This window comes from Sus scrofa, chromosome 1 (genome assembly GCF_054392235.1).
Source record: "Sus scrofa isolate SSC_HxYL_T2T_F1_AM1 chromosome 1, Sscrofa_HxYL_maternal_Yorkshire_Landrace_v2.0, whole genome shotgun sequence".
NCBI classification, from domain to species: domain Eukaryota; kingdom Metazoa; phylum Chordata; class Mammalia; order Artiodactyla; family Suidae; genus Sus; species Sus scrofa.
Window position 1 is genome coordinate 284057007 of NC_139383.1, and position 118817 is coordinate 284175823.

Sequence of the window (118817 nt, forward strand, 5' to 3'; positions counted from 1 at the left end):
GCCTTGGTGGTCCTGAGTGCCCGGATGAACGAGAAGAGGTGGTGGGGGAGGGAGGCTGGGGTAGAAAACTAGGGCTGGCCATCCATCGTGCTTGCCGTTGGAATTTTTTCAAATTTAGGGGTAAGTTACATACGGTAAATGACACCAATCCTAAGCCTACTTGATGGATTTTTACTACTTAATATACCCATATAACGACCACCTAAATCCAGATAGAGAACATTTCCAGCATCCCAGAAGCCCCCTGATGCCCCCTCCCAGTCGCTCTCCTTCCAGTGGTGTATTAGATACCTATGAGTGCATGACAAATGACCACACACGTAGCAGCTTGAAACAACATCCATTTATGATCTCACAGTTTCCATGGCTCAGGAGTTTGGGCACAGCTTAATGGTCCTTGGCTCAGGGTCTCCCAGCACTGCAGTCAAGGTGTCAGCTCTGTTCCTTTCTGGAGCCCAGATCTGTCCTCTAAGGCCTCATGGTTGTTGGCAGAATTCAGTTCCTTGTAGCCAGAGGACCGAGGTCTCTGCTTGCGGGCTGTCAGCATCACACCACAGACGCTTGCTTCCTCAGGCCGGCAGAAGAATCTCTCTTTATAAGGCTTGCATCTGATTAAGTCTGGCCCACCCTTTGCATGAATGCAAAATCCAATTGATTTAGGTCCTTAATGACATGCATAAAACCCCTTCGCCTTTTTCACAGTCAATTGCTAAAAGCCGATCACTGGTCCTACCCACAGTCAAGGGGTGAGGACTATGCAGAGTGTGATACCAGGAATTATGGGGGTCATCCCAGGGTCTGCCTGCCATAAATGGTGATGACTTCTCTAACCTATCATCATCAATTAGAACTTTACATGAATGGACTCAGTGTCTCTTTGTGCCCAGCTCCTTTGACTCAACACTGTGTCTGTGTTGCCGGAATAGTAATTTGTTTCTTTTCACTGTTACATAGTATTTCATTACAGGAATGTACCATGATTTAGTCATCCATTCTCTGTTGATGGCTGGCTGAGTTTTTCCCAGTTTCTGGTTATTCAAATAGAGCTGCTAGCATGGGGGAATTCTGGATTGGATTCTAGAACAGTAAATGGACATTAATGGGAAAAACTGGTAAAATCAGATCTAATCCTGCAGTTTAATAATATTGGGTGAGAGTCAAGTTGCTAGTTTGGACGAATGTGCCATGGTTACATAAAAGATGTAAACTGGAAGCTGGGTGAAGGGTATGGAGGAGATTTTTGTACTATCTTTGCAACTTTTCCATAAAGCTAAAATTATTCCCAAATAAAACGTTTATTTAAGAAGCAAATGAATAATACTGCTAGCAACCACCTGCTACTGGCCATCGTGGAATAACGGGTCCGTTTAGAGTTTAAGTCCTGTCAAGTTAGAGGGGTTTGAGAAGCACCTTGAGCTCTCTATAGATCTGCTCTAACAAGGCACAAAACCGAGCATGCATTAAGTCCAAAGTGATCAGCCAGCAATGAAACTACCTGCTCCAAGAGGAACCAATAGTCTTTCTAAGAAGACAATGGAATCCAGAGTCTCTACAATGCATCCTTACAATGTCCAGTATATAATCAAAAATTCCTGGGGACACAGGCGTGAAGCTCCTTAGAACTTTCTCATATATTACTTTCAAAGGCACTCACCTGTTTTTGTTTAGGATGGAACTTCTGGGTCTCACTGTTTTGCTAAAATTATTCACTCAGCTGCCTGAGAGGTTAAGAGGAAGGAGCCCCAAACTCAGTCTGTTCCCTAATCTTCAGATTATTGGAGCGCAGCTTGCGTGGGAGAGCAATACCCGACTCTGTGCTCCCTGGCCTGCGGGTTTTTACCAGCAGAATGCTGGGCAGGGTCCTTGAGGGTCTCCGTCCCCTGACGTCCCTTGTCACTCCCACAGTGTGGGCTGGAGCAGGTGCCCTCAGATGAAGCTTAACTTTTTGTTCTAAATCTCTTCTGTGACACCAGAGTCAAGCCAGGGAGAAGGAAAATAAATTCATACCTCAGTCACTTGGAGAAACCATCCTTAGAAAAATAAACCTGTGTTCCCTGACCTGCAAGCTCAATGAGTGTCCAACCCCCTTTAACTCTGCTGCCACCTGACTTCCTAATCTCACTTACACTGGATGGTATCATCAAGCCCATCACAGCCAGACTCATCTCAGAAGCCAGGGTGGCAGACAATCATGGGAGAGAGTCCAGCTGGGGCACGAGGCACTGCACGTGGGAGGCACTGATGTGTTCCAGCTGTTGGGCTAGCCCTAGGGGGAACCAGAAGGGACAGAAAGAGATAAGATCTGGCCCTGACCCTAAACTAGAAGACAACTGGGGCAGAGCAAGCGGTATAAACATGTGCTGAATGAATGAATAGGGCTGGAGAAACCATCCCTTTTCCTGCTTTGACTGCCAGGATAGACAAGGAGGGAAAAGAAGCTAGTGGGAGGTCAGTGTCCCATCTAGCCTCAGTCACCCTATGAACTTCCACTCCACTAGGTGTGGTGGATGCTGTGATGAGCAAACCAAGTTTCTGTGCCTGTGGGGCACATATTCAGGGAACAAGGAGCAGATCACAGACCTGGAAACAAATAGCACAAAAAGTTAGATGATGGGAGCTCCCATAGTGGTGCAGTGGAAACGAGTCTGACTAGGAACCATGAATTTCGGGTTCGATCCCTGGCCTTGCTCAGTGGGTTAAGGATCCAGCATTGCTGTGAACTGTGGTGTGGGTCATGGGCATGGCTCAGACCTGGCATTGCTGTGGCTCTGGTGTAGGCTGGCAGCTGCAGCTCCAATTGGACCCTTAGCCTGGGAACCTCTGTGGGCCACGGGTGTGGCTCTAAAAAAAAAAAGAAGAAGAAGAACTTAGATGATGGAAACCCCTTGGGGCTCAATGGGTTAAGGATCTGGCATTGTCCCTGAAGCAACTCAGATAACTGCTGTGGTGTGGGTTCAATCCCTGGCCTGGGAACTTCCACATGCCATGGACTCAGCAAAAAAAAAAAAAAAAAAAAAAAAAAGTCAGATAATGCAGAGGGCTAGTAAGAAACATGAAGCATACTACCCAAGGTGGTCTACAGATTCAATGCAATCCCTATCCAATTACCAATGGCATTTTTCACAGAACTAAAATAAAATAGTTTAAAGTTGGTTTGGAAGCACAAAAGACCCAGAATAGCCAAAGACATCCTGAAAAAGAAAAATGGAGCTGGAGACATCAGGCTCCCTGACTTCAGACTATACTACAAAGCTACAGTAATCAAAACAATACAGTACTGGCACAAAGACAGAAATACAGATCAGTGGAACAGGATAGAAAGCCCAGAATTAAACCCACACGCCTGTGGACAACTAATCTCTGATAAAGGAGGCAAGAATATGCAATGAAGAAAAGACAACCCCTTCAATAAATGCTACTGGGAAAACTGGACAGCTACCTGGAAAAGAGTGAAATTAGAACACTTCCTAACACCATACACAGAAATAAACTCAAAATTGATTAAAGACCTAAATATAACACTGGATGCTATAAAACTCTTAAAGGAAAACATAGGCCGAACACTCTCTGACATAAACCACAGCAATATCTTCTCGGATCCACCTCCTAGAGTAAAGACTATAAAAACAAATGTAAACAAATGGGACCTAATTAAACTTTAAAGTTTTTGCACAGCAAAGGAAACTCTAAACAAAATGAAAAGACAGTCCACAGAATGGGAGAGAATATTTGCCAATGAAATGAATGACAATGGATTAATCTCCAAAATTTATAAACACCTCTTGCAGCTCAATACCCAACAAACAAACAAACAAACAAAAAACCAAACGACCCCATCAAAAAATGGGCAAATAATCTATACAATTATCCAAAGACATACAGATGGCCAAAAAACACATGAAAAGATGTTCAACATCACTCATTATTGATAAATGTAAATCAAAACTACTACAATGTACCACCTTACACCAGCCAGAATGGCCATCATCAAAAAATCTACAAACAATAAATGCTGGAGAGGGTGTGGAGAAAAGGAAACCCTCTTACACTGTTGATGGGAATGTAAATTGGTGCAACTACTGTGGAAAACAGCATGGAGATTCCTCAGAAAACTAAAAATAGAATTACCAATTGCTCCAGCAATCCCACTTCTGAGCATCTATCTGGAGAAAACCATGACTCAAAAAGATACGTGTATTCCAATGTTCACTGCAGCACTGCATACAATAACCAAGATATGGAAACAACCTAAATGTCCATTGACAGAGGAGTGGATCAAGATGTGGTCCATATACACAATGGACTATTGCTCAGCCTAAAAAGAAATGAAATAATGGCATTTGCAGCAACATGGATGGACCTGGAAATTATCAAGTGAAGTTAGTCAGACAGTAAGACGCAAATATCATAGGCTAACATTTATAGGTGGAATCTTAAAAAAAAAAAAAAAAGGATAAAATGAACTTATTTGCAGACTCACAGACTTTGAAAAACTTATGGTTACCCAAGGAGACAGGTTGGGGGAGGGCTGGGGGTTTGGGATGGAAATGTTCTAAAATTAGGTTGTGATGATGGTTACACAACCATCAATGTAATAAAATTCACTGACTTAAAAACTATCAAAAAATAAAGTAAAAATGTTTTTTAAAAAGAAACATAAAGCAGAGCAAAGACAGAGAGAGTGCTGACGGGGGGCTTTTTTTTTTTTTTCGTGGGGACTTTATTATAATCACCTCCTTGGCAGTGAATGCTGAAATTGCCCTCCCATCCTAGAGCCACAGCATTACTTAGAAATTGCAGGAGTTCCTGTCGTGGCTCAGTGGTTAACGAATCCGACTAGGAACTGTGAGGTTGCAGGTTCGATTCCTGCCCTTGCTCAGTGGGTTAAGGATCTGGCGTTGCCGTGAGCTGTGGTGTAGGTTGCAGACACGGCTCGGATCCCGCGTGGCTGTGGCTCTGGCATAGGCCAGCAGCTACGGTTCCGATTCGACCCCTAGCCTGGGAATCTCCATATGCCACAGAAGCGGCCCTGGAAAAGGCAAAAAGACAAAAAAAAAAAAAAAAAGAAAAGAAATTGCAAATTGCATTTAAACCATGGACCTGCTTCCATGTTAGAGCCCCAAAGAATGAAAATACCTGCTCATAGGCTGGAGGCTATATTTCAGGGATCTATACCTCCTATGAGTTCTACCCAGGAGAGTACCATCTGCTGTATTTGCATACGCAGGTGAATTTTTAACTGTGGTGATTACGTACAAAATGAAATTTCCCATCTTAGCATTTTTAAGTGTACGGTTCAGTGGCATTAAACATGTTCCCCCTGTCCTGCAACCATCACCCCCATCCATCTCCAGAACTGCCTTCTTTTGTTTAACTGAAACACTAAGCCCATTAAAGAATAACTCCCCATTTCTCTCTCCCCTTAGACTGGGAAGGGGTTATTTTAAAGAAAGTGGTTAGGAAAGCCTTTCTGAAGTGGTGACATTTGGGGAGCAACTTGAGCTAGCCCTCCAGATGGGGGAGAGGGATGGTCAACAGAGCAGGTGCAAAAGCCCTGAGGCGACAGTGGGATCATGGGCTCAAGGAGCAGCAAGGAAACTGCCCGTGGGAAGGGGGTGGGTAGAGGACAGAAGGGGAGAGAGAATAGGAAGGAAGGCATGGAGGGGAGGGGAGAGAGATGGAGGGCAGATCATCCAGCATCTTGCAGATAGAGAAGAGGACTCTGGCTTTTGCTCTGAGAAGAAAGGCAACCAGAGGCTTTTAGGCAGAGAGGTGCCATGGTCACTCACTGCTCCCCAGATCCCACTCCCGATGGCATGGTCTTTACTGGCTGCTGAGCCTGAGTCGGGCGCTCAGTCTGGAAACCATTATGAAGCCACGGCCAGGTCTAGAAGATCTGTGATAGGGGCCTGGGCCAGGCATTAGGGTGGAAGTGGCAGCCAGTGTTGGAGTCAGGACTGATGCTGAAGGTGGAGCCAACAGGATTAGCTGATGGACAGGATGTGGGAGGAAGGGAGGAGCCAAGGAGGCCCCAAGGTTCTGAGCCTGTTGAGCTCTGAGATTCCTGACTTCCTTCAGCAAGAATGTGTTACTATTGTAAGGAGAAAGAAAAAAAGGTTATCTTGTCCTCCAGGGAGGAAAAAGCATCCTTCCTGGGGAAAGCGATCCTGAGGGGATTGCATTGCAGGAGGCGGCATTTTTCCCCAGGTGCCCCTGGAAGATCTTGTCCATTCCACGCCCTTCCTGTCCTCCAGCCTCTGACCAGGACCCGCAGGGATGGATGGAAGAGGAGAAGGCCCAGAACAGAGGCCTGGGGGGTGGGTGAGGAGGAGGGGCAGCAAGAAGGTTTGGATGAGGTGAATGAAATTCTTGCTTTGGGTATAAAGGGCATCTTTCTCCTCCATCAACTAGATTCCCAGCCCAGACGGGGCTCCCTCCACAGCCAGATCCTCCTGGGCAAGGACTGTCCTTGGCGGATCCCTTCATCCTCTCCTCTGTCACAGCCAGTGTTTACCACCCAGACTTGGAGAACTGGGACCCCTCCGGGTGTCACCCCTATGCCCAGACTCGCAGGGGTTCACTGGCCCTCATGCGTCCCCTCCCACCCCTCAGGGCTCTGTCCATCCTTGGAGCCTTCTCACTAGTCCTCTACTGCCTAGATGTCTCCTTTCCTTCCCTCTGTGCCCACCAGAGGCTCTCAGTGTCCCCCATGCCCCTCCTCCTGCCACTCCACAGGGTCTCTTCATCCAGGCTGTCTTTCTGAACTTCCACCAAAGGGCAGCTTCTCCAAGGAGCACACATCATGATGATAATGGGATTTTTAATTATCATATGTCCCTCTGCTAGCCTGTGAGCTTCTTGTTCACTCAGTATTCCCAGCTCCTAGCAGAATGCCTAGCCCATAATCAGGGCTCAAAAAAAAATTACTTATTGGGAGTTCCTGTTGTGGCTCAGTGGGTTAAGAACCTGACTAATATTCATGAGGATTCAGGTTCAATCCCTGGCCTTGCTCAGTGGGTTAGGTATCGGGGTGTTGCCATGAGCTGCCCCCAAAGTCACACATGTGGCTTGGATCTGGTGTTACTGTGGCTGTGACATAGGCTGGCAGCTTCAGCTCTGATTCCACCCCTGGTCTGGGAACTTCCATGTATGACGTGTGCAGCCCTAAAAAGAAAAACAAACCTATTAAATGATATATGACTCAGATATAGATGAGTGAATCTGAAAAGCACCACACAGGAACTAGCATGCAAAATGGGCTTTGAAAGTGGATAAAATGTCAATAAGCAAAGATGGAAAGATGGGGGCTTCCAGGGAGAGAACTCACCATGAAAAATGCACGGTGGTAGTGTACGTCAACTTCAGTACTCAAAGCCATACGCACAGCAAAATAAAATGCTTAACCTTTATCCAAAAAAATACTTATTAAATGAATGACTGTCCATTTGGATGGATTGATGGATGGAAGGAAGGTTGGATGGATGGATGGATGGATGGATCAACAGGTGGATGGATGGATGGATGGATGGTTGGACAGGTGGATGGATGGATGGTTGGACAGGTGGATGGATGGATGAACAGGTAGATGGACGGATGGATGGATGGATAGATGAACAGGTGGATGGTGGATGGATGGATGGTTGGACAATGGGTTAAATCAGAAATCCTCATTTAAAGGAAGAAGAAACAAGACCTAGAGAAAAGGGGGTTAATAACGATGGCTGCATTGAATTGAGGTTAAAGAAAGCTGCTTCAACAGCAGACCATACCCCACTGTCTACCCTTGGGTCACCATGGCCCATCTTCAACACTCCTTCATGCTCCAAGGATCCCTGCCCCCCACTCTATCATCGCCTCCACAAGTACCTACTTCCTTGCTCACTTCTTACCAAACCAAGAGCAGAAGACATGGGGCATGAGGATGGCCAAGAGATGGGTCCTTTGTTCAAGCCTCGCTGGGGCGGAGGGAGGGGAGGGGTCCCTCCTCCCCCACTCCCTCTGCCATCTCTAGGTGACTTTTGTCCTTGGATTGTCTGCATGATCAAAAGAGGTTTCATTCTTTGGCAACTGGGCAGCCATTAGGAAGAGGCGGACGCTTTACCCTCTCATCGCACAATGCTTGGCTAATTCAGTTATTCTGTTTTCACCTGAAGACTGTCTTTGCAGCCTGAGCCTCGCCTTCGGAGCGGGGCGGGCCCCATCTGTCGGACAGTTCGCTCCAGTGTCTCCGGCCATTATGCCTCCACTCGGAGGACTGGTGCGTGTGCAAGCGATCGAGCGTGTCTGCCTGTCTGCACTCTCTCCCTCTTGTCTCTTTATCATCATCCTCCCAGGGCTAAAGAGAACTTGCTTCAAAGAGTGAGGTCAGATGTGTGCAAAACAGACCGATAAAACCTAATGCACTCGCTCCCCTTTGTCTGCCTGGCTCTCCTATGGAACCTTTCCCCACTCAGAAAGCCACTTAAAACACATCAGCAGGAACTCCACAAAACAGCCACTTGTTGGCTAATTGTGCTAAGCAGCTGCTGGCAGGGCTGGAGGAGGGGCGGGGAGGGGAACCTTCTGCAAGAAGCCCCTTTGCTTCCAGCCCAGCTCCTCGGGAAGGGTCCTAGCCAGCATCACCTCCCTTCCCTGTCTCTGTACCCAGAGGCTCCCACTGGGAGAGAAGAGGCAGGGCTCACTCGGTTGGGGGTGGAGCCTGAGAAGAACGCAATCCTGGGCCGGGGGGCAGGATTCTCTTCTAGCTCCCCACCAACTTGCAACAGGACCCTGGGGGCAGTGGGGGGGGGGGGAGGTGACTCAGTTTCCACACACCCCTGGGGCATTTTGGACTGTCTTTGAGCTCCCAAAAGCTGCCTGGTGTAGTGCTCCAGAGCCTGGGATAGAGCAGGTTCAAATCCTGACTCTGCTCCAGACTGGCCATGTGACCTGGAGCCCCAGCCTCCACGAGCATTACTCTCCTGGTGGGAAAAACAGGATCATTGCAATGCCGGCCCTTAGGGATGCTTCGAGAATTTATGGAAGCGGTGCCTGTGTGGACCCTGGAGCCAGGAGGCCCAGCCCTCCTCTGCCCTCAGAGAATCACCATCTAAAGGCTAAAATATGGGCTGCTTGGGCCCATCACAGGGCACCCTGACCCAGTCTCAGGAATCAGGCAGGTTGAGACCAGAGCTGAGCCAGCATACGGTGTGGGCAGAGACGAGGCGGGGCTAGATCTCAGCTGGGAGAACAGTATGTGCAAAGGCCCTGAGGCAGTGCTGAACTGGAGAACCCGAAAGGAGCCCAGAGGGAAAGGCTGGGGAGTGGGAAGAGCCAAGCCAGAGGACCCTGCAGGACACAGTAATAAGATTGGCCTTACCATGAGGGCAGTAGGGAGCCATGGAAGGGATGGGAGGCGGAAAGGTGTTCTCACTACATTTTTCTTTGTCAAAGACCCCTCCTGGCTTCCAGGGGGAGAAAGAGTTGAGAGGAGGAGTTCCAGAGAAGAGGCAGGATGCTCTCCCTCGGCTGCTCCGACTTCCCAAGCAGGTGCTGGCTGGGTAGTAGAAGTGAGAGGTCCTCCCTGTTGCGGGAGGGGAAGGAGCTAGCCTTCCCTCCGCTCTCAGGACCCCCAGCTTGCTGGCCCCACTGGCTGGTGTGCCCAGTCTGGAGAGGCAGGAGTTAAGCACCAGAGCCTTGCAGACATCAGAGGATTACACGTTTGCCACTGACCTGTCCCTTCTGTTAGACAGGCACGACGCACCCTGCTATCTCTGGGCTCAACTGTCACCGCCGTGCAGTGTATCAGGACTCCATTAGGAGGCCCAGGCGCGGGCTCACCGCTGTCAGACCGGCAGCCCGGAGAACAGCGCAGCCTTACCCCTCTGCGCCTGCGCGTGAGCCCGCCCTGCCCGCTGGTCCTTGCGGTAGCCTCCACCTGCCACAACCCCAGAGGTGGGAGAGTCGTGGGTGCACCTGCAGCGTGGGCTCGGGTCTGAGCAGCTCAGGTTTGAAGCCGCCTCTGCCGCTTCCTGCGGCAGACCTGATGCTCGCCTCTCGCAGCCTCCATTTGTTCCCTCACCTGCTGAGCGAAGATGACGGCAGGAAATGCCCAGCAAGCCAGTGTTTTTTTTTTTGTTTGTTTGTTTTTGTTTTTTTTTTCCTTCAAATCCCTTACTTCTTCGCCCCACATTTCCACACTGCAAGGGGCTGGTTATTATTATCCATTCCGGCGCCCCCCCCCCCTCCCCGCCCCACTGCCCCTGCCGCCTGGTCTTCCGCCTCTGCCAGTTTCCCATTTGGCCTTGTCTTTGGAAGCTCAAAGTCAAAGTGAACCATTGGTCAAAATAACTCACTCTTCCCAGGTTCCTGGTATAATTACCACCCCCTTCGTCGCTGCTTCTGATGCCTCTTCTATTTTTGATTTGAAAACTTTAACTGTCCTTGGAGCGTGTGATTTCAGGGGGGAAAAAATCTTGCAAATGGAAATAACTTAATTGCTTTTCCTGACTTCCAAAGTAACACAGGCTCATTGAAAAACATCCAAGACAATACAGAAAGATGGCGGGAAGAGAAAAACCATGAGGTGATTTCGAAGCATTGGGAGCAGAGTTGGAATAACACTGGGGTGCCCCCCCCACCGACTCCCCAGCCCTGCCTAGATTCCCCGGATCCAGCTACCCCCAGTCCTCACCCATCCACATCCTGGCCACCCCCTAAACTTCCCCCAAATGCTCCCTAGACTGGGTGCTTTTTCCTTCCACTGAACTCAACATTTCCTTCCTTTTTTTCTTTTCAGGGCAGCACCTACAGCACATGGGGCTAAGAGTTGAACTGGAGCTGCAGCTGCCAGCCGACACCACAGCCACAGCAGATCTGAGCTGCCTCTGCCACTTGCGCTGCAGCTTGGATCCTTAACCCACTGAGCGAGGTCTGGGATCAAACCCTTGTCCTCGTGGATACCTGTCAGGTCTTAACCCACTGAGCCACAACAGAAACTCTGAACTCAACATTTTCATTTGAAACATTTATCAAGCATCTTTTTGGGGCCAAGACTCATGATCCAGCCAGATGGATTCAGCCCACTTCTGCCTGCGTTTCACTAGCATTGAATTATTTCATCGTCCCGCCTCTAGACTTCTGCTCCCCAGCCTGGACTGTCAATGCCTTGAGGGCAGATCCACGGCTTCTGTCTCACAGTGGCCCCATCCCCAGTGTCTATCGTTCCAGAGCAGGCTTCCCTGGGTGCCTGCAGGAAGGGCGGCTGCCGTGGGACAGACATGTGTAGACCAGGCCAAGCCCTTTGCCCATGCTAGCTCGTCTGATCCTCGGCTGCGGGAAGTGGGTGTTGTCCTTACTCCCACTTTGCCGATGAGGAAACCGAGTTCAGGCAGTCGGGGGAGCTTGCCCAAGGAACCGCAACAGCTAAGCAGTGTGTCAGCATTTAAACTCTAGTCTCTGAGGCCAAGGCCTCAGCTCTGAGCTCCTATTTAGAGGGCTGCCTCCTTACACAACTCAGTAATCATCCAGGCAGGTGATAAATGCTCTTGGCAAGGCATGTGCAGGACCAGAGGACAGGGCCATCATCCCCAGGGAAGGCTTCCTGGAGGAGGTGACACTTGACAGGGTTTTTTAATTTTTATGGCCGCATCCACAGCCTATTTGGAAGTTCCCAGGCCAGGGATTGGATCCGAGTCACAGCTGCACCCTATGCTGCAACTGTGGCAATGCCAGATCCTTTGAACCCACTGCTCCAGGCCGAAGATTGAGCCCTCACCTCTCTAGGGACCCAAGCTGGTGCAGTTAGGTTCTTAACCCACTGCACCGCAGCAGGAACTCTGCCGGATTGTGTTTTGAAGGATGCATAGAAGGGGGCCAGGTGAAAAGCAGGTGGAAAGAAGTGGAAGAGGAGGGAGAGTCTGCAGGGCTGGCCAAAGATGTGAGTCAGTGGAGGCAGGAGGACTGCAGGCCATTCTGATTGGCAGAGGGTGCAGGTGGGGAAGGCTGGGAGGTAAGGCGAGGTGGGGTGGCCAGGGGTTGCACTGTGACCGCCTTATACACTCTGCTCAGGCATTTGAACTCGAGCTTAGGCCAATGGTTCAAAGAGTTCCCTGAAGTCTAGGGCTTCTTCCAGAGGCGCCCCAGGAACGGGGAAGAAGGGAAATCAAAGGGCAGAGGCCCTGGATGAGGTCCTGGACCCAGCCTCCACCGCCGTCTCAGAGAGGGGAGTTGTGTTTTCTTTGGTTGTTACGTTTAGATTTTCGGTGTTAAGATTCTGTTTGAAGGCTCTGCCGCAAACATGTTTGAAATCGCTTCTGCAGGCTGGGGAATGTTTTCAGCTGGGACTGACAAGACCAGATTTTTACAATTTGTTTGTTCTTCAAAATCCTTGGCTGAGCCACACCCTCCACTCTCTCTGCCCCGGGCTCTAGGGAGGTGTGGTCAGTAGTTCGGGTGTGGGTGATGCTGTGCTGTGCGCCTAGGCTCAGGATCCTTGAGTCTAGTCCTGGCTCTACCTGTAATGGGCACAAGTCTGCCCTCTCTGGGTCTCAAGATTCCGTGGCCCTCAACCTTGGACTTGACATGTGCCTGTGGCCCCAGATAGGATGTAACCTTTTCCCCTGTCATTTGTGTTCAGGGCAGATGTGCACCCTTTTTTTTTTTTTTTTCCTTTGGCCACACCTGCATCACGCAGAAGTTCCCAGGCCAGGGCTAGAACCCCATCACAACAGGAACAACATCAGATCCTTAACCACTAAGCCACCAGGGAACTCCTCTCTAAGGCAGAGCCCCTCCCCCCCGCCCCCAGATTGGAAAAGAACCATGATAAACCCAGCAGCCACCACCAGTCTCAAGCCCTGCACTTCCTCTGTGACAAGCACCCCCACCACACACACACAGTGTCTTCTAAATCTTCATCTTACAGGTGGAAGAACTGAGGCTTGACAGTGAGGTCAGCTGCCAAAGACACACAGCCACTAAACAGTGGAGGTGGGACTCGAACCTAAGGCCTGTGACTCCAGGGCCTGCATTCACGGCCGGCAGAAGACAGCCATGGTGGGCTGGCAGCAGCTGTGAGCTCCCCCCCCCCCCCCGCCCCGCCCCAGAAGCCCTCCAGGCCCTGGTGCTCCCAGGTGCCCTGTTGTGGGCACCTACCCCCTCAGGGAGGCCAGGCAGCACTTCCAAGGAAGAGGAAGGATGGAGACTGTGCTGGACAGAAGGGGAGAAGTGTGTTATTGTTGGGGTGTGGACCACTCTGAGCTGGGTCTGGCCCTGCCTGGTTCCCACCTTCTGAATACTGACCCCACTTGGGGGGGGGTGGCTGGAACCTGCAAGCTGAAACCCCCAAGCACCCCCAACTGGACCTCACCACCCTAGACCTGGTCCATCCTGTGCCCCCGCAGGAGGATCTGGTGTCTCCACATCTGGGGTTCCATGTGGAAGCAGCTCTGCTATCCCCCCTTCCCAGTTCTGTGCCCTGACTCTGGACTGACCCAACAGACGTCTGCCGGGGCCTCCCTGCCCTTGACTGTGGGCAGTCACTGCCGCGGTGGACACTGGACGCTGCCCAGGATGCCTGCACTGGGGGCAGCATGGGGGACTCTGCTCTGCCTCTGGGGGGGGGGGTCCACCTTCCCCTCACAGCAACCCCGCAAGGACCTCCAGTCCTATCCTCAGCTCCCACACCAGCGTTGATGGATTTTGTGGCCTTTCCTGCAGATGGTTGGGCTGGGGTGGGGGGTGGGTGTTCCCAGAGAGGCTAATGCTGCTCCCACACCTCTGGCCCTCACCCCTGGCCCCAGAGCCTCCCACATTTTCTCCCTCTGCTCTGCAGGGCACCTGTGATGTCTTGAGCCCCTGCTGGAACTCTCATCCGGCCCCAGCTCGAGAAGGCTGCTGCACACTTTGGGACAGCAGTTCCGGTAAGCCCAACCCCATTATTTTTACAACGCTGACACTGGCCTAAGCTGTGCAGGTTCCCCCTGCGGGGTACCGCAACGGGGGACTCTGCTTCCCCCAGGAGAAGCTGCTCTACCGCGTGGTCCTACCAAGTACAGGGTTGTGGGCGCATTTATAGAATATTGTCTCTGCACAGGGAGCCCATTGATCTCTCCCGAGTTGTTCACACCTTTCTTTTTTAAGAGAAAAACATTCTTCAAACGCTTTTTCTAGTGGAATGCTCATTTTGAGCCGTGTTCCCCGGATGTGTCGAGTTTAGGTCCAGGAAGTCTGTTAACAACTGGCATTTTCATTTATCATGAAAATATACCCTCTGTGTTTGCGCTGCAGCTCGCTTTAGCAGAATGGGTGAGCCGAAGAGGCCAGGAGAGTGACTTGGGCAATTTTTCATTGATTTGTTCATCTGGCAAATGCTGCTGCTCCTCTTGCGCGCCGGGCCCTGTGTTAGGTGCTATGTAACTTTGGGGAAAGGCAAAGAAAGGCCCTGGCCTTAGGAACTCACAGGCTGGGCTGGGGGATTAGCCAGTTAGTATAACAGCCTCAGGACGGTGGGGAATGCCTCCCAGCCTCTGGCAGAAGATCCTCCCGAAGGAGGTTAGGTCTGGCTGAGGTCCAGTAGAGAAGGAATGTTATCCATGCCAAGAGGAGGGGAAGGGTGTTCTGGGCGGAGGGAACAGCATGTGCAAAGTATAGGGGGTACATGAGACCTAGACCTATCTGGGGAACTGAAGAACCGGTGTGGCTGGAGGGAGCCAGCCAGCCACGGGTAAGGGGCCCAAGGAAGACAGGGGAGAGTTGAGGGAGATGATGAAGGCAGGGGGTCAGGTTTTGCTGGATCCTTGGGCTGAGTTCAGGAAGGAGTGGCCCAGTCTGATGAGTGAGTAGTGGAAGAAATTTCAGGATCTGGCTTCAGAAGGACTTTGAACTTGAGTTCAAATCTCAGTTCTGTTAACCAAGTGACCTCGGGCAAATTGCTCAAGCTCTGAGCCTCAGTTTCTCCAGCTGTAAAATGGGGACAATCATAGGTTCTACTGCCAAGAGATACAGGGGTGGGGAGGTGGGGCAGAGAGTCAGCAAGACCCTGGGTGAAGCCATCAGCCCAGCACCCGAGTGAGGTGGATGCTCCATGGACTGTATTGGCCGGGGGCAGGATTTTCATTGGATTTGCTCCCTTCTGTATCTTCACACCTGGAAAATACTAGACACACAGTAAATGTGGGTCAAGTGAATGGAGAAGGGGGTTAGTGGATTGGAGAAGTGAGCAGGGATCAACCAGGGATCTCTCTTGATTATGCAAGGCAATGGGATAAGAAAATAAGAAACAAAGCTAATTCAATCATCCTAATGCTATATACGCCAGCACAAGAGGTTAAGGGACTTTTACGTAACACTAGCATTTTCCTGCCCCATGTACAGGCGGGGGCATAGAGGCTTAATCAATTGCCCAAGGCCACCCAGAGAGCCCTGAGGCTGGAATTTGCATCCAGGCCCATTGACCCTGAACCTCTGAAGTTCAACTATGATGCCATGTTGGAATTACCCACCGGCGGCTAAGCTACATGTGGACATAGGAGGGGACTGCTGGGTACACAAATCAGTGGTCCCAGAGAGGGCCTGGTCCCAGTGGCCTTTCGGTCCATCAGCAGTTATTTATCCAGCACCTGCTCGGTGCGCCACCCTGTAGGAGTAATAGGGAGCACGATCCAGTCTCATGGAGCTTACAGCTCATGGAGGTGACAGACATCAAACCAAGAGGGACGAGTGGGTGAAGAACCGTGTCTAACAGGGACGGGCAAGCTGATGGTCACTGGCAGGAATGGTGGTTGAACTACTGGGATACTTCTGTGTCCATTTTCCTCACCTGGCCCACCAACGAAAGGGTAAAGGCCCCCTGCAGCTGGGCTGCAGCCAGCACCCATTCTGATTGGCTGTTCAGGATTTTGCTGGGTAACGAGGGCTTTGAGCAGGGCCTGGCCTGAAGGTGGGGAGGAGTAACCTGGGAAGGTTCCTTGAGGAGATGTTTCAGAGATACCTGAGGCTGAGGGAGAGTTAGGTGGGTGAAGAGAGCAAGCCAGGTAGACTCCACTGCAGAGGTCCACAGAGTAACCTGGGAAGGTTCCTTGAGGAGATGTTTCAGAGATACCTGAGGCTGAGGGAGAGTTAGGTGGGTGAAGAGAGCAAGCCAGGTAGACTCCACTGCAGAGGTCCACAGCAAGACGGTGCTGGGAGAGGCGCGAGACACTCCGTGATGAAGCTGGAGGGGAGGGTGGGGCTGGACAGGCAGAGCCTTCTTGGGGGTGTGGGGAGATTTGCTTTTGATCCCAAAGCCAGGCCAATCCCAAGCTTTTATCCCAAAGCCAGGCTTATCTCAGGTCAATGCCAGAACAGGTTCTAGACAAAGGAGGGTCCTGGCTTCGTGGGAGGGATGGCGGGGGCAGGGAGGTGGGTGGGAGGGGAGGCTGAGGCCAGAGTGAGGCCGGTCCAGAGCAAGGCCAGGAAAGTGGGCTGTAGGGGGAGGCAGAGCCCTCCAGACAGGTGAGAGGTCAATTAAGAGGTTAATCCCCCACTTGCCCCGCCCATCAGGGTCCTGGGGCCTGATGCTCAGGGTCCTTGGACTCCCAGATCCCCCAAAGAGAGCTTTCTGGAGCTGGCAGCAGGTCCCAAGGCTCAGCTCTCTTGGCTGGCCGTGCAGGCAGGTGTGAGCACTGCAGCCTCCAGGCCTGGCTCCCCACAGCGCCAATTCCAAAAATGACAAACGAAGCCCCAATAAGAAGGTTGGAAAATGGGCACCTCTGTGCCTCCCTGTGTCTATTGCAGGGCTGGGAAAGAGCTGAGATGAAAGGCAAGCTGCGAGGCAGGGGTGCCCACCGGGCAGCTGAGAGGCCCAGGGAGCTGCTGCCACCAGGGCAGAGCAGGAGGCCGAGGATGGAAAGAAGCCACAGGGAGGGTAATGGAACAGATGGAAAGGGCAGACGTCAACGTGGACACACACAAAGACCAGTTGTGGTGTGGCCTGAGATTGTGTGTGCGTGCATGTATGTGTGTGTGTGTGTGTGAGGGAGAGAGAGAGATATGCAGGCTTGGAGGAGCAATTCAAAGGCCCCTTAGCCCATCTGAACCCCCCCTTCTCTCTTCACCCCCGACCACCAAAAAAAAAAAAAAAAAAGGGAGAGAGAGAGGGAGAAAGAAAGAAGGAAAACAAAATATCTACAGTTGTCGAGACAAGAGGAGAAAAATAGAGGCAAACATCCGTAATTTTCTCTGTGGGGCTTTGCGGTAATTGAGCCATTTGGATAAAAATAAAGGCAGCAGGCCCCTTAGGTAAGAAGAGCTTTTGCAATCTAAGAAGCTTGAATTATGTGTCTTGTGTCACTTGAAATCCCCCCATCTCCCCCTTCCCCCGGGCGGCCCAATCCACTTTCCCTTTTCTTATTATTTTTTTAAGTACCCTGTCAAATGTCGTCTGCAGAGCAGAGAATTTCAGCTGTCACAACTAATTTCAATTTTTCCATGTGCTTTTCCCCCTCGGTGTCCCCGGGGAGGGGCCTGGCTGAGTCCCCCCCACCCCAGCCCCGTTCCCTCCCCCTTGCTTCATGATCACTCTTTTTATTTATCATTATTGTTATTTCGAAACCAGATTTACATCATAAATTTGTTTGGGGAGTGTTTAAGGACTGTGGTTTGCTTCTGTGGGAGACTGGGCCGGCCTTGTCGGTTTCCAGCTTCCCTCTTATCCCGCCCCCACCTTCAACACCTTGAGCCCCTGGGACTCCCACCACTCTCCTCTTGGTACCTGGACTCCAACCCTCCCCTGGAGAAAATCCAAGTTCAAACACGACATTGATGCTTGAGGTTCTATCTAAACTCTTTTTATTTTTTTATCTTTTTTTTTTTAGGGCCACACCCTCGGCATATGGAGGTTCCCAGGCTAGGGGTCCAATGGGAGCAACAGCTGCCGGCCTACACCACAGCCACAGCAGCGCCAGATCCAAGCCGCGTCTGTGATCTACACCACGGCTCACAGCAATGCCGGATCCTTTACCCACTGAGCAGGGCCAGGGATCGAACCCACATCCTCATGGATCCTAGTCGGGTTGGTTACTGTGGAGCCACAATGGGAAGTCCCTATCTAACCCCTTAAGTCTCCCCCCACCTGTAGAGGGGAGGGCCAGAGGGACAATGACATTGATTTGGCCTTCTCCAGCTCACTCATCTTCTCTCTCATCTTTCTTTCCTTCTTAATTTATGCATTAATTCATTGGGCATTGAGCCAGGGTCACCACGTATGTGCCCATCCTGCCAGGGTGCTGGTCATGCCAAGGTCAGCAGGCACAAGCCTTACTCCTGAGGAAACGACAGTCTAGCAGAGTCAGGCAGAGAGGCAGACAGATTGGTACAAGGCATTAGATGTGCTGGCCAGAGGCTGTGCAAGGACTCCAGGGCCCAGTGGAGGGTGGGTGGCTTCTAGCTCAGCTACTAAGAGGCCTTGGCCAATGAGCAGAGCTCGGGCTGAACTTTGGAAGCAAAGGGAAACGTGCCAACTGGACAAGTTAGGGAAGGGAGTTCCAGGCAGAGGGAAACAGCATGGGCAAAGCCTAGTGTTTTGAGTTGAATTCATATGCTAATGTCCTGACCCCCAGTTCCTCAGGACATGACCTTATTTGGAAATAGGACCGTAGCAGGTGTAATTAGTTCAGAGGAAGGCGCACTGGAGCAGAGGGGACCCTGATCCAACATGACTGAGCACAGGAGTTCTCCAGCTCTATGGGCTAAGGATCTGGCATTGCCTCTGCCCTGATGGGGTTTGATTCCTGGCCTGGGAACTTCTGCATGCTCTAGGCATAGCCAAGGAAAAAACCAATATGATTGAGCACAGAAACACAGAAAAGGCCACATGAAGATGAAGGCACAGGAGTTCTCACTGTGGTTCAGTGGGTTAAGGATTCAGCTTTGCTGCAGCTGTGGCTCGATTCTATCCCTGGGAACGTCCATATGCTGTGAGTATGGAAGGCGGGGTGGAATAAAAGAATGAAGGCAGAGATAGTGCGTCCACAAGCCAAAGAAGGCTAGCAATGGCCAGCGAACCACGAGAAGCTGGGAAAGGTACAGAACAGGGTCTGCCTCCCAGCCCTCAGCAGGAACCAACCCGGCGACCACCTGGATCTCACACTTCCAGACTCCGGACTGAGAGACAGAAAATTGCTGTCGTTTAAGCCACCCAGTCTGTGGTACTTTATGACAGCAGCCCCAGCAAACGTTTTCCCAGCATGGAGAACGTGCAACCACAAGTTCGGAGAAGAGCGCATGATTCAGCAAGGTGGGTGCTGGGAGTTTGGAAGGGGCAGGGCTGGAGTACGGCGGGGCCAGATGCTGCAGAACTGGGGATACCATCTGGAGGGCAGGGCGGGGAGCACATGAGAGCACTTTAAGCAGAAAGGATCTGGGATGGAATGAGCTTAGTTTTTGGTTTGTTTTCTTGGCCACTCAGGGGGAAGTTCCCGGGCCAGGGATCTAACCTGAGCCACAGCGGTGACCCGAGCCACAGCAGTGACAATGCCAGATCCTTAACCCCTCTGCCACTTGGGAACTCTCTGAGCTTTGTTAAATACACACCCTGGTTACAGAGACAACACTGAGTGGGTGAGATGTCTTTGTTTTCTTCCACTTCCTTTTCTCTTCTCCTCCCATGTGCGCTGCAGAGCCAGGCCTGGTTTAACTCCTCATGGGGGTTCTGGGGCTCACGACCAGCCTGTTTCTCATGGGCTCCCACCAGCATTTGCTGCAAGAAGAAGCGATTCTAAGAACTCCTGGCTCCCCAGCTCTTCCCCGCTGCCCGCTTGGTTAACGGTCCTCACGGAGGACCCTGGTGTGCAGAGCACTGTCCAGACCGGGGGCTGAGTGACAATATGTCCACTGGAACACACCCCGTGGTCAGCTTATGTGTGAGAGCAGAGGCTGCAGACAGAGAAGCGGCCACCTTGGGGCCACCTTGAGTGGACACTCCTGGGTGAAGTGGAGGGCCATGTCCCCACTTCTCAATCCCCTCTCTTCCTCCTTGACCCATCCAGGCTCCCGAGGTGAGCTGCTTGGCTTTGTCCTGCCCTTCTCTCTTGTCCTGCTGTCCCTCTGATAGAGGAGAGAAAGGCCTAGAAAAGGCCAGGGCCCTTCTCTAAGACCTGAGGCACAGAGAGGTTATATGACCTGCCCGGAGTCACACAGCTGGTAGGGGGTAGAGTCAGGGAACTGAACCCATGAAGTTTCGGGCAGAGTCTTCGCTCTCAGCACACACAGCCCACACACTGTGCATTCATTTAACTCAGAACTCACTTCCAGAAAGGCAGTGTACCTGGTGGTTAGGGGCATGCTTGCTGGAATAGGACTGCCCACAGCGGAATCCCAGCTCCATCCCCTCCCAGCTGAGCAACAGGACTACTCTGAGCTCCAGTCTCCTCACTGCAAAACTGGAACACTACCAGTGGCAAATACTGGCTGCTGTCCACCAAACTCTTTCCCTTTTCCTCCCAGGTACTCCCAGCCAGACTACATTTCCCAGCCTCCCATGTAGGCACCATGTGACAGAGTTCTGGCCAATGGAATGTAGGAGGAAGTGATGTCACAACTCCCAGGCCTGGCTCCTAAAACTTCCTGTGCTATTCTTCCCCCTCTTCTACCCTGGGCCCATGAATGACTGTGTGGAGCCGAGTCCCTACCCAACACCCCTGGCCCACCCTGGGCTGTGAAATGAGCAGGAAATGAGCTCTTACTGTGGAGTTATTTGTTAGGATAGTTTTCCTGTTCTTGGACTTCCTGTTATGGCACAGAGGAAATGAATCCAACTAGGAACCATGAGGTTGTGGGTTTGATCCCTGGCCTCACTCAGTGGGTTAAGCATCTGGCATTGCTGTGAGCTGTGGTGTAGGTCACAGAAGAGGCTTGGATCTGGAATTTCTGTGGCTGTGGTATAGGCCAGCAGCTACAGCTCCAATTGGACCCCTAGCCTGGGAACCTCCATGTGCCATGGGTGTGGCCCTAAAAAGACAAAAGACAAAAAAAAAAAAAAGATATTTGTCCTATTCTTATGATTTTCTCCAAAGTGCTCAGCACAGAGCTGGGTGTTTTGTTTGTTTGTTTTTTTCTTTTTCTTTTCTTTTTTTTTTTTTTTTTGGCTACACCTGTGACATGCAGAGAAGTTCCCAGGCCAGGTATCAAACCTGTGCCACAGCAGTTACCTGAGCCACAGCAGCCAATACTGGATCCTTAACCCACTGAGCCACCAGGGAACTCCACAGTGCTTGGTGATGATGAAGCTCTGGTTAAGGGTTACTGTTATTGTTCCACAGCTCCCTCCTGCTGGAGTGTGAGCTCCAAGGGCACAAGCCAGGTGATCATAAATACACGTCAGATGCCTCATGTACCTGTGCCTGGTGTTGGGGTCTGTGCCTTTCCCAGGCTTCCAGTCTCCAAGAGCTGGGCTCCCTATCATTGTCTCCTGTAGACAGATACTTCAAGATAAAGGTTATGACAGGAGCAAGGAGGAGCTGAGTCCTGCTTATATAAACGATAAACATATTTCTCATTTTTGACCTCAAGGAGACCTCCCAAACTACACAGGCACAGAGATTCCTCAGGGTCAGAGAAGGCGGGGGGGGGGGTGCCTGACTCATAACACATCCTAATATATCCTGTCAACCTTCCAGAAACGCTTGCGCTAGACTCCATCTTGGGTAAAAGATGCATGCGCACACACAGGGCAAGGCCCTGAGTCGGGCCAAATGTGGACTCAAGACCAGACAAAGCAAGATGATTGGCCGGAAGAAACGTGGAAGAACTGCCCCCATGTAAGTGATTCAAACCACCCCAAAGGGCATGGCTCTCTCTGTCGGTGAGTCTGACTGTCTGTCCGTCTGTCTCTGAGCCTGCTCTGCTCGTATTTCTCCACACCTAGCTTCTCTCTGGATAAACACTTTACACGTCTCACCACTCTCAGTCTCTTTGCTGAATTTTTTCTCCAGGAGACAAGGACTGGGACGTACATCAAGCCTGCTGACCCTTGTGGTCTAGTGGTTAGGATTCAGCACTCTCACCCCAGAGCCACCCAAGAACACCCCCACCAGACTCAGTCCTGCCCCTACTCACAGTGTGAGAAAGATGTGCCAGCATCCACTGCAGGATCACCCAGCCTACAGCCGTCAGAACTCCAGCTCAGAGTTCCTATGTAGGGGTCTAAGGAGCCTTCCTAAAATTTGGCTTCAGGAGTTGCTGTCGTGGCGCAGTGGTTAACGAATCTGACTAGGAACCATGAGGTTGCGGGTTCAGTCCCTGCCCTTGCTCAGCGGGTTAACCATCCAGCGTTGCCGTGAGCTGTGGTGTAGGTTGCAGAAGCGGCTCGGATCCCGCGTTGCTATGGCTCTGGCGTAGGCCGGTGGCTGCAGCTCTGATTGGACCCCTAGCCTGGGAATCTCCATAGGCCGCAGGAGCGGCCCAAGAAATAGCAAAAAGACAAAAAAAAAAAAAAAAAATTTGGCTTCAGAGGGCCTGAGAACCCCCTGAGTCTGACATTGTAACGTGGCACTGCTACACTGCCTCTTCCCTCTAAATATCTGTTCGAGGGGTGCCAGTATCACCCAGGACCACACCTGCTAACCAGTCCTGCCTTCCTACCATTTAGGAGTTCCTTGGGTGAGCTGTGTGTCTTCAGGCATGCCTCTTACCTCTCGGAGCCTCAGTCTCCAGCTTGGCTGCTTCCAGGCCCAGCCTGCTGGTTATGGCGCACAGCGTAAGGGCCAAGGCGCTGCCCTCCCTCCTCATCCCAACAGGACCTGAAAGGGTGGGTCGTGAGTGCAGATGATGGCTCCCCAGGCAGCGCAGGGCAGGCCCAGGGACGCTCAGCCCCGCTGCGCCCTGTGCTCTGTGTTGGGGCTGGAAGTCATTTGGCTGGGAAGTCGCTTGTCCAGGAGCCCAAGCCCAGTCGTGGAATTGCGCTACCATGAGGGAAATTGCCCTACATGTGAATCCATGTGCGAGCCTGGGGAGAGCGGTTTTGATGCTTATGAGCGGATCGCGGTAGTCCCGCTATGCGCGGTGTTCTCAGCTTGTCTGCCTTCCAGTCGCTCTTAAATAATATGTTTTATTTGGTGTGACTGCTCACAGGGGCCCTGCTCCACCCAGCTCTGGCAACCGAAGCAGAACATTTAAAATCTCATCTGCTTTTCATTTGTCATGAATAAAATGGGTTTCAGGCTCCCACGGCCAGCTTGCCCAGCACGGAGAAGCAGCTCTTGCCAGGCTAACATTGGGCCACTGGCAGGCCCGTCACGGAGCAGACACCAGCATTGCTCAGAGGGTTGGACAAGAGAGGCCAGGTAGCTGGAAAGCAGCATTTCCTGTGACAGCTCTGGGTTTGAAACTTGACTCCTCCGCTTCCTGGCTGTGCGGTTTCAGCCATGTGGCTGGTCCTCTCTGAGTTTCTCATGGGTGGACCAGATGGCAAGGTCTTGGTCAAGCGGTGGTTCCGCTAGTTCTCGTGTCTCCAGCAAGGAACCGGTAGGAGGAGTTTGTGGTGTGCCCTCTACCACCCGCCATGACAGAGCCTTCAAAAGTTAGCATCTATATTTGGGTTTTGGGGGGCGGAAGGTTGGTTTTTTGGTTTGGGTTTTTTTAGGGCTGCAGGTGCAGCATATGGAAGTTCCCAGGCTAGGGGTCGAATCGGAGCTGCAGCTGCCGGCCCACACCCCAGCCACAGCCACACCAGAGCTCAGCTTCATCTGCAGCTTACACTACAGCTCGCAGCAATACCAGATCCTTAACCCACTGAGCAAGGCCAGGGTTCTCATCTGCATCCTCATGGATACTAGTCGGGTTTATAACCCCCTGAGCCACAACAAGAACTCCCATCAGCATCTATATTGGTTCACCCATGTTCACAGCAGCGTTGTTCACAATGGCAAAAGGTAGAAAGCACCCAAGAGCCCACTGACAGTTGACTGGACGAACCAAATGCGGTATTCAGACAATGGAATGTTATTCAGCCTTAAAAAGGAAGGAGGAGGAGTTCCTTGGTGGCTCAGCAGGTTAAGGACCTGGCTTTGGCACTGCTGTGGCTCAGGTCACAGCTGTAGCGTGATTTCAATCCCTGGCCCCGGAACTGCTGCATGCCTCAAGGAAAGGTCAATAAAAAAACAAAAGGAAGGAAATTCTGACACCTGCTACAACACCAATGAATCTTGAGGACATTGAGCTGTGTGAGATAAACCAGACACAAAAGGACGAATATTTTATGAGTCCACTTATATGAGTTACCTGAAGAAGTCAAACATTGGAGTTCCTGTTGTGGCTCAGTGGGTTAAGAACCCGACATACTATTATGAGGTTTCGAGTTTGATCCCTGGCCTCCCTCAGGAGGAGGGAGGATCCACTGTTGCCACGAGCTGCAGCCTAGGTCACAGATGAAACTTGGATCCTGTGTTGCTATGACTGTGGCATAGGCTGGCAGCTATAGTTCCCATTTGACCCCTAGCCTGGGAACCTCCATATGCCACAGATGTGGCTGTAAAAAGAAAAAAAAAAAAAAAAAGAAGAAGAAGTCAAATATAAATACAGACAGAGGAGTTCCCACCGTGGCCCAAGGGGATCAGTGGTGTCTCTACAGGTTCAATCTCTGGCCCAGCACAGTGGATTAAAATGATCCAGCATGGCTGCAGCTGTGGCATAAGTCACACTGCAGCTTGGGTTTGATCCCTGGCCCCAGGAACTCCACGTGCCACGGGCAGCCAGAAAAGAAAAAAAGAAAAAAAAAAAAAACACAAAAAGTAGAGTGGTGGCTGCCAGAGGCTGAGGGGAAAGAAGACTGGGGAATTAATGTTTAATGGGTCAGAGTTTCAGTTTTGCGAGATGAAAAAAATTCTAGAGATGGATGGCGGTGACGGTTATATAACAACGTGAATGTACGTAATGCCACTGACCTGCAGCTTAAGAATGACTAGAATGGTAAGCTGTATGTATATTTCACTACAATTTACAAGCGTTTTGTAAATTATAAGGAAACTCAGCTCCTTAAAAAAAAAAAAAAAAACTAAAAAGGAAGAAAAGAGAAAGACAACAAATATAAACAAACATTAGGAATGGGAAAGGGATGACAATCACGGAGAAGATTTCAAAATCTAATAAAAGAGGAGTTCCTGTTGTGACTCAGAGGTGATGCACCCAACTAGTATCCATGAGGGTTCGGTTTTGATCCCTGGCCCTGCTCAGTGGGTTAAGGATCCGGCGTTGCCGTGAGCTGTGGTGTAGGTTGCACACACGGCTGGGATCCTGTGTTACTGTGGTTGTGGTGCAGGCCGGCGGCTATAGCTCCGATCTGACCCCTGGCCTGGGAACCTCCATGTGCTGCAGGTGCAGCCCTAAAAAGCAAAATGAAATGAAATGAGACAACACAAAACAAAATAAAATAAAATACATTCAGAGCACAGAGGGGAAGACCTGGCTCTGTCCCATGTATCTAGGAGTCCAGATATGAGATGGTCAAATATGAATGGTCAAGGGCATCCTCAATGTCTGGGGCCTGGGTTCATCTTTAGGTGTCACGACTCACTCGTCTGGGCTCCGGTCAGCTGGGCCAGTTGACTGAAGGGCCTCCATGTGGCCTCTCCTTATAACTCGCGCTTCCTCACTGCATGGTGGCCTCAGGGCAGTCACACTTCTTACATGGCAGCTCAAGGCTCCCAAAGTTAAGGGTCCAGTGGACCAGGCAGGAAGCTGCACTGCCTTTTATGACCTTACCTCTGAAGTCACCTCGTGTCACAGCTATTTCACTCTCTAGGCTGAAGTAGCAAAGTAAACCTCACCCCTTCATGGAAACTGGTGGTCATTTTAAAAAGTCCCCCAACTCAGCTGCTCAGGGCTCCCTGTTGGCTCCCCTCCCACCCTGGCCTCAGTGCCCTCCCGCCCACCGCACTTGCACCCAGGTCTTTGTTGCGGGATCTAGCTCTGGAGCAATTCAGCCCCTAACTCTATAAGTCCCTTGCCTCTCCAAGCCTCCGTTTCCTCGTCTATAAAATGTGGATTCTGGAGTTCCCATTGTGGCCCAGTGGGTTAAGAACCCGACCAGTATCCATGAGGATGCAGGTTCCATCCCTGGCCTTGATCAGTGGGTTAAGGATCTGGCCTTGCCATAAGCTGTGGTGTAGGCCACTGATGTGGCTCAGGTCTGGAGTTGCTGCGGCTGTGGTGTAGGCCAGCAGCTGCAGCTCCAATTTGATCCCTGGCCTGGGATCTTCCATATGCTGCGGGCGCGGCCCTAAAAAGACCAAAAAAAAAAAAAAAAACCCCAAAAAAACAAAAACCTGTTGATACTAATGGTCAGTACAAGAATTAAGGGAGATGCTGAGTATAAAGTGTGTGCAGCAGAGTGTCTGTCGCAGTGGAAACCCTCCGCGGAGGCTGATTTCTTTCATGAGCTTGGCCATCTCATAAAAGACCACATCTCCCTTCGAAAGAAACAGATGATGTTCCAACAGTGGGTCATGGGTCCCAAGTCTCACGGGCAGCGGGCTGGTCACTCCCTTGAGGATGGGAGCAGGCGGCCATCCCAATGCAGGGTCAAGGTTATGACTCAGGAATATGGCAGGATGTGAGCAATAACATTTTCCAAAGGTGCAACAATGTCTCCCATCCTAGGGCTAATGAACAATGGCTTGGACAGGCTCCCATCAAGAAATGATGGCTGTGTCCCCCTCCCCTTGAATCTGAGTGGGTTTTTGTTACTGTTGCAGCCATAGAGGAGAGCAGAGCTGATTGCCCAGGCAAGAGCAAAGAGGTGACACAGACTCTAACTTGCAGATATATTCTACTGGAATGCCTGCTCTTGAAGCCTTCGGCAATTCTGTGAGCAGTCCGTCTGCCCTGAGGCTGCCATACCATGAGGACTCAATCTAGCCCCTGTGGCGTGACCACATGGAGCGGCTCCAAAACTGCATGATTACGGAGGGATGCTCAGTTGGCCCTCAGTGCTGCCAGACCCACCCTCCACGCAACAGTGGCTTCTGCCCCCACCCTGCTATTCCGGTTCATCTTCTGACTACAGATGCATGCACAAAAGACCTGCCCACCCCCAGCCAGAAACATCCAGCTGAGCCTTTCCCAAACCCCGGACCTATAAGTCATCAGCAAACAAAAGGGTTGTTTTAAGTCGTGGCGCAGCGGAAACAAATCCGACTAGGAACCATGAGGTTTCAGGTTTGATCCCTGGCCTTGCCCAGTGGGTTAAGGATCCGGCATTGCCATGAGCTGTGGTGTAGGTCGCAGGCACGGCTCGGATCTGGCATTGGTATGGCTGTGGCGTAGGCCAGCGGCTACAGCTCCGATTTGACCCCTAGCCTGGGAATCTCCACATGCCATGGATGTGGCCCAAAAAAGACAAAAAATGAAAATAAAATAAAATGAAATAAAATGGTAACATTTGGAGTACTTGGTTATTTAGCAGGAGTTACCAGAATACAGATGAAGAGGCCATTCTGTAATAGGGAAACTGGCTTGGGGGTTTATTTGCTTTGGGCTTTTTGTTGTTGTTGGCCATGCCCATGGCATGTGGCAGTTCCTGGGCAGGGACTGAACGTGTGCCACAGCAGTGATCCAAGCCACTGCAGTGACAATGCCGGATCCTTTACCTGCTGTGCCACAAGACATTTCCACAGGGAGACGGGCTAACAAAATCTTTGCCCTGCTGGCTTGCTGTTGGCTCTCACTGTAACAGTCGTGCCTATAAAAACAAAAAACACTGTAGGAGATCTGCCATCACATGCCTCGATTTCCCAGCCTGGTACTCAATGCAGGATAGTCCCTAAAAGCATGACTTTATGGCCTCCAAAGGGTCAGAGCGAGCTGGATCATTGGACTCCCTTATTAGCACTTGGTAGGAGCCAAACACCAGGAGTCAGCAATGTGGACGGTCTTTAACCCGGTCTCCCACAGGGAGTCCGCTCAGCCCCTTGGTGCTTCTGTGTGGTGGATGGGAGATGCTGCAGGGCTAGGGCTTGTCAAACTCTGCCTGTTACCCCCACCCCGACCCCTGGTGTGTGTGCTCAGCCACGCCCATGGCATGCAGAAGTTCCTGGGGGCTAGGGATGGAACTGGAGCCACAGCAGCGACAACGCTGGAACCTTAACTCACTGAGCCACCAGGGAATTTCACCGCCTGCCTCTCCTGAAGGATGGTGCTACCCGTCTGAGGCTTAGCTGGACTGAGTGTCCTCAGGGCGCCTCCGCTGCTCTCAGAAGCCTCAGGCAACAGAGGTAGGCCTGGTTGGGAAGGGATCACCTTCCAGCTGTCCAGCTACATGGCCCCTCCCTCTTGGTCTCTGCTACAGAGTGGAAATACCTGCAGTTTGATGGCTCAGCCCTTAGGACCCAGCCCTCGGCCCCATCGGTGATGCCACAGGCACTTCTGAGCACCCACTTGCCACTGTTTGCCAGAGGGCTCTGCGTGCAGCCTGCATGCATTCCACAGAGCAGCCCTGGTTTCCAGGAGAGGACACTGTGCTCAGACACTTAAGGGACTTGTCCAAGGTGACTCAGTTACTAAGCGGCAGAGCTGGGACTCGAGCTGGACTCCCAGCTACTGGGCAACGCTGCCTCTGCTCAGATGGGGCACTTGGCAGAGGTTTCCAACCAGCTAAGGGCCCTTGAGATTCTTTTTTTTTTTTCTTTTTTTTCTTTTTCAGCTGCACTCACACCACACGGCAGTTTCTGGGCCAGGGATCAAATCTGAGCCGAAGCCTCGACCTATGTCACAGCTGTGGCAACGCTGAGAACCCCTGAGATTCCTGAGGCGTCACCCCGCAGCGTCCCAGCACTTTTCTCTGCCGCATCTCCCTTTCTCCTTCTTCCTGCTCCCTCCCCAACCCCCACCATTCTTTGCGCATTCCTGGAAGATGAGGGAGTCTGAGTAGCAGGGGGGAAATGTTTACCAGATGCTGTAACATTGTAGTTAAAAGTTGAGGCTGTCACGTCCAACAGACATGGCCTTGAAACCTAGCTCTGCAAGGCGCTAAACTTGTGGTAACCTTGGGCAGGTCCCTTTAGCTCTTTGAGCTCCGGGTTCCTCGTCTGCAGGTTCCTCGTCTGCAGAATGGGGATAATTAATAGCACCCAACTCATAAGGTCAGACAACTTAACGGAGATAATACAGGTAAAGGGTTTAACATAAAGATGCCCCTAAACATGCCCTGGCACCATCGCCACTACCGTCACCATTAACGAGGGGCAAATGACAGGCAAATCCTTCTTTTATCGGACCTACAATATAGTTTTCACTCAGTTTGATATTTTCACTATACACTAAAGAATAAGATCTTTTTAAAAATTGATTTTTAATTACGTGAGAAATGCACAAATACATACTACTTAAAAGAAAAAAAAAACAACACTACTATTATAGGTAAGACTAAAGTCTCATTGGAGGGCCGGTCCCTTGGCTCCTCTATCTCAGCGCCCCCAACCCATCTCATCCTTCCTCGTCATTCTCCAAAGGTAATCGCTAATATTTTGCTGCCTCTGCCTCAGGCGTTTTTTTCCCTGTGCTCTTGCAAGCACATGTCCTTGTCCTTTGAAATAAACGGAGTGGTTTGAGTGTGCCGTACGTTTGGTTTGTTTTTACATAAAGGGATCAGACTGATCATATCTTTCCACTACTTTTTTTTTTAATTTAACTTAGTAACACCTCTTTTGATTTACTAATGTCAACAAGAAAGGAGGGAGGAGGGGATCCCAGGCCTGGATCAAACTTTAGGGCCAAAGCCAGCAACTCACAGACCAGTGAGTCCACAGGGGCCCTTGAATTTGCTGGGCTCACCTTTGCTCTCCCTGTGGCTTATCTATTTTGTCTTTACAAACAAACAACAATTGTTCTCTCTCTGAATCACCTGCAAGCCTCAGGTTCTAAAAACAGGAAAACACCCTCTTCTCCCCCCAACTGGGCCAGACTATCCATCAAACCCGGTCAGTGGGAGGACGGCTTTCTGTACGCCCTATTTATTTCTTCCTACAAGATTACAAAAAAAGACAGCGCAGGGGCTGCGGCTGCCAGGCCCAGGCCTCTGGTCAAGGTCTCTTTTCTTGAGCCCCGAGTCTTGGGAAGCTGTGATGATCGCTAAGAAAAAAACCCAGAAAGACACATGTCATTGCAAAGCATGGACTAGGCACCTGTGCGTCACAAAGGCAGCCTGTGGTTCCACCCCGGAGTCAGAGCCAGTCCCGGGCATTGGGCTGAGAAAGGATAACCCATCACCTGGCCTTGAGGGTCTCTGACCCTTGAGGCCATCACAGCCACTGATGTTGTCTGAGAGATGCAACACCCTTTACTAAGAGTGACATTTTGGTAAGAATGCAGCCAGGTTACTTCCTGCTGCCATATGGGGTGGAATTTTCTTTGGAAGCATCGCATGTTCCTGCTTCATGGCACCCTCCTTTCAGCGAGGCAGTCCTTGTTTCTCATAGAAGCAGGACACCTGTGTGACCAGGTGAGGGCAGCCCACCTGCCTGGCCCCCTTCCTTTCCAGATACTTCCAGACACAATACACGCTTTAAACTTTGTCCCTAATTTATGGGACCAGAAGGCTTAAGATTTTAGAATCTCTAGAAATTTCTGGGTAACAAATAGAGCACATGTTCTGACAGTTACTGTCCTTTTCCTTCATATCAGGCAACGCGTGCCCTGCACCTACTTTATTCTTTGCTGTGTTCATCACTGCCACCCACCACCACTCCAGCCCATTTCTGTCTGCTGACTCAGGTCTCGTGCCCGTCACAGATATCAGTTGGAGGCTTTCTTTATGGTTGGATTATTATCAAGTCTCCTTTTCCATTCTTCCTTGGATTTCATTTCCAGCCCCCATCCTAGCTGTCTTTTTCCTGATACCATGCTCCCGTGGTAACAATGGATTATTGATGACAAGGGTCATCCAGAGGAAGAGCCTTTGTTGGAAGGACGGATGGCTGGATGGACAGACAGATGGACAAGTGGATGGACAGATGGCAAGATGGATGGAAGGAAGAAAGTTTAATGGAATGATCCCTAGCTATCCTTATTTACTCTCAATGCAGAAGGAAAGAAGCATAAGGAATAAATACATGATTTTGTGTTGGTCCTGTCAGGAAGGAAGGTAAGTCTGTCCTGGGCTTCGTTAAGAATGAGGGAGGATGGACGTGACCAACAGAGCACACGTGTTCTTGAATGCTGTGAGTACTGCCCATTCGAATTCCTCTTCTCTCGACAAAGTGGTTCTCTCTCTTCCTTCCTTCCTTCCTTCCTTTCTCTTTTTAGGGCTGCACCCGAGGCATGCGGAAGTTCTCAGGCTCGGGGTCAAATTGGACCTGCGGCTGCCAGCCTACCCCACAGCCACAGTAACTCAGGCTTCAAACCAAGTCTGTGAGCTACACCACAGCTCTCGGCAATGTCAGATCCTTAGCCCACTGAGCGAGGCCAGGGAGCGAACCCCCGAGTCCTCATGGGTACTAGTCATGGGTACCTGGGAACACCCTCAGGCTGTTTCTGTGTCACCATTCTGAGTGGACGAGAGCTGTTTCTCCCACTGTGTCCACCTTTCTTCTCGGAGCAGCTGCGCTGCCCTTGGTCTCTTCACTCACTCCCAAGCTCTAGGACTCTGAGGCCACCGGGGTCTCAGGACCCTGCGGCTGAGATCTGCGGCTCGACTTCCTCCTCCCCGCGATGACTTACGTCATGTTTTTTCCAACATATTATTACGACATTTGCAAACAGAGCAAAATGGAAAGAATTTAGTAGCGAACACCCATGAACCCACCCCATTTAATTCTACTATTAAATGTTCTACCATTGCCTTTATCTCACATCTATCCATCTGGCCCGCCATCAAGCAATGAATCCATCTTACTTTTGTTGCATTTCAAAGTCAATTGCAGACATCAGTACATTTCCTTCTACCTGTGTATCTTGGACTAGAGTACAATATTTGTATTTGTCTACAAGTTTTTTCTTTCATTATAAAATTTGTATACAATAAGATACACAACTCACGACATATGCTGGGTTTTGCAGATACTGCGCAGCCCAAATTTCTATCCATCTGTGGGACAGTACCATTACCTCAGAAAGTTCCTTTATGCCTCTTTCCAGTCAATCTCCATCCTCAACTTTCTGAGGGGACCACTGTTCTGATTTTTCCACTTGGGCTGCTTCCAGTTTTAGGCTTTTATGAAGCTGCTGTGACAATTACCACACGGCTTCTTTATGGACACATATTTTCATTTCTCTTAAATATTTAGGAATGGAATTGCTGGGTTAAAGAGTGGGTATATTTTTAGTTTATAAAGAAACTTCCACTCTTTCTTTTCTTTTGTGTGTGTGTGTCTTTTTTGTCTTTTTAGGGCTGCACCCACGGCATATGGAGGTTCCCAGGCTAGGGGTCCAATCGGAGCTGTAGCTGCCGGCCTACACCATGGCCACAGCAATGCCAGATCCGAGCCGTGTCTGACACCTACACCACAGCTCACCGCAACGCTGGATTCTTAACCCACTGAGAGAGGCTAGGGATCAAACCCTCGACCTCATGGATCCCAGTCGGATTCATTTCCACCGCGCCACAACGGGAATTCCACCGCCTTTTTATTTTCTTAATGGTGTGTTTTAAGAGCATGTAGTCAGGGCCTACACTAATTAGTAAATCTCATTGCCATGGCCACGAGATTATATCAGGCATGGGTACCTAACCCAGTCAAGTCGAGGAGACTTTTCAAGGAAGGCTGGGACAAAAACAGGTGCTGTGTAGCTGGGCCTGTGCTTGAGGGGATGTGCCTCTCGCCACATTGTGGAGACACTCATCCTGAGAATGGATTCGAGCCAGGGAGGCAGAGCCCAGAGACAGAGAGAGAAACCAGGTCTGAGTGACACGGCATCCCTGCATCAGACTCCATGCCAAAGTTGTCCACAGAGACCCCACATTTTCTTGCCTTTACTCCTTTTCTCGTGCTGCTCATTTCACCAGTGCCCGTCTGCACGTCTCCAAATGTTCCAGTGGCCCATCTGAGATGCCATTTTTTCTTTTCCTTCTTCTCCTTTTTTTGCTTTTTACAGCTTCACCTGTGGCATATGGAAGTTCCCAGGCTAAGAGTCGAATCGGAGCCACAGCTGCCAGTCTAACCCACAGCCACGGTAACACCGGATCTGAGATGCATCTGTGACCTCTCCCGCCGAAGCCTGTGGCAACACTGGATCCTCAACCCACTGAGCGAGGCCAGGGATCAAACCTGCATCCTCACAGAGACCACGTCGGCTCCCTGACCCACTAAGCCACAACAGGAACTCCAAGATGCCACTTTTTCTGTCAAATTTTCTCTGATCTCTCTTAGTTTCTCTGGCCCATTCTGAAGTGACTTTCCATTCTGGAAGCTGAACACTACTGGTGTCTCTTAACATGTATTTATAACCATGGATTATTACTACGTTTTTTAAAAATATATAAAACTATAAGCTCTTATGTGCCTGGATCCACATATGATCTCAGTATTATTCACATAATATGGCCTTTGAGCACATATACTCGTATGCTCAGGGAACCTTAATTTTCTATATGGGACTACTTATTAAAAGCAAGTGTTGGTATTTCGGGGGAAAAAAAAGATTGAAAAACTCATTGAATGAAGAATTACAGGGAGTTCCTGTCATGGCTCAGAGGAAGCGAATCTGTCTAGTATCCATGAGGACGGAGGTTTGATCCTTGGCCGTGCTCAGTCGGTTAAGGATCTGGTGTTGCCGTGAGCTGTGTGGTGTGTAGGTCGAAGATGTAGCTCGGATCCCGAGTTACTATGGTATGGTGTAGGCCAGTGGCTATAGCTCCGATTCGACCCCTAGCCTGGGAACCTCCATATGTCATGAGTGAGGCTCTAGGGAAAAAAAAAAAAAAAAAAGAATTACAACTGAGTGTATTTGGCAGCTTTAATTCCACTCCCAGAGTACCATAGGGTGCAGTCAAGGCCGTATTTCCCCTTCTGATTCCCTTCCTGCCTGCTTTCCTTTTCACTCTGCCTTATGTCCTCTTGAATTCTCTTGCCCTTCCTGAAGCCCCAGACAATAATCGGGGATGGCTGCTCCACAAGGAGGGTGACCTTCACGGGGTCTACTTTGTCAACTCCTGAGAGAGTCCACTCATCCCCACTGCCCCAGGACTTTCCTGGTTTCAATACCAAAGTCCCACCACCCGGGAAACCCTTCGTTCCCAGGCACACATGAGTGGCTGAAACCCACCTCGACCTCCACTCCCTCCAAACCCGCCAAGCTTGTTTTGGAAGAGAAGCGCTCACTGGTTCCTATCTCGGATGGCAAAGCTCCAGGGTCCTGGTGTAGACACCCTGTCTAGACAGAGAGGAGACCCACGAATGTAAGGGGCTAGCATTTCTGTGATTAGGTTACCAGTCAGGTGACTCTGTGTTCATCAAAATGGAGATTATCCTAATGAAGGAAGCCCTTCGCAGATGACCTGAAAGATGCACTCCCGCCGGTCACGAACGCCCAGCCTCCACGGCCTCTACACCCGCAAAGAAACAGATTCCAAAACCCCATGAGCCTGGATCCCAAAGCTCAGAGAAGACCTCAGCCCCAGGGAACACCTTGATTTCAGCCTTGTGGGACCGCAAGGAGAGAGCGCCCAGCTACACTGTGATGTGACTTTCAACCTACAGAACTGTGAGATTATGTAAATTCGTTTTAAGCTGCTAAATTTGAGTTCATTTGTTAGACAACAAAGGGCACTCTTCCATAGAAGAGAGAGTTAGGTGGCTGTGGCAAGTGTCTCAACCCACCTGAGCCGTGGTTTCCTTATCCACAGAATGGGGAGGCCCATCTCCTAGTGCCGAGGGGTGGAGGTAAGCCCTCGAGGGACGTATCTTCCTGGAGAGCTAGTATGTGCATTCCTACGAAAAGAACATGAATTGAAATTCAAGTTTATTGAAATAAGGGACTCAAAGAGATATTTTCACATCAATTTTCTTTTTGTGATGTTTTGTTTTGTTTTGCTTTTTGCTTTTTAGGGCGGAACCTGTGGCATATGGAAGTTCCCAGGCTGGGGGTCAGATCTGAGCTACAGGTGCCGGCCTACGTCACAGCCGCAGCAACACCAGATCCGAGTCGCTTCTGCTACCTACACCACAGCTCACAGCAATGCCTGACCTCTGACCCACTGGATGAGGCCAGGGATTGAACCTGCATCCTCATGGATACTAGTCAGGTTCAGAAGCCATTGAGCCACAACAGGAACTTCCCACGGCTATTTTCATGGCAACATTATTCACAGTAGCCAAAAGGTGGAAGCAACCCAAGTACCTGACAGATGAATGCATAAACAAACTATGATATACATACATGTGACATCGTGATTTATAAGAAGAAAGGTATGTTTGGTCTTTGTCTATCTCTGGCACAGCCTACCTAAACCCCTTGGGATTTCCTAAGTGATAAGAAAGGTGTCTTTGCTATGTTAATGAGTGATTGTATACCCGTCCTATGGATGGGGGCTGATTGCCAGGAGAACCTGCCATACGATTAGAGGGTTATAACTTTCATTCCCAACCCCCTGACCTCCGAGTAGGGGCAAGAGGCTGGAGGTTGAATTGATCAGCAATGGCCAATGATTTAATCAATCGTGCCTCTGGAATGAAGACTCCATAGATACTCGAAAGCCAGGGTTTGAAGTACTTCCCGTTGGGGAACATATGGAGGTTTCAGGAGGGAGCACAGAAGTTCCATGCCCTTTTCCACACCTTGCTTGGTCATCTCTCCCGTTTGGCTGTTCCTAAGTCACATCCTCCTATAATAAACCCAGTATAAGGGGCGTAAGAGGTAAGGATATTTACCCCAGTAAGTAAAATGTTTCTCTTGCAAATTAATCTAACCCAAAGAGAGGCACTGCAACCATCCATATATAGCTGGTGGGTCAGAGGCTGAGGTGACAAGCTGGATTTGCAATTGGCCTCTGAAGTGGGAGGTGGGCAGTCTTGTGGGACTGAGCCCTCAGCTCTCCAGGAAGATAGTGTCAGAACTGAGTTAAATTGTGGGACACTCAGCTGGCGTCCGGAGCAATGGCTGGTGGTGTGGGAAACCCCCTCCCCCCCATATTGGAACTGGTGACCAGAAGCATTACCACACAATAGAATATTATTCAGCCTTAAACAGGAAGGAAATTCTGACGCAGGCTACAACACGAATGCATCTTTAAGACATGCTGCTGAGTGAAATAAGCCAGCCACAGGAGGACAGGTATTGCTAGTGCACGAGTTCACGTATACGAGGCACCTAGAGGAGTCAGATTCATAGACAGACAGTAAATTGGGGGTTTCCAGGGCCTGGAAGAGGAAGAAGCAGGGAACCCATGTACAATGCATACAGAGTTTCATTATGAGAAGAGGAGAGACAAGGAGAGATGTTCTAGAAAAGGATGGTGGTGATGATTACAAACAACGTACTTAGTGCCACTGAACCGGACTCTTAAAAATGTTTTAGGGGAGTTCCCGTCGTGGCGCAGTGGTTAACGAATCCGACTAGGATCCATGAGGTTGTGGGTTCAATCCCTGGCCTCGCTCAGTGGGTTAAGGATCCAGTGTTGCCATGAGCTGTGCTGTAGGTTGCAGACGCGGCTCGGATCCCGCGTTGCTGTGGCCGTGGTGTAGGCCAGTGGCTACAGCTCTGATTAAACCCCTAGCCTGGGAACCTCCATATGCCGCAGGAGCGGCCCAAGAAATGGCAATAAGACAAAAAAAAGAAAAAATTAATTCTTAAATATTTATTTAAAATTTTTAACGCATGCGATTTTGGAGTTCCCACTGTGGCTCAGTGGGCTAAGAACCTGACTAGGATCCATGAGGATGCAAGTTTGATCCCTGGCCTCACTCATTGGGTTAAGGATCCAGCATGGCCAAAAGCTGCTGCATAGGTCTCAGAGGCAGCTCGGATCTGGGGCTGCTGTGGCTGTGGTGCACGCCGGCACCTGCAGCTCCAATTCACCTGCTAGCCTGGGAACTTTCATGTGCCACAGGCACAGTCCTAAACAAAGAAGAGAAAAGAAAAAAAAAATTAACTCATGCGATTTCAAAAAATAACAACTGTGATAATAACAAGTGTGGGCCAGGATGAGGAGTAACAAGAACTCCTCTGCAGCTGGTGGGATGTGCGTCCCACTCTGGAGACGGGAGATGGTGTCCACACTGGATAGCAACGGGGCTTTATCTAGCAAAGCAGAGGTGGCATACTCCCCATCACCCTCCCCACCCCCACCCAGTGACTTCACTCCTGGGTCTCTATCCAAGAGAACCTGCCAAACATGACACAGGTACATAAGTTCAAGAAAGCTAGTTGCAATATCATTTTGTAACAGAGCCGACCACAGAGACAATCTAAATGGGGAACCTCGGGAGAAAAACTACATAATTTCTAGTGTATTTGTTTAGTGAACAACAGAGGGAAAATCACTGAAATACAACTGCATATGTGAACCTGTATAAATCTCAAAAATACATGTGGGGCCAAAAAAATTAAAAAGATAGAAATGACAGAAGGATACATAGAGCGTGATACCATTTATATATCATGTTTGAAAGCATGACCCCCCCCCCACACACACATGAGAATGCAGCACCCATCAGAACACAGATCACCAAGTTTAGGAAGGCAGCCACCACTAGAAAGGGAAGGAGTGGGCCAGGACCATGGAGGGTTACACAGGGATCTTCACTGGTAACTGCAGGGCTGATCTCTCATACTGGCATTGGGTATAGGGCTATTCACTATGTTATTCTGTATACTGTTTTGTATGCCTGAAATATATCGCAATAAAAATCAATAAAGCAGAGATTAAAAGAATATGATCGGACATTACCAAAAGGATCTACTCATTAGTTTATAGTAATTATTGTTTGCTGAACACATTCTACAGGCTTACTGCTGGAGACACAATGACAAACAACATGGACACACTGCTGCTGCCTCTGAAGCTGATGGTCTTGTTGGAGAGACACATCTGTATTAATCATATAATACAGTTTAATGTATAACTTAAACTAAAATAGGTGCTCTGCTTTCCAGGAAGGAGACTAGGAGAGTTTTCTATGGGGACTCTAATTGGTCCAAGAGGAACAATTTAAAGATTCTGACAAGCATGAACAGGACACCACATATTCCCAAACATCTAAGGAAAGTCCGTAACAGGAAAGATGGGGACCATAAAGCCTACGTACTTAGATCCATCCATCCATCCATCCATGCATCCATCCATCCATCCATAAGATAACTGACAACACTGAACTGCAAGCAACATGAACTGTGCAGGGAGAAGAAACTTTTGTTTAAAAAACTATCTTAAAAAAAAACCCCTATCTTTACCATCCTCAGAAAGATAGGGGAAGGTATTCAATTCACAAAATAAGAATAGAGGGCTACTTTTTAAAGAAAGGTCTGTTGGAAGAGCAAAGAAGAGCTCTCAGGAATTAAAAACACAATAGCATAAATGAAAAACTCTAGGAGTCTTCTTGTGGCTCGGGGGTTTCCCTGGCCCAGGAACTTCCACATGCTGCAGATGTACCCAAAGGGGGGAGGAACTCTACAGAACAACGGGAAGATCGAATTGAGGCTACCTCCAGAAAGAGCAAAACACGAGATGACAAACAAAAGACAGGACAATTAGAGGACCAGTAAAGAGAGTCTAGTATCAGAATAACAGAAACTCTAGAAAGATGAGTAGAGAAAATAATGGGGGAAATGCTCAATTAAGCAGTTAAAGATAATATCCAGGATTGAAGGGCATTAATTTCCACATCAAAAGGGTAACTGAGTGGCCAACACAACGGGACTGGAAAAAAAGACCCACTTCAAGACACATCACTGGGGAATTTCAGAATACTGGGGGTGGAAAAGAAGACTCTATTCAATTTCCAAAGAAAAGGGAAAAAAAGTCAAAAAAGATCATAAATCAGAATTGCATCGGGCTTATTAACAGCAACAATGCTTGCTAGAAGATAATGAAGGAGTGTCCTGGAAATTATTACCTCAATCTAAAATTCTATACCCAGCCAATCTATCCATCAAGGGTGAGGACCAAACAATGATCTATAGCCATTTTCCTACAGTCAGCCAGGAGTTCCTCTGGATGGAACTGCTGCTACCACTTCAATTCTAGCAGCTCATCTGAGGGAAACTCTACCCAACTGATAATACTCTGGGATTTGGTAAATTGGGATTCATCTACTTAACATAATTTAGTGGCACTATGGACCAGATACTTGGTGTCAGGATACAGAAATTAATAGCAGTGTGATTTCTATTAGATATGTCACTTGACATCACTGTTTTACTTCCTCCACTCAGGGAACATATCTGGTGTTTGCTGACTTTGTCTCATAAAGGTGATGGAAAGGACAAGAGAATGAGAGAGTAATTCCAACTCCTCAAAAAGAAGCTATGAAGGAATATAAACTCCGTTATCAGCACTGACTTTTGTCTATCCAGGAAACATTTCCAGCCACCGAGTCCATCTGGAACAGAAGGATTCCCTCTCTTTCACTCCCATTCAGAAGTGGATGGGGAGCTCCACTCCTGGCCGCAGCTGATTGGTTTAGAGTGGACACCTGACCTTTCTGAGCCAATCAGAATCTTGCCCTAGAAATATAAAACTGGAATGAAGATTACGAAGTCAGCTTTTCTCTTCAGGTGGCTGGAAATGGTGTCATGTAAACTCCAGGGCTGTTTGCCTCCATATTCCAGTCTGAGGAGCAGAAATTGCAAGTTGGCCACAGAAAGGAAGAAGCCCCAAAAGGCACGAGACAGTTACTAAGGTGAGAGATGAAAAGACAGCCCTTCCTGACTTGCCAGCCTTGCTCCATTGCCAGCCCACTCCTTTCACGGCATGCACTTCATAAGTGTCCACAGCAGCATTCCAATGGATTCCCCCACTTTTGACACCTTGAAATTTTATTTCCCAGGGTGATTTTTTTTGTCATGGTAAAATATATATAACATAAAATTTATTGTTGTAACCATTTTAAGTACAATTCAGTAGCATTAGGAACATTGTCAGTGTCGTGCAACCATCACCACCATCCATCTCCAGAATTCTTTCATCACTCCAAACTGAAACCGTACCCATTAAATAATAAATCACAATAAACGTATACTTACCATGTGATCCAGACACTCCTAGGTATTTACTCAAGAGAAATAATAGTAGGTATCCTTATAAAGACTGATATTCAATGTTATTTATAACAGTCCCGAATTGGAAACTGGCCAAATATCCACCAGCAGGTTCATGAATAAATGAATTATGGCATGTACCCATTCAATTGAACATGATTCAGCAATTAAAAAGGAATGAGCTATTGATATACATACAACACAGATGAATCTCAAAATAATTACGCTGTGTGAAAGAAACTCAGACAAAAGAGCACATACTGGGTGCTTTTAGATAACATCCTAGAAAATATAATCTATACTGACAAAAAAAACAGATTGGTGATTGTTTGTGGCTGAGGGGGCTAGAGGAGGGGCTACTGGGAGGACTGGGCGGGGAGTGGGATGGAAAAACTACAGGGGAGCCTGAAGAAACTTTTCAAGGGGGTGTACGTGTTCATGACGACAGTAATGATGGCTACACAGATTTACATACAGGTAAAACGGTATCAAAGTAAACACCTTGAATATGTACAGTTTGTTGTGTATCAAATTTTATCAATAAAACTTGGAAAAAAACACACTGGATGTTAGAAGACAATGAGTGATACCTTCAGCGTTCTAAAGGAGAATTATTTACACTCTCGACCTCTACAACTGTCCAAACTGTTCACTGAGAGGGCAGGATAAAGACTGTTTTGGACAAGCATGGTCCCCAAAAATTTACCTGCAAGTACTCTCAACTTATTTGAGGGTGTAATATTATTCTATAGCGAGTAGGGTGATGGGACAGTGAGACTGGTACTCATACTCTGGTGGTAAGACACAGGGTACCATTCTAACACCAGATCACTTTACATTGCTCCAAGGAATGTCCTTATTCCCCATCAGTGCTGGAGATTCTCTCTCTCTCTCTCTCTCTTTTTTTTTTTTTTTTTTTTTTTTTTGTCTTTTTAGGGCTGCACCTGTGGCATATGGAAGTTCCCAGGCTAGGGGTCAGATCAGAGCTATAGCTGCCAGCCTACACCACGGCCACAGTAACGCAGGATCCAAGCGGCAGTCTGCGACCTACACCACAGCTCATGGCAACACTGGATCCTCAACCCACCAAGCAAGGCCAGGGATCAAACCTGCATCCTCATGGATCCTGGTCAGGTTTGTTAACTGCTGAGCCATGAAGGGAACTCCTTATAAGCCACTGAAATGGTGAGGTTTGTTAATGAAGCATAACCCAGACTCTCCTTAGTGATACAATTTCATTTTAGAGTGGCTTATAGTTGGTGATAACTAAGGAAGCATTTCAGTGTCATCAGTAATGCACCTCTAAAACCTAGGGGAGGATGGCTGACTTAGGTGACAGTCTCATATGCAAAGCAGTCACAAACAGAGTACATGGTGTAGTTTTTTTGTTTGTTTGTTTGTTTGTTTTCTTTTAAAATCTCTGAGAATCTTTTCCTATCCAATTTGGGTGAAAGCGTTCTCATTCATGCATTTCAGAAATACTGAGAGCCAACAAAATTCCAGGCATCGTGTTAGGTAGAGGGTACAGTAATGAGCAAGGCAAGCGCAGTCCCTGTCTCAGCAGAGGTTTTATTCTAATGGCAGAGACAGACGATACATAATTGCACGATGATTTCAAAGCAGTTGTGATCAAAGCTAAGATGATGACGCCTAGGGTGTCAGCAGAACATATAACCATGGACCTGACTGGGTCTGGGTCAACTTCCTCTTGGGTGCCCCCAGAAATAAATGAGTTGCCCCAAGTTACTCAAACACTAAAAGGGGGAAGAATCAGACCCTTGTCCTCCTACTTAGGCACTCTGTGGTCTTTGGACAAAGCCTTGAAACTGTGCCTCATATTTGAGCCAACAACCCTGTTTTCACTACTTATACTCAAGGGAGAGCCAGCTGGAATTTGGATGACATACTCATATGACCTCAGATTTTTAAAAAGACTCAAAACACAAGTATCCGTGATATGGGGTCAATAAAACTATTCCTGTTTGGGAAGGCTGATGGCATATCCTTGATTTTTACAAGAACAGCAGAGTTAAAACATTCAACACATGCAGGCTGGACCACAAGTAAGTGTGTTGGCATGTCAGTTCTGCCTCATGATGGCACTTCAACAACAGCCAATGAACTACGTGCTTTCCTGCATGGGGCAAAACGTTTTGTCCGGAAATGATCATCTCCAATATTGCAATTTTGCCAAATTCTTTTATTTTACTATAACTGAGGAGTGAATCCACTTTGGCTTGATTCAACTCAAAATAAGTTCCCTAGGCACCTAGGGATACAGGGAAAGGTAAGACTCAAGTCTCTGTTCTAAAGGAACTCACTGTCTGGAGAGGACTTGTGGTTGCCCAGTGGAGAGGGGAGGGGCTGGGAGGGACTGGGAGTTTGGGGTTAGTAGATGCAAACTATTAGGTTTAGAATGGATGGATGATAGGGACCTGTTACGTAGCACAGGGAACTGTATCCAGTCTCCTAGGATGAGCTATGATGGGAAATATTTAAAAAAGAATGTATGTATGTTTTTAAAAACCATTTCATAGCAATAAAATAAATAAATAAATAAAGGAACTCACGGTCCAGTAGTGAAGTCATTAACAAATGAGGAATTGCTCTTTGATTACTGGCCAGTTATCCTTCATAATGCTTTCCAAAACTTAAACTCTCCTAGTATGCTGACACAAAGGCACGGTGGATTTTACTTCATTTCCCCTTTCTCAGCGCTCATCTTCCTTCAAAACTTGAAGATGGGCGTAAAATGTTTGACACCATAACTCCCCGTTAATATCCAATTGGCAACATAGGACTTGGAAATATTCACCATGAGAGTCATCTTGTGAGTCCAATTTGGACCTACCACTAATAAGATGTGTGCCAAGCCTCTAAGCCTTGTGTCTTTGTGGGGGGGGGGGGGAGGGAGAAAGAGTTTGCTCATTTGTAAAATCCACTTCAAAACTCAAATGCGTTCCCGCATTAAGACTCCTTCCTTTGCTTTGAAATATCTATATCTAGTTACTATCACTGTAAAAAATTAATTAAGCCTTCCAAGAAGCCCTCTTGCAATACTGTTTGGACTCGGCAAGCAGGGAAGCGATGATGGTCTCGTGGTATTTCCTGTTTCCCCCGAGTCCAAGTTCATGAAGGAATGTGTAAAAAGACACCACGCTGGCTTTCCAGTAGGAGCGTCCCTCCTGAGCCTTGTCGCTAGGCAACCCCAGGTGTGGCATTAGCCCATCCTCGGGCAAACTGATTACGATGCAAGAACTTGGGCCCAGAACTCTGCAAACGTCGGGCACTGACATTGTGTAGTGCTGTTCCTTGCCCTCCAGCCTCCCTTTGGGTCCTCACGGTGCCATTTCAAAGCGCTCGGTCCCAACACGCCTAGTCAATGGTCTTTTCCGAGATAGGCAGCCAGGGTCAGGCTTTTGGTGAACCAGGACTGGCCAGGGTGCCGTCTGGGCAAAGCCACGTCACTCCTCTCGGAATTTCCCAACGACCAACAGCAGGACACCTCGAGCCACGCGCACACACACACACACACCTCAAGGGCCCGTCATGACCTCGCCGACGGCCCTGGACCAAACCGCATCTGGGAATGGCGGGGTTGCGACGCGTCCACAGAGACGGGACGGCAGCCTCACGCGCTGGACCCGCCCACGCGCCCGCGGCCCCGCCCCCACTTCCGGCCGGACCGCGGTCACGTGCCCGGACCCCAGCCCAGCAGACGCGGCTCCTCTCGCGTCGGCGAGCCTCCTGGCTTCTCTTCCGCCGGAAGTGGGGCGACTTTCCCTTTCCGGCTACGGGTCCCCAAGCGGAGCTGGAGGCCGGACAGGGGAGCCCGGTGGCGGCGGTGGCTGCGGCGGCGGCGGCAGTGGGGGCGGTAATGGCGGAGCTGGTGCAGGGGCAGAGCGCTCCGGTGGGGATGAAGGCCGAGGGCTTCGTGGACGCCCTGCACCGTGTCCGGCAGGTACGGGCGCGGCCAGCTGGCGGGAGCACTGGAGCCCAAGGCGGGGCAGGGTCGGGCCTGATGGGGAAGAGGGGGGTCCGGCCTGGGGGCAGGAGGTAGCCTGGGTTGACGCCTCACCTGGGTTCAGCCGTTCCTTGGGGCTCCTGCAGCCGGGAGGGGCAGAGGGATGAGGCTCCACCGCGAGGCCCAGGCCCAGCCTGTCGGGCGGGTCTCCCAGGTGCCTACAGACGCTGGGAAAAGATTTACCCAGGACGCCTGGCCCTGTCGTGCCCCCGCTCTGGGGCTGGACCAGCAGGGCAGCCGGCGTGGGGTTCTGAGGTTCACTAGAGGAAGGGGCTGGGGAGCTCACGGTGAGGACCTGGGTCTAGACAGCAGGTGGCTGTTTCAGGCCCAGTAGTTTCTTAAAACTTGGGAAATATCCTCTTCAGACTTGCTGTATTTCGAGGGTGGAATGTAAGGAATTGGGTGTTGGGAATTGAGCACCTTTGAAGGTGCTCGGGAAGAGGGGGAAAGGAAGATGTTACATAGGTGTGGGTGGTCCACGAGAAGTAAAAATTCCTTATGGGCAATAGTTTTTCCTCTTTCAGGGAGCATATGATATGGAGTCATTCCAACAGTGAGATTTGACCATCTGACAATGTCGTGCATTTTGTCAGTTAAATAAACTGATTTTTAAGAGGTTGCAAACTTCTCTGGAGAATGAATATGGGACCTGCCAGAAATACTCTGGTTTCTGGTATGATGCTTAGAGCCGGACATGTCCTCGTATGGTGCATGAAACGTCCTGACGAGTTAGCTCTAACATTTAAACGTCTGCTGAGTGTCTTATGCTCATCATCTCTTCCTGTTTAATTGTAGGCATACTAACTGATACTTTACAAGTTGGGCTGTAACTAATTACTGCTTGATTCCTAACAGAAAGCCCCAGGACTCATTGTATTAGAAGAAAGTCTCCACTCGGTCGCTTGAAGATACGATCTTTACACCTCTTTCCAGTATTCCAGGGGAGGGAACCCTACCTGTTTCCCAGATACTGACTTTTCATTTTAATACTGATGCTCCTATAGACCTTACATTGGATCCCAGAAGTTTCCAAACCTGTGGTTCCGCCTAAAATTCTGTCTGATGACTTGTCACTTACTGCCTAGGCACCAAGCAGTACAATAGTGAGTCTCCATCTTCCTTAGACTTCAGAGCCAACCAGTGGCTGTAATGGATGAACATGCCATCCCGCTCCCCTTCCGCCAGTCTGCTTGCCGGCGTGTTGCCCTGCTCTCCTCTACAGCACAGGGTCCTGAACCTTGTTTCTCACTGGCTACTAATATGTAATGGCTTTCACTCTGTGCTGACGTGTGACAATCACCTTGTTGGCCTCTGTATCCAGGAAGAATTATAGTCACTGCCCTAAAGAGCTCAGATCCTCAGGTTGCAGAAGGCCTGTAGTTGAACCTAAAATGAATTTTGAACCATTGAGAAGACTTTCTGCTTCTCTTGAGCCAGTGGTTGAACTCGTATTCTTGGACAACCTGCTCAAGAGGGAGGGAGACCCTCCGTTAAATGCTGACCTAATGTGGATTGTTGAAGCAGTGTGTTTACTGCTAGCAGAGGAAACGTCACTGGAAATGTTCCCAGCTCTGAAATGCACCATTGACTGGAGCAGTAATAAGTCCCATGGAGACAGTGCTGTCAGTGTATTACTTCTGAATATTAACAGCTGGAGGTCGATACTATCTCCAAGGATTTGATGGCCTTTAAAAGCTAAAGAAAAAAACAGGTTTGTGGGTAATTTTAGGTTCGTTTATAGATTTGCGTTGGGCAAGAATGGAATGTTAGAAATCTAAAGTATTATGTGCTTATAGTAAAGTTTACTTCAAAGGAACTCATGTGCGCATCTGATGATGGTTTTGCTTCACCGTGGTGTACACAGCTTGCTGCAGAGACATCATCTCCACACACACACACCCCCACACACACACCCACACACCCGGAACTGGAGATAAAAGACAGTATATTTCTTTATTTAAAATGATTACAAAGCTTTCCTTTCTCACATGTGTCCTCATAAACACCAGCGACAGTCTGTAAGGCCTCATAAGTTTGTCAGGGAGCAGTAAGCTGTCTGGTGCTCTCTTTCTCCGGAAGATCACAACAGAGCTTGAGTTGAGCCTGCTGGGATTTAAACCTGCAGAGTCTCTTTAGTCTGGTGTGTGGAGTCCAGCCCCTAATTCACTAAGCTTCCCTCCTGGCATCTTGAAGCCTCCTTGTGTTTCCCTTGGACCCTTTTCCAACAAAGGGAACCAATTGTTGCTGTTCGTTCACTGGGGGTGGCGGGTGGGGTGAGGGGGGGTACTCCAAGATCTGAAGGGAGTCTCTGAAGATGTCATATGAAATTTAAAATTTCTGTAGCCATGTGAAGTTCAATGAGATAATAGTGTTTGGCCAAAGAGATAATGTAACCATTTTTGTAGGGAATTGCACAAATGTAGAAATGTGATCTGATTCAGTCTTAGTGGCAAAGATCTAAAACTGCTGGGTAGGAGTTCCCGTCACGGCTCAGCGGAAGCGAATCTGACTAGCATCCGTGAGGACGCAGCTTTGTTCCCTGGCCTTGCTCAGTGGGTCAAGGATCCTGTGTTGCCATGAGCTGTGGTGTAGGTCACAGATGCGGCTCGGATCCTGCGTTGCTGTGGCTGTGGTGTAGGCAGGCAGCTACAGCCCCGATTCAACCCCCTAGCCTGGGAACCTCCATATGCTACTGGTGCAGCCACCCCCCCCCCAAAAAAAAGACAAAAATAAATAAAACTGTGTATTTTAAAAAAGGAAACAAACAAACATCATGTCCAGTTCTCTGAAGTTAGTGGCTGGTTAGCAAAAGTAAAGTGTCTCTTCAGCTTATAGTTTAGAGAGGGCAGGATCCTAACGAGAGTGGGATATGGACTCAAAACCAGGTTAGGTCATCCTGTCCTGTGGCCACTCTGCCCTCTGCCCTGACTATTATCCGTCCAGCTTACAGGGAGACTTCATGGGGATCCTGGATGAGTTGATGATACAGATGATTGTTTTGTCTAGTTTTTCTAAAAATATGAAAGTGTTCTCAGAAAGCCCACGCTGCTAGTGTAGTAGCATCCATCATCAAGTGGCCCATTTGCATGTTAACAGCGAAGCGTCCCGCCACCGCAGTGGATGCAGAGTCCCGCCAGCCTTCCGCAGGCTGGGCCAGCGTCTGCCAGACATCACCCAAATAGAAGTTCTCTTGCCACACAGCTAGGGCTTTTTAGAACTCTAAGCTCCTATTTTGTCCAGTCAGTGCCTCTGCATTGCATAACTCCAGAATGTTCCATTCCCATAAATACAGTGTAATTGGAGCTTCCTAAAGTTGGGCATTGTGTTGATTCTGCACCCAAGCGTTTGTGACCAAGCAAGTCCATGGAAAGTAACCTTGGGACAGACTTTTTAGAAATCGCAAACCTATTCTTTACCCGCGCCTTTTTTTGGGGGGGGGGAATTATTGATTTATTCATTGGTCTGGGGCCACAGACGTTCCACAGGCCTCTTCCAGAAAATACTCCCCGGGTGCTGCCGTTTCACCCTTGGCGCCCGAGCTGTGAGGGGTTCGGCTCGTGTGCTGTGTACAAGCAGGCACTCACATTTCCTGTGAGAGAACGTGTGGCCACCGTTTAAAGAAAAGGCCGTCGGGTGCTCCTCGAGAGGGACTGCCTGTTCTCACCTCGTAGGTGGTGTAGGTGGCGTTTGTGCCCAATGACAAAGGCACGTGTGCTGAATGCGCAGTCGCTCTCCGTTCACGCCACCGAGACTGCCCCAGCCATGCCCAGGGGTTGAGGAGCTCAGCCCACAGTTGACAAGGGACTAACTCCTGCATGTACGTTCCTTTTAACTGTCTCAGACCCTTGGAGAACCCAGTGTCTGCAGGACATCTGTGGGCTGCCCTGTATCTCTGATGGAACCCAGTAGAGGACCCTGCAGGAGCAAGTTCTCGTAAAAGGGTTTGGGGGACGTGACTGAGCCCATTTGGGTCACTGCACTTTAACGGAAGCACTGAACGTCATGTTTGGTATTGGAAAGTGGATGGTCCATGAACACATGCTCCACTGTTTGCCTTTTATTCTCATTTTTAGCTAAGACTTAATAGCCCGTGTGTATCCTCAAACTAAGGTTTCTTAAGTCCCGATTAGTTTGTAGGTACAAAGTTGCCTAGACCAGAGTTCTCAAACTAGGGTCCATGGGCTGGAGAAGGCTCCCTGTGGGCCTGCAGGCAGGCTTTGTTTGACCACACAGTGGCAACACTTAGAAACTAGAACAATTTCGCGTTAAAATTTGAGATTTCTAGCTGGGCCCCGGCCACACTGCTCCTACACTCTGCAGGGACCTTATTCAGGAGGGCTGGGGAGCGGCAGCCCCTCTGCACAGGCCTCGACGTCCCGGGTGGCCTTTGTGGCCACCATGTTGCTTTTGTCTCATACTGCCCGTTTGGAGTTTTGTTACGGAGACACTTGGGAAAGAACAGCCACAACTTTTGGAGGCACAAACTCCTTTTTTTATCCTAATATCAAATGATAGCAAATCACTTACAAGAGCGTTGAGAATTGTGATGGGATTCGGATTACCTGCCATTCATTATTTGAGGACCTGCTGAGTCCATGGCCTCTTGCTGGGTGCTGGGCCAGTGTAAAGCTAAACAAGACAAGGTTGCTGCTGGTTTTCTCTTACCATGCAATTAGATCCTCACACAACAACCAAGTGAAATAGGCAAGGGTTATGATTCTCATTTTATATTTGAAAATAATAAACCAAAGGGAGATAAAGCCATTTTCTCAGAGGCATGCAAATAGTTAACATATGTAAGAGTTCTTAGACCCGTGTCTTCTGCATTCTAAGAGGGACTGGGTTCCTTTGCAGAGGTGGTTGGGTAGTTTCCCATCTCGATGAGGTATCTGCAGCAGAATCTTTGAACAGAGCATTGAAGGGATGCTGGTGCCATTAGATGGGACATAGGGGAGAAAACTAAAGGTTATGTCTTCTTTAGAGCCTTTAGTATGGGGATTCTCAGCTTAGAGCCTCTGCAGGTTGTCTTAGTATTTTGCCTACAGAGAGGCTTCTCCACATCGTCTTAAATATAGCAAATGTTTAATGAGCATATTCATGTACCAAGACTGTTGCTGTGTATGAGGGAAGTTCTTTAACTTTTTTGAAGCATGAACCTTTTTCAGACTTGAAAACTTAGAACCTTTCCTCAGAAATATCGAAATAGCTTTGTATGTAATTTCAGGAGGTTCATTAATTCTCTAAAGCTAATCCCTGGAGCTCCTAGTTCAGGAACTACCGAGATGATTGAAACAGGTCTACTCAAAGAGCTCCCTGTACTGGGGAGCCAGTATAACCAATAACCTGAGTGAGGTCACGCTACTTAAAGGTAGTTTATAAAGTGCTTTGCAAACACAGACAAGGGAGTATTTAATTCCACCCAAATGTGGGTGGCATGAAGTTGTCAGGAAAAGCTACCAGGAAGAGTAGGTATCTTATTTGATTGGCACATAGAATTCCTTGTTTTGGTTAACGCCAGTTAATAGGGCAGGGTCAGCCAGGGCCCATCTCTGATGACAGTAGCTACCATTCATTGAGGTTGTGTTTTGCTGGGTGCCAGGCAAGGACTTTCCTGTAAGTTTTTTTCATTTCATGGTTACTGCATACCCAGGAGGTGGTACAGTGAAGTGGTTATTAAGACTTTGGATTCAAAGTTGAGGTCAAGTTGTGGTTCTGCTACTTACTAGCTTAGTGACTTTGGACAAGTTGTCTAATATCTTTAAGGCTCAGTTTCCTCATCTGTAGACTGAAGACCCTTGATGGTGGGTGGGTGTGTTTAATGACTAATACTAGAAGTTAGGAGGTTTACTCTTGGGAGATGGGGTGGGTAGCAGCTGAAGAAGGCATGGGACCAGCCTCTGGGGTGCTGGTTGCATTCTGTTTCTTGATCTGGATGCTAGTTTCACAGGCATTTTAATTTTAGTACATGAACATTCAAGCTATAAACTTACCTATGTACGTTTTTTTTCTGTATTATTGTTACTAATAAATAAAAGGTTAAAAGAGCAGACATTTCTTGTTCCTTATGCTATGCCCAGCACCATTCTGGGTGCTTTACATTGTTTCCTTGGTATCCTTACTGGATACAATTCCGCACAGCCTGGCTCCCGATCCCACAGAATTGAAGCTTGTAGCTGCTTTCTGTGGTCACTGTGAAGATTGAATGAGGGTCCCCCCAGGCGCTTACTAAGTGCACAGTCAATCCGATACACCCTTGTCTTCATTGTAGTCTCAGGAGTGGATGCCTAACAAGGACCTGCCTCTGTGACCATGACTTCAGACCCTGTCCTCCGGGACTGGCTCACCCTTAGCCCCCGCGCTCAACTGCTCTGGCCACATACTGTTTCTTCCTGCTGCGGGGAGTCCAGACTTTCAGCCCAGCCTGTGAGTTCTCTAGGGCCAGGGCAGGGCCCCTTTGGGCGACCGTGGAGCAGAGGCTCCAGAGGAGCAAGCTGAGTTCCTCCTCCCGGAGTGGGGGTGTGAGCTGTCACCTCTGTCTCACATCTTGCTGGATTCGTGAGAATCGGCAGTAACTGTATCGAGTAACATGGGCCTAGTATGCGGGTGACTTTGCCTATTTCCAGTTGGTATAAAGATGCAGTAACTGTGAAGCTGGGGAAGTAGTCACAGCTTCCTGTTTGGATCTAGAGCGTGAGCTGCTTTGAGTGTAAAACCTGAAGATGTTAGCTAGGAATAATATAATGGCCACGTTTCCTAACTTCAGTGATTCGTGTACCAGCTTTATGATTTTCGATGTACCAGTGAACCCTCGATAGTCTATTTACTTCCTATTTTTAAATCACATTAAAATTTAGATTTACTTAAAATACCTAAAAAATAGTCTTCCATGCACCTCCCAGAATTGCCTTATGTATTCTTTGGGAAGCACTGGTCTAGTTCATCCCTGGGCTTTCCAGGGAGCAAGACCCCTGAAGGTCTTGCCCAAGGTTATACCCCAGAAGAACTAGCTGGAAAAGCAGGACTCCTGACTGACTCCTGGACACGTGCTCCCCTCCTCCACACTTCCGCTAACTGCTGGCAATAGAGGTTAAATAGGTATGGCGTTGATTTGTATTTCATCCCTTACTGTGTTTAAAATAGCACAGGTAGTAAGATAACGGATTCTCACTGCCTCCCCCCAGAAAAGGGGGGAAAGTGGATCAAGTAGTAGAAAATCAGTAGCAGAGTGCCCTCAAGGTCACACTTGCAGATAAGCGCTGCAGTGGCCTTGGCTTTCTTGGAATATCTCGGCTTCTGTGACTTCTTTTTATTTTCTGGCCTGCACCATTATTAACTGAAAATGTACCTCGCGTCCCTTAAGCAGCTCCTGTTCGGAATGATCAGTTACTGAACGTGGAAGCATTGCATGAGTTCTGTGCACTAGAAATCATTAGGTTTTAAGTCCTTGGGAAGTGACTCTGTTTAAGAAGCTGGGGGAAGGGCAGTTAGCTCAGTCCAGTGGTTAATAGCATAGACTCTGGGGTCAGACAGGCCTGGGCTTCCATGCTGTTTCTGCCACTAAAAAGATGTGTGACTGTGGGCAGGTCACTCAGCTGCCCTGAGCCTCATTTTCCTTGTCTTAAGATGGAAATAATACTACTAACCTCCTAAAGAACCATCACGAGGAATAAATAAGAGCATCTTTAACATGCTCTCGGAGGGCCTAGGCATAGTAGGCACTCATTAAATTTTAACTCATTATCTTAGTGGGCATTTAAAATCATTCTTAGGGAGTTCCTGTCGTGGCTCAGCAGAAACGAACCCGACTAGTATCGCTGAGGATGCGGGTTCGAGCCCTGGCCTTGTTCAATGGGTTAAGGATCCAGGATTGCTGTGAGCTGTGGGGTAGGTCACAGACACGGCTTGGATCCCATGTTGCTGTGGCTGTGGTGTAGGCCAGCGGCTATAGCTCTGATTCGACACCTAGCCTGGGAACCTCCACATGCTGCGCCTATGGCCTTAAAAAGCAAAATAAATAAGTAAATAAGCCAAATAAATAAAATCATTCTTAGCACAAAGTTGCATTTGTATCATTAAGGGAACACAGTGTTTCTTTTTAGTATATTTTATATATAATACCAGTGTAAATTATGCTATAATTGTAAATTTACAATTGTGTAATTGTAAATTTTAAACTCACATCTAACATTTATTTAGCCAGGTTTCAAATGCAGTTATTGACTTTAGAGCTACACCTCTTAACCATTATTGTACATTGTTTTTCTCTTAGTGGAAATTTCCCAAGTTATAGATACGAGAAGCAAACATTGATTTAAGAACAAATCTGAAAATCCTCAGTCACATTTCAGAAGGATGCTTGTTGATTGAATCAAAATTAGGAACAGAGGGAGTTCCCGTCGTGGCGCAGTGGTTAACGAATCCGACTAGGAACCATGAGGTTGCGGGTTCGGTCCCTGCCCTTGCTCAGTGGGTTAACGATCCGGCGTTGCCGTGAGCTGCGGTGTAGGTTGCAGACGCGACTCGGATCCCACATTGCTGGGGCTCTGGCGTAGGCCGGTGGCTACAGCTCCGATTCAACCCCTAGCCTGGGAACCTCCATATGCTGCAGGAGCGGCCCAAGAAATAGCAAAAAGACCAATAAATAAATAAAATAAAATAAAAACAAATTAAAAAAAAAATAGGAACAGAAAGCTCTTGTAGCTTTTTTAGCGTATCAGCTTTGGGGAAAAAAAAAATTACATTCCAGCAACATGTGAAACGTATCATGTAAATGACAAAGAAGGCCAAGGCCTCGGGAATAACACCTTAGCCACTTTGAAAGGAAGGGAAGAGATTTGGAAGCCAAGGGGCGTTATCGGAAGAGTGCCAAGACACTGCCTAACGTGCGGAGCTTGTGTTTGGGGTCCCGCCTTTGTCGTTTGACATGCGCGCTGTCGGGGGACTCCTTATAGGCATACCTTTTTCTTTCATGTGTTGGGGGTCATCCTCACTGCTGCCAGTGTTTTGGTCTGTCTTTAACCACACAACTGGGCCATTAATCTTGAAAAAGCCCCATCAGCCATTAACCGCTCAGTTTATTGTGGCAGATGAAAGGGTCTCCATGGGGCATGAGCCACTGCAGTGTTCTCACCTTTTAATCCACCTGCTTTCCCAGCTGAGTCCTTCAAGATAATTTTGCAACTTAAGTAAGCAGCCAACCTCCACAAGCTTATCCCAAAACAAATATGGAGAGCAGGATTGCAAGTTGGCCGTGGACTGCTGTAAGGCAAGATTTGTGCAGTGTTTTGTGTTAGAGCAAATGGCCACTGGCCTCGAGATTTGAATGTCAAAGATGGGGTTTCTGTCAACAGTCTTAGTAGTTTAATTATTTAACTTGTTTTTTAAGAAGCACTTATCCAGGCTGCCATCACCTGTAGTATAGACAGGGCAAACTTTTTCTCTAAAGGTCCAAATTATTTTTATGTCTGTTTATAGAATATGTAATGTAATTTATGTATACTTAGTAATATATATAATTACTATACATACATATAGGCTGCACTCCATATGGCCTCTGAGAAATGAGTGTGACTGGGTTTACAGAAGCAGCTAGTTCACCTGCCACCGTTTGCTGGCCTAGAATACCTCCTAAATGATCTTCCTACTCTGTCCCCTTAGACTTATTAATTATCCTTGTCCAGGGGCATCTAAATTTTATTTTGTTTTATTTTATTTATTTGGTCTGCACTCACTGCATATGGAAGTTCCTGGGCCAGGGATTGAACCCGCACCATAGCCATGACTAGAGCCACTGCAGTGACAATGCCAGAGTCTTAACCTGCTGAGCTACCAGGGAACTCCCAAGGGCATGTTTTAAAAATCACAAATCAGCAGGTTGCTAAGCCTTGTAGTTGCTTCCTATAACCCTTCATATAAGATCTAAGCCCCTTCCCATGACCTACAAAGCCCTTGCCCACTTCTTGGAACACATCTAGTTCTTTCTATTTTAGTGACACAGACTTCTCATTCAGACTCATACCTACCAAGCTTGCTCCTGCCTCAAGGCCTTTGTCCATGCTGTTCCCTCTGCCTGGAATGCTGTTCCTCATCACGTAGGTTTCACATCACATGTTGCCTCACAGTAGCCTTCTCTGGTCACCCTGTCCAAAGTAGCTCTTCCGAGGACTGTGTTGTTGTCTTCTCTCACTAGCTTCACGCTTGTCACCAGCCGAAATGGTCCGTTTATTGAGTAGCCTGTATGCCTCTGACTCCGCACTGACGGCTGAGAATAGGAGCCTGCCTGTTGTTCAGCACAGAGCCCAGCACGTAGTAGGCACTCAGCTTCTGTTGGGTGAATTGCCTTGTTTTACAGCCCTGGCATTTGTGAAGTGCTTTCTGGTGTACAAAGCTCCTTTGTATTCAGAGTCTGCCGTTATCTTTTCAAAAACGATGAAGCAGGTGGTATGATACCCGGAGGATCTTGTGCAGAGAAGAAAGGGACTTGCCCAGCATCCCAGAACTGGTAATGGAAGGGGCAAGACCTGACCCCAGGGTGCCTCACTTTTAACTGCTGCCTTAGATTTCCCATATCATGATTGTCTTTGGTTGTTTGTTTAAAGTAATTTATGAAGATCTCAGACTTCTGGGCACATTCGGATAATTTCAGGGCAGTTGTTATAAACATTCCTTTGATTAAATGAAAGCGTTGATTTATTGTGAGAATCACATTTAATGCCTAATGAAAACAAAGGAGAGACATTTAAGAAGCTCTGTATAGCATTCGTTTCTGAGGGAAAAGAATTTCATAGCTCTGTTCTGTTCTTTTACGGATAATAAATGTTCAAGTTAAGATAGGGAGCCTCACTGTGGCGCAGGGGAAACGAATCCGACCAGCATCCCTGAGGATGTGGATTCCACCCCTGGCCTCACGCAGCGGGTCGGGGACCTGGCGTTGCTGGGAGCTGTGGTGCAGGTCGCAGACCCGGCTCAGATCCTTCGTTGCTGTGGCTCTGGTGTAGGCCGGCAGCTACAGCTCCGATTGGACCCCTAGCCTGGGAACGTCTGTGTGCCTCGGCTGCAGGCCTAAAAAGCCAAAAAAAGAAAAGTTGAAATAGCTGTCAGAGGTTATCTCGGTTTCCCCAGGGCAGGAATCTGGTGAACTAGTCGGGGCAGATGGGCGTCCTCCGCCTGTCGTTGGGACTGCCGCGAAAGAGCAGCTTTTGTTTTATGTTCCTGTAACTTGTATCGTCACTTTAGAGGGGTTAAAGTTGATGGGACGAATGTGTTCCCAACGAGATGTCCCGTTTGCGCACACATGGCCTTTCGGGTACTGCCGGGAACTTTGTTTCTTGGGGCCTGGCCTTTGCCTTAGCACGTGGCGCACTTGTATGTGAAGTGGTGACTTAAAAATTTGCTCGTGGAAGATGATGGGGTTGGGGCCGTACCATGTCCAAAGACCCACGAGGCCAGCGGGAACCTCAGTCCCTCGTGCGAAGTCCCGGACCTGCCGCGACACTGTTTACCCTGGTCTCCGCCGGTGGGGAGAAGTGGGAAGCAGCCCCTCTTAGCTTTCCCCTCAAGGGAGCCGTGCTTTGTTACTGAGTATTTAAATCTGGTTCTCTCTGTAGATTGCTGCTAAAATTGATTCCATTCCTCACTTGAATAATTCCACACCTCTAGTGGACCCCTCAGTGTATGGCTATGGAGTTCAAAAACGGCCCTTGGATGATGGAGGTAAGTTGCTGTAAATCCCTTTGCCTTTCAGGCGGTGGCGCCCCCGCCAGTTCAGCTGGCGTCTGTGTCAGCCGTTGCCCCACCTGCTTCCTCCAGCGCCTGCCTCCGAAGAACAACGGTGGAGGGGCTCTTGAGGATGCCTTAGCTCAGCCGCTCTCCAGCCTTTGAGTCCTCCCTTGCCTTGATAACACAGGAGTCTCTTCAGCTGCGCTGGAAGGGAAGCGAGTTCGTCTTTGAGCATCCGCGTGGCCCTGGTTTGGCCGATGCGCAAGTCGTGCCTGATTTCGCCCCCGGTTACTCAGCGCACCCCTTTCTCCAAAGCAGCGCCGAGACGTGGTGCCAGGTTCCCCCGACCTTAAAGAAAGGAGCGGGCCGGGCTGGCCTTTCTCCAGCCTGTCTCCTGGTTTTGTTCACCATTCCACTTTATGACAAGCTCTTTCGAGAAGCAGCCATTTTTCTTTCATTCACGCTTTCGATGATTTCGTGGGTGTGTTTATATGCCCTGCTCGCCCCCGAAAGAGTTTGAGACGCCTTAGAACTGTCTGTTACCAGCGCTGGGGCAAAGCGTTTCTGATGCGTTGACTCAGAGAACTTGCACTTCCTTTATCCCTACTTCATCCCCTGCAGAGTGTGACAGTAAAAGGGACTCTGAAATGTACTAGGTTGCACGTGAACATGCACATAGCTGGGGGGGCTGCTCGCTCTCCTGTTCTCTGCCCACATACTCAGCCGTGTGTGTGTGTGCGCGCGCTCACATTTCTGTGATACAGTATATACAGCAGTATGTATTCTGTAATCTCTTTTTCCAGAGAAAACTGGGATATTTTATGTTCATGGAAAAATATGTAATTTGGCATGACTGATGGCTCCTTTTTGGAATACTTGCATAGACTGACAGTGCAGGTTTTAAGGGACCAGCCCTCGTTTGGGTGTAAAAGCGCTTGTCTGTTTTTAGAAAGAGTCTCGATGTTTATGTTCACACGCAGGACGTCTGCCCTGGGGCCGGTGGAACTCCGGTGACCGTTTACACTGCCGCTCTGAAATGGTACTGGCCATCGTCTTTTATTTGATCGGTATTAGTGATTCCTTAGCCCAAATGTGAATGATTGCATTATCTGCATTTTTGCCTTAGCAAACAGCTGTCATGCAGAGAAATCTTTTTTTATTTCTTTGGGGCCATCATGTTTCAGTTCCTCTTATGGGGCATCAATATAAAAATAACACTATGTTCTCTGGCTTTGAGCAGCTGTCTCATTAATGGACATTGTCTCTCTGGCCCACAGTTTCCAGGAACTGAGATCAATGCATTCTCCAGCCCTCAGCCTTATTTTCACCCACCGCACCGCGTGGGGTTTGAGTGTCAAACTTGTGCCCGCAGTGGATAGTATCACTATGCCCTTTGCATAATGAATGCCTAAAAATTTGCAGATGAGCCTCTGGCATCTCGCAGGCTTTTTTCTTCCATTAATCCTTTGCACACCCACTTGAAAGGATGTAGTCACCAGTAAGTCTAGCCTCTCACTTGCAATGCCATTATCGTACACATAGTGTCACCTTTTTTTGAGACCTGTAATTTTCTGAGTGTCTGCCTCGGGGGGACTAAGTCCTTCTGATCCGAGACAGAGCACAGCTTCTTTCTTCCTCCGAAACCTTAAGTCTGCTTTACAGCAGGAAGGAGCTGAGAGAGACTCTTTCCGCCTCGGCCAGGTGGTCCCCAGGCCTGTGTCTTCCCGTGTGAGAGCAGCTGCCATCACTTTTCCTCAGGCTTTCTACATTCTGCATGATAGTAGGATAGAGTTCATCCTCTCTCCTGGTTAAATCACGGAATTACGCAAATGGTTTGTTTTCCTCTGAGTTGGTCTCTACGGTGTGCAGAGTTTGAGGTTGGCTCTTGGGCTTGGAGAGAGCTGGGCATCTGGCCCTGCCCCGGCCTCTTTGGTCAGTTGTCTCCTGACGGTGGTGAGGTCAGTGGCCAGTTCTGTTCTCCTGTCAAGGAAAGTGATGTCTATGTGCTGACCCCACAGCTTTTTCAGGGTCATAGCCTTGCTGTTTGTGAGGTGAGAGTCTGGAAAAGCAGAGACCAACAACAAGCAGGAGTCCCAGCACTTTCTTCTTAGCAATAAAGATTTCCGAAGGCTTTGCAGTTTTTTGTTTGTTTGGTTTGGCTTGGGGTTTTTTGACGGAAGTTCTCCAGATCACTTCTTTAGCAATATGAACTTTCTAACTTTCCTCTAGTGCCAGGTTCTTTAACCTTTAGGAGGTTAAAGTGCAGCCCCCTAGAAGTTTGCAGAGGTGTTATTTGGGTCTATTTAAGAGTATTGCAACTCTTCAGTCAACCAGAAAGAACCTTAACACAAGGCTTATTCAGGACATTGAGGTTTGCAAACGGGGCTGTGAATAGGATTTTTTTTTTTTTTTTTTAAGCTTTTTGCCTTTTTAGGGCTGCACCTGTGGCATATGGAGGTTCCCAGGCTAGGGGTCGAATCGGAGCTGCAGCAGCCGGCTTTCGCCACAGACACAGCAACACCAGATCTGAGTCACGTCTGCAACCTACACCATAGCTCATGGCAATGCAGGATCCTTAACCCACTGAGCGAGGCCAAGATTGAACCTGCATCCTCGTGGATACTAGTAGGGTTTGATACCGCTGAGCCACGACGGAACTCCCTGAATAAGAGTTTTTAAAGTGCTGGGCAGTAAAACAGGGACAAGTTTGTTCCCAGTGCAGGAGGCGTTTTGGGTTAGTTGTACCCCAAGGCAGTTTTGAGTTGCCTGTCAGACTCCTGGTTCGTGAGCCCACCTGGGACCCAGCAAGAGTAGAGCTCAGCTTGCAAAGCGCACCCGGTGCCCAGACCGGGGAAGAGCAGTCATTCTGCCACCCTCTGGCTTCTGGTCAGGCCATTTTACCCGGCAGCATCTTCAGCTCCGGCCTAACCATCTTGGAGGGGCTCCCAATCGATGCGGGAAGCTCCCTGCCGGTCTCGGTGTGATGACATCTCGTCCATACCTCCTTCAATCCATCCGGGTCCATCCTTACGCGCTAGGACTTGGGGCCGCGTCCGGTAACGGGGGCAGGGGCGGGGGCGGGGGTTGGGGGTCCGGGCCTTCCTGACGTGGCCATCGCCTCCCCGTCCTTCCAGTCCTGCTCCCCACCCCGCCCTCGGCAGCAGCCTGGTCATGGACCTGTCTCTGTTCTTCCAGAAGCCCCCCCATCCCGGCGCTTTCCCTGGCTGACTCCCCAGCACCCTTGGTCTCAGAACAGAGAGGACTTCCTCCCGGGACCTGTCGGGATCTTCCTCTTGATTTTCTCCAGGCCCTCAGTTTCTCTCGGCCCTTTCGTCCCTCCTCCCGCCCCTGTTTTTCACGCGCCGCCTCACCGGGAGTGAGGCAGTGCACTCGCTCTGAGCTTCTACGGCGCTTCCCTCGTCCCCTCTTGTCTGCTCTGTTCCGCAGGTCAGAGGGCACACGTCCCTCTCCTATGGATGCTCATGCTGTGATCACAGAGGCAGTTTCTCAGTTGCCCTACCAGCCTCTCTAGCCAGTGAATAAATGCTTGATACTCACGTCCTCCCTCTGCTTAGCCTCTGCTTAGCATTTAGGATAGGGTGTGAAGAGGAAGCTCCAGATGTAAGAGAAGAGTATTAGCTGAGTGGTTTAAGAAGTGCAAATTTAGGTTTAATCTCAATCGGAGGTTGACAAGCTTTTCCTTATAAAAGACCGGGTAGTAAATATTTGAGGCTTTCAGGGGGCGCAGGGTCTCTGTCCCACCCACTCAGCTCTGCCACCAGGGCTGGGAAGGAGCCACAGACAGTGCCTGCGGGCGTGAATTTCACGAATTTCGCGCATGCTGTGTCCCAGCAGCTTGTTTACAAAGGCGGGCAGCCGGGCCTCGGAATTTTCCAACCTCTGATCTGAAATCCACTTTGTCAAATGATTAACTCTAACTCTGGCATGATCTTCAGTGAGGAAGGTGGACCGACCCCACCCCGTCCCGATCCCCTAATTTCCTTCAACAGCTCTCCCTGTCTCAGCTTCCACTGTCTCCTGCCTCGCCCGCCTGAGAAGACGAGCAAGTTCTAATGTGTCCCGCAGGGCTGGTGACAGATGGAAAAGGAATTCTTCCCGCTGTCCCCTCCGTATGTCTAGGGTCAGTGACAGCATTTTCTCCAGTTCTTCCCCCTTCGAGAGTTTTAGGGAATCACGTCCCCTGGAGCTTTTATAGCTGAACCAAACAGACCGCATCTCCTCCTGTCCTCTCTGTAAAGGGGGGCGCCAGAATGAGACCTTTGGGTGCATGAAGCCTTGCTCCTGCCCTTGCCAGGGGACGGCGGTGGTGGTGGCAGTGGGTGGGGAGTGGTGGTTCACGGGTGATTTTGAAAACGTACCTGCCTTTTCTGCCAAAGGCTTGCCTTGGACACAGAGGCGGGAGCTTTCTGGACTTGCCGCGCTTTCTCATTCCGTGTGGATGTTTACGACGACGGTCTTTTTGCGCAGGGCAGGAGGGCGGGGTGTTCCGTGGGCTGCCGAGTGAGTTCTTTACGGGGAGATCGGAGTAGAACGTTTCCCGCTCCTTTCCCAGGTGTGTTTCAGCCCTCGAGGCTTAGGGCAAGAAGAAGGCGGGGGAGAGTGAGGAGGAAAGACTGTTCCAGGTTCAGGGATGAGAGTTGCCCGTGCTCACGGGGGAGAGGGGCGTTCGGCCCACTGCCTGTACCCACACCACCTCGAGCAGGAGCCTTCAAGGGCAGAGCCTCTACTTTGGAAAGAGAGGAAGAGGCATCTCAGAGAGGTTGATGCTGTCCCTGCATGGAGGGTAACGGCGGCTGCTGCAGGGGTGAAGAGCTGAGACTAGCTCCGTTGCTGGAGTTCCCGCTGTGGCTCAGTGGGTCGCAAACCCAACTAGTATCGTGAGGATGCGGGTTCGATCCCTGGCCTCGCTCAGCGGGTTAAGGATCCTACGTTGCTGTGGCTGTGGTGTAGGCCGGCAGCTGCAGCTCTGACTCAGCCCCTAGCCTGGGAACTTCTATATGCCGAGGGTGCAGCCCTGAAAAGCAAAAAAATGTATAAAATAAAATAAAGGTCTGTTCCTGAGAGTTGGAGGGGACAGGCGAAGGCCTGCCTTTTATAAATAGGGAAAGTAAGTTGGGGTGCTGTCAAGCAGCCGTCTTCAAGCTTCAGTGAATAGTCCTCCTGGGGTTAGGTGGGTGCGCACGCGTTTCCCGGAATCCTTCTCCAGCTCTTGTACTTCTGAGCACCTCTCCTTGAAATCTCATTTCTTCGGGAGGTGTGTCTGTGCTGGGGATGCCACATGGCACCTTCTCCTTTCTGAGCCCGTTTCCACATCACCCTTCTTTGGGTTATGGTGGTTCATCACCGGAAGTGTCCAAATCCTCAAACCCCTCTAAAGGGATGAGTCCAGGATTCTGAATGGGGAGCCCCAAGATGACAAATTGAGGAGTCGGGGCCTCATTTTTATTGCACAGAGAAGACTCATGGCGGAGGCTCCTGCTGTTCCCTCCTCCCCTTCTTCCCATTCACCAGTTTTAGGATTAAAATTCAGAAGTGAGTGGTGGTCACGTGGGTGCATATTAAAGTAGTTAAAGGCAGCGAAAAAGGAAGTGAGCTTTCTTTTCCCAGGCATAGTATGATCTGACTGGTTGGTTTGACAATTGGCTTAGCCAAGTAGAGGAAATAATAGACATTTTCCATGAAAATGCATGAGCTAAAACCTGTAGTATCGGTGTTGCAACAGAGATAGAACAGAAGCCATATTCAATACCCGTTATGTTATTTGCTCCTATGAACCTAGGGGAAAAATTTAATCGTCAGGTCAAAAGGGATTCTTAGTGTTCTGAAACCCTCTTAGGGAGGATGTGACCCAGAGGGGCTCTTTACCAACAAGCTGGTACATCCGTGGTCTCCATGGAATACCGCTCAGTAGCATAAAGGAACAGACTGTTGATACCTGCAGCGGCCTAGGTGGATCTCCAGGGAATTGCGCTGAGCGAAAAAGCCAGCCCCGAAAGGTTACAGACTGTATGGTCCCACTTATGTGACATTCAGGAATGGAGAGCAGATGAGAGATGCCCTGGGTTTACAGAGGATGGTGGGGGCCCTGCATAGACTAAGACAAGGTCACTGCTGGAAGGAACCCTGGAGCCTAAACTCCTTATTGTAGAGGTGTCTTGAGAAGTGGTTTGACCAAGGGCAGATGACCTGATAAGTGGCAGAAGGAAGACTTGAACCTGGTCTCTGTCTCATGTGCCATAATAGTATATGCTTGAACATGTAGGTGCCGGTGTCTCATAGGTTAGGGTTTGAATCCCAGCCCTGCTTGTTGATAATTGTGTGGCTTTGGGCGGGCTGCTTAACTTCTGTAAGTCTATTTCCGCACCTGTAAAATGGAGATAATACTTACCTCCTGATATTATCATCAGAATTGTAACAGGTTATTTTCAGACTTTTTTTCTTTTTAAACAGCTGCACCTGTGGCTTATGGAGGTTCCCGGGCTACGGGTCGGATCAGAGCTATAGCTGAAGTCTACCCCACAGCCACAGCAATGCTGGATCTGAGCTGCATCGGCGACCTATGCCGCAGCTCACGGCAACACCGTTCCTTAAGCCACTGAGCGAGTGAGCGAGGCCAGGGATCGAATCCGCCTCCTCATAGAGACAATGTCAGGTGCTTAACCCTCTGAGCTACAGCAGGACCTCCTCTTATTTCATTTTTTAATAAAGTGGGTCACAACCCCCTAAATTGACTTCATAACCACTGGATGAAATGAAAATAAGGCATACGCTGTAAGTCAGTCTTGTAGCCTTTATTTTTCCTCTTTCTTTTCCCCCAGAGGTCCCTGGGTAGGCACTTCCTGGGGAGGGGAGCAGGTGGGCTTCCTGGAGACGCGGGTAGCTTGCTGCTCGTCCCAGAGCCTTCTGCCTTTGCCACCAGGCCCTAAACTTTCCGAAGGCAAAGATGGCCTTGCTCACCATTTTATGCCCAGGACCCGGCCCAGCGCCCAGCATCTAAAAGGCCTGATGGGCGCGGGCTCACGCGGGCACTTTGCCCTTTCCTGGAGGCTGGCCTGTGACCCCGCCTTCGTCAGTAACGGGGACTGAGAATAACCGCCTCCACCTCGCAGGGCTTTCGTCGGACTACGTGGGTTCCGACGGGGTTCCGATGGGTGAGCTATCCAGAAGCGCAGCCTTTGAAGCTGGGCTGGTGTTTGTTCATTTCCACTCACAGAGCACGTTCCACTGCAAGTGAGAGCGATGTGATTGAGAGAAACTTGAAGGTACTCTCACTTTAAAAAAAAACAGTAATTTGCAAAATTAGTAACAGATTACTCATCTAAGGACTTTTGAGCCGAATTTAGCAAGTCAGTGTTTTGTGGCCCTGGGGCGAGAGTTGCTGCCATTCAAACACAGGAAGCCTTTGTCCTGTCCTCGGGAGAAAAGCTTTTCAAAAATGCCTTGAAAACTGCAGTGGTCCCCACAGCCAGCTGTAAGTATGACTGACCTTAACTGGGGCTGGAAAGGCGCTGGTCCGAGTGGAGGAGACGGGAATCCGAGTGCAGGAGCAGGAGCATTGTTTGCGGAGGCTGAAGAGGAAGGCTTGATGGATTTGTTTGTTTTGCCAGTCATATAAAAACTGCCGTTTTCACTCCTGACCTGCCCGCCCACCTGCGGGGGGCCTGCTGCTCCCCGTGCACGAGGCTGGCAGGTGCTGTCTGCATTGCTACAAGGGACGACAGGTGCTTTTGTCCCCTGGGCTTTTTTTTTGGGGGGGGGGTTAACCATTAAGATGGTTGCGTGTTATAAAGTTGGGTATGTTCTTCAGTGATGTTTTGTCAGCATGTCTTTGGGGAAAGGAAATGGAGACTTATTTTCTGCCTCAAAAACGGGGAAAACATGTGTCCAGCGCCTGAATCTTTTTCAAAGATCACTATTGAAATGGGCTGGGGGTTACTCTTCAGAAAGAGTGTCTCCCGTTGCAGCAGGAGTGTGTTCTCTGGGAAGCTCATTTTCCTGTTATCCAGGCGCCGTCCCTTTGTGGCTCGTGCGCGTGGGAGAAGTGAGCAGCACGCAGGTGTGCTGCTTGCACACTTGTGCTGGGGGCTGCGGGGCTGAGGGCAGCTTTGGAGGCAAGAGGAGCTGCTGTCGACCGGCCGCTGCCATTAACGGCAAATAGGACTGTTTTATTCAGCGGTTTTCCTTTTCTTACAGTAAAATGACTGTGGTTACCGCTGAATTGAGCTTGCTAGGCGTTCCCGCATGCCTCCCTCGTCTGGCTCGTCTTCATCCTGAAGACTGGGCGGAGGCCCCCGTTGGTGGAGCCGGACGTGACCAGTGTGCTGTGTGAGTGCCCGGTGCCCCTTATCTAACGGCTGGTTTTCCTTTCTAGGCACCAGATGGGAATGTTCCAGGAGGGAATGAAACGTTACAGCACGGGCTGCAGCGTTTGCGTGGAGGAGGGAGTCAGTTTGTCCTGAAGGGCCCACCACCTCAAAGAGCTGAATCTGGATTTGAATTTGATTTCATTCTTCAGTGGTGTGGCCCGCAGCACCCCATCTATTTGTGGGATGATGGTGCGTGCACCTCTATTTTCAGTCTAAGCACCTCCACTTGTCACAAAGTAGTTGGCTGTCAGAAATGATACGGTGTGCGTGACACCTGTGACTCTTTGCCAACACAAAGGAATTTCCTTTTTTTTGTGATGAGCAGAAAATTTCAAATAGCTTTTGAGCACGAGCCCCCCGAAGAATGTTCTCGTGAATCTCTCGAAGCTCTTTCTGGTCGTGTTGCCCTTTATTCTGTCTCGGTGGCTTTTCTGGCTGAAAGATCATCAGCCTCTTGCCATCTCTTACCAAACAGCGCAGCAAACTGAGAGCCAAGGTCCGGCCACGTCACTTCAAGACACTTACTTCTCTGTCTTCCCTGGATGCTCTGCCCCTGAGAGGAGAGTTCGGGGGAGTAAGCAGGGCCGCTGAGCTTGGCCTTCACGTCGGAACAGGCAGCACAACTCGGCAAGCGCGCTGCCGTGGACCCCTCTTTCAGCACGTGGTTTTCATGCCCGCTGCCTGAGGCGGGAGTGGCCCCTCTCCCAGCCTCACGGGCTCAGGGGGCGCCAAGGGTGCCTTTCCTAAGCTGGCCGGTTGTCCACTTTTCACGTGGGGTGGGAATCATGAACATGGCCTGTCCCAAGCAAGGGCATTTGTCATATTCAAACTGGGAATGCGCCAAGAATGCTTTAAGATTCAGTTAAAAACAAAAAAGCGATTCACTTATCCCTGAGAGAAGCAGATTAATAGTATATAATGTCAATATTTTGGCCGCAGACCATTGTCTTGCTATTGATGCAGAAGAAAGACGGTATTGACTCAGCAGCTTTGGGTCCTCTTTGCTAGCATGCCTCTCTCTGCTTTTTCTTCTCCTTTTAAAACATCAGGATCTGGTTGGTTGTTTGGTTTTTTTCCCTCGGACTTCTAATGACCGGCTCCTCTCTGGGCAGAGAATGACAGGGTTAAGTTCCCGCGGAAAGAAGAGCTGTCGGAGTCCTAATTTCAGACGTCAAACCATTTCACTCTTTGTTCGGAGGCTGATGTAATTGATCCTTCTCCACTTATCTCCTGTCTGTCCTTATAACTTTCCCCAGAGACATAGTTTCAGATCCTCTGCTTAGCATGTTGTAAGATTCGTTCAGCTGCTCATAACAGTTAGGATTTGTACTTCTTCGTTGTCTGCTGCCTGTGCTTCCTGGGCTGCATTTTCCGAAAGAGACACACCACAGAGTCATTCCTTGCTGAAGGCTGGCAGAAACACTCATCAGTAGTTGAAAGAGGAAAAATGAACAAAAAGCGTGGCTAAAGTGGTGCCGTTCGGCTGTGATTGCCAAGTTGGTTTTCATCCTAAGAGGCTGGGCACTGCTGTCTCTGTGAAATGGGCTCGAGAGGAGTTGCTCACTGTTAGCGTCCACTGCCTACGGACTGCGGCCGTGGGTCGGCGAAGAGGCCCGAGGAGGGCGGAGGCCAGATCCCCTTCTCGAGCTGCTTACGCTCCTGGGAGGGTAGGGAGGGGGCGGCGCCCCGCGGCGTGGCCGGCAGGAACGCAGGCGTGCGTTCTTAGTGGCTGCAGCTGCCACGGAGCCGTGCTGAACAATGCTTGCGAGCTGGGAGGTTAAGTCTTCTCATTTGTTTCAAAAAGAGAAGGAACCCTCACCATCTTTACATGGAGTTGGGATGCGGGGCGGGAGGGAGGGAGGAGGTGAGAGGGATTTAGGCTGCAGGATTTTCTCCCAGGCCTCTCAGCATGTGGACCCACAGATCAATGTCTTATCCCGCCTTCAGCTGGACACTGGGTTAGAGACAGTGTGTTCATCAAGGCCTCCCCTCCTGTTCCATGTCGTGTAACGCATTCATTTCAGCCTCTGAGCCTAAATTACTGTTGGCTCTCTTTCTGCCATCCCCCCGCCGCCCCACGCCCGCTGCCCCCAAACCTAAGAGCTCATGTGAGGATGAAGTTAGTTTATCCGTGCTAATGCTTTGATTTTTCTTTTCTCTTTCTCTTTGCCACAGTAGGTAACCAGTTAGGGGCCTTGGTACATCAAAGGTAAGCAGTGGGTTATGTTTTATTATTTATTGATCATTTCTAATTGTTTATTGATCCACCATCTGTACTAAAGTGTTAGAAAGTCAGAGGTTGAGAGTGTGAAAAACCATGGGCTCATTTTCTTTAAGACTCAACTTTTTTGTAGCCCTTTCCCAAGACAGTGTAAGCTGGAGGGACCAGCTAACACAAGGTCTTAAAACTCAGCCGTTGTTATGTCAACTTAGAAGACTTCTCGGATGTTGAAGCTGCTCTTTCTGCCTACGTATATCGAATTGAAAGGAGAGCGTGTGAAAGTTTCCCTCCTGATGCAATGGTTTTCCCAATGTTTTATGAATCCTTAGCCCTTCATGTGACAAAAGATGTGCTGAAGAAGTGTGACTTGCTGGGCTTTCATGAGATGGAACTTGTGGGTCCAGGAGGCGGAGGCCTGGGGCACCCCAGCGCCCCCCCCCCCCAACACACACACACCCTGGCCTGACCCCGCTGCAGAGAGAGACCTTGCCACGGAACCTTGGATGGGTGCTCAGCTGATTGCCTCCCTTAGTTTCCCCTCGCAGCCTGCCCCAAAGCCGTGAGGATGTAGGTGACACAGAGACCTCGGGGCTTTACGGAGACCAGTCTGGGAGTTCTCTTGCGGTGCAGCAGGTCGAGGATCTGGCCGTGCCCCTGCAGTGGCCTGAGGTGCTGCTGTGGTGCAGGTTTGATCCCCGGCCCAGGAACGTCCACATGCCATGGGTGCAGCCAGAAACCAAAACGACCCGTCTGTAAGACGGGGTGTTTGCGGTCACAGTGTTAGCCCTCCAAAAGGGATGAAATAGACGGGAAACTGCTCAGACTCTTCCGAAAGGGATGCGAGTTTATGTGCGTATTTGCTGCTGTAACACGTTACTCTGACCTCCACCAGCCGGGATACCGTTAACATCCTCTGTAGTCTGTGCAGATGTTGGGGGTTTCTAGAAATCACCAGGCATCGGTTAAGTGAAAGATTAATCCTGGGGGGTTTTTGGTTTCTTTGTTTGCTTTGTTTTTTCATGAATTGAGAGAGTCATTTAAATGAGGTTGTTAGTATCAAATGTAACTTTCCTATAATGCCATGGTTACGCAGGCTTTTACTTTCCAAAATGTTTATACTTTACGCATTAGACCAGCTTCAGCCCTACGTTTAGAATAGAGCTTCGTTGGGCGTTCCCATCGTGGCTTGGTGGAAACGAATCTGACTAGCATCCATAAGGATGCAGGTTTGATCCCTGGCCCTGCTCAGTGGTTAAGCGTTGCCGTGAGCTGTGGTATAGGTTGCAGACACAGCTTGGATCCCAGGTTGCCGTGGCTGTGGTATAGGCCAGCGGCTCCAGCTCCGATTTGACCCCCTAGCCTGGGAACCTCTGTATGCCACGGGTGTGGCCCTAAAATAACAACAACAACAAAAATAGAGCTTTGTCTTCCAGGAAGCCCAAAGCAGTTCATCTTCACATGTTTATTCCTCAAAGAGAGTCTGCTGAAATGGTTCCCGTGGGCTGGGGACCTGCCTGGGTTTTGTGACACTTGGAGTCGTGGTAGTGTTGCCCCCCTTCCAGTTGGCTCCCCAGCACTCTTTCCTGGGAGTAGGCAGCTTTGTGCTGCACGTGTGAGCAGCAACCCAGTGGCTACACATCCAGGAGCACTGTCACCCTTCGCCTCAGTCCCGAAGCATCCCCACAGGGACCCCACGTCTATCCTAGGACGTACCGTTAGGCCAGCCGAGGCTTGGCATCCACGTCCGCACTGCTGCTGCTGAGGAAGCTGGGAGTTGCCTGATTTCGGTGTGAATTCGGACATCCCAGGAGGTAGAGAGCATCCCGGGGCATGTGCCACCTGAGGGTGGACACGCCAGAAAGGCGCCGCCTGCTCCTGCCAGAGTGGCCGTGGCGGTGCGCCTCGTGCCCTGCGTTTCCTCAGTGCTGCACTGTCCCTGAGAACGTGCACTTTGTTCAGTCCTTTCCGTGGTGGGTAAAAATCCAGCTGTGTGAGAGATGTTTAAAACGCTTACTTTTTTTTTTTTTTTTTTTAAACTACTTAGCTTCCTCCCAAGGTAAATGTTTGGATTTAATTGCTTTCTAGGGTGTTGGGCAAATTGGATATTGTCCACAATACACTGTATGGCAAATTTGAAGATTGTTTGAAAGAGCCAGTGCAATAGTTGTTTTGTTTTTTTTTAAAAAAAAAAAAAAGAAAGAAAAAGAAAAAAGACACATAATGGATCAGATAGCATTTAACAGAAGTACTTTGTAGAGTGAGTAAGGTAATTATTCTGTACCAGTCAACACTGATTAGACCCCTGTTGGATACTAGTTCCATGTGGAGCATCTCACCCTAAGAGGCAGAAAATTAGAAGGAGACCAGAAAGCAATAAGGAGATGGAGAAACAAGAACTGTTGAAGAACAGTTGAGTCTCTCTGCCTCTAGAGAGGAGACCAGAACAGAAGTCCAGACACTCCCTAGGCCCCAGAAGGTCTTCAGGTGTTAAGCGCTGCTGGAGGAAGAAAAGGCAGTTGCTAGTGGAGTTGATGGTTTAATGAAGAAACCGAGGTTTCTTCCTCCGCCACAAGGAGGGAGGGGAGGCTTGGGTCTTTTCAAGGAGAGACTGGCCAAAGGGTTCGTGCGATGGCAGTCTTGGTGGATGCTTCTGGACCTGTTGACCACACTGGCCTGATTTATTTTAAACCTTTGTCTGTTTAACACTGCCGCTGTGGGAAATTTGGGGGAACCCAAAATAACTGCAGACTTCTTTATACCGTGTATTTTTCCAAAATGTTTTTTGTTTTTTTAGGGCAGTAATAACAGAAGAATTCAAAGTGCCTGATAAAATGGTTGGATTTAGTAAGTATCCATATTATTTACTTTTTCCCTAATGCCTGTCTCTCTCTTGTTTTTGGCCGCACCCGTGGCATATGGAAATTCCCCAGCCAGGGACGGAGTCTGAGCTGCAGCTGCAACCTGCACCACAGCCGCACCGCACCAGATCCCCAGCCCACTGCGTCATAGTGGGAACTCCCGGTCCCTTCATTTTAGTCTCTTTCAGTGTGTCGCCTGTGGTAGCATGTTTTGCACACTGTGTTCTCTGGAGGCCCAAGGCAGTGCAGCACTCTCTGGGCTGAGGGGGAGGCCAGAAAGTTGGGCCAAGCCCCCCCCCCCCATCTTTCTTCTCACTTTGGCGCGATTACCCTTTGCTGTTTGCTGTGTTTCATGTACAGTTTCTGCAGGCTCGCCAAAGCCAACCCGACTTGTGCCATGAGCCAAGCATAAATGTTGGTAGCATTAATGAAGTCATTCATGCATGGTTAAATACGGAATATGGGAGGGAGGGCGCAGTATTCTGACCCCGTTCAATTTCTTTCAGTTATTGGCCGGGGAGGTGAGCAGATTTCACGGATTCAAGCAGAATCTGGTTGCAAAATTCAAATTGCTTCAGGTAAGCGCTCCTTTTTTCATCGAGCTCATCAATTTGGTAGAAATCAGTCTTTTTTAAGAGTTTTTCAGATTTAAAACCTGTGCTTGTGGCTCAGAAGTGTAGGGGCTTGGGTAAGTATATGTGGTTGCTGTTTTCCTTGCACTTCTGGGGCTGGCCTCCCAGGTGAGAAGCAGAACAACCAGAGAAGACGCAGGTCCAGAGCTGATGCTGCCTGTCGAGCCCCGTGGGGAAGCGCCCTGCAGCTCTGGGCCCTGCGCGGCCCCTCCCAAACACCTGCCAGTCTGGGACCTCTGTTTTCTGCACCAGAATGTTAGGGCAGACAGAGTGGGGCCTGGACAGTCCGGTGGCTCTGGGCTTCCTCCTGGGGCCTGCTCATGGCTCCCGTGAGTTAGACCGTCCCTGCCCTTTGTGGAAAGAGGCAGCCGGAGGTTCTGGCTAAAGTAGCACATGTTAAATACAGTTCAAGACCTTTCCCAGCTGGGTGCGTTTTGACCATGTGATATGCAGAGAGACGGATTGAGGAAGAAGAGTTTTAACTTTATTTGTAGTTTCATCGTCTGTTTGGCCTCTTTCCATGGGGGGGAGGAGGTTTGGAGGACATCCGGCCAGAGAAAGGCTTGTCATTTTAAAAGATGCTTCGTACAACAGCATCTTGAAGGCAGTTAGTGCCGTTATAGCGATTTCTCTTTCTTTTTCTTTGTCTTTTTTTTTTTTCCCCCCAAGGAAGCATTTTTAGAGGCAACATTTTTTTTGAACAAAGTGAAGCATCGTGTGTGGTGTTGGGAAATAAGATTTTTTCCTTCTCTTGTCAAATGGCCCGGAACCAGTTCCATAGAGGTGTCGCTGTTCTCTTGGTGTGTTCCTGCCGTAACTGGTGATCACTCTCGTGTGCACCCCGTCACCTTCCTCAGCAGCGGGCCTCTGAGCTGTTTGCAGACAAGAACCTGTTAAACTGCCCTGCAGGTGGAGAAAACCTAGGACCCGCAGGTTGCGGGATTCAGGCATGCGCTAGCACACAAGTGGGTCAGGAATGAGCCCGAGACTGCTCACTAGGACCAAGTCAGAAATCTCTGCTGTGTCTTCCCAGTGTCCCCTGCAGGACTTGTTTTTATTCTGAGACTCTAGGGTGGAGCTATTCTCTCCACAAGCGGAAACAAACTTTTTTTTTTCTGGGAGCCTGGGCTTCTGTGGGGCTGGTGTAGGCACCAGCCCGGACAGAGTCTGTCCCCAGAGGCAGGGTGCCCGCGTTGCCTGATGGCCACCCACACACCTCACCTTCTTGATTCTTCTTATAGAGAGCTCTGGGATTCCAGAGAGGCCCTGTGTGCTCACCGGAACCCCAGAAAGTATTGAGTAAGTTTATTTTGTTTACTTCTTCCTTTCACTCTTCTTCCTCCTTCCCCACACGGGGAGACACGGAAGGGCACAATGATTATTGAACATTGCAATCTGTGCTGCAGTCTAGCCACAAAATCAGGTGCTTCTCTAGGGAAGGACCTGGGCGGTTGCCACTCCAGGGGAGTTTTTCTGTTACCTTTAAACACATAAGATACCACTCCCCCCCCCCAAACCCTACAGAATTTCTCACGGCTGTCCTGACATCTCCTTCATAAACCAGGTCCTCGCCAGTGTTCACCCTGCCTGAGTGCTCTCATTAACCAAATTCTTCCTTAATACCCCCTTTACCTGAGCAGGGCTGGAATAGCGAGCCTGTTGCTTCGTGGAGCATTGAGAATCCAAGCCTCAGGTCCTTTGCCTGCGGCCAATGCCATTGCCCCTCTGATGTCTGTGAGCCAAGTGCATCTGCTCTGTGGCCATTGCGCCACTCGGGGCCATATGGACCAGCCAGAGGGTGTGTTGCCTTTTGGGGCCCTGGCAGCAGCCTGCAGACTAGCATTGCTCTCCTGCCCTGGTGCACGCATGCTCGGAGCCTTGTATTAGAGGCAGGCCGCGTGAACCCAAGAACCCCCTGGGGAGAGGGGGTGTGCTAACTTAGAGTCTGCTCGCTCTCCTCTTCCAATCTCCTGAGTAGCGCTGCACCAGGGGACAGGGGTGCTGAGATTATGTCTGGCTCAGTAGGCAGGGCTGTTTTATTGTTTCCATTTCTCAGGGAGTCTAGATGAGTTTAAATTCTCTTATTCTGCTGTAACATTGCAAGCAGTGAACCAGAATAAATATTGCTGGCAGGTGTGCATTATAGGACAGGCAGGATGGTTTTGCTGGAGTCAAGGCATTTTTCTTGCAATGCAGGTTAATCTAGTACACAAGCAAAATATTAAAAAGCCGTCGTAACTCAGAGGATACCCAAGGCCATCTCTATACACAAAGGCTCAAGACTCCCAGAGGCGGCATCTGTGTCCTGCCATTCTCGTCTCTCTTCCTCCTCTTCTAAACATTCTTACTTCCTTTTCTACCCGAGCAGTCGAGGCAGTGGGTTTATAACTTTAGGAGGAAAGGATTTTTGTTGCCTTCAGTACGCAGTACAGCCAGCCTGTTTAGCAGCTGAATCTTTCCCTATTCCAGGAACCACAGAATAGAATGTACACGGTGATTTGAAGAATAAATGCTGCAGATAACAGCCGGGAGATTCTGGTGCAGAAAAGGAAATTGGCCTCCATAGGCTGGGTTGTACTTATTTCAGCATTGTAGTTTCCCTGCCCTGTCTCCAGATACATACGCACAAGATTCCGTGTGAAAGGCAGGGCTTGACAGTCTGACACGAAAAGCACAAAGCAGGTGTGTATGACTGCACAGCTGCAGCAGGGCCCTGCCTCCTTTTTTTCCCTACCCCTTGGAACCAAACTGGTGACGCACAGCCCTAGTTGCAGAGTCATCGAGCAGAGCCATTGGTTACGGAGAAGAAATTTGGCGCTTGCAGATTCAGATGATGATGGCTACTAACCCTCGCTTTCTTTCTTCCGTCTTCCTCCTTGCTGTCTCTCCTACCCTTGTTTAACACGTGTCCGTCGAGTCTATACTCCGTGAGAAGGGTTGGGCTGGACTGGGGAGCAGAGGGATGGCAGGTGGACTCGGCCGGCGGAGCAGCAGGCGTTCTGATGGGAGACGGGCCGTGTTTGTAGGAGCGCAAGCAGAGGCAGACCTGAACGGGCTGGGCTGGAGGGTTGCCGGTGTGGTGTGTGTTGCTTTTAAGTTCCAGCCCCGTAGTGTGGCGGATGGCAGAGGCCTCTGGGCTGTGGGGGCTGGAGCTGGAGCTGGACGGAGGGCGGCCCTGACGCCTCCGTGCGTCTCCCCGGTGCTCCCCAATGCTCGGAGCACTCACTCAATCAGCGCCGGTTCTCCTCCCTCCCAAAGACAAGCCAAGCGGCTCCTGGGGCAGATTGTGGATCGCTGTCGGAACGGACCTGGCTTTCACAACGACGTCGACGGCAGCAGCACGATCCAGGAGCTCCTCATCCCTGCGTCGAAAGTGGGTCTGGTCATCGGCAAAGGAGGGGAGACCATAAAGCAGCTGCAGGTGTGTGTGCGCCCCAGCAGAGCCGCGCCTGAACCGGCCTCCCCTTCCTCCACGTGCCCGCGCCCGGGCCTGGTCTGGGCTCTGCCGTGCCCTCCACCCCCCACCCTGCTGGACGGTGACTATGGCCAGGCTCGGTGCCGCTCCGACGCCAGGCCCTCGGGTCCCCGTGAACTTGCGGCAGCCAGTGTGGCAGGGAAGCCCCTTCAGGACCGCTTTTCCCGTCCAGTGACGACACCTCAGATAAAAATACTGGGTCCCGAGCCTGGGGCGCTAAGCCAGCAGCACTCGCCCTCGTGAGCTGTGTGGGCTTTTCTAGGGCTCAGGGCCTCATCCGTGAGAGCCGGGCCGTGCCGGCCTCGCTGTTGGAATGAGCTGAAATAGCAGCCGTCGTTTTGCACTTACTCGAGGCCCTTAGCACAGAGCCCACTAGCAAGTAATGCTCCGTGAGCACGTGCTGCTCCGAGCTCCAGAATCCCTCACCCGAGACCCAGGGGCCCAAACGTGATTTCGAATTCAACCCCCGGCAAGTCCTGGGGCTGCACCCGTAAGCACGGCTAAACGCATCAGTAGTCGCACCCGGGCGAGGAGGGCTGGAAAGGCACTCGCGTGGGTTCAGGTTAGTTCTGGACCAAGCAGATTTATCCAGGGTCAGACTTTTTTATTTCAGAGCTTTTGGGTTTTTGAAGTTGCAGGTTGGGCTTGAGACCTGCCTGTTTTCTGTGGCGTAGCCCCGTCCTTGGATTGTGAAAGGCGTTGCACTGTGGGCTCCTAAGGTTTAGGCGTTAGGAGCCCAGAATCCAGATTGAGGTGCCCGGCCTCAGCTCTGGAGCCTTGGGCAGCTTGCTCAGAGCCCCTCCGCCTGAGATGGGGAAACGGCGCCACCCCTGCCCTGCGGGAGCGCTGACGAGGCGGCGGCCGGCAGAGCGCCTAGCCGGCCAGCACCTGGCGCTTTGCAGAAAGAGCTCGTCGGTGCCGGGACACTCCAGGGGCCGGACGGGAGCAGAGTGGTTTCCGAGTCGGGCTGGGAAGCTCTCCAGCCTGGCCTGTGTGACAGCCTTCTCGGGGGCCAGGGGCCAGGGCGGTGTGGGAGGGGACATGTCTCACCGAGAGGAGCCCGGCCGCCTGTGGCATGTGCCATCCCGTGTCCCTCGTGGTGACAGAGTGTGTGCCCCACAGGAGCGGACGGGCGTGAAGATGGTCATGATCCAGGACGGCCCGCTGCCGACAGGCGCCGACAAGCCTCTTCGCATCACCGGAGACCCCTTTAAAGTGCAGGTAGGAGAGAGACCAGGGGGTGCGCGGGGCGCACCGCGGGTGCGGCAGCGTCACTGGGTGGGACCTGTAGCGCTTTCATGTCCGTCAGGAAATTATAGAACCGGGTGTTTCTCAGCTTAAGGCAAGCTGTCTTCCCAGACCGAGTTCGATGATGAAAGGAACCAGGGCTGTGCCCCCAGTACCAGCACCGCTGGCCACACGGGGCTGCTGGAACTCATCCGGTTGAGTAAAAAGTGAGTTCCTCTGTCACGCCGGCCGAGTTTTGAGCGCTCAGAGCCGCACGTGGCTGGTGGCTGGTGGCTGCCGTCAGGGACAGCCCGCTGCAGACCTTTCCATAAACACATTGGCTGGCACAGCCCTGGTCACACACAATTTTCCCTGTTGACCTGTGGCCAGCGCAGATGCAGGCTCCCTGTGGCTTTATCTTTGTCCCCCCCTCGCCCTCCCTCTCTCCCATTTTTCAAGACCTCCAGCTGAGGCGGGAGGGACGCCAGGTGCCCATCACCTGGGTGCTTCCACCCTCCAGCTCTTGGGCTCTTGGCAGGGATATGGTGGGCTCTGGGTGTGGAGTTGTCTCTGTCCCCTTCTTCTTGCTCGCTGCTGCCTGCCTTGCCTTTACTGCATTTAGAGTAGCTCCAGAGATGCACCTGGGTGACCAGCCCGTCAGTGCCAGCCACCCCTCTGTAACCGCTCTGGGGCTTGGAGCCAGTGGAGGTTACCGGCCCGTCTTAACACTCTTGTTCAGCTGAACTCAAATGTCCTTGGTGGTTTTCTTGTTTTGTTTCATCAAGGTCTCTATATAAAATGATTTTAAAACAGGATTGAGGGCTGGCGATTCCAGGGGCTGCTCTGCTTGGCTTGCCATCAGCAACGTAGCCCTCAGGCCCCTCCTGTCCTGGCCGGTCCCCCCGAGGGTCTGGGCTTTCCGTGTAAGCAGCTGGGCTTTTGGAAAAGTGAGACCGCACCTCCTCCTTCCTCCCTGGGCTCCTCCAGCCCAGCGTGTGGGCCCCCTGCTGTGGTCGTGGTGCTCTCTGACCCAGAGCAGGGCCCTGCCTTCTCTCTGGGGCCTTTTGTAGAAAGAGACCTGGACAAGGAGCTTGTTTCACCGCTGTTTGATGCATTGGCAGGAAAATAATTATCGCAAAAGGGTTTTAGTATTCTTTTTATTTTGGAACTGTGTGTATTCTATGTTTTATTTGGGAGAAGCTATCTGCTATATTTAGGATAAATCATTGTTTGCGTTTTTGTTTTTGTTTCGTTTTGTTTCCTCTTCACAGCTTTCTATTATGAAAAACTTCCAATATATAGAAAAGTTGAAAAGATGGTACAGCAAACATCTGTATACCCTCAACGTACTTAGCATCTTGTTTGTATGCAGGCATGTGTATTTACTTACCATTTGTTAAGTGAGCGGCAGATGCTCTGATTTCCCACCTCTAAATCCTGCAGCATATGTCTTCCTTCTCTAAGACCAGAACTAAGAATCTCTCAGCGTATTGCTCCACATATCCTGAGACATTGCTGCTCTGGGCTTTCTTGTTTCGATTTTTCTAGAACTGGGACTCAGTCTGGGTTCACACATGCCCTTGAACTGTCATGCGTGTCTGCTCCTTAGCCCTAGTCCTGTGGGGCTGGGGCTGGCGTGGGCGGCGTGGACGCAAGGCCATTCTTGGGGGAGAGGACTCTGAAGTTGCCTTGCAGACGGTCGGGGCTGGGGGGTTGTTGAGATGGTCCAGCTCTGAGTGCTGGCAGGTATTTTCGGGCTCCCAGGCTGGCCTTGTCCCCTGGCCTCCCTGGAGCGCCTCTGCCGTGGGGTGGCGTGGAGATCTCGTCTTCCTCCGGAACCTGCCCACAGCCAGGGCTTCCAGAACGCCCTCCACTCGCTGGAAAGAAAGGGCATGTCAGAGATAGGTCGGGGGCGCCGTGATCCAGTTGTGACCCCGCACCAATATGCCAACCCAGCTGGGGCTTAAAGGACAGTGAGTCCTTCTCTGTGTGCAGATTTTTGCACAGTGTAAAGAACACGTCACCTAAGATGTGATACGTGTGACACACTGCTCAGCGGCAGCCTGCCCGCACCACACGGCCATGCTGCCGGGGGAAGGTAGTGAGGTCTCCACGGCTGAGCACCTCCCGAGGCTGTGAGCCCAGGTGAACAGGGTTCGATGGTGAAATTTCACCTGGCGTCGTGTCCTTCGGGGGTTTTGTTTCCATGACGCCTTCCCTCCGTGTTTGTGCAGCAAGCTCGAGAAATGGTGTTAGAGATCATCCGAGAGAAAGACCAAGCCGACTTCCGAGGCGTTCGCGGCGATTTCAGCTCCCGGATGGGAGGAGGCAGCATAGAGGTATGCGCGTCACGGGCGGGAGGCGAGTTTCAGGTTGCAGGTCCGGGTGCTTTTAGCTGTTTGACCTTGAGCACGTTACTTAACTCTCGTCTCCGCTGCAAAGCCCACGAGGACGCAGGTCCCCAGGGTGGGTGTGAGGAAGGAGCGGGACGGTACGCCGCCGAGAGGGGCACTGGCTGCGTGCGCTTCGGGACTGGGGGCGTCCCCTGCTTGGGGGAGGCGTCAAGGCTTACCCCAGCACCCCGGGTTTCAGGGCGGTCTGGGTTGTGATTGCATCAAACTCGGAAGCTTTTATTGATGAGGCGGACTGGGATGGAAACACATCCTCGACACACTTGGCAGACGCCGTGCTTGGTGAAGTGAGCCGGATACAGAAGGACAGACGCTGCATGATGCCACTGACATGAGGGGCCCAGAACAGGCACATTCCTAGAGACGGAAAGTAGAATAGCGGTTCCCGGGGCTGCAGAAGGAGGCCTTGCAGTTTAACGGATACTGAGTTGTTATTGGGGATGGTCAGGCTTGGGGTGTAGATATTGGTGATTGTTACACGACATCGCAAATGTACTTAAGGCCCCTGAAAGGCTTATTTACACGTGGCTAAGATGATAATAAATACTGCGTTATCTACATTTTACCACCATGAAAAAGTGAAAGAAAAAAAAACACAACATTTTAAAAGACCACAATATAATCACTGTATATGGTGTATTATGCTTCTTAGTTCATAGAATTTGGAAGATAAATTTTTAATTAAAAAATTTTTTTTAGGGAGTTCCCCTTGTGGCACAAAGGAAACAAATCCAACTAGTATCCATGAGGATGCGAGTTCAGTCCCTGGCCTTACTCAGTGGGTTAGGATCTGGCATTGCCATGAGCTGTGGTGTAGGTCGCAGACGCGGCTCGGATCCTGCATCGCTGTGGCTGTGGCGTAGGCCAGTGGCTACAGCTCTGATTTGACTCCCAGCCTGGGAACCTCCATGTGCTGTGGATGCAGCCCTAAAAAAAAAAAAAAAAAAAAAAAAAAAAAAAAAATTTAAATCTTATCTATCAGGTTTATTCTTGTTTTACTTCATTTTTATAAACTATTTTTGATCAGGTCTTAGACCTACTAGATGCATTAAACGGATAGGAATGTTGTCGTCAGCCACAATATTTTTCCTAAAAGACATGCTTTATGATATCATTTCCAGGAATGCACTGTGATTGGGTGTGGGTGTGGGTGTGTGCGCACGCACGGGTTTGCAGGAACGCTCTGCTGAGGTTCTGTTTCTCTGTGCTTAGGTGTCTGTGCCTAGGTTTGCTGTGGGGATTGTGATAGGAAGAAATGGGGAGATGATCAAAAAGATCCAGAATGATGCCGGTGTGAGGATTCAGTTCAAACCAGGTTGGTCTCAGTGATTCTGGACACCCTCAGCACTGTGAAGAAGTACAGAGCACCGCACAGAATAAGCACGTGGTAACTAGCCCACCGTGTGTTCTGTGCTCGCCCGCTCTCGGGCGCTCGCTCGCTCTCACTCTCTCTCGCTTGCAGCAATACACCATTGCCAGAGTTCCAGTGCAGGTGTCTCCTCCAGGCCCTCATTTCTGTCTGTGGATTTCTTGGCCGGATCACATTTCTTATGCCAGAGCACTCTAGCCCCAGGAGTTTCCAGGCCTTTTCCTCCTTAGGCTGTAAGATTGGAGGACTCATCATAGCATTTCTCGCTTTTCATTTTGCCATTTGAGAACTTGTTTGAAAAAAAAAAAAACAAAAAACTGGGCGTTCCCGTCATGGCTCAGCGGTTAACAAACCCAACTGGCACCCATGAGGATGTGGGTTTGATCCCTGGCCTCACTCAGTGGGTTAAGGATCCGGTGTTGCCGTGAGCTGTGGTGTAGTCGCAGACAAGGCTCAGATCCCGTGTTGCTGTGGCTCTCGTGTAGGCAAGTGGCTGCAGCTCCGATTCGACCCCTACTCTGGGAACCTTCATGTGCTGCGGGTGCAGCTCCCCAAAAAAAGGAGAAAAAAATCTGCTATTTTGATTTCATAAAATTTAAAATAACCTAAAACTATTTTTCAGAAATCTTAGAATAAAGGATAGTTCTTTAAATTTTATAAATTTACTTTTACCAGCAGAATTGTCTACAATGTTTGTATTTTCCTCATTTCTCTGGAGATGAGAAAACAGCATGATGGAACACTGTTTGGAAAATAGTTTCAATTCTGTTTTCCTTGACACCCTTTTTTTTTTTTTTGTCTTTTTAGCTATTTCTTGGGCCGATCCTGAGGCATACAGAGGTTCCCAGGCTAGGGGTCAAATCGGAGCTGTAGCCACCGGCCTACACCAGGGCCACAGCAACACCAGATCCGAGCCGTGTCTGCAACCTACACCACAGCTCATGGCAGCGCCAGATCGTTAACCCACTGAGCAAGGGCAGGGACCGAACCTGCAACCTCATGGTTCCTAGTCAGATTCGTTAACCACTGCGCCACGACGGCAACTCCTTTTTTTTTTTGACACCTTTTTTTTTTTAAGTTCACTTTAGTTTCTATAATGACGTCTTTTTTAAATGGTGGTAGCTGCGTGAGAAGTGAGTATCGCCATGGACCATGCAAAAAGATGCACCCGCAGACCCTTCCCTGTCCCAAGGGTCCCTGAACTAGTGTCCCTCTTTTACCCTCTGCTGGTAGGACTGTCTGGCAAATCAGATTGGCCTTTGTTCCTTCTGAATTTGGGCTTTTCCTCATCCCATCTCTCACCTTGTTCCACAGATGATGGCATTAGTCCGGAGAGAGCTGCCCAGGTTATGGGACCCCCAGACCGATGCCAGCATGCAGCCCACGTCATCAGCGAGCTGATTCTTACCGCCCAGGTGGGTCTGGCTCTCGGGGCAGCACCGCGCAGCAGGCACTCCTCCCCGGTCACATTCTTGGGAACCAGTTCTCCCTCCAGGACGACAGCCAGCGGCCTCCGTCGTCTCTTTCTTTCCTGCCTTCTTTTCTTTCTCTTGCTAGTTTATCATTATTCTCCCTTTATTACCCTAGGATCTAGATTTTCTTTACACAGTAATTTCCTGTTTAGTTAAACTGTTTGGGGGATTTGCAGTGCCTATTGCTAGGTTTTGAACATTTGAGGGTACTTAGTACGAAACGATAAGTAAAATCTTGGCATTCCCATCGGGGCTCAGTGGAAACAAATCCGACTAGTACCCATGAGGAGGCGGGTTCAATCCTTGGCCTCGCTCAGTGGGTGAAGGATCCGGCGTTGCCCTGAGCTGTAGTGTAGGTTGCAGATGTGGCTTGGATCCTGCGTTGCTGTGGCTGTGCCATAGGCCGGCAGCCACAGCTCCAATTTGACCCTTAGCCTGGGAAATTCTATATGCCAAGGGTGCAGCCCTAAAAAGCCAAAAAATGAACAAACAAAAAACCAATATCTAGTCTGAGCTTTAGAAAGCACTTCACGATCCGCCAGAATGTGAAAGCTGTTTTCATGCACATCTGCTCTGCCGTGTGCATGGGCTTGTGGGACGCTGTTAGGGTCCACCTGCCACCATTGTGAACTGCTCTGGGGAACCACCATAGCTGGTGGCAGGTGGACATGTCATGTCCCACAGGTTTATAGGACAGTCTGAGTACGGTGGGAGCTGAGGAAAGCACTGATGAGAAATTGTCATCCCAGCTCTACCATTTTTCATGAGACCTTAGGTGAACCTTGAACCCTGTTTCAGGCGTAGTTTTCTCAATGGCAGACCCAGGGCTTTGTACCTGGTGACACACCCACGTGATCCCATAAGTCATCTGGGGGCACCTGCTGAAGTTTCAGGTTTGCACACCGCCCCCGCAGGCCCCCTGAATCCCAATATCCAAGAGAATGGCCTGTGTTTCGCCTGCAGCCCTAGGAGTTAGGGTTAGACAAGTTCCGAAAAGAGTCACTAGTTGATCTCTAGCATCCTTTTTAGTGGCAAGAACTGGTGAACACTGGAGTTCCCATCGTGGCGCAGAGGTTAACGAATCCGACTAGGAACCATGAGGTTGCGGGTTCGATTCCTGGCCTTGCTCAGTGGGTTAAGGATCCCGTGTTGCTGTGAGCTGTGGTGTAAGTCACAGAGTGGCTCGGATCCCACGTTGCTATGGCTGTGGTGTGGGCCGGCGGCTACAGCTCCAATTAGACCCCTCGCCTGGGAACCTCCATATGCTGTGGGTGTGGCTCTGAAAAGACCAAAAAAAAAAAAAAAAACTGGTGACCACAGAACTGCAGAGGCTGCGAGGGTTTGAAGAGATGTCTTGGAGAACGTGTGGCATACCCAGAAGGTTGTCTGTTTTGTGCATTTTAACATGAATCCCTAAAATTACCTTGTTTACTTGTCATTTGTCTCTCGTAAAAGCAGAGCGCAGCAGCTGCTTTCTGCTGGGTTAGGTTCTGGGTAAATGTTCAGTTCACTCTCAATCGACAGAAGCAGGTTCGAATCGACCAAACAGCCCTTTGCTGCGTAGAATGTCTTTTCAGCTTCTCCCTGCCTGAAGGTGCTCTCAGCTTGACCAGGTTGGGCCTCAACATTTCAAAGATTGTAATTACTGCAGGTCCCAAGTGACTCAAGGCACAGAGGCTGCAGTGGGGTGTTTTGCCCTCAAAGGAAAGGAATCTTCCCCTGTTGTGTGGGTTTTGCTCCCTCTTACTGCTGGGGAAACAGTAGGAGAATGAGTCAGAGACTTCTCCAGGCCCAGCCCATGGGCCGAAGCTTCTGGCTTGATCCTCCCTCTTTTGCGGTGTGGTTTTTCTCTGAAATCCTTTTCTTTTGGAGTTGCAAGATACTCAGACCCTTAAGAGCCGTGTCTGAATTGCTACATTTATGGCGGCCTTGTAGGGGAGGCTAAGCGGTCGTCCCTGCCATACAACGTGTCCCTTTCAAAAGCCCATGGCTCTTGGGCATCTGATATCCGGCTTCTGGCTTCTGGTGGGCCCAGCCCATGTTTGCCACAGGAAGGGGCAGCCTAGCCTTGAGAAGAGAACCAGCTCCTGATGCCTGTGGACAGGGGCCCCATGATTAAAACCCAGCGGATGAGGGCGTTGGGCTTCAGACTTAGAAACTGGTATCTGCCCGCCTGTTCTAGTGGGTGTTTGTGCTGTTCATGTAACCACAGGCGTTTATCTGCACACGCCTCCCTTGTGTTAATCTGGTTGAAAGAACACTTCAGAACCTGGAAGGTGGAAGGTGCTCCAGTTCCAGCGTGGGACCTCGACGGAAGCCAGTGCTGGGGCCCGTGGCAGAAAGCGTCACTCGAGCTTTGCTTCCTTCCCAGGAAAGAGATGGCTTCGGAGGCCTGGCAGTGGCCAGAGGAAGAGGCCGTGGCCGTGGCGACTGGAGCGTGGGAACCCCCGGGGGCATCCAGGAGATAACCTACACGGTGCCAGCCGATAAGTGTGGCCTCGTCATAGGCAAAGGTAGGAGGCGGCTGCCGGGGTTTGGTGTCCCCCTCCTGCTGTTTGACCTGGGAGCAGTCGGGCCACCACGTGTACCACCCCCGAAGCGTGAGGCTCACTGTTTGCTGCCCTTGACTGAAGGGGCCCTGGTGGCAGCACGGCTGCCGCCTGCAGGAACCTCCTTTTCAGGGGTCTTCTGGCGAACAGGGCAGAGCAAGCGCTCGGCCTCAGGTAAACAGGGGTCAGTGGGGACCCGCTTCCTGCCCTGCCCGTGGCGAGGGGCCTGTGAGTGTTTGCCCTTCACCAACTAGTGATGAACTCACCTCCGAGGAACTTCGAGGAGCTGTTCAGATAGTTCCCTCCAGCAAAGACGGCTTCCCGACAAGCACGTCCCCCTTTTCCTCACTGGACGTGGGTATTTGGTCTTTGTTGACACGACGTGTGAGGGTGGTTTTTTATCTTTTCCACACATTTTGCATGAGTAGCAGACACTCTGTGGAGGGAAATAAAAACCGATCTGTTGGTTGTTTCTGCGAATTTCAGAGCACATCAGCCAGGAACCCTCGTTCACGGCTGATGTGGCTTCGGCCCGTCCTTGGGTGAAGAGCAGCGGGGCGAGCAGGCAGATTTCTAGGCCACTGCGGTCCAGCTGCGCTGGCCTTGACCGAGAGAGGCGGCTGAGAGCAGGCCTGTGGCTCACAGAGCAGCGCGCTCAGCGGTGCCATCTGCGCCGGCGGGAAACTGGCGTTTGGCCCTGGGCTTTGTGTCTGTTTGCCTCTCCGTTTACTCCGTCCTCCGTGTGTCTCCGACCACAGACAGAGGACACACAGTTTTCCCCCTGGAGTCGCCCCCGGTTCTGCGCCCCGCAGGCACCTCTTAGCTGTGGGAGGGCTGCTGGCATTCCGCGGAACGTGATTTGGGAACGTCTGCCCCGCAGAAAGCCGGGGCCGCCGTGCCCGTCGTCCCCCGCTGGCCCGGGGCGGGAATCCCTCCTGTCCCTCCCCCGCCCTCCCAGCCTCTGCACCGGGGCCGTTCTTGGACGGAGTTTATCTCCTGTATCGGTGTTGTCTCTGGGAGTGTCAACCTCGCGGAGGCGCTGGGAACACTGTGGGCTTGTTGTCGTTTTCTGGCCGGGTGTGCACGCAGGGAGGTATTTCATGGATGTTGTCAGCTGCCCAGATGCTGTGATAAGTCAGACGTGCTACCCAGACTGTCAGCTGGGCTGCTGCCGTGAGGTGAAATCTGGTTAATGCCTGTAGCTCGAGAACCATCTAGGTTCCTGTGCTTCTTGAGAACTGTTTTGTCAACGGAGTTTTCCTGTGACGTGTCTCCTCTAGGCCTGGCAGAGCCTTGCTGTCTTCACCGTGACAATTCCTCGTAGTCAGTGACACCTCGGTGCTTGCAGGACAGCCCCTCGTAGTGTGTCCTCTGCAGGGTCCTCCAGAGGAAAGTCACAGCAGAATGCAGCAGTAACTGTGAAATTGTGTCCTGGGGCTTCGGTGGCGGCGGCAACCTCGGGAAGCCCAGGACAGGTGGTGTTGGGCGAGGGTGGGGGGCTTTCTGGCACCCCTCCCCTGAGGGCTGGGTGTGAGGGAAGGCGCGTGGGCGCGGGAGCCACACGCAGGCAGGCCCAGCGCCCCTGCTCCAGCCCCTGGACAGACGCTGCGCCTCCCTGGGCCCCTGCTGGATTTCCATGATAAATGCAGCAGTTGTGACAGATAGTGCGGCCAGCCCTGCTCTTGTCAGCCAAGCCTTTTAGCAGGCTTGATTAATTACTTTACGATTTCACATCCAGCCAGGGGGCCACTGGGGGGTCGCTTCTGCCCCCCATCAGGTGGAAGAATGGAGCAGGCTGCCGAATGAGCCTGTAGACAGCCACCATGTGCCAAGCTGGTGGCCTCATTTTGAAGGAAGATGAACTTCAATTAACTCCTTCCGGCGCCGCTCAGTTTTGCGGTGCCTCCTGTCTCATCAGCAGGCGCCCGAGGCCTCGGGAAAGGGTCCGGGGGGCCTCGGTGCGAGTGGTCAGTGGAGGGGGCTCTTCTGGGCCCGTGGGCTTCTCTGTCCCAGACACACGCGCCCTTTCGTCCTCTTGCCTCCAGGACCCCGTGGCGCGGGCGGAGGCTGGGGGTGGGGTCCTTCAAGCGCTGCGGGTGAGGAGAGGAAGGGCCTCCGCTTGTTCTTAGCTCCTCGTTGCTCCCCCCAAACCTGCTGCCTAGGAGCAGAGCTGCTTGCTTTTCATGGTACAAAGCAGATAAAACTCATGATCTGTGGGTGAAGGGCAGGAGTTACAGGGCCGGGAGGGGCTTGCGCCGACCTGGAAGCAGAGCAAAGCTGCTGACTGTCTGCTTGGCTGGTGCTGCCCTGAGATCATGTTGGCTCCAGGTAGGAAACGGGCGCTCTCCTTAAACCGTAGCTCATCTTTTTTTTTTTTTTTTTTTTGCTATTTCTTGGGCCGCTCCCGCGGCATATGGAGGTTCCCAGGCTGGGGGTCCAATTGGAGCTGCAGCCACAGGCCTACGCCAGAGCCACAGCAACGCGGGATCCGAGCCGCGTCTGCAACCTACACCACAGCTCACGGCAACGCCGGATCGTTAACCCACTGAGCAAGGGCAGGGACCGAACCCGCAACCTCATGCTTCCTAGTCGGATTCGTTCACCACTGCGCCACGACGGGAACTCCCGTAGCTCATCTTTAAGGAAGTCACGTGCACACCACTTGGGTCTGCTGAGTTTCTTTTTTTTTTAATTTGCTTTTAAATTTAAAACTGCGCTAAACTAAACTATGGTCCTACCCAAACTGACCTCGAACCAAGCTTTTGGGACTGCGACAGTCTCCTGGTTTCCTTCCACTCACACTGCCTTCAGGAAGGATGGCCTTGAGCTTTGGGGTGAGATGAGATGCAGGCCGTGCCTGCTCTTGGTGCCCCAAACTTACCTTGACGCTTGTTGGGGCGTGGTTCTCCAGCAGCACGGGCAGGGGGCAGGTGGAGCCTGTCATTTATGTCATTTACAGGCCTGTCATTTGAGGTTAGTTTTGACTCTGGGTGGGTAGGGGTGACTCAGAGACGCGCCTTTAGAGTTTAGTCTTTGCCTTGATCCCTTGAGGCAGGTCGCCTGCGCCAGATTTCGTACCGATGGTCTTTTTCCAGTTTTGCAAAACTCTGTGCTCCAAGTTTGCCTTGTATCCTGGCTCCCCACCCCAGTGGAGCAGAGCCCATCTGTAAGTTCTGTGAAATTTGAAAAGAAGAATCAAACCATTGTCAAATGGGTGGAGCCTTTGTTACGCAAATTTCATTAAGAGACTGGGACTCTCACAGGTTTTTCAGAGTCCAACTGCATTTTCATTAGCCCCACTCCACCCCGGGCCCTGTGACCCCTTCCTCTGCCTCTGTCTAGACCTGTCGCCCTCCCCCACGGAGGAGGCAGGGACTTGAGAAGTGACACGATGGGTGTTAAAGGTCCGAGGGGGCCCTGGGCACTGGTGGGGCCTGTGGCCGTCTGTCTGACCTGTGGAGGGAGGGACTGCAGTGCTGTGGCCCCCGCCCCAGGATGAAGGGGGCCTCAGGTGGCCATTCTTTTGCAGAGAAGGATGGAGGCCTCTGGCTGGGGAGGGAGCCCTGGAGCTGAGCTCCACTGTGTGCAAATCTGGGGGCCTTGGCCCGGACCTGGTTTCTGGGCCACTCCAGGCCTCTACACAGGACACTGAGATGGAAATGAGCTGGTGCCCTGTGATTTCTGTGGCCTCAGCCCAGCTCAGACAGAAAAGGCTTGGTTTTACAAACTAGACAGCCCTGGTCTTTGTTAGAATCATTTTAAAGTAAATGGAGGAGTTCCCTGGTGGCTCGGCAGGTTAAGGACCCAGCCTCTTTATGGCCATGGTTTGGGTCGCTGCTGTGGCACAGGTTCAGTCCCTGGCCCAGGAACTTCTGCCTGCCGCAGGCACAGCCCCCAAAATAAATAAAATAAAGGGGAAGTGCTCATCTACTCTGAGGACAGCGCCAGGGCACGAAAGATACGCCCGCCCGCCTCCGGACCGGAGCGAGGCCTTTGGGTTTGCTGCAGCTGCCACTCGCTCTTCTCTCTGTGTCCACAGGGGGCGAGAACATCAAGAGCATAAACCAGCAGTCGGGAGCGCATGTGGAGCTGCAGCGGAACCCCCCGCCCAACACGGACCCTGGCCTGCGGGTATTCACCATCCGGGGGGTCCCTCAGCAGATCGAGGTGGCCAGACATCTCATAGACGAGAAAGTTGGCGTACGTACCCCGCCCTCCCCCAACCCCCCACACCAGCTTGAGGACGGCGGGCTTTTCTTTGGGGTGGCCCAGGTACCTGCTTCTCCCCGGAACCCTGTGCTTCCTGTGCCTTCCGCTCCTCAGGGGACGGGACAGGACGGGACACGAGGGCCGGGAGGGCCGCAGCCCCTCTGTCTCTGCTAAGGGGGCGGGGTGGCCACAGGGATCCAGGGCCAGGCCCCGCAGCTCAGGCCCCAGAGCCCTGGCCCCACAGGCGTAGATGAGCAGGGGGGGCCCCCCCCGCGCCCCCACGGGCGTCGCCCTGGCGGCCAGCCCTGCAGGCGGCGCTCATTGACTCTGGCTTTAGTTTCAGGCGCCTCAAAGCAGATAAAGAGAGGGAGTGTTGATGGAGACAGATTGGCCTCTGCTCACCTCAGAGGGGACGTAGAATGGCAGAAAGAGCCATGGGCCAGCCTAATTGACGGGCCAGTCAAGCAGGTTGGTCCCTACCCCAGGGTGACGCGCTAGGCACTCGTGGTGGTGCCGCATTGGCCGTGCGGTATATCGGTCACTCGGGGGCAGAAGCCACTCCTGCCAGGAAAGCCCGTGGGAAGCAGGGCTAGCGTGAGCGCCCCAGCGTAGCGTCCCGCCCCGTCTGGCTCCCCCGAAGTGGTGGTTTGCCTCGGGCGGCCTGGGCCCAGGGCACAGCCCACAGGGGCTGAGCGTTCCCTCTGTGCCGTGACAGGGTAGCGGTCTCGGAGCGCCCGGAGCCTTTGGACAGAGCCCCTTCAGCCAGCCGCCCGCCGCCCCTCATCAAAAGTGAGTCTCGCCTCGGCCTTGACCTCAGCAGTCACTCCCCCCCAAGACGTCCTCCGTGCCGGCCGCCTCTGGGGCTCTGGGTGTGGGCAGGACTCTGCCGCTGGCCTCCCGTCCTGGGCCCTCTGGCCTGTCCGTTGCTCGCGGACCAGTGGGGGTGACAGCCGGCCCCGAGGGCAGAGCCAGCGTCCCCAGGGCTGGGTTGGGGAGGCGGTTTTTACAGAGGGCCCTCGTGGGGTCCTCAGCCCTTGGCTGGGTTTTCCACTTTGTTCCAGCACCTTTCCTCCAAGGAGCTCAGGGTGCTTCCCCAACATTGCTGCTAAAGTGAACGGAAACCCCCATGGCGCCCCTGTGAGGTAGGAGGCCTGCCTTTCCTCTGCCCACGGCTTCTCCGGGGGGGGCCCATGGGACCTGGCGTGGCCGGTGCCCACCGTGGTGCTGGCCCGGGCGGGGGGAGGGGCGCGGGGAGTGAGAGGAGAGGATGGGGAGGTGTCCCGCACGGGAATGAGTGCTTCTCGTCCTCCGCAGCGGTCCTCCGGCCTTTCTGACCCAGGGCTGGGGCAGCACCTACCAGGCATGGCAGCAGCCCGCACAGCAGGTCCCAAGTAAGTGCCTGGGGGAGTGGGCCCGCAGCCCCGCAGACCGGCCACGGGCGCCCATCCCCAGGGGGGCCCCAGCGCCTCCTGAGGGGGCGGGCGGTGTCCAGCTGGCCTCCTCAGACCTGTCTTTCCTTCTGCGCCGTCCTCCTCACCCTTGTTCCCACAGATGGGTCCAGGAGGCCTGCGGCCCCAAGGGCGAGGATGGCCCTGAGCCCCTGCCCTCCTCCCCCTCCTCTCCTCAAGCAGCCCCGCCTATTGGGTGCCCTCGAGGTGGTCTGCTCCCTCTCCTCTGTCCAGCACCACCCCAGGGAGGGAGCTTCCTGTCTCCTGCACCTGGAGACAGCACACCCTAGAGGATGCCCTCTGCCGAGTGGCACCGCTCCAGGAAAACTGACTAGAAGAGGAAGGTCTGGGTGGAATCAAACCCACTCCCACCCTCCGGCCCCCACATGAGCTTCAGGCATCATTCTTGAGTTTTATCGGTGGAGAACCCACGTTGCACAGCCTTCGAAAAACAGTAACAAAACGAAAACCTTGCCTCGGGTTCCTTCGACATGGGAAGGGCCAGCACAGAGCTGTTTGGGAAGCGCTCTTCGGTGCACCTGCAGCCTCCCTCGGAGCGTGCCCGGCCCGCGTGCTGCCGCAGCTTCACTCACCAGGGGCTGAGCCCAGGCCTCAGGTCCCCCCCTTTCCCCTTGAGCAGAGGGCTGGCTCTGAACCCCTACTCCAGGGCGCCTGTCAGGTGCACAGCTGGATGAGCCCCCGGGAGTCTGGAGCCAGTATTGGGCGGCCTCAGGCAGGTGCCCCTTCCCTGGGGCTCCCCTTCTGTCCTCTGTGAGACGAAGGGTCTGGGTTTGATTTCTCGAGTACCTGTGAGCTCTGAAACCCCATGGCTGTGTTTTCTTTCCCGGTGTTTCCTTATGAAACATCTTAAACATGCAGAATGTCGTCAAGTCTTCACCAGGAACACCTACAGGCCCCCTAGACCTGCCTTCCCCCCGGCCCTGTGCTCACTTATCCTGAAGCCCGGGCGTGTTTTGTTCCCTCCTGCCCGGTCCAAGGGCACCCCAGGGTGGGAGGTGACCCGGGTCAGGCTCCCATGTGCCCGTGGCCCAGGGCAGAGGACTGGAAGAAGCCCCAGACCGTGAGGCGGCTTTACATTGGAGCCCCAGGGGCCACGTCCATCTCCAGGGGCGGGAGTGCCGGCAGAGCCCCGCTGCTGCCGCCGCCTCAAGTGCAGGCGGGCGCGGAGCCGGCAAAGAAGGCACGTGCTTCGTCGAGGAAGACACCTGCTTTCTTGCTTCGATCAGCCTTGTCTGGGTGTCCAGCTTCCTTCATTTGGAGGCTGTTGAGAATGGGGTGTGGGCCGTGAAGTCTTGTCTGGAAGAGAAACCCAGCTTGCCCACCCCTCCGTGTCTGAGGGGCCAGTTCCTGCCGCCCCACTCCGCGCTCTGCAAGACCAGGGCCGGCTGCCGTCGGTGTCCAGGTCCGAGCCCCTTCCTGCCCCGGCGGGGGAAGAGGGGTCTCTCCCGGCCCCACGCCCCTCCTCGGTCTCCGGTGGAAGAATGCTTGAGAAAAGCCTTCCTCCGTGGAATGTGTTTGGGAGCACGTGCTTCCTGCCTGCTGAGCCTGTGCTGCTAACCCAAGATGGGTGGGGCCTGGGTGGGGGACAGCAGGGCAGCAGAAGAAGGACCCACCCTGAGGGCGCGTCTTTTGGTGCTCTGCAGGCCCCCACCCCCACCCCCGGCCCAGCCGCTCCGCCCCGCTCTGCTCCGCAGGAGGAGGGTGCAAACAGGCCCCCACCCCTGACGGGCTCAAGGCCAGGCGGGGTCGGGTCGTGTGTGGCGTCCGCCCCTCGCTGTGTGTGCCTCGTCTTCTGTCGTCATCTCGAGCACTCTCCCTGCGCGTCCCTTGCATTCTGTCTGTCCAGAGGCAGAGCCTCAGTCCCTGCGCGGAAGGGCCAGGTGACAGGAGCCATCCCCACCCTTTGAATTCCTTGTCCCAATTGAAGGCCAATCCGGGCAGCCGTGGGCAACACCCTGGCCCTTGGGGCTCAGCTCACTGACTCCCCTCCCGTCTGAAGGAGGTTGATCTGCCAGGCCAGCCGAGCCAGCCGCTGCCCCTCAGGCCAAGGGCCCAGGGGCCAGAGAGTGAGCCAGCAAGTGCAGAGAGCAGGGCTGGAGCCTGCGGCCTGAGGCCGAGGCCGAGGGAGCCCGAAGGCCTGACTGCTTTTGTGTTCTTCGCACAGGCCAGCAGAGCCAGCCGCAGAGCAGCCAGCCCGACTACAGCAAGGCCTGGGAAGACTATTACAAAAAGCAGAGTGAGTGCGTTGGCCTTCTTAACAAGCAGGGCCCCACCACAGAGCCCCGGGCCTTAGACTTAGTCGTCCACGGGTCCCGTCACCTTTTCTTCTTTGCCGCTTTCCCAGTGTGAGTCTGCCTCCGTCCCCTGTCCCCGTCCTGTGCCTGTCGGGCAGGTGCGGTCGTCTCTGCTCCTCCTCCTTGCCCTTCTCCCTCTCCCGGGCCTGGAAGGGCCTGGCTCCTACACTCGGGGACAGCCCTGGCCTTGGCCGTCCACTCTAGAATCACTTGGGCAGGACTCGGCACCGCCGGGAGTCCGGTGTCCTGGCTGTCCTGCTGTCCTGCTGTCCTGCCGCCGCCGCCGGGCTCCTGGCCACCTCAGGACGGGTGGAAAGGAGGGGATGGGGAGGCCAAGGTTGGAATGGGAGCCTAAGTGTTTGGTTTTTTCCCTTAAGTAAGCTCCTTCTCTTAACTGGCCATTTTAGTAACTGAGGAGGAGGAGGAGTTCCTGTTAGGGCGCAGTGGGAACGAATCCAACTAGGAACCATGAGGATGCAGGTTCAATCCCTGGCCTCACTCAGTGGCTTAAGGATCTGGCATTGCCATGAGCAGTGGTGTAGCTTGCAGATGCAGCTCGGATCCTGCGTTGCTGTGCCTGTGGTGTAGGCCGGCAGCTGTAGCTCTGATTTGACCCCTAGCCTGGGAACCTCCCTGTGCCGTGTGTGCAGCCCTAAAAAGAAAAAAAAAAAGGAAACCTAATAACAAAACCAAAAAAGAAAGCACCCCAAATGAATCATGCAAAATTAGTACCAAGCCTCCTGTGTGTCCCTAAACCGCTGCGGAACCAGTGCGTCCAGCTGACGCTGGAAGAGCTGTCCCTCAGTCTCGAGCCTGGAAGACATGACTTGCTGGTTGGACGAGCTCAGGTCAAAGGCTGTCAGAGAAGCGTCCACCCTGCTGTTTGGGGTCATTAGCAGGTCAAGAGCCCTTGTGAGGCCAGGGTGGGGGTCCGGAAGGCCACCGTCCCCGGGAGGCCCAGACACGCATGGGCCGTGTTCCCAGCCCTCCCCGGGACGGGGTGGCCGGCGCAGGTGCAGACACACCTGGGCTGGGGAGCCCGCTCCCGCTCACTCGGGCACCGACTGGGAGCGTGGGGCAGGCAGGTGGATGCAGAGAGGAGAAGCACAAAGGTCTTGTGGGAGCAGCGTGGGGACCAGGCCCCAAGAGGCCAGCCAGGCTGTTTGCAGCCAGCGCCTGAGCAGGTCACTCCTCTGTCATCTCCCGACACCCAGGGGAGGGGGCGGGCTTCTGGCCCTTGGTCCAGACGCCCCCAAGTTGAGGGAGGGAGCTCTAAAGCCGGCACTGCCCCTCGCCTCCCCCATAACCATAACCTCTTCTTTCCTTTGCGCATCAGGTCACGCGGCCAGCGCCGCTCCTCAGGCCAGCTCCCCGCCGGACTACACAATGGCCTGGGCGGAATATTACAGACAGCAGGTCGCTTTCTACGGGCAGACATTAGGGCAAGCTCAGGCCCACAGCCAGGTCTGTAGCCCGTCACCAGCCCCGCGGGCACATCCAGACCAACCCTAGTCCCCGGCTCCCCAGGAGAGGGCTCCGCAGGGCCGCTGTCCACGGAGCGCCCCCTGCAGCCGCCCTGCCCCTCCTCGCCCCAGGGGGGCAAGTCTGAGCCAAGTGAGAAAAGCGTGCATTGGGCAGCCTGTGAGAACAGACCGAGCCCACTCGCCCCTTCAGGCCGGACCTCGGCCGCGGGGCTGCGTGTGGATCTCTCCTGGGTCTCGGTTCCCCAGCCGGGAACCAGAGGGCCAAGCTCACCGCCCCGGGCAGGCGCAGCACTGGCTGGGGACCGTGGAGGTCACTCCCTGCTGCTGTTCTTGAGGAGGGTGGGGTAGCCAGTCTGTCACCCTCGTCCCCAGTCAGCGGTGGGGGCAGCAGGGGGAGGGTGCCCTCTGGGGGCTGGGTCCTGCGTGGAAACCTGGAGGGCTCTGTCCAGTCAGAGGCCCCAGACCGTTGCTTATAAACGCAGGGACGAGGACCAAGGGCTCCCGCAGGCTGTCTTTCAGGCGACCTGAGCCGGTCAGGTCCCTGGGGACAGCACCTCCGTTGCCAAGCCCAGTTGGTCATCTCACCGCCAGCTTGGCCTCCGGCCTGGGCCTGGGGGGAGCAGGTGTCAGGGCAGTAGGTGGCCAAGAAAGGGTGTCACCCGCGCACCCCTTTCCCCGCCCAGGGCCTCCTGTGCAAGAGGGGTTTTATCTGAGCCAGATCCCGACACGAGGCCGGGGAGCACGAGCACTAGAGGTTGGGGTGTGTGCGTGTGTGTGTGTGTGTGCGCGCGCGCACGTGTGTGTGCACACGCCTGTCACCTCCCTGCAGACAGAGCCCCAGGCACAAGAGCAGCACTTGAGAAGCAGCCGTCAGACTGACGTCTCTCCCCCTTCCTTCCGCAGGAACAGTAGGACATTGACCCCCGGCTCCCTCCACCCCGAAATCATTGTGAGCAAAAACCTATTTGTAACAGAGGTTTTTAGATTTGCAAACCTTTTGATGAAGAACCTTTGTTTTCTGTGAAACACTATATTTAGATTAACAGAATTTTTCTAAAAATCGGAAAAATAGTTACTAAAAAATTGCTGATAATTTTTGTTTGTTACTTCAAATGTGTAAGCTCTGGGATTCCTTTTGGAGCAATACCTGCAAATTCAGGCACCAGAATGTGCCTCAGAGCAGTGACATTTCAACATGGTGTGTTTTGTTTTGTTTTGTTTTGTTTTTTGTTTTTGCGTGTCTTTTTATTTACAGTTTTTTCTGTTGCAACAGAAAGTGGCTTGGAAGTCTTAGGTGGTTTGTAACAAATTCTTTAAAAAAATTTTTAAACAGTATTTAAATATTCTTAAATGTGTAAATTCATTAAATGTTTTACTTTTAATTTCTTGTACCTTGGCTGTCTGGTTTTATTGCATTTTTAAAAAAACTGAACTATTATGTATTGTAATTAATGATGTGAATTCTGAATTGAGACAGATAATTGTATTGCTGTCCAACAGGGATCGGGAGGGGGCATTTTATAGGGTTTGTATAATTTCTAGAGTTCTAAAGGGGTAATAATATAAAAATGTGTTCGTGTGTTTAGACGTTTTTTTCATGTCTCCATTACCTACCGGTTGCAATTGTGTATCTAAGACCTCCAAGCTTGTTTTAAAAACAAAACAAAAAACCTTTCTCTGTTCTCTCAGAAGTATAAATACTGTTATTTTTAATATTAAAAATAAATTCAGTATAACTTTTAACAAACACTGTGGAACATTAAACCGCATAAAAATGTAGTTAACTATTTTTTAATTCCAAGGTGTTTTTTGCTTTTTTTCTTTTAAATATTTTCTTAATATTTGTCAAATTAACTAGATGGATAAATAAATCTAGTATTAACCACAGTATGAATTAAATAATTTTGATTTAATGAAAGGGATAATATGATTTCCAGTGTTTACTGTAGTGTATCTTGTACAGATAACATGTATTTTTAAAAGAAAGAAAAACGGAATTGAAGCTATTTTTTCTTGCATTTTTCAATTGACCTGAGGGACATTCCGTTTGAGATGTACTGAAGTTATAATTTCTGGGTTTTTTTTCTTTAGTTTCCTTACAATGCTTGAAATGTCTAACTATTAAAAAAGGCAATTGGAAGATGTTATATGCATGTTGTTTTTAAAAAAAAAAAAGTGTTCTTTTTATTTGACTGACAATTCATTTTACACTCTACATAATAAAATTTCCACAAGACCTCTTGTGGGCAAAGTACTTGTAGTCTGTCTGCTTTCGACCTTCGCGTCCCTCCCTCCGCCCCTGCCCGCGGCCACCTGAGACCAAGGCGAGCATTCTTGCAATTCTAGCCGACTGTCCTGAGCCCCTGCGACCCGACCTCGTCCGCGCACAGCCTGCGTTCGCAGCTACTTCATTAAGCGGATTTTATTTTAATGGCTCTGTCGAATCTGACAGTTGGACTTGAGAGCCCTGCTGACCGTCAGCGCCTCTTACCTGTCACATCTGAGCATCCCTCGATGTAAGCACGACACCAAGAAGCCAGTGACACGTTGCCGCGTGCGGAGGGGCTGTGCTGTCTCGTAGGTGGAGCTGGAGGCTTCACTGAGGGGAGTCCCGGGCAGGAGGTGGGGGTCCGTGCACCTGAGCCGCCTGGCCCGCCTCTCCCTCCCCTGGGCCTACAAGCACCTGAAACGCAACCGCTCTTGGCCTGATGCGCTGCCTGCCGCTTCCTGACACGGCGGCCAGGTCCCCGTTCGCCAGCTGAGCTGCAGGGCCGCGCCCTCCCTGTGTGTTTGGGCTGTTTATTCTCGCCGCCCCGGACCTGCTGCAGGACACTGGGTTGCTGGGAGAGCTGGAAAGTGCCAGCAGACGTGCTCATTCTGTTTCACTGTTTTCATTAAGGGAACAAAAAGGGAGTGCCCTGACCCATAGGTTGAAACCACAGAGGGTCCCGCAGTTGCAGGACACACGGGGCCAGTGTGGGCCCTGGACTGCCGGGAGGCGGTGGGGGGGCGGTTACTGGGGAGGAACAGAGGTCAACATCTGCCTCCTTTTCCCCTGCTTCCGGTCCTGTTGATGGAAGCAACTGGCTTTGAACCCAGCCCTCTCCCTGTGGGCCAGAACCTGCCGGGCCTTGGCTGTGAGCTGTGCCGCGCGTCACCTCGTCACAGTGCTGTCGGGACTGTCGGTCCCGTTGAGAACCCCCCTCGTGGCTCATTCTCATGTGTGTTTCCAGTTCTGGTCCCCTTTCTCTACCCCGGGCTCTAAGGAGAGGGAAAAAAGCATCTGTGGCTCCTTTAGGCCCAAAAGGGATGCGGAGAGCACAGCCCATCTGCAGCCATTCGGAGGCCTGTCGGGAGCCGGAAAACAAAAAGGAGATGTGGCATCTTTAACTACACCTCTAGAGAATCAAGTTTGACGTTGAGAAATTGAAGAGTAAAAGCCACTTGGAAAGAAGGAGGGGGTCGAGCAGAGGAGGGCATAAACGCTGATGATGGGATGGGAATTAGCGAGGGGGCATTAAGGAGAAGACTTCCTTCTAATTCATCTTCCAAGCTCTGTGCCAAAACAGCATTTGGCATGGTTCACAGGGAGCGATTGTGTGATAATGAACCCTAAGGTGTCCCTTAATTGAAGACTGAGCATTGCGGTTTGTGCCAAGAGTCATAAATGGTGCAGGCTTGCAGGAGGATATGCATTTTCTTAAATGTATCGGTAAGTACAGATTAGCACTTGTCCCCAGTGAAATGCCCATACTATAAATTATGGAAATCTCTCCCTCTCTCTCTCTCTCTCTCTCTCTCTGATGCAACCTTTTATGGGGGGCAGGGGGATGGGGAAGCTAGTGCAGGACAGCAGGAGGCAGGGGAAAGTTTGCAAGCATATGAAATTTGGCCTCTCATTAACATGGCGCCCACGCAAGATGGCTTTCATCAGCAGTCTGGTGTCCTGGAAGGCTAAAGTGCTCGAAATGTACCAAGTTCAGCGATTGGGTTCCATTAAGAAAGCTGCATGGTCATCATTGAGAGCACAGCCTGTGTGTGGAGGGAGGCGGGGGAGCGGGGCGGGGTGCCCAGGCCGTCTTCAGGACTCTTGCCCCACCTCCCAGACTCCAGCACACATGCACACTTGGTCTCTGCCAGCTGCCCAAGCTCAGCATCCAGGGACCCAGCTGGGCTGTTTGCAACCCATCCAAGAGTTTGGGCTGGGGGTGGAGGGCTTGGCCTGGGGCGGGGTGCGTGCCTCCGTCAATACCCACGGGGCTCTCCCCAGGTAGGAGGCATGGTCTTTCCAGAGTCTGTCTCAAGGGGTGACCATCCAGGATGTCCCACAGCCCTGGCACTCGGGTTGGCTGGGGTACAGATGGCGGGTTGCAGGACTTGGTCCGGGGGTGGGGGTGGGTTGGACACCCTGGAGCCTCAGCTTAGAGCTGACTGCAGGCACTGTTTCTCAAGCTCCGCTTCTGGCCCGCTGGGGCCCAGCTGGGGTTTTTAAGATGGACTAATGCAAATGGTCCTGATAGACTCTTCGAGATTAATGGCCAGAAAGTGGCTTGACACTCAATTCCATGGGGGGCGCTGGTCCTGGGACCACGTCTTGGGTGGGTGGAAGGGGAAGTGAGGACGGGCCTGAAACAATGGGAATCTTTGCTGGCCTTTGTCTTGAGGGCTTTTGAGTAGCATCTACCAAGGATGTTCTGGCCCTTTCCAAGCTTCTCCTTTGCTGGGGACTCCAAGGAGGTAGGCAGGTCTATTCTTCCATTTTACAGATGAGCGCTCCAAGTCAGAAGCTAAGTCAGCTGCCCTTATCCACCCAAGTGCATGGGGCCTGTTCTGTGCCAAGTTCCACGAAGCTCTAGGTGATTGAACTTCAGCAGGGCCTCCATCAAGAACGTCCTGGTGGCCCGCAGGGAGCTAGTGGTCAAGGAGGGGGACACTGCAGTGGCCACCAGGTGAGGGAGTTGACAGGATAAGGAAGCGGCCCTGGAATTTAGCGCTTCATGCCAACCTTGGGCAAGGCCCTGCCAGGGCATTACAGTCCATCATTATCTCCGATTCCATGTTTGCAAACTCATCTCCTCACCAAAATGTATTTGTACCCTTCAAAAGCAATACTCACCACACTTTTGTGGACAGTCCCACCAAAAAATAAATGAATAAATAAATAAATGAATAAATAAAAATCAAGTTGCCCAACACTCGTTTTCCCAGCCGAGATGAACCAGGCAGTCTGCCTTCCTGATCCAGCTCAGCCAGGAAGCAAGGGTCTTCCCGGCAGTCCATTTAGCGCCACAGATTTTGCATTTTTTGCGCTTTCTCTTGGTGATCCTGCATTGAAAAATGGCCCCTAAGGAGTTCCCGTCGTGGCTCAGTGGTTAACGAATCCGACTAGGATCCACAAGGATGTGCGTTTGATCCCTGGCCCTGCTCGGTAGGTTAAGGATCCTATGTTGCCGTGAGCTGTGGCGTTGGTCACAGAGGCAGCTGGGATCTGGCGCTGCTGTGGCTGTGGCGTAGGCTAGTGGCTACAGCTCCGATTAGACCCCTAGCCTGGGAACCTCCATGTGCCACAGAAGCAGCCCTAGAAAAGGCAAAAAAATAAATGAATAAAAAATAAAATAACAAAATAAAATAAAAATGGCCCCAGAGCATGGTGCCCTCTAATGATGCTCTACAGAGAAAACACAAGTAAGTTAGACAAGCTTTGTCCAAGCTTGAGTTATGGTGCTCTTGGCCATGAGTTCAATGTTGATGAATCAATAGTCCTGTCTGTTTTGGGGGCTGTGCCCATAGCACGCGGAAGTTCCTGTCCAGGGATCAAATCCCGTGCCCCACGGCAGTGACAACACGGGATCCCTGACCCGCTGAACCACCAGGGAACTCCATGACTCAACAATAGACATTAAGTAAGGTGTATTTAAACAGAGACACACAGAAAGCAAAGTTCGGTGCTGAGGGATTGGCGAAAATGTGGGGACCGGTGTTTCCCTGAGGAGCAAAAGTTCAGTATTTGCTGGTCCAGGTTCTCTGCGACTTTACAGAGCATCATACTGCAAGTGTGTAACAAGAACAGCCTGTACCTAGCTTTCCCAGGAGAGCCCCTCTGCTCTGGGGACCCCAACTGGAGCTGAGGAAACAGTCACACCATGGCTCTGTGAGTGACACCCGAGTCCAACTGCAACACCTGCCCACATTGCCACCCCGGGGACAGAAAGGGACGTGTACGCAAGGGATGCCTAACTTGGTTCTAGAGGGAACCGATGAATTCAGCCCACCTGGGGCGCAGAGTGGAAGGTGCAAAGGTGCAAACTCAAGCTTCACTTTCCACCACTCAGCAGTTCTTCCCTGATGACAGGGCTGACCTGGGCTTCAGCGACACATAGGGAAAGCCCTTGACACCTGGCCTATCATGAGCTCTCGGAAGACGGCAGCTCAGGAGTTCCCTGGTGGCATAGTGGCTAGAACTTGGGGCTTTCGCTGCTGCAGCTTGGGCTCAGTCCCTGGTCTGGGAACAGATCCCAGACACATCAAGCCCAACAGCCAAAAAAGAAAAGAAAAGAAAGGTGGCAGCTGATAGTGAAAACTGAGTCCAGGGCTTCTGACGGCTTTGATGGTTTTTCTGCTTCCCTAGGAGACCAGGAGAGACCTTGGAATCTGAAAAAAAAAAAAAATTCCAGCCTCCACACGGCCCCTTTAAAAGCTTCTCCTGGGCTCTCTTGGTCTTCCCAGGTCTAGCTTGTTTGTCCCTTGAATCCTCGCAGCTAGACCATTAGGAAAGAGCAGCCCTTAAAGGGCAGGGGAGGAGCCAGGACCAACCTCAATATGCACAGAGGTGTGGGTGACAGCACTGGCCAGCCATTGGGTGAGTCGAGGCAGTTTGCTATTGGTCCACGAGCTGATGTTTAAGGAAATCCCTTTCAAGCACATCAGAAAGGAATATGTGTTGTGATTCTTTGGTCTGCATCCGATTCTCTAATTTTTTGGGGGGAGTGTACTCATGGCATGAGGAAATCCCCGGGGCCAGGGATCCAACCCTTACCACAGCCATGTCAATATCAGATCCTTTAACCACAAGGCCACCAGGGAACTCCCGGATTCTCTCATCTAATTTTGACTTTTCTAGGAAGCAAGGGCCTGCGCCCCCCACCTGTCCCAACTGTTACTCACTGCCAGACACTCTGCTGCATTCAGACCAAGCCCCCTGAAAATGACGCATTTTCATTCACAAGGGTGCACTCAGCTCGTGAAGCTACAGCTCTGTGTTTAAGAGAAGGATGATGATCAAGATTGGGGTGCAGACAGGACAGGGGTCATGGTTTTATTCTGGGGCTTGCTATCATGCCGTTAGGTCACCTGTCTGGGTGTCCCTGCTGAAAGTTTCTTCCCCAAACCTGCCTTTTCCTCAGTCGAGGGGAGATAATCACCAACTGGGGCAGCCAGAGACCTGGCTTTTGTTTCCTGCTTGGATGGCTGTCTTGCTCTGTGACTTGCGCAGATCACATCTCCTCATGGCAATTGCCCTTCCTCAGGAACTGTGGTTTTCTATTTATGGTAAGGTTCCACAGTCGTTTCATTCGAATTCCAATAAAGTACATTAAACGGCTCTAAATGTTTTCCATTATAAGCTTTTTAAACACCACGCACTCAAGTATGTTATATGGGGCATTGCCATTTGCTCTATCTGCTTGTCTATCTATCAACCCCTATCTCAACTACTGTATCTCTGCAGTGAACCCTTGAACTTTCCTGTTCTTCAAGATTGCCCTGGCTGTTCTCAGCCCTTTGCATGTCCATAAAAATTTTAGAATCAGTTTATCAATCCCCTTCTCCCCCCAAAAAATACTTAAAAACTGCTGAGATTTTGACTGGGCTCACATTGAATCAACAGGAAGAACTAAAAACCTGACAATATTGAGTCTTCGACTCCATGAACATGGTATATCCTTACCTCGTCTTTCATTTAGTTCTTTGATTTCTCTCTATAACTTTAGTAGTTTTCAGTATAGAGGTCTTGCACATCTTTTTTTCCATTGATTTGGGTTTTTGATGTTTTGCTTTTACCAAAAATGGTGGGTTTTTTTCCAATTTCATTTTTAACTGCTTTGTTGTTGGTTATCCAACTGTGCAGCACAAGGAACTATACCCAATCTCTTGCGATAGAAAATGATGGAAGATAACATGAGAAAAAGAAAATATGCATGTACATGTATGACTGGGTCACTATGCTGTACAGCAGAAATAGACACAACACTGCAAATCAACTCTAATAAAAATTAAATTAAATTTTAAAAAGAGGATTTCCTGTCATGGTTCAGAGGAAATGAATCTGACTACCATCCATGAAGTAGCAGATTCAATCCCTGGCCTTGCTCAGTGAGTTAAGGATCCAGCCTTGCTGTAAGCTGTGGTACATCTGGAAGACACAGCTTGGATCTGGCATTGTTGTGGCTGTGGTGTAGGCCAGTGGCCACAGCTCCGATTCAACCCCTAGCCTGGGAACTTCTGTATGTTGTGGGTGCAGACCTAAAAAGACCCAAAAAAATTTTTTTAAAGAAAGAAATATATTTTATTTTTACACAATGACTTTGATTCCAATGACCTTCCTTAAACTCCATATTAGTTCTAACAATTTGTAGATTCATTTGTCTTTTCAGTGTTCAGAATGGTGTTGTTTATAAATTACAATGGTGTCATTTTTTGCATTCCAATATTTATACCATTTGTTTTCTTTTAATTGCTCATGACCAAGACTGCTAGGATATTGTTGACTGAAAGTAGTGAGAGGGGGCATCTTGGTCTTTGCAGTCTGAGGAAACACTTTCAACAATTCACCATTAATTATGTTTGCTGTACATTTGTTGTACATACCTTTTATCAGGCAAGGTAGTTCCCTTCTGTTTCTAGTTTGCCAAAAGTTTTGTCACAAATGGATGTGGAATTTTTCAAATGCATTTTCTGCATCTACAGACAAGATCACGTGACTTATATCCTTTTTAATTTTGATCTAGTGAATCACACTGATTGATTTTCAAATGTTAAACCAGCCTTGCATTCCTAGAATAAACTTCACTTGGTCACAAAGTAGTATCTATCTTTCTTGTATCCAATCAATCATTGGATTGATTTGCTAATACTTTTGACCAGGATTTTTGTGTGTCTATTTATGGGACTAATCTGTCGATAATTTATACCATAATTTAACCCACTGAAGACCTGAAAATTACCTATTCATGCTCCTAGCTTAACTCACTTCCATCTGGCTGATGCCACTATAGTTCATATTCCTGATGAGGAATGTCCCCACTCTGGGCTGGTCTTTGAACTCAAGCCTACAGGTATCTGCTCCAGCAAAACCACACCAAAACTTCATTAGTTGATTACTGAGTTCCATGCTCAGTTAGAAGCCAGGCAAAACTCTAGCAATCAGATCATCTCACCGTGGCTAGTAGTCATTGTGCAGTTAACAGGCACAACTAATATTACTAGAGCACCAGCCATACCCAAGGCACTATGCTTGGCCCCAGAGGATAAAGAAAAGCCACTTCGCACCTCACAGAGCATGCCATCCAGTACAGGGGCTGGTTCATGCCTGGAGGTGGTTACTTAACTACTCAACTCTGAAACAAAATGGTCTTCTTACAGCTTCTCTTTGAATCTTCTGAATCTTTTTTGCTTCTCAGGGCTGCACCTGAGGCATGTGGAGGTTCCCAGGCTAGGGGTGGAATCGGAGCTGCAGCTGCCCACCACAGCCACAGCCACAGCCACAAGGGATCTGAGCCATGTCTGCGAACCACACCAGAGCTCATGGCAATGCCGGATTGTTAACCCACTGAGCAGGGCCAGGAATGGAACCTGCATCCTCATGGACACTAGTTGGGTTTGTTAACTGCTGAGCCACAACAGGAACTCCATGAATCCATTTTATTTAAAAGTATCTAGGGAGTTCCCTGGCAGCCTAGCAATTAAGGCTATGATATTGTCATTTCTGTGACTTGGATTCGATCCCTGGCCTGGGAATTTCCACATGACACGGGCATGGCCAAAAAAAAAAAAAAAAATACATCTACGATAACAAGGTAAGCAGTTCAAAAACAGTTGTAATTAACAACTGCCTATTTGTCTGAATCAGAGTCATACCCACACTGTGCAACCAATTCAGAAATAATGTCCCCAAACTCCTTATTTGGAATCTATCACCAGCCTCACTGCTGTCATGGACTGACTGGCAAGCAAATAGGTAAATGAGAACTTAACCTTCTTTTGCTATTTAAATGCCACTTACATCTGTTTTCTTTGATTTTCTGCAGTTTGAATATGTTATGCTGAGGTGTGGGAGCTTTTTTTTTTTTTTTTTTTTTGGTTGCACCCTCAGCATAAGGAAGTTCCCAGTCTAGGGACTGAACTCACACCACAGCAGCAGCTACCTAAGCCACAGAAGTGATCCTTAACAACTAGGCCACCAGAGAACTCCCCTGAGGGGCTTTTTAAAAATGGTTAATATTCTGCTTGGTGTTCTCTGAGCTTCCTGGATCTGTGGTTGACTGCCTGTCATTAATTTTGTTTAACTGAAGTACGATTGATTTATAATGTCGTGATAGTTTCAGGTGGACAGCGAAGGGATTCAGTTATACATATAAAACACTTCAGATTCTCTCCCATTTTAGATTGTTTCAAGATGTTGAGTATAGTTCCCTGTGCGACACAGTGTGACCTTGTTGTTTACCTGTTTTATATACAGCAGTGTGTTCTGTTAATCCCAACTACTCAATTAGGAAGAATAAATTAGATGCCTGCCACTGATTTTTTAAAGTTTGCAGCCATCGTTACTTCAAATACTCTACTCTCTCTTTCTTCTCCTTGTGGTGTCCTGCTTCACAGATGTTGCACATTTTGACTGCCCCACAGCTCTTGGCACCTGTCCTGTTGTTTCTTTGATTCTTTGTCCTCTTGGCACTTCAGCTTGGGATGTTTTTATTGACATCTATTCAAGCTCGCCGATTCTTTCCTCACCTTTATCCAGTCCATTGATAAGCACAGCAATGTTGTCCTTTATCTCTGTTGTACTGCTTTTATTCTAGCATGTCCTTTTTTTTTTTTTTTTTTTTTTTTTTTTTGCCACACTTGAGACATGTGGAAGTTCCAGGGCCAGGGTTCAAACCCTCCCCACAGCAATGATAATGCTGAATCTTTAACCTGCTGAGGCACCAGGGAACTCCTCCAGCATTTCCTTTTGATTCTTTGAGTTTCCACCTCTCTGTCCATATTATCCATCTCTCTGTTCTTGCATGTCATCAACTCTTCCTATCAGAGCCCTTCCCATATTAACCATAGTTATTTTAAATTCCCTGTCTGATCATTCCAGCCTTGGTGTCCTATCTGAGCCTGGTTCTGACCACTGCTTGGTCTCCTCAGATCATGTTTTTTTGTTGCCTTTTGGCATGCCTTGTAATTTTTGGTTGAAAGCTGAATATGTTGTAAGAGATGATTGGGAACTGACATAAATAGGCTTTTAGTGTGAGGATGTGTGTTAAAATCCCCCTAGGAGTTAGGGGCCATGTAACATTTTAGTGGCTATAGGTGCCAGAAGCTTCAAATTCTTGAGTCTTTTTTTTTTTTTTTTTTTTTTTGTCTACTCCCTTGACTTTGGGTTTCCCTATGTGCTCCTCCTCATATAGAGTCTGAGATCTGCAGCTCTTTCAGCTGTGATGCACCGTTAGAGTACTGGGGTCCTGGTGCCATTGGGGGGCGTGGGGTGGATAGGAGGTATCCTATAATCTTGCAGTTAAATGTCAGCCTTTTAGTTGGCCTGTGTCTCAGGTTGATTCTCCAGTAGTAGAGCTGCCCCCACCCCCACCTCCCACTCCTTCCTTTGACTGCAATTCCAAGCAAATTCCTGTCCCCAAGTTGACTATGTTTGCTTGTCTGTTTCTTTCTTGGACGAGACAGGATATCAGGAGGGGGCTGGAGGGAGAGGAATTCCCTTCCCCCATGTGGGATAAGACTCTGGGTGAACTTCACCAGGATTTCTCTCCCAACCCCTGCCAGGGACACTAGGGGGTCTTCCCAGGTCTTCTCCTGGAAAAGCTGGTGGGGTTCCTAGAGGTAAAACCATGAAAGTGTGAGCCTTCCCAGCAGTGGGGGCCCCAGGAGTTTCACATGCTGCTGGCAATTCTCACTCAGCCTCCAGCAATTGACCAGAATTACCAATTCAATGTTCCTAACAGTTTGGGGTGCCAGCGACTCTGCTCCAATGAACCGATCTCAGCTGTGATTCTCCAGAGTACATTCCACCCCTGTCTCTCCAGATTGCAGGGTGACAGTTTGCCTTGCAATCTCAGTTGCCAGAAAACTGCTGACTTTCTGTCTGTAATGGCAAGGACGTTTACTTCCCAATTTTCTCTGTGGTGGAGCTGTACCTGAAACTCTGTTTGCTGGCTTCTAAATTTGATTCCTGTCTAAGGTCTCATCTGAAGAAAGCACTTCTCTGCTCACCAGACGTTTGAAGCCCCACTTCTGGGCATGGAAAAGTGTAGCCTCCCAGTTCATGGTGGGGACATAGAGAACCAGGCAAACCAGACACAGTGGGCTGGTGAGAGCTGGGTAGAAGAAGAGGACATTCTGACAAGCTGGAGAGCAAGGAGGTGAGGTTTTTCTTGAAATCCCATGGTGAAGGGATTTGCATCATTTAACTCTGGCTGGCTGACATCTCATGGCATGGCCTGGGCACATGGAGGTTCCAGGCTTGCTTGAAAACATCAGCATCTTGGGGGTGGGAACTAGCTGGGTCTTCTTCAGCTTCTCAGTGCTCAGACAGGGCTGATACAGTGCAAGTTCTCAGTAGGTGTTGGTTGAACTTAGCCCTTATCTGAAGTCTCCAGGACTGGAAGTTACCAGGGCCCAGCTGACTCTGCAGGACTTGACACCCCCTTACTCAATGCCCCAAGTTCCAGGTCCAGCCAGTGAGTGGGCATTACATGTTTACGTAATTAAAATAAATACATGATGACCCAAGATTCTGGGGTGTCTAGAAGCCTCCAGAATAAATACAACTTCTGACTTACTGGGCTTCCAGAGCAACGTATTTCTGCTTCATTGTAACTGCACTTATTTAACTGGTCTTCAGATGAGTTTGTCTTCCCTGATTGCCCAAAATCTGCCTCTGTACCTCAGGGGGCGGGGGATGGAGTATAAATGAGTCTAAAATAAAAAAGCTCCATCCATCCCAGTTTAACACCCATTTTCTGACACTTCCAGAGTCCCAAGCCTTGAGCTTGCATGGGGGGCACACGAATATGATGATTCAACCCTGGGGACTTTCTTCTCTAGCTGTAGAGAGCAGAGAAGGCACAGAGGGAAGGGCCAGGCTTGGATGGCACCCATCACTCTTACACAGCCTCTGTTTCCCCTGCTGTAAAATGGGCCAAATGTTGGAACACATCTTGCAGGTTGCTGTATGAGCTGTTGAGAGCCTTGTGTGCATGCCCCTCAATCTTTTCATTTTTTTTTAGGGTCAAACCCATGGCATATGGAGATTCCCAGGCTATGGTTCAAATCAGAGCTGTAGCTGCTGGCCTACACCACAGCCACAGCAAAGCTAGATCCGAGCCACATCCACAACTTTCATCACAACTTGCAGCAACACTGGCTCCTTAATCCACTGAGTGAGGCCAGGGATCAAACCCTCATCCTCATGGATCCTAGTCCGGTTCTTAACCACTGAGCCAAAGGGAACTCTCTGTTGACGATTTTAGAGCTAGGACAGCAGTGGTGATGAGATGGTACCCAAGAAATATCTCACTGTGGACAGGATCCAGACATGAGGCAGGGAGACCCCAGGGAGTCTGGGCCCCTGCCTGTCTTCCCATATCTTTTTTTTTTTTTTTTTTGAACTTTTGTCTTTTTAGGGCCGCACCTGCAGCATATGGAAGTTTCCAGGCTAGGGGTTGAATTGGAGCTACAGCTGCTGGCCTACACTACAGCCACAGCAACACAGGTTCTGAGCTGCATCTGTGACCTACACCACAGCTCACGGCAATGCCGGATCCTTGATCCACTGAGTGAGGCAAGGGATTGAACCCGAGGCCTCATGGATACTAGTCTGGTTCTTTAACCCCTGAGCCACGGCAGGAACTCCCCTGTCTTCCCACGTCTTAACTAGGCCAAGCAGGAGGGAAAGAAAGGCCTTGAGTGGGCCTGACTCCCAGCAGTAGGTCTAAGGACACCTGTCCTTCTGGCTTGTGTCTACTCAGTGGAAGCCTCTGTGGCTGGGCCTCTGTCTTCCTACATTTTTTTTTTAGGGCCACACCTGCGGCATATGGAAGTCCCTGGACGAGGGGTCAAATCAGAGGTGCAGCTGCCAGCCGCCACACCAGTGCCAGATCGGAGTTTTATCTGCAACCTACACCACAGCTCACGGCCACGCTGGATCCTTAACCCACTGAGCGAGGCCAGGGATCCAACCCACATCCTCATGGATACCAGTTGGGTTCCTAACCTGCTGAGCCATAGCAGGAGCTCCTTTCTTCCCGCATCTTAACTGGGCTCCAGGATTCAGAGGATCTGGGCTGCCCTAGCTTATTGGCAGTGATGGCTTGATAGGGGCTGGAAGTCCCAGATGCCACTTTGCTGAGACCCAGAGGCTCCCTCATGCCACCCAGAGAAGATAAGCAAGTCCAGAGGCCTTGTAGTCCTTGGAACTCGCTCACCCATCATGGCTCCATCCCTCCCTGTCATTCTTTCACTGGCTAAGCATCCACTGCATGCCCAGGCCCCAGTACGGGCCCTGGAGACCAAGGTCCCTGCCCCAAGGAGCACCCAGTCCAATCAGCAGGCTGTTGGATGGGGCAGAAAGGACCACAGGTTCATCTCCACACACTTCATGCCTAGTTCCTCCACAGCAAATGAAAGATGCATCCCTGACCACCGGAACAGCCTCTTGGGGTTGGCAGACAGTGCATGGGCCTGCGTCACAGCTCCTCTGGCCCCAGCAGCCCCAGTCAGGAGGCTGTATGGGACAGGGTGAAAGCTGAGCCCCAGAGTCAGGAGGCCTGTATTTGAGTCTCAATCCTGCTCTTCACTCACTGTGTGTAACCATGGACATGTTAATGAAACAGCCCCCTTTGGCTTCGCCTGTGATGGCAGGGCTTCAGCAGCCATCTTGTGACCATGAGAACAGAAGGAACCTCAGGCCTCATCCTTGAGTTGCTAAGCCAAGGCCCACAGATGCCAACTTTCCCCTACAATCTGTTAAGTGAGAAAATAAAGCAGCAGCCCTCGAGGTCAGGTCCCCTGCTGCTCCAAAGTGTTGAGTGAGAAACTCCACTTCTTGTGACGGTTTCCCCCTTCTGATAAATGGGATTAATTAGAGTAGATACCCCAGTGTGTGGGGGTGAGGATAGATTGAGAAAAATCCATGTGAGGTTCTTAAAAGTACTGATACTTAGTGAGCACCCAGCAAATGTAAATTCTATTATTACGGTTGTAGTTGTTTTTCATTCCAACCACTTTTTAAGACCTGGACTTGATCACAGACTCCCTAGCATACCTAGCAACTTCCTTAGCACATGGCGTCAATGTCTCTTCACAGACAATATTTTGTACACACGTTCGTGCTTTTATATTTCCCAAGATTTTAAGCATGGCCCTCGGTTGCTTTTAAATGTAATGCAGTCACCAATGTTTTCCATTATTCAAGCACATTCTCTATCCTACAAGCTTTTCGTGCATATGACGTCTTTTATCTCTCATGACAGCCCTCCTAGAGGACATTCTATTGTTCTCCCCATTTTGCAGATGAAGAAACTGAGTGAGGCTCAGAGAGGGGAAGCGTGTGCCTTGGCTCCCAGACAGCACCTGCTGGAGTCAAGGCTGGACTCACATCCTCAGGTCTCCGGGGCCTGGGGCCTCTCCTAATGGGCCCAGAGGACCAGTACAAGTGGGGCCAAGTGGCTTTTGGAGAGGGGCCCATAACAGGAATGACAGCCATAGGCGCCTCTTCAGTGTAAGCTCACTCAGCAGGCCCGCCAGGCTTTCTGAGACAGGCAGGGTGATTGTTCCTACTTTACTGATGAGGCCAAAAGCCCTTGGACAGAGGCATCAGAGCCAGAGAGGTGTCAGAGCCACCAGGGACAGATGGCCACCGCCAGTGGCTCCACCGAAGTGCACCCCCACCTCTGGAAGCCGGGCAGGGAAAGCAAGGACTGGGTCTGCCCTGGGCACCCGGGTGCCCCCGAGCCTTGTGCAGAGCCTGGCACACACAGACATTCAATGAGTATTTGTGGGAGTTCCGCTGTGGCCGAGTAGGTTAAGAATCTGACTGCAGGAGTTCCCGTTGTGGCTCAGTGGTAACGAACCCGACTAGTATCCATGAGGACGTGGCTTTGATCCCTGGCCCAGCTCAGTGGGTTAAGGCTCTGGCATTGCTGTGAGCTGTGGTGTAGCCACAGACATGGCTCGGATCCATCGTGGCTGTGGCTGTGGCTGTTGTGCAGGCCAACAGCTACAGCTTTGATTCAACCCCTAGCCTGGGAACCTCCATATGCCACACCTGCAGCCCTGTGAAGACCAGAAAAAAGAAAAAAGAATCTGACTACAGTAGCTTGGGTCCCTGTGAAGGTTCAGGTTAGAAGCTCGCCCTGGCTCAGTGGGTCAAAGGATCCGGCATTGCTGCAGCAGTGGCATATGTGGCAGCTGAGGCTCAGATTCAATCCCTGGCCTGTGAACCTCCATATGCCGTGGGTGCAGTCATTAAAAAAAATTTTTTTGGAGTTCCCGTCATGGCTCAGCAGAAACGAATCTAACTAGTACCCATGAGGACACGGCTTCAATCCCTGGCCTCGCTCAGTGGGTTAAGGACCTGGCATTGCCGTGAGCTGTGCTGTAGGTCACAGACATGGCTCAGATCCATTGTTGCTGTGGCTGTGGCATAGGCTGGCAGCTGCAGCTCTGAATCTACCCCTAGCCTGGGAACTTCCATATACTGTGGGTGCGGGCCTAAAAAGCCAAAACCAAAAACAAATCGTGGAAATGCCAGGGCCTCCAGGATTGCCCAAGAGGCAGGAGATGGTTTCAGATAGCAAGTGGTGGTGGCAGGAAGCAGCACCTTTCGGGCACAACCTCCTGCCCCAACCCTCTCTGCTCTGCGGACATCCCAGGTTGAAGGTGAGCAGGTGCAAAGGCCCAGAGATGATGGAGGAAGCCAGCAGGCTGAGTGTGGGCTGGGAAGGGCCTCTGGAGAAAGAGGAGGGTGTGAGTGAGTCAGGGATGGTTCCTTCTGGGCAGAAAGCTGGAGATGGTGAGGGGCCAGGCCAGAGGGCCAGGCGAAAGATGGGCAGGGAGGGGCACTGCCCATCTCCCACCTACCCTGTTCCGCCTCCCTTCTTCATCCTTCCTGCCCGCTTTCCTTTTCCCCTCTGCACTGGCACCCCAATCTCTATGTCTGAGGCACCCCCATTGCTCCCACCTCCTGCATCTTCGCCATCTCTCTTAACTCTCAAAATTCTCCCCAAGCTTCCGGCTCTTTTGGAGCCCCCATCTCTGCTTCGTACACTTCTCTGAGTCTGGGGTCTCTGGATCCTTCCATCCCCGCCTCTCTTGGCTTCAGGCTCCCTCCACCTTCGCCGGCTCTGTGTCCAGAAGGCCGAGCCTCCTCTCCTGCGATGCCGGGGCTCTCCTGGAGTTCCAGTTTCCCCAGGCGTCTCATCCCTCCGTCCCGCCGCATTGATCGGCCAGGACTCTGGCGCTGGCATCCGCCAGCCTGGGGGCCTGGGCATGGGCGACACACGGGAAGGTTCCCGGGAGGCGCAGGGGAGGGAGTACCCAGGCCTTTGCGCCCAGAGCCACTCTCGTGCCAGTCACCTGCTGGCCGGGGCCTCGGCTCCGCGTCCAGGCGCTCGACCTGGGCGCCCCGGGCACGCCTTTGTCTCTCCTCGGCCGCGAAGGCTAATTAGACTGAGGGAGGGGCGCTGTCCCTATTCACTGCGCTGCGGCCGCCACTCGGCCCCGCAGCCCGGAGCTGGCCGGCCCACGTCCCGTCTATAGAAACCCTTTCTGCAGCCCACGCCCCCTACCCCACCTCGACAGCGGTCGCTCCTTTGTACGGACAGGCGGGGACGCCCCCGGAGCCTTGAACCGTCCTGCGGGAACCGGGGAGGGGGCACACGGGCCCCACGCGAGGAAGGAATTTCCCCAGGCCACGCGGGCAAGGGGACCAGACAGATTGAGACTCAGACAGCAAGAGAGAGAGAGGTGGGAGGAGGAAGCCCAGACTGTTCGAGAAAGCCAGAGAGGGGGCCGGAGCGCGGGCGAAAAAGGAGAGAGCTCCAGGGAAGGAGGGAGAGAAGGAGAGACGTGGAGGGGGACGCGCGACGGTGGCAGCGAGCGAGCGGAGGAGGGAAGTGGCGGGAGGCGACGGGAACTAGAGTGCGGACGAGGCGGCGCGGGGGCGCGGGGCAGCGGAGGGGGCGAGGAGCCGCGGGAGGCAGCGGGACGCAGGGACCGCGGGACTCGCAGACGGCTCAGGGGCCCCACCGCCGCCTTCGGGCTGGAGCGCAGGGGGGCCGGGCGCCCGGGGTCGGGGGTCCGGGCGCCGCGCGTCCACATTCTTAGCCTTTTCTTCCCCCGGCTCATTCCGGCCGATCGATACCTGCGCGGGACCTGCCCCCGCCGCTAATATCTTTTTAATGAGTTCGCGGGGCTTAGAGCGAGCGCGATCTGCCCTCCAGGGTGGATTTTCCCCTGGCAGATGTTTCGGGAGGAGGCGCGCGGGGCCCCCGGGAGGGGGGACGAATCTCTCCCACCGAGGGGCGAGGCAGAAGACTTTCTTCTAAAGTTCAAAAGAAAGACAGGCTTTCACTCGGCCCCCAAAAATGTATTTGCCAGCGGACAATGGGCTCCTTTCTGCGCCTCCTGGGGCGGGCGGGGCGGGCGGGGCGGGAACCCGTGCGCCTGGCCCCGCTTGACCGACTCGCGTCCCCCTCTACCCGGGCCGGACGGCGGGGCGAAGGAGCCGGGAACCCGGGAACCTGGCCTCCCCTCCGAACGCCCGGGAAGAGCGCTCTCTGGACCTGAGCGCACCGGCCAGAACGAAAGTGCCCTGCGGACCGAGCCGCGGGACCTGAGGAGCCCTGGGCTGCCCCCCACCGGGTGCTCTGGGCCTTGCGGGTGCGGCCGCCGGGCCGGGAGGGGCGCGCACAGGTGCCTCGAGGGGTGGTAGAAGGGGTCTCCGGGCTCGGGCCGTGGCCCGGGGTTCTCTCCGCGCTCCGCCCTGCGCAGGGCAACAAGTAGAAATCAGCCAGCCGCCGGTGGCCGCGAGGCACTGTCTCTCTTCACCTGCCCCGGCCTGGCCACCCCTCCCGATGTCCCCCTGCCCTGGCCACCTCTCCCGCCCCCCCAGTCCCCCTCTGTCTGTGGGCCCGTTGGTCTGCCGCCGCCTCTCTCTCTCCACTCCCGTGGGCGCAGGGAGAAGGGGGAGCTCGGGCAATGAGGATGACCTCCGAAGAGCCGCGGCCGATTGATTCGTTCCGCCCAGAGCCTGGGCCGCGTGAATGGGGGCCCGGGCTGCAGCGGCGGCGGCGGCGGCGGCGGCGGGGATAAAGATGTTCTTCCCGAAAGGGGGAGGGGGCGCGGGGCGGGAAGCGGGGCCATTCACTCCTGGCCCGGCCCCTCGGGAAGCCGCGCCGAAGAAAGGGGGCCGGGGCCTATTCAAGCCCTACGAGCCGCCCACAATGGGCCGATATACTGGGGGCCTCTCTATTAACGCCCATGAATATTAAAGAGATCGCGAAGCGGCGGCCGGAGGGCGCGAGGGGGGTGCGGCGCCTGCGGGTTCAGCCCCGGCCGGGGCTAGGGGAGGGGTCTTATGCGAGCACACACCGCGCGTGGGTCCCGCGCGAAACGGCGCGGTTCATCCACGGAGAAACCCCGAACTTGTAGTGTTTTCCCTTCGAATCTCGGCTAGGGGCGATGGATGCCAGAGCAAGGGCCTTGCTCGACAATCCAAGGGCCCTGAGACCGGGGCGCTCCCTAAAGCTCCCCTTTTCCCTGGGGCGCGGTCGGATGGGTCTGCGGCTAGACTAGAAGCACAAAATTTGAGCGTTCAGTGGGGCCACTTGGGGCCGGCTCCGCTTCCGCTTCGCCCCCAGCACCGCTCCCCGGGTTTGGGGAGAGGGGTCTGGGGAAAGGAATAGGGGTTCGCAGTCGGAGCCCTCGACCCTTTCGTCTTCCGACGGCAAGCTAGGATCCAGGACTCAAATGCTGCGCCCCAGGAAGGAGGGACTGCACAGAGCTGAGGACTTTTCTCGTGGGGTATGGCCTGGGTAAAATTGGTAAAATCCTGGAGGGTTTCAGAGGAAAGTGACCCGACCCAGAGAGACAAGTGGGGGAGTAACCTTGGTTCACAGTCCAATCCAAACCATTGCACACACAGGGACACTGAGGCTCAGAAGGGAGAAGGGGCCTCTTCCAGAGCCTTGGGTGCGGCGCCTGGGCGGTTCTCCCCGACGTAGCCTCTTCCGCCCCCGGTGCATTTTCCCCTCCACCAAGCCTTCGTAGAAGAGGCGGGTGCTAGGGTGAAGCTCCCACGCCTGGACGCCGTCCACCGCCTTAGGGGAGAACTCTCCGTTGAAGCAGGAGCCGGTGGGACTCCCTGGCAGCTTCTGGAAAAAAAGTTGAGGTTTCAAGACCCTACCCCGTGGGCTGCGCTGGCTCCTCCGCAGAGCTGCCCTCTGCTGGCGCCTGCCCGACAGTCACCCTGCTGCCCAATTCAGCCTCCCAGCCCCATCCACCTGGAGACGACCCTGCTCTGGGTCTGAAGGCAAGTGGTTGCCATCGGTCCTGTTCTACGCCCCAGTGGCAACCTGGGTCTGCCAGAAGATTGCTCGGAGGCCGGGTCTCGGTGGCCGCCGGGTGTGAGGCTGGCTTAGCAAAGGCGGGACCTCGCCGAGGAGGGAGTTCTTTGCCATGAGGGCACAAGGGCAGTGACTCCTTGTAGGAAGGCCAGGCCCCCTGACCCTCCGTCCAAGTCCCCTCTCTGCAGAGAGGGCCTGAGGAGTCTGAGTCCTCCAGGTTACTGAGAGCCCAAGGCACTGCTCTGAGGGTCCAGAAAAACTAGCTCCGGTTAAGGGAATCTGAAATTGCAGGCAGGAGGCGAAGGACTGAGGAATTCGAGAGATGGAGGTGGTGTCTCCGTGTCCCCGATCCCATCTCTGTGGCTGGAGTTGGGGGGCAGGGTGAGGCTAACCCTGGGAGGTGACAAAGCCTACAGGAATTAGTGGCCTTCTTGCTTTGGCTCCGGAGCTCCGTGTCTCTGGAGCGAGAGGGAGAGGCCGCACGGGTGCTCCCGGTGCCTTGGAACCCCCGTGAAAAAGTCTACCGGGATAAGGTTGAGACCGGGTGGGAAAGCGGGTAGGGAGGGAAAGAAGAAGCGGGAGGCCAGAAGAGAAAGAGAGCTCGAAGGTTGGAAGGAAGGAGTGCGGGTGGCGGAGGGCTTCCCTGAGTGGCAGCTGAGCGAAAGGGCCGGCAAGCCCAAGCCTCAGGCACAGCCTGGCCGCGGCCTGGCCCGGGGCTGCCGGCAGATTCCGAGGGCATTGCTCCAGGGCACCGCTGCTCCCATTCACCACAATCTGGGGACCCCTTTCGATCCCCACTGTATTCGCTAGGAAAGCCTTTTCCGAGCGAGCTGCGTCGCCCTTCCCGATCCCGGCCTAGCCCCACTAGGACCGGGAGACGGTGGCCCACGAAGCCTTCCCAGGCCAGGCTCAGCCCCGACGGCGGCCGCAGCCCCGCCCCGGCAGCCTTCTCCGCCGGGGGAGGAGTTTCACGGCCCGCGGCGGGCGGCGAGCGGGGCGGTGGCAGCGGCCCGTTTGAAGCGAAGTGCCGGGCTCCGCAGCGCAGTCTGCGCAGGATTTCGGCGCGGCCTACGCGGGGCCTGCTGGCTCCTTGGCGACTACCGCAGTCTGGCGTAAGGAGCCCGGGAGAGCCTAGGACCGGGCCGGGGAGGAGAGCGCGAGACCCCGCAAGCCGGGCAGGCCAGGGAGCGTAGGGGAGGTGAATGCCGGCCGGGCCAAGCCGGGATGCTGAGCGCAGATCCGCCCTGGAAGAGTGGAGAGGCTGGGGCCTGAGGCCAGCCTAGTCCCCTCTTGCCTAGTCTGGTCCCCGGAGTACAAGAGCCTCGATGCACCCCTTGCCCAGCTCCTTCCCCTCCTCTCCTCGCCGCAGGCTGTGCCTTCCTCCCTGCCCCGAGCTTCCCACGGGGAGAGGAGGAGGAAGGGGGGGTGGAAGGGCCAGGGAGGGGAGGGAGGAGCGCAGGGGGACCGTTCCAACCGGCCCAAGCGCCCCCGCCCCTTGAGCTCTGGCGACGAAGGCTCCTCGAGCTGGGCCCGGTACAACAAGTCTGTCCTCCGACGTCAGGGGGTCATTAATAACCAATTAGGAGGGTCACTGCGGCTCCTATAAAGGCTCTGAGATTTTGCCAAGGGGAAGACCGTCCGGGCTGGGTGTGCGAGAGGCGAGCTTGCGGCCAAGAGCCCCCGGTTGCCGTTTCTCTGCAGCCACCCGCCTCCCACCCACGCCGCATCGCCCCCCCCTCCCCTGTACCCGCCTCCGCCTCCACCCCTGGCTCTCCAGCCCTCCGCCGCCTCTGCCATCTCTGCAGATTCCTCCATCTCTCTCTTCCTCTGTGCCTCGCTCCCCCTCGTTCACTTTCCTCCCAGCCGCCCCCTCGCCTCCCGCTCCCTCCTGCGTCCTCTTCCTCCTCGTCAGCATCCTCCCCCCTGCTCCTATTCCTTCTCCTCCTCCATCACATCCCTCTTCTCTCGCTCCTCCGCTGCCCCCCCCCCCACATCCCTGCCTCGGCCCCGGCCGGCCGTCTCCGGTGCCGGCGAGCCCCGGGCCGCCCATGATGGGCTCCGTGCTCCCGGCTGAGGCCCTGGTGCTCAAGACGGGGCTGAAGGCGCCGGGGCTGGCGCTGGCAGAGGTCATCACCTCGGACATTCTGCACAGCTTCCTGTACGGCCGCTGGCGCAACGTGCTGGGCGAGCAGCTCTTCGAAGACAAGAGCCACCACGCCAGCCCCAAGACAGCCTTCACCGCCGAGGTCCTGGCACAGTCCTTCTCCGGCGGTGAGTCGCGCCGTCGAGGCCAGTCGCGTCCCCTCCCATCCTCAGTCTTTGATTCCTGGCCGGGCGAGGGGAGGAACGGAGACCAGGCATCGCAGCCCACGGCGCCAGTTTGGGCGTTCTAGATGCTGCGTGTGACTCAGTTTCCCGTAAGCCGAACCAGGGAGCCAGCAGCCAAGCCCGCCGGCCGGCAGGGGCGGGAGGGAGGGGCACCTCTCCACCCAGCGCGGCCCAGAGATGAGGTCTGGGCGTCCAGGCCGCCGGGCCCGCCGCCCCCGAGCTCCCCTGTCCGCCCCTCACCCCTTTGAGCCGGCGGGTTCCTGGCATTTAAAGCCTTACTAGGCGTGTAATAGCAGTTGACTCAGAAAGAAGGGGTTTTAAATTCATTTAGTTAACTTGGGCTTGACCCGCGAAAGTTCTCACTTAAACCAAGAACTTTAAAAGGCAGCGGGGGCTAGGGAGTGGGTGGAGGGCGGGCGGGTGGAAGAGAAAGCCGCATAGAGAGCGAGCCAGGGAGAGAAAGAGAGAGCGAGAAAAGTTTCTTTTCTTTAAGATGTCTCAAGTTCTTACTCCTCATTCATCAACCCGCAAACAATATCTTTCCCCGTCGCTGGCATCTCTGCGAGGTGCCCCCTTTCCCCCTTTACGATGTCTGTTCCTCTCTTAATTTACCGTGCAGACTAATTCCACTTCCATTCACGCTATGTCAAGCATCTAATCCCCCCTTTTTGTAAGGGGAATTCCTCGGCCCCTTTTAAACAAGTCCCCTCCGCATTGAGCTACAATTTACTGCTACAGCATTCTTCCAGGGCTAATGAATTTAGAATTAGCAATTTCTTTCGAATGGGGCCGAATGAATGCGATCACTTTAACAGCGTGACAAATTGCCGGCCGCGCCGCAATGGACACCGTTTAACCCCCTCTTTCAGCCGGCCGGCTCGCCGGGTATTTTCCCAGGTAGCTTAGAGGGGAACCTTGTAAGACACGGAGGCCGCCCCCGTGCTCCTCGCCGCTCCCACCCCGGCTGCCTGGCTGGGCAGGGGGACCCCCAGGGGTTGCAGGCAGCCCTGGCTCTTGTCCGCCCAGAGAGGTGACTGCGCAGCTTGCCCAGGGCCGGGCACTGTCCTTCCTGGCACCTGAGATCCTGATGCCAGCCCCGGACCCGGGCGTGCCCTCGAACCGGGGTCGCCGAGAGAGCTGGAAACGTGGCCCCTTGCCGCCGGCGTTCCTTTTGCGACTCCACTGCTTCGAAGCCCGAGTTCTTTTCCCAGAACTGCCAGTCCACCTTGGCTCCAGGCCTCCCACACTGCGAAAGCAGTCAGAGCCCCTGACCCAGTCCCGGGTCCAAGGACAGTGTCCTGTGTTTGGTGCTGGGACAGGCAGTGAGTGTCCAGTGACGGGCGAGCGTCCCAGAATGAGCTGTTGCTGGGTGAGAGAATCTTCGTTGGGCTGTCACCTCCCTCCGGGTGGGAGCGGGCCTCAGTTTACTCATTTGTAAAGCCATGTGGTCAGCTCAGTTCTTAAGCTTTTCTAGGGCGGAGGGCAAAGCGCAGAGGACGTTGTGAATGCTTTGAGAATTCGTGAAGGGACTAAAACAAACATACAAAAAACAACCCTCCTAGGAGTTCCCGTTGTGGCTCAATGGTAACGAACCCGGCTAGTATCCATGAGGACGTGGGTTCAATCCCTGGCCTCGCTCACTGGGTTAAGGATCCAGTGTGGCTGTGGCGGCGGTGTAGGCCGGCAGCTGCAGCTCCTATTCCACCTCTAGCCTGGAAACTTCCATGTGCCGCTGGTGCAGCCTTGAAAAAACAAAAAAACAAAAACCAAACCAACCAACCAACCCACCAAACAAAAACACCCTCCTAGAAGTGAGTCCTAAAACACCGCATGCTTTCGGAGGGTTCCCGGGAAACAGGGGGGACTCCAGTCAGTCTCTGGCAGCTTCCACCCCCACCCCACACCGGGGTGGCCGGGGGAGAGCCAGTCCCCCCTGCCTCAGGCTCTGACCCAGTCCCCTTGCTTGGCGGCCACAGAGGTTCAGAAGCTGTCCAGCCTGGTGCTGCCGGCGGAGGTGATCATTGCGCAGAGCTCCATTCCCGGCGAGGGCCTTGGCATCTTCTCCAAGACGTGGATCAAGGCGGGCACGGAGATGGGCCCCTTCACCGGCCGCGTCATCGCTCCCGAGCATGTGGACATCTGCAAGAACAACAACCTCATGTGGGAGGTACGAGCAGGCGCCAGGGGTGGGCGGTGCACGGGAGCGGGGCTTGGGCTGCAGCCGCAGATGGGACCCCGCTCCCCCCAGACATCCCGCCAGCCACTGCTTCCACCCCTGCCCGGAGCTGCGGGCTCCCCAGGCAGTCCGCTCCCAGAGGCGATGGCACTCTCCTCTGGGCAGCCCTAGGAAGCATGTCTGCTGTTGTCCCCACTTTGCAGAGGAGGGCACTGAGACCCAGAGAAGCCCCGTCCTTTGCCCAGGGTCCCGCAGAGAACAGAGAAGCCCCTTCTGGGAGCTTCATTCTTCCCCTCGCCCAGGAAGCAGCAAGGAAAGCCCCTCCAAGCCAGCCCTGGCTGGAAGAGAGGAGGCAGGGAGCCCGTGCTCTCAGGAGCACTGTCCTAAGGCGTGGCACGGAGGGGGCTTTCTGAGGGCTGGGCCGAGTTCCATCAGATGATCCCAAGTACTCCCATTTTACAGAAGGAAACTGACCTTTCTTCCTGGGCCTTCGGACACTCCTCCCCAACGGCAGTGCCAGAGGCCGGGGGTGGGGGTGGGGGGCTGCCGTTTGACCAAAGCTACCCCCAGAGCACTTCCTCCTCTCGGGACTCTCACCTTGCAGAGGCCGGGCCAGTGCCCCCTCCCTAAGGTCACTTCCTCCCTCCATCATGGCGCCCCTCCCCCACTCTGCACCCCCACCCCCACACTTCAGACCCTTGAGGAGCCAAAGGGGACAAATCCGGCACTTGCTCACAGGAGCAGGAGGAAGGGAGCAAAGGGGTGGCCGAGAGGCCTCTCCCAGCCTCACCTCCTCCCCTCCCCGGAGGCCTGGGCCAGGGGTTACCTTCTCTCCTTGTTACTGGGTTAGGAAGTTGGGGTCCAATTTGATCGCTGAGCCCTTTGGGGAATGCCCACGAAGGGGCCTAGGCCAGGCCAGGGTGCCACAGTGGGCCAGCCTTCCCTCTCTAGGCTCCTTTATGTCCCCCTCTGAGGTCCCGGCCAGCATCCTCCCCCGCTTTAGGGAGCACACCTCTGAGTCCCCAGAGAGCTACCTGGAGCGGGGGCCACTTTGGTCAGTGATCTCTTGGAGACCCTTTTGTTCTGGGATGAGGAGGACAAGGCAGCAGGAGCCTGTGGGACCCTGGAGGCTGACTCCTGGTTGGTCCCTTCTAGCCGGCTGGCCTCAGGCTAGTCCCTGTACGGCTGAGCCTGCCTTTCCTCGGCTGGAAAACCAAGACCGCCATAGCCGCGTCCACTTCCTGGGCCTGTTGTGTGTGTGGAGAGAGCGTAGGTGTGAGTGTGCTGGGCGTGAGTGACACATGTGACAGAGCCCTGCCTCACCTGGTCCCCCGCTCACCTGTGCCCAGGTGTTCAATGAGGACGGCACGGTGCGCTACTTCATCGACGCCAGCCAGGAGGACCACCGAAGCTGGATGACCTACATCAAATGTGCACGGAACGAGCAGGAGCAGAACCTGGAGGTCGTCCAGATCGGAACCAGCATCTTCTACAAGGCCATCGAGGTGAGAGCATGTACAGTCGCATG

The 118817-nt window shown here is 51.9% G+C and overlaps 2 protein-coding genes and 2 long non-coding RNA genes across 60 annotated transcripts in view; 3 read left to right on the forward strand and 1 right to left on the reverse strand.

Moving 5' to 3' along the window:
- Positions 1 to 328: 328 nt before the first annotated feature.
- Positions 329 to 43801, reverse strand: LOC102163670 (uncharacterized). Of its 7 annotated transcripts, none has more exons than XR_014829267.1 (5): positions 42714 to 43801; positions 34767 to 34877; positions 22650 to 22757; positions 19552 to 19717; positions 329 to 2580 (listed from the first exon to the last, which is right to left on the reverse strand). It is a non-coding gene; the product is annotated as an uncharacterized LOC102163670 (long non-coding RNA). The 7 variants fall into 7 exon arrangements; XR_014829266.1 differs by lacking the exons at positions 19552 to 19717; positions 22650 to 22757 and adding exons at positions 32919 to 33048; positions 34213 to 34320; XR_014829265.1 differs by lacking the exon at positions 22650 to 22757.
- Positions 18491 to 29571, forward strand: LOC146407308 (uncharacterized). Its single transcript, XR_014829269.1, has 3 exons — positions 18491 to 19255; positions 21636 to 21776; positions 26709 to 29571. It is a non-coding gene; the product is annotated as an uncharacterized LOC146407308 (long non-coding RNA).
- On the forward strand, positions 38928 to 94196 carry FUBP3 (far upstream element binding protein 3). 51 transcript variants are annotated; one of them, XR_014829755.1, is made up of 21 exons: positions 43927 to 44104; positions 45023 to 45878; positions 55774 to 55879; positions 66448 to 66481; positions 69288 to 69337; positions 69858 to 69929; positions 71225 to 71282; positions 73242 to 73404; positions 74581 to 74679; positions 76920 to 77024; positions 78309 to 78411; positions 79780 to 79880; positions 82309 to 82450; positions 86526 to 86686; positions 87033 to 87163; positions 87411 to 87484; positions 87757 to 87837; positions 88010 to 88086; positions 90329 to 90400; positions 91795 to 91922; positions 92846 to 94196. XR_014829755.1 is itself a non-coding variant. In XM_084998617.1 (20 exons), the coding sequence occupies exons 5-20, from the start codon at positions 69325 to 69327 to the stop codon at positions 92860 to 92862; spliced, it is 1605 nt and encodes a 534-aa protein (XP_084854743.1). In that variant the 5' UTR covers positions 43927 to 44104; positions 45023 to 45878; positions 55774 to 55879; positions 66448 to 66481; positions 69288 to 69324; the 3' UTR covers positions 92863 to 94196.
- A 20637-nt stretch (positions 94197 to 114833) lies between these two features.
- PRDM12 (PR/SET domain 12) overlaps positions 114834 to 118817 on the forward strand; it is a 15615-nt gene continuing 11631 nt past the window's right edge. The window contains exons 1-3 of the mRNA XM_003122237.4: positions 114834 to 115056; positions 117090 to 117280; positions 118639 to 118794. Of these exons, the coding sequence (XP_003122285.2) occupies positions 114834 to 115056; positions 117090 to 117280; positions 118639 to 118794 (570 nt within the window). The remainder of the gene's footprint in view (positions 115057 to 117089; positions 117281 to 118638; positions 118795 to 118817) is intronic.

What these genes read in the sequence shown, in the direction of transcription:
- FUBP3 (XM_084997893.1), top strand. Translation starts at nt 43,693, where the DNA reads ATGACCTCGCCGACGGCCCTGGACCAAACCGCATCTGGGAATGGCGGG. An exon ending in GGGGCCTTGGTACATCAAAG is followed by an intron (nt 66,482 to 69,287) that starts GTAAGCAGTGGG and finishes TTGTTTTTTTAG; the next exon opens with GGCAGTAATAACAGAAGAAT. An exon ending in TCATAGACGAGAAAGTTGGC is followed by an intron (nt 86,687 to 87,410) that starts GTACGTACCCCG and finishes GTGCCGTGACAG; the next exon opens with GGTAGCGGTCTCGGAGCGCC.